The sequence below is a fragment of the Oncorhynchus clarkii genome, chromosome 23, assembly GCF_045791955.1.
Source record: "Oncorhynchus clarkii lewisi isolate Uvic-CL-2024 chromosome 23, UVic_Ocla_1.0, whole genome shotgun sequence".
NCBI classification, from domain to species: domain Eukaryota; kingdom Metazoa; phylum Chordata; class Actinopteri; order Salmoniformes; family Salmonidae; genus Oncorhynchus; species Oncorhynchus clarkii.
Window position 1 is genome coordinate 29543654 of NC_092169.1, and position 143592 is coordinate 29687245.

Sequence of the window (143592 nt, forward strand, 5' to 3'; positions counted from 1 at the left end):
TGTGGCTGTGGGACTATAAAAGGTCTCTGTGCTTTTACAAAGACCCATTGTGAAACACTCTTTCTCTCTCGATTCCTACTTGGGCCAGGCACTATCTGAATATATATACAGTGCCTTGCGAAATTATTCGGCCCCCTTGAACTTTGCGACCTTTTGCCACATTTCAGGCTTCAAACATAAAGATATAAAACTGTATTTTTTTGTGAAGAATCAACAACAAGTGGGACACAATCATGAAGTGGAACGACATTTATTGGATAGTGAGGATCCCTGAATGATCCAATGTTGACCTAAATGACTAATGATGATAAATACAATCCACCTGTGTGTAATCAAGTCTCCGTATAAATGCACCTGCACTGTGATAGTCTAAGAGGTCCGTCAAAAGCGCAGAGAGCATCATGAAGAACAAGGAACACACCAGGCAGGTCCGAGATACTGTTGTGAAGAAGTTTAAAGCCGGATTTGGATACAAAAAGATTTCCCAAGCTTTAAACATCCCAAGGAGCACTGTGCAAGCGATAATATTGAAATGGAAGGAGTATCAGACCACTGCAAATCTACCAAGACCTGGCCGTCCCTCTAAACTTTCAGCTCATACAAGGAGAAGACTGATCAGAGATGCAGCCAAGAGGCCCATGATCACTCTGGATGAACTGCAGAGATCTACAGCTGAGGTGGGAGACTCTGTCCATAGGACAACAATCAGTCGTATATTGCACAAATCTGGCCTTTATGGAAGAGTGGCAAGAAGAAAGCCATTTCTTAAAGATATCCATAAAAAGTGTAGTTTAAAGTTTGCCACAAGCCACCTGGGAGACACACCAAACATGTGGAAGAAGGTGCTCTGGTCAGATGAAACCAAAATTGAACTTTTTGGCAACAATGCAAAATGTTATTTTTGGCGTAAAAGCAACACAGCTCATCACCCTGAACACACCATCCCCACTGTCAAACATGGTGGTGGCAGCATCATGGTTTGGGCCTGCTTTTCTTCAGCAGGGACAGGGAAGATGGTTAAAATTGATGGGATAATGGATGGAGCCAAATACAGGACCATTCTGGAAGAAAACCTGATGGAGTCTGCAAAAGACCTGAGACTGGGACGGAGATTTGTCTTCCAACAAGACAATGATCCAAAACATAAAGCAAAATCTACAATGGAATGGTTCAAAAATAAACATATCCAGGTGTTAGAATGGCCAAGTCAAAGTCCAGACCTGAATCCAATCGAGAATCTGTGGAAAGAACTGAAAACTGCTGTTCACAAATGCTCTCCATCCAACCTCACTGAGCTCGAGCTGTTTTGCAAGGAGGAATGGGAAAAAATGTCAGTCTCTCGATGTGCAAAACTGATAGAGACATACCCCAAGCGACCCAAGCGACTTACAGCTGTAATCGCAGCAAAAGGTGGCGCTACAAAGTATTAACTTAAGGGGGCTGAATCATTTTGCACGCCCAATTTTTCAGTTTTTGATTTGTTAAAAAAGTTTGAAATATCCAATAAATGTCGTTCCACTTAATGATTGTGTCCCACTTGTTGATTCTTCACAAAAAAATACAGTTTTATATCTTTATGTTTGAAGCCTGAAATGTGGCAAAAGGTCGCAAAGTTCAAGGGGGCCGAATACTTTTGCAAGGCACTGTATATATGTGTTGCTAACTGTATGTGACTTTGGCTCAAAGTGTCTGTTAAACTAGGTATTTATGCTCAGACGTTAATATCAAAGTGTAGATGTCTTTAAATCTCTGGGCACAGACCGAGAGGCTACGTCCCAAATGGCACCCTATTTCCTACACAGTGCCCTTACAGCCCTTTGGGCCCTGGTCAAAAGTGGTGCACTACATAGGTAATAGGGTGTAATTTGCTGCCCATGTCCGTTAATGTTGATGATGTGGTTGTTACTGACAAGAAGCACATGGCTGAGCTCTTTAATCACCACTTCATTAAGTCAGGATTCCTATTTGACTCAGCCATGCCTCCTTGCCCGTCCAACATTTACTAATCTCTTCTAATGCGACTTTAAAGGGGGAGATCAAGCTGATCCAAACTGTTACAGGCCTATTTCTATTTTGCCCTGTTTATCAAAAGTGTTGGGAAATCTTTCTTGCTGTCTATAGTATTCTCCCTGGTAGGCAATCTGGTTTCTGCTCAGGTTATGTATGTCACTGCAACCTTAAAGTTCCTCAATGATGTCACCATTGCCCTTGATTCTAAGCAATGTTGTGCTGCTATTTTTATTGACTTGACCAAAGCTTTTGATACGGTAGACCATGCCATTCTTGTGGGCCGGCTAAGGAGTATTGGTGTCTCTGAGGGGTCTTTGGCCTGGTTTGCTAACTACCTCAAAGAGTGCAGTGTATAAAGCCAGAACATCTGCTGTCTCAGCCACTGCCTGTCACCAAGGGAGTACCCCAAGGCTCAATCCTAGGCCCCCGCTCTTCTCAATTTACATCAACAACATAGCTCAGGCAGTAAGAAGCCCTCTCATCCATTTATATGCAGATGATAGTCTTATATTCAGCTGGCCCCTACCTGGATTTTGTGTTAAATGCTCTACAACAAAGCTTTCTTAGTGTCCAACAAGCTTTCTCTGCCCTTAACTTCTGAACACCTCCAAAACAAAGGTTGTGGTTTGGTAAGAAGAATACCCCTCTCCCCACAGGTGTGATTACTACTTCTGAGGGTTTAGAGCTTGAGATAGTCACCTCATACAAGTACTTGGGAGTATGGCTAGATGGTACACTGTCCTTCTCTCAGCACATATCAAAGCTGCAGGCTGAAGTTAAATCTAGATTTGGTTTCCTCTATCGTAATCGCTCCTCTTTCACCCCAGCTGCCAAACTAACCCTGATTCAGATGACCATCCTACCCATTCTAGATAACAAATATGTAATTTATAGTTCGGCAGGTAAGGGTGCTCTCGAGTAGCTAGATGTTCTTTACCATTCGGCCATCAGATTTGCCACTAATGCTCCTTATTGGACACTACACTGCATTCTATACTCCTATGTAAGCTTGTAATCTCTGTTTACCCATCACAAGACCCACTGGTTGATGGTTATTTAAAAAACCCTCTTAGGCCTCACTCCCCCCTATCTGAGATATTTACTGCAGCCCTCATCCTCCACATTCAACACCCGTCAGTCACATTCTGTAAAAGGTCCCCAAAGTACACACATCGCTGGGTCGCTTGTCTTTTCAGTTCGCTGCAGCTAGCGACTGGAATGAGCTGCAACCATCACTCAAACTGGAAAGTTTTATCTCCATCTCTTCATTCAAAGTCTCAATCATGGACACTCACTGGCAGTTGTGGCTGCTTGATGTATTGCTGTCTCTACCTTCTTGCCCTTTGTGCTGTTGTCTGTGCCCAATAATGTTTGTACCATGTTGAGCTGCTGCCATGTTGCTACCATGTTGAGCTGCTGCCATGTTGTCATGTTGTGTTGCTACCATGCTGTGTTATGTGTTGCTGCCTTGCTATATTGTTATCTTAGGTCTCTCTTTATGTAGTGTTGTGTTGTCTCTTGTCGTGATGTGTGTTTTGTCCTATATGTTTTAACATTTTATTTATTTTATTCATCGCAGGACGCATTTTGGTAGGCCGTCATTCTAAATAAGAATTTGTTCTTGCCTAGTTAAATAAATAAACATCTTTTAAGACATATTTGGTCACAGAGCAGCAGTTTTTATCTCAATATCAAATCATTTCTGGGTAACAATTAAGTACACTACATGACCAAAACTATGTGGACACCTGCTCGTTGAACATTCATTCCAAAATCATTGGCATTAATATAGAGTTGGTCCCCCCTTTGCTGCTTTAACAGTCTCCACTCTTCTGAAAAGGCTTTCCACTAGATTTTGGAACGTTGCTGTGGGGACTTGCTTCCATTCAGCCACGAGCATTAGTGAGGTCGGCATAGATGTGGGACAATTAGGCCTGGCTTGCAGTCGGCGTTCCAATTCATCCCAAAGGTGTTTGATGGGGTTGAGGTCAGGGCTCTGTGCAGGCCAGTCAAGTTCTTCCACACTGATCTTGACAAACCGTTTCTTTATGGACCTTGCTTTGTGCACAGGGGAATTGTCATGCTGAAACAGGAAAGGTCCTTCCCCAAACTGTTGCCACAAAGTTGGAAGCACAGAATAGTCTAGAATGTAATTGTATGCTGTATCGTCAAGATTTCCCTTCACTGGAACTAAGGTGCCTAGCCCAAACCATGAAAAACACCCCCAGACCATTATGCCTTCTCCGCCAAACTTTACAGTTGGCACTATGCATTGGCATCTGCCTAGATTAGTCCGTCTGACTGCCAGATGAAGCGTGATTCCTCACTCCAGAGAACGCGTTTCCACTGCTCCAGAGTCCAATAGCGGCGAGCTTTACACCACTCCAGCCGACGCTTGGTATTGTGCATGGTGATCTTAGGCTTATGTGTGGCTGCTCGGCCATGGAAACCCATTTCATGAAGCTCCCGATGAACAGTTATTGTGCTGACATTGCTTCCAGAGGCAGTTTGGAACTCTGTAGTGAGTGTTGCAACTGAAGACAGATGATTTTTACTCGCTTCAGCATTCGGCGGTCCCGTTCAGTGAGCTTGTGTGGCCTACCACTTCTCAACTGAGCCAATGTTGCTCCTAGACGGTTCCACTTCACATTAACAGCACTTACAGTTGACCAGGGCAGTGGCATCCTATGACGGTGCCATGTTGAAATTCACTGAGCTCTCAGTAAGGCCATTCCACTGCCAATGTTTGTCTATGGAGATTGTATGGCTGTGTGCTCAATTTTATTTTTTACCTGTCAGCAATGGGTGTGGCTGAAATAGCCGAATCCACTAATTTGAAGGGATGTCCACATACTTTTGTATATATAGTGTACCTTACTGTGAATGTTTTCAATTTAAATGGTCAAAAATAACATCTCGGCATAGAGCAATTTCTCAAGCGAGAATTTTCTGGGAGATTTCTAAGTGGGCAGCGGAAAACTAAAAAATGAGCTGTTATTGGCAGAAAGGTTTGGAACTCTTTCTTATTGGTCTATTAACTAATTTACTGCCTGGGGATGACACCAGGCAGGCAAAAACTTTGTCCCACCCTAACAGGCTGACATTTCAGGCAGTCTTTCAAACAGCTTACACTAAAAAGACATGATAATTTTCACTATTTCACAGTATTATTCCAACCTCCAGAGTGGCGCAGTGGTCTAAGGCACTGCATCTCAGTGCTTGAGGTGCCATTAGACACCCTGGTTCGATTCCAGGCTGTATCACAACCGGCCGTGATTGGGAGTTCCCAAAGGGCGGCGCACAATTAGCTCAGCATCATCCAGGTTTGGCTGGTGTAAGCCGTCATTGTAAACAATAATTTGTTCTTAACTGACTTGCCTAGTTAGAGGTTAAATTTGAAAAATGTATAGTGTGAAAATAGATATAAAATACAGGACAATCTGGGCCTTAAAGGCCTGTTATCTACAACAATCTGAATGACTAAGTTCTGTGGTTGGTTTATCTGTGCATAAAAGTTGTGTGTGTGTGGGCGATGTGGGGAGCCAGACAGAGGGGAGTGTGATGCCTATCTATGAGGCGACAGGATTACTGCCTTTTTCTCCTCTTGAATCAAGACAGCTGAAAGCGAGAGAGATTGTGTGTGTGAGAGAGAGAGAGAAACCAGCACGCTTCATACCGGCCTCTTTCTCTTCAACCAATCACGTCTGAGTTGCGATGATTACAGATGAAACAGGAAACAGATTTCATATCCCACCAACAGATAGGAAATAGGTGGGAGTTGTACAGAAGGTGGGGGAGACGTGGAGGGGAAAAGGATCATGCATTATAAGAATGTGAATCACTTTGAAATGTTAAGAAAAATTAAGCCATACTCTCAATACACCTCATACATCTTCCTACCTCACCCACCAAGCCCATGTCTCCCTGAGTCTATCCTCCCATGAGCGCTACAGATAATAGGGTTAGCATATCAAATTTTATACACATGGTTAGCAGATGTTAATGCGAGTGTAGCGAAATGCTTGTGCTTCTAGTTCAGACAGTGCAGTAATATCTAACAAGTAATCTAACAATTCCCCAACAACTACCTAATACACACAAATATACAGGGGTGAATGAGAATATGTACATGTAAGTATATGGATGAGCGATGGCCGAGCGGCATAGGCAAGGTGCAATAGATGGTATAAAATACAGTATATACATGTGATGAGTAATGTAAGATATGTTAACATTATTAAAGTGGCATTATTTAGAGTGCATTGTAGAAAGTGACTAGTGATCCATTTATTAAAGTGGCCAGTGATTGGCACTCAATTCCGGCAGCAGCCTCTGTGAATTAGTGATTGCTGTTAAGCAGTCTGATGGCCTTGAGAGACTGAAAAACAATTTCTCTCTATCCCAGCTTTGATGCACCTGTACTGACCTCGTCTTCTGGATGGTAGCGGTGTGAACAGGCAGTGGCTCGGGTAGTTGATGTCCTTGATGATCTTTTTGGCCTTCCTGTGACATCGGGTGCTGTAGGTGTCATGGAGGGCAGGTAGTTTGTCCCCGGTGGTGCGTTGTGCAGACCGTACCACCCTCTGGAGAACCTTGCGGTTGAGGGTGGTGCAGTTGCCGTACCAGGCTGTTATACAGCCCGACAGGATGCTCTCAATTGTGCATCTGTAAAAGTTTGTCATGGTTTTAGGTGACAAGCCAAATTTCTTCAGCTTCCTGAGGTTGAAGAGCCGCTGTTGCGCCTTCTTCACCACACTGTCTGTGTGAGTGGACAATTTGTTTGTCCGTGATGTGTACGCCGAGGAACTTAAAACTTTCCACCTTCTCCACTGCTGTCCCTTCGATGTGGATAGGGGGTGCTCCCTCTGCTCTTTCTTGAAGTCCACGATCATCTCCTTTGTTTTGTTGACATTGAGTGAGCGGTGGTTTTCCTGACAACACACTCCGAGTGCCCTCACCTCCTCCCTGTTGGCCATCTCGTCGTTGTTGGTAATCAAGCCCACTACTGTTGTGTCGTCCGCAAACTTGATGATTGAGTTGGAGGCGTGCATGGCCACGTAGTCATGGGTGAACAGGGATTACAGGAGGGGGCTGAGCACGCACCCTTGTGGGGCCCCAGTATTGAGGGTCAGCGAAGTGAAGATGTTTCCTACCTTCACCACCTGGGGGTGGCCTGTCAAAGTCCAGGACCCAATTGCACAGGGCAGGGTTGAGACCCAGGGCCTCCAGCTTGATGATGAGCTTGGAGGGTACTATGGTGTTGAATGTTGAGCATTTAGTTCTGTTTTTTTTTTGCCTCATTGGGTACAGGAAAAATGATAGCCATCTTGAAGCATGTGGGGACAACAGACTGGAACAGGGAGAGATGAAATATGTCCGTAAATACACCAGCCAGCTGGTCTGCGCTTGCTTTGAGGACGTGGCTAGGTTGCCGTCTGGGCCAGCAGCCTTGCGAGGGTTAACACGTTTAAACGTTTTACTCACGTCAGCCACAGAGAAGGAGAGGGAAGGGGCGCAGTTCTTGGTAGCGGGCTGTGACAGTGGCACTGTAGTATCCTCAAAGTGGGCAAAGGTGTTTAGTTTGTCTGGAAGAGTGACGTCGGTGTCCGTGACGTGGCTGGATATCTTTTTGTAGTCCGTGATTTCCTGTCGACCTTGCTACATACGTCTCATGTCTGAGCCATTGAATTGCGACTCCACCTTGTCCCTGTACTGGCATTTTGCTTGTTTGATTGCCTTGCGGAGGGAATAGCTACACTGTTTATATTCAGACATATTCCCAGACCTCTTTCCATGGTTAAATGTGGTGGATCGCACTTTCAGTTTTGCCAAAATGCCATTCACGGTTTCTGGTTAGGGTAGCTTTTAATAGTCACAGTGGGTACAACATCTCCAATGCACTTCTTTATAAACGCACTCACCGAGTCAGCGTATAGGTTGATGTTGTTCTCTGAGGCTGACCGGAACATCTTCCAGTCCTCGTGATCAAAACAATCTTGAAGCTTGGCTTCCGATTGGTCGGACCAGCGTTGAATGATTCTCGTCACTGGTACATCCTGTTTGAGTTTCTGCCTATAAGATGGAAGGAGCAAGATGGCGTCATGGTCGGATTTGCCAAAGGGAGGGCGGGGGAGGGCTTTGTATGCATCGCGGAAGTTAGAGTAGCAATTGGTGAGGGTATTGCGTATGCGCGTAGCGCAATCAATATGCTGGAAGAGTTTAGGTAGACTTGTTCTCAAATTTGCTTTGTTAAAAATCTCAGCTACAATAAATGCAGCCTCAGGATGTATGGTTTCCAGTTTGCATATAGTCCAGTGAAGTTCCTTGATGGCCGTCTTGGTGTCTGCTTGAGGGGGAATGTACACAGCTGTGACTATAACTGACGAGAAATGGCCGGCACTTGATAGTAAGGAATTCTAGATCAGGTGAGCAGAAGGACTTGTTCCTGTATGTTGTTATGATTACACCATGAGTCCTTAATCATAAAGCATACACCCCCGCCCTTCCTTTTCCCAGAGAGGTGTTTATCTCTGTCGGCGCGATGCATGGAGAAGCCCGGTGGCTGAACTGATTCCGACAACATATCCTGAGAGCCATGTTCCCGTGAAACAGAGAATGTTACAATCTCTGATGTCTCTCTGGAAGGCAACCGTTGCTCGAATTTCATCTACCTTGTTGTCAAGAGACTGGACATTGGCTACTAGTATATTCGGGAGCGGTGTGCACGTCTGCGGAGCCTGGCCATGTGGCCGCTTCGTCTGCTCCTTCTGCTGCGTCGTTGTTTTGGGTCGCCTACTGGAATTAGCTCCATTGTCCTGGGTGGTGGTCCGAATAGAGCATCCGCTTCGGCTAAGTCGTATTACTGGTCGTAATGTTGGTAAATTGACATTGCTCTTATATCCAATAGTTCTTCCCGGCTGTATGTAATAAGACTTAAGATTTCCCAGGGTAACAATGTAAGAAATAATAAATAAATAAAAAATACTGCATAGTTTTCTAAGAACTCGAAGCGAGGCGACCATCTCTATCGGTGCTATGCTGGCTCGTTATTGTGATACTGTTTGTTGGCCAGGGTCGGCCTAAACTCCGTGCTTTGCTGCAGATTATCTGATCTACAATTCACCTCACTGTCCAAACCATTGTACATCAACTAGCTCTGGTCCAGGGCATTAAGTGCAGCTTGCTAATACTGAGCTCAGCGTAAACAAGCCACACTAATGCCCTGGACCAGAGCTAGGTATCGACACGCTGATGATGAAGAGATTAGTGAACCTGCACATGCATGGCCTAGCTAGGAATATGGGTTTAAAGAAACGTATTAGTCAAGCCAAACCTTGTTGACGACGAGCAGATAGTAATGTCCTCCTCTCTTCACACATACACAAAATCTCCCCTATGCTAAAAGCTCATGATCTGTAATAGAAGACCATGTACTGTATCATGTATACTGGATATTTCTGAGTACCATTTAATGTGTAAATCAAACTATTTTCTGTCATGTAATACTGTGTATAGAAATATCATAAATGTGAAATGTATGAATAATGTATATGTAACAAAATAGCTGTAAAGAACTCAAATGTAAAACACTTATCATCATCATCCGAAGGAGCTAGCTTGCTGATGGGCTAATAAAATTAATAAAAAAATAAAAACTCTCTCTGACACACAAGCGCACACACTAATAGTGGATCATCCCTGCTAGCTGAAGAGGATTGAGGTCCAAAGTGCTAGGTGGAAGCAAGCTTTAAAGCTACAGCTTAGTCAGCCTGAAACACACCCACCCTGATAGACAGATTCCTCTCTCTCTTTCTCAGATGTGCCTCCACTACCCATGAAGTTTCCACTGCAATAAAAACCTGCTGATATTACACTACTGATGTTAGTATGTAGTTCTGTTGGTGGGCGAAGTGGGTGGATCTCAGGTTTCTCTTTCGGTAATTTCTCTGGTTAACAGACAACTGTGTGTGTGAGCTGTACGGGTGAGGGGGCGGACAGCCAACTCAAGATTCTGACCCAGATTCAGGCACCCGGCCCTCCACAGACCAACCTCGCCTCAGAGATAAGATGACTTCTCCAACCAGTTTGTTTACTGGAGCTCAGCTTTCTTTATAACCTATCCTCAAGGTTTGACCAACTTCCCCACCCCTGACTCCACCAGAGACAGAGCTGAACGACTTTGATCCAGTGTGTGATATTGAGTGAAAGAGAGGGAGAGAGGCTCCCACCCATAACTCATCAGTACAGAGAAAGAGCAGCACAACTTTATGTCTACCACCCCTGACCACAGGGTCTTCTGGCAGCTTCACTCAGACGAACACCCAGTAAATGACAGGGTCAGTTGGATGTCTTACAATATGTGTGGTGGTTGTATTCCTATAGGAGTCTCCCCTTCAACCCACTACATACCAAGCAATGATATTTACAGTGCCCTCTAATTTTTGTCACAGTGAAGCATTGTCTTTTATTTTGATTCTATACTCAGATTTGAAATCAAACAATGACTGAGGTTAAAGTGCAGACTGTCAGCTTTAATGAGTGTATTTTCATGCATATTGGGTGAACCTTTTAGAAATTTCATCACTGTTAGTACATATTCACCCCCATTTTGGGGGAGCAAAAGTATTGGGACAAATTCACATATGTGTATTAAAGTGAAAAGTTAAGTATTTGGTCCCATATTCATAGCACACAATGATCAAGCTTGTGACTGCACATTTGTTGGATGCATTTGCTGTGTGTTTTGGTGGTTTCAGATTATTTAGTGCCCAAAATAAATGAACGGTAAATCATGTAGGGGTCACTTAATGTAAATAAGAATATGTTTAAACACCGCTACATAAATGTGGATGCTACCATGATGGTTAATCCTGAATGAACCGTGAATGAGTGAGAAAGTTAGACACACAAATATCATAACCCCCCCAAAAACAAAATGCTCACCACCTGTTATTGTAGTGGTGGGAGGTTGTCTTGGGGGTATGATATTTGTGCGTCTAACTTTCTCACTCATGATTCACGGTTCAGCCAGGATTATCCACCATCATGGTAGCATCCACATTCACGTAGAAGTGTAGTTCAGTATCAGTAAGTAAAACTATTTACTTCACAGATCTGAAAATAAAGGCTGACAAGAGAAAAGAGGAAGAGACTTGAGTTGTGATCAAGAAATGGAGGGAAGTATCTTAAATGCCTTGATTTATTTGGAACCCTCCAATTGACGTCCTTTATTTTTCATTTCAAAATATTTACAAAAAAAAGTTTCCCATTTTTTTCTTCTATTGGTTGACTGTTCTTGTAACAGTTCCTTTCCAGCATTTTTTAAAACCAATGCTTAAGTCAAACAGTCCAGTTTCTCATAGAAAAAGTTCATGAAAAAAAACCTCAACCATTACTTCCACTCATCTTTTTTATTTTTCACTTCTTGTTTTTTATTTTTTTTTATTCCAGAGTGCTTTATAAAACTCTTCCCCGCATGCTTACAGCTGCAAACAGGAAGCCGAGAGCGTGTGCTTGTTAAAAGGAAGTGACGTCACCCTGCAGGAAGTACATTATTAACGCATAGTCACCGTCACACTCCCAGATGCTTGAGTTGATTTGTTTGGTCTGTCCAGTACAGTCCAGGCCATGTAGTTGCTCGCCGAGCCACCATCCTGTCTACGAGTCCAATTGTCTTCAAGACAAACATGATACCTGCTGATATGGTATGATTACTCATATGCCATATGGGAATCACTCATGTCATGATCTGAATATTAATAAAACTTTAAAAAAAGGAGCTCTCTCAGATGGAAGAATTCAATCCGATGGGAAGCCTGGCAGCACAACGGAAGGGGGTCGGATCCCCTCTCTGATGGGATTTGGATAAATGGGAACAAAGAAGGTCCATAATGAAGTAGGTTTACAGTTGCCCCAAAACCCTGATCTAAGGACAGGTTCTGCCATTTGACCCACTGATGTTTAAGGTTAGGACTGGGGGACAGGTCAGCTGATCTTGGACCTGTGTCTACAGGGAGGGTAGCTAATCCTAGATCTGTCTACAGAGCAACTTCTACACAGAGAGAAATCCCAACACACCCCCATCCCCCCCCAAAGTGCATGGGAGGGGGTCCCAGTCCACACACAGAAGAGAACTTGGAAGAGCGAGTGTGTTCAAGCTGCACAGTACATCCCTGAACTCAGCAAGGAGAGGAGACAAAACCAGAGCTGTAACAGTAATAAACCATTGTTCTCTTTACAGTTATCAGACCATGTTCAATAAACATGGAAAATAATTATAACATAAGGCTATCGATCTCACTACAACGGGGAAAGAGATGTCGCTAAAACATTTCAGTCGAGCCGAAGTGCTTCAGCGTCAACAGTTTTTGCACAAAGACACGTATATCATCATACAGTACACTGTGTGTCTGACAGAGAAAACGAACACATGTCAACCCTGCCCCCGAGAGTGCTTGTAAGTGCATCTATACGAGTCGTAACATGGTGCTTAGCAGAGGACTGTCCGTATAACATGTAGAAGTGAATGTCTGTGTGTACCTGTATGTATGTAGGTTCTGTGTTTGTCTACATATGTAGACATGCGTTTATTTAACTAGTAGCGTAGTGCTTAGTAGAGAGCTGTTTGCCTGTAGAAGTATGTGTGTGTATAGATAAATGCATGTATGCGTGTTAACTGGTGACATAGTGCTTGGTGGAGGGCTGCCCATACAGGCCATAGAAGTCTGTGTGTCTGTGCGTCTGCTGTGCATCTATCCAGTCTCTGACAGCCAGCCCTTGCATGGCTGGCGCTCCAGAGGCCAGGCCAGGGGGAGGGGGGTAGTCCTGGGTGCTTACCCAGGGAAAGGAGCCTGAACGTGGGTAGGGAGGGTGGCCGCGGTGGCCCGACACAGAGGGTACCCCAGAGCAGTAGCAATTATCCATGGTACACACCAGGATCTTACGCCCGCCATACTGGGGGAGCACTGCCTGCTGAGAAGTATGGGAGGAGCTACCGCCAGCAGGGGGGAAGTGGGAGGGACCGAACACAGACCCTGAATGGTGATTTGTTAGAGAGCCACTTCCACTTCCTGTTCCGCCATTTTCATTCATGTGGGAGGAGCCACAGGGAACCAGAGGCTGCTGATTGGAGGATTGGCCCTCCCCGGGGGCAGAGTTTGGGCCTAGGTAGGGCTGCTTGGATGAGGAGTCCTTGAACCCGGAAGCAGACGTTTTCCCGGTGCTTCCGTTGCTTTCTGGGAACGCAGAGGAGTGTTTGCGTTTCTCTGCCCCGGAGCCAAGGCCACTGGGATACGCCTGGACGGACTGGAGGAACGAGGAGGGAGGGGCTAGGGGGGCTGGAGGGGGGAGAGGTAGAGAAAGAGGGGGATCAGACTTACAAAGCTAAATATGAATTCCCTTGATCTAACAACAAACAATCAGATACAGGTGTGAAGATTCTGTAAAGATGATTCTCTTGATCCTACCTTCCAGTGTTTTCCGTAGGCTCTTCTCCCTCTTGGAGAGTTCTGACAGGAACAGCTTAGAGTTGAGACTGCCCACCTTGTAGGGAGGGAGCGCACTTCCCACGCACGCTTGAGACCTGCAACACACAAATATGTATGCAACAAGCCTGATATATTAGCGCTCCATTAAAAATATAGTTCCGGTTCTGTCTCCCTGTTACATATCTTTTTATGACAGGATCAGACATGTAAGGAGTTTGGAATTCTGTTCTAAATAAATAAAATAGTAATGTGTATCATGACAATTGTAACATGACTACAGTTGTAATGTGTGCAATAAGCCATCTCTCACCTCTCCATGAGGATCTTGACAGGTTTAGTATTCTTCATGAAGCCCAGCTCCTCAGCCTTGCCGAAGGCCGTGTGGACCGAGCTGAGCAGCTTCTGGGCCTCGTGTCTCTGTTCTCCCAGAGCTAGAACCTGGCCCGCGTTCTCCTGGCAGAACCTAGAACGCGCCCGCTCTAGAACCTCCAGTGTTCGGGACAGGTCTTCTTCCAAGAAGTGCTGCATCCGCTGGTACTGCACACGCACCTCCTCTTTTAGCTCACACACTCTATCCTGTAGGAGAGAACACACACCGTTATACACACACACACGGTATACATGCATGTGAGTGTGCAGCCTGTGCTCACTGGCTGAGGTGTGGGAAAGAAAGAGTGTTTGTGAGAGAAATCAGACATACCTCCACCACACACTTGTCAGAGTCGAGTTTACAGAGCTGCTCATCGATGTCCTGAACTCTCTCCTCCACCCTCTCCTGCTGCCGCAATAGATTTTGCTGAGAGAGAGAAATGGTAATGTCATTAATAGTTGGGTTCGATAACTCCTCATACATAGCTGAACAAATAAAATCATATGAGAAGAGAAACGCCATCAGGCCTCTGGGTGGCTGAGGCAGCCAATTTAGTCTCCATCTAACAAACAGTTATCTGAGGGAGGGAGCTGTCATGGCAACCAATCGCTATTTCTGGTGAATGAGGAATGAGCGAGAGAGATACTCTTCTCTCCTCCTTTCTCAGAACACCACATACACTATTCCCACTCATGGTACTGTTGTCAAAACACTAGTTATTCTGGGCTGGTGTTGGCACGGCTACAACACACATGCCCAGATTGGTTTGGCCAGAGTGCCACGCCACAATTACACTTCCTGGGGGCAAAGATTATAAGTAGGGCAGGACACTGCTCTTATACTATCTTCCTGCATGCCCACGGTAGTAGTGGTCTGTCACCTGAATGCTGATAGATTCAGGCTCAGAGCAGAATCCTGGGGCAGGGATGATGGGGGATGTTCAGTACCTTTAAGGGGTACTGGGGGGTGACTGATGGATAGAAATGGCATATCTAACATATTTTCCACCAGGACCCGCAGTGGAAAAGAGTGATATGGGGAGGTAGGTCAGTCATGCCCTGAGGAGGTGGGGTGGAGCTGGGGACCATGGTGGAGAGGTCATGGGGAGCATCTCTACCCCCTCTGCCACCAACACAAGATGCACTTAAGCAGTAACACTGTCACAGTACATTAACTTCAGGCTCCCAGAGTCACTCATTACAAAAATGGAGATGGTAGTCACAGCAAAAAATCAGAGGACAGGAATTCACACTGTAGTTCATTATACAAGAACCTTCCTAACCATTCCAATGTGGTTGATCCCCCCCCCCCCCCCCACACACACACAAAAACACAGACAGAGAGTAGGCTACTAACAAGCTAATGCACACAGAGTATTAACAGAGCCATAAAACAGTCAGAGGCCAGAAGTAGTCACCAATATGAGTCAGGAGAAAAGCCTGTATGACTGACTAGCCCCTCATATCCCCAACCTGGGGATAGTTGGTCATTTTTAAACCAACCACAACTTTCCCTTCTAGAACCCAGGAAATAAGAGCATCACAAGAAAACAAAAAGGAAACCATAAACAACCATTCCTCCTCTTCTACCACAGAAGAATCGCACTTCATTCCTCCCCCTCCATACAACCCCCCCTTCTCCCGGCTGGCGGTCCCAGGCGAGGATGCACCTGTGCTGGGGAGATAAGGCTGGCTTAGACCCCTCATTGTTTGTCACTCTCAACAGATGAGAATGGGGGTTGGATTGGATCACAATTGGAAAAATGCATACACTCGAGGACTGACAGTCCGACACACACACTTATCCCCAATTTGAGCCGCTTTGTTCTTAAATCAAAGGAGTGTGTGTAAAAGACAGATTTTAGTCTTACCCGTATATCGTTGCGGCGTAGCTCCACGTCAGTGACTCCGTGTCCGTGACTGGGGTGGCATCGTGTGAAGCAGCAGTATTGACACACGGCTGTCTGTTCTGCCTCACAGTGGTACAGTCTGTACTCGTCGTGCTGAGGACACGTCCAGGCCTTGACTGCCTCAGCCTCCACCAGCAGGTGTCCCAGGGCGGAGCATGGCTGCTGCAGGTGTGTCTGGACATGGCTCTGGCAACAGGGGGCGCTACAGCGCAGGCAAACCTTGACAGCCGGGAGTGGGGGGCCACGGCGGCACAGAATACACTGCAGCACCGGCGAGGCAGCCTTCTCTACAGACAAAGCGTTGAACTTGTCCACGATGTTGGACAGCTTGTGGTTCTTCTCCAGAGCAGGCTTCTGACTGTAGGCGTGGTTGCACTCAGGGCAGCGGACCAGGGAGGAGTCTTTAGCCCAGGCTTCGGAGATGCAGCCCCGGCAGAAGTTGTGCTTGCAGGGCAGCTGGATAGGTTCGGAGAAGACGTGCAGGCAGATGGGGCAGATCAGCTCCTCTTCGAAACAGTTCCTCCATGTCTCGGACAGGTCGGAGGTCGCCATGTTGGAGGCCATTTTGGGAGCGGCGGACAGACACGCAACGAAGACCTTCTCACATGAAAAAAAATAACAATCCTATGGATTGACTATGGATTTGTAGCCATGAACTAAGCCCCTGACTATAGATCAAATGTCTTCAGGACTGAGGGAAGACCTATGACTCTATACAGAAAGTCCAGTATGTTACTAGTCCTTTAGTGATATTTGTCTATTGTGCAACAAACTCAGCAATAAAGTGTTATTATTATCACTAGCACTTTCAACCAGTTTAGTCCAACCGACTGGTGCATGAATGTCCTCAGCTCTCAACTATTGCTTTAAATCCAGGCAGCAGTGCACATCCTGTTTGTGCAGAGCAGGTAAACCTAGGCAGATTCCACAGCCACCAGGAAAGGCCTCAGGGAAACGATGAAAACACCCCGGTGATTACGACACACGGTCCGGGCTGACGTTATGCAAATTACCGTAAAGGGCCTTCGTTTCTCTGAAATCACACGGTTAGGCAATAACCGGCTACTGTAACGGCTGACGAATGGTTCACTTTGTGCGTAGTATAGCCTAGGCCTAGTTCTCGCAGCTAAAAATTGTTCGTATTTCCAGCTACGGTATGATAGCAATAAAGGCACAGAGATCTACCAAGCAACACGGTTCAGACATTAAATTGAATCGGTCTAAATTAGGGTCGTTTGTACGGTTACATCACCGCCGAGCCGAATTTATTTCTATACAGCTGATGAAAGGCGGACGCTCACCTTTTCCTCTCAGTCTGCGTAGCCCTTCACTTTAGCTTGACAAGCTAGCCTTGACTTCCTCGTCCGCTTATGTTTGTTTCTCAATCGATTGAGGTCCAGAAATGAACATAAGTAAAAGATTGCGTTGCCGAAATTATTCCGATAGCTTTATTCAGGGTGACGGTATCTGTAAATCGATTAAGCTTGCCCAAGGTTGATACAACGGCGATGTTCCAAAGGGCACATTAATTGTTATTCTATCCTCTTCCAATAATACACCGACTATTTTGGGTACGTTCACAATTAATACGACTACGCTCGTGACATCTTTTTGGTACAAGGATGAAACAAAAATACAAGGATTGCAAATCAGATACATGTGACAAGTGTCCTTAGCCCTTCAATAAACATTGCACCACGTTGCGACGGACTTTGATCCTCACAATAGCGACATAACTACAGCCTATTTGTTTGATGTGTAACGTCGTCAGCTATAAAGCTTCCACAGGCAACACTCGCATATCTGTACACAAGGCCTAGACTTTTCTCACCAAATACTCTTCTCGGCTACTTGGGCCTAATAAAGACTTAATTAGTAAAAAGGTCCAACAATACTTCGTTAGAAGGCGATTTACTGCATAGTTTATGGTTTAACCGACTTCAGTTCATAAGCACAAAACAAAGGCCAGGGTTTTTAGAATCCACTGGAATGTTGGCTTCTGTGGCGAGCCTTCGGATCATACACACAGACCGATCAAAACGTATCCAGGCCCAAAGATGTGTCCTGGCTTCATTCCTTTGGTTTATCAGGGACGGATCATAACTATTATCAGCTCACGTTCAGCTAAAACCATTTCACTCCACTGACTTCGTAAGCTTAATGAAATCGTTTTAATTCTGAGAAGTCATCTCACCATTTTCTGTCGCTGCACAAACAAATAAGACTACCTTACAATATTTACGACTACCACGGTTTTACATATTATTACATATAAATGCACCAGTCTAATCTTAATTTAAAGGGGATGTCGCTATTCTGGCCTTGTTAAAGGTAGCGGTCATCAATCTTGCGCTCCTCATCAAAAAAAGAAAAAGAAAGAATCCACCGAGGATATAGGGCCTCGGTTATTCCCAAAACTCGTTTGGTTTGCAAATCACACCGAAACAAAAAGATTCCGTCGCGTTCAAACACGCCTCGCCAGTTCTTTCGGGTTCAGCGGTGTATATGTGGCCATTTTTCGAGTCCTTCTGTCCCGTTGTTAATAGCCGAGTTACCTTGATCATCCAAATCCAATTCGTCTCTGAATTCTAATTTGCGACCCTCGTTTTTAAATCTCTCTCTCCCTCTTTCTAACTGAGCGTAGGGGCAAGGAGGAATGCTAGCTAGATAGACTAGTCGTTCAATCGGGTTAAACATCGGCTCACCCCTCCTTCCGGCTGGTCCCGTTGCTCCTCTACCATCACGTGACCTGTCACACAACCTATGCGTGTCACGTTTTTAAAGGAAGGCGTTGATGTGCAAGAACTGGAGAGGAGCATATTCAAATATCTATTAAGAAATTACGATACGTTTTTATTTTTCACAAGTATAGGAAAAAACGTGTTTATACTCAAATATTTCTCTCCACAGAAATCTTTAAAAGGATATACATTTTTTTACACGATTCAAAGATAAAATCATTTAAAAATAGCCAAATAAAATGGTATATGTCGCATACACATATTTAGCAGATGTTATTACAGGTGGTGGCCTTAGGCCTCACTCCCCCCTATCTGAGATATCTACTGCAGCCCTCATCCTCCACATACCCAAAGATCCTGTAGAGGTTTTAAAGGTCCCCAAAGCACACACATCCCTGGGTTTTTTGTCTTTTCAGTTCGCTGCAGCTAGCGACTGGAATGAGCTGCAACAAACACTCAAACTGGACAGTTTTACCTCATTCTCTTCATTCAAAGACTCAATCATGGAGACACTTACTGACAGCTGTGGCTACTTTGCGTGATGTGTTGTTGTCCCTACCTTCTTGCCCTTTGTACTGTTGTCTGTGCCCAATAATGTTTGTAGAATGTTTTGTGCTGCTACCATGTTGTTGTCATGTTGTGTTGCTACTATGCTGTCTTGTCATGTGTTGCTGCCTTGCTATGATGTTGTCTTAGGTCTCTCTTTATGTAGTGTCGTGTTGTCTCTTGTCATGATGTGTGTTTTGTGCTATATATATATATATATATATATACTGCTCAAAAAACTAAAGGGAACACTAAAATAACACATCCTAGATCTGAATTAATGAAATATTCTTATTGAATACTTTTTTCTTTACATAGTTGAATGTGCTGACAACAAAATCACACAAAATGTATCAATGGAAATCAAATGTATAAACCCATGGAGGTCTGGATTTGGAGTCACACTCAAAATTAAAGTGGAAAACCACACTATAGGCTGATCCAACTTTGATGTAATGTCCTTAAAACAAGTCAAAATGAGACTCAGTAGAGTGTGTGGCCTCCACGTGCCTGTATGACCTCCCTACAACGCCTGGGCATGCTTCTGATGAGGTGGCGGATGGTCTCCTGAGGGATCTCCTCCCAGACCTGGACTAAAGCATCCGCCAACTCCTGGACAGTCTGTGGTGCAACGTGGCATTGGTGGATGGAGTGAGACATGATGTCCCAGATGTGCTCAATTGGATTCAGGTCTGTGGAACGGGCGGGCCAGTCCATAGCATCAATGCCTTCCTCTTGCAGGAACTGCTGACACACTCCAGCCACATGAGGTCTAGCATTGTCTTGCATTAGGAGGAACCCAGGGCCAACCGCACCAGCATATGGTCTCACAAGGGGTCTGAGGATCTCATCTCGGTACCTAATGGCAGTCAAGCTACCTCTGGCGAGCACATGGAGGGCTGTGCGGCCCCCCAAAGAAATGCCACCCCACACCATGACTGACCCACCGCCAAACCGGTCATGCTGGAGGATGTTGCAGGCAGCAGAACGTTCTCCACGGCGTCTCCAGACTCTGTCACGTCTGTCACATGTGCTCAGTGTGAACCTGCTTTCATCTGTGAAGAGCACAGGGCGCCAGTGGCGAATTTGCCAATCTTGGTGTTCTCTGGCAAATACCAAACGTCCTGCACGGTGTTGGGCTGTAAGCACAACCCCCACCTGTGGACGTCGGGCCCTCATACCACCCTCATGGAGTCTGTTTCTGACCATTTGAGCTGACACATGCACATTTGTGGCCTGCTGGAGGTCATTTTGCAGGGCTCTGGCAGTGCTCCTCCTGCTCCTCCTTGCTCAAAGGCGGAGGTAGCAGTCCTGCTGCTGGGTTGTTGCCCTCCTACGGCCTCCTCCACGTCTCCTGATGTACTGGCCTGTCTCCTGGTAGCGCCTCCATGCTCTGGACACTACGCTGACAGGCACAGCAAACCTTCTTGCCACAGCTCGCATTGATGTGCCTCCCTGGATGAGCTGCACTACCTGAGCCACTTGTGTGGGTTGTGGACTCCGTCTCATGCTACCACTAGAGGGAAAGCACCGCCAGCATTCAAAAGTGACCAAAACATCAGCCAGGAAGCATAGGAACTAAGAAGTGGTCTGTGGTCAACACCTGCAGAACCACTCCTTTATTGGGGGTCTTGCTAATTGCCTATAATTTCCACCTGTTGTCTATTCCATTTGCACAACAGCATGTGAAATGTATTGTCAATCAAATCAAATCAAATCAAATTTTATTTGTCACATACACATGGTTAACAGATGTTAATGCGAGTGTAGCGAAATGCTTGTGCTTCTAGTTCCAACAATGCAGTAATAACCAACAAGTAATCTAACTACAATTCTAAAACTACTGTCTTATACACAGTGTAAGGGGATAAATAATATGTACATAAAGATATATGGATGAGTGATGGTACAGAGCAGCATAGGCAAGATACAGTAGATGGTATCGAGTACAGTATATACATATGAGATGAGTATGTAAACAAAGTGGCATAGTTAAAGTGGCCAGTGATACATGTATTACATAAGGATGCAGTAGATGATATAGAGTACAGTATATACGTATACATATGAGATGAATAATGTAGGGTATGTAAACATTATATTAGGTAGCATTGTTTAAAGTGGCTAGTGATATATTTTACATCATTTCCCATCAATTCCCATTATTAAAGTGGCTGGAGTTGAGTCAGTGTGTTGGCAGCAGCCACTCAATGTTAGTGATGGCTGTTTAACAGTCTGATGGCCTTGAGATAGAAGCTGTTTTTCAGTCTCTCGGTCCCAGCTTTGATGCACCTGTACTGACCTCGCCTTCTGGATGATAGCGAGGTGAACAGGCAGTGGCTCAGATGGTTGTTGTCCTTGATGATCTTTATGGCCTTCCTGTAACATCGGGTGGTGTAGGTGTCCTGGAGGGCAGGTAGTTTGCCCACGGTGATGCGTTGTGCAGACCTCACTATCCTCTGGAGAGCCGTACGGTTGTGGGCGGAGCAGTTGCCGTACCAGGCGGTGATACAGCCCACCAGGATGCTCTCGATTGTGCATCTGTAGAAGTTTGTGAGTGCTTTTGGTGACAAGCCGAATTTCTTCAGCCTCCTGAGGTTGAAGAGGCGCTGCTGCGCCTTCTTCACGATGCTGTCTGTGTGAGTGGACCAATTCAGTTTGTCTGTGATGTGTATGCCGAGGAACTTAAAACTTACTACCCTCTCCATTACTGTTCCATCGATGTGGATAGGGGGGTGTTCCCTCTGCTGTTTCCTGAAGTCCACAATCATCTCCTTAGTTTTGTTGACGTTGAGTGTGAGGTTATTTTCCTGACATCACACTCCGAGGGCCCTCACCTCCTCCCTGTAGGCCGTCTCGTCGTTGTTGGTAATCAAGCCTACCACTGTTGTGTCGTCCGCAAACTTGATGATTGAGTTGGAGGCGTGCGTGGCCACGCAGTCGTGGGTGAACAGGGAGTACAGGAGAGGGCTCAGAACGCACCCTTGTGGGGCCCCAGTGTTGAGGATCAGCGGGGTGGAGAGGTTGTTGCCTACCCTCACTACCTGGGGGCGGCCCGTCAGGAAGTCCAGTACCCAGTTGCACAGGGCGGGGTCGAGACCCAGGGTCTCGAGCTTGATGACAAAGCTTGGAGGGTACTATGGTGTTAAATGCCGAGCTGTAGTCGATGAACAGCATTCTCACATAGGTATTCCTCTTGTCCAGATGGGTTAGTGCAGTGTGCAGTGTGGTTGAGATTGCATCGTCTGTGGACCTATTTGGGCGGTAAGCAAATTGGAGTGGGTCTAGGGTGTCAGGTAGGGTGGAGGTGATATGGTCCTTGACTAGTCTCTCAAAGCACTTCATGATGACGGAAGTGAGTGCTACGGGGCGGTAGTCGTTTAGCTCAGTTACCTTAGCTTTCTTGGGAACAGGAACAATGGTGGCCCTCTTGAAGCATGTGGGAACAGCAGACTGGTATAGGGATTGATTGAATATGTCCGTAAACACACCAGCCAGCTGGTCTGCGCATGCTCTGAGGGCACGGCTGGGGATGCCGTCTGGGCCTGCAGCCTTGCGAGGGTTAACACGTTTAAATGTTTTACTCACCTCGGCTGCAGTGAAGGAGAGTCCGCGTCAGTGGCACTGTATTGTCCTCAAAGCGGGCAAAAAAGTTATTTAGTCTGCCTGGGAGCAAGACATCCTGGTCCGTGACTGGGCTGGTTTTCTTCTTGTAGTCCGTGATTGACTGTAGACCCTGCCACATACCTCTTGTGTCTGAGCCGTTGAATTGAGATTCTACTTTGTCTCTATACTGACGCTTAGCTTGTTTGATAGCCTTGCGGAGGGAATAGCTGCACTGTTTGTATTCGGTCATGTTACCAGTCACCTTGCCCTGATTAAAAGCAGTGGTTCGCGCTTTCAGTTTCACTCGAATGCTGCCATCAATCCACGGTTTCTGGTTAGGGAATGTTTTAATCGTTGCTATGGGAACGACATCTTCAACGCACGTTCAAATGAACTCGCACACCGAATCAGCGTATTCGTCAATGTTGTTATCTGACGCAATACGAAACATATCCCAGTCCACGTGATGGAAGCAGTCTTGGAGTGTGGAATCAGCTTGGTCGGACCAGCGTTGGACAGACCTCAGCGTGGGAGCTTCTTGTTTTAGTTTCTGTCTGTAGGCAGGGATCAGCAAAATGGAGTCATGGTCAGCTTTTCCGAAAGGAGGGCGGGGCAGGGCCTTATATGCATCACGGAAGTTAGAATAACAATGATCCAAGGTTTTTCCAGCCCTGTTTGCGCAATCGATATGCTGATACAATTTAGGGAGTCTTGTTTTCAGACTAGCCTTGTTAAAATCCCCAGCTATAATGAATGCAGCCTCAGGATGTATGGATTCCAGTTTGCAAAGAGTCAAATAAAGTTTGTTCAGAGCCATCGATGTGTCTGCTTGGGGGGGAATATATACGGCTGTGATTATAATCGAAGAGAATTCTCTTGGTAGATAATGCGGTCGACATTTGATTGTGAGGAACTCTAAATCAGGTGAACAGAAGGATTTGAGTTCCTGTATGTTTCTGTGATCACACCATGTCTCGTTAGCCATAAGGCATACGCCCCCGCCCTTCTTGTTACCAGAAAGATGTTTGTTTCTGTCGGCGCGATGCGTGGAGAAACCCGCTGGCTGCACCGCCTCCGATAGCGTCTCTCCAGTGAGCCATGTTTCCGTGAAGCAAAGAACGTTACAGTCTCTGATGTCCCTCTGGAATGCTACCTTTGCTCGGATTTCATCAACCTTGTTGTCAAGAGACTGGACATTGGCGAGAAGAATGCTAGGGAGTGGTGCACGATGTGCCCGTCTCCGGAGTCTGACCAGAAGACCGCCTCGTTTCCCTCTTTTACGGAGTCGTTTTTTTGGGTCGCCGGCTGGGATCCATTCCGTTGTCCTGGTTGAAAGGCAGAACACAGAATCCGCTTCGCGAAAATCATATTCTTGGTTGTACTGATGGTGAGTGCTGATCTTATATTCAGTAGTTCTTCTCGACTGTATGTAATGAAACCTAAGATGACCTGGGGTACTAATGTAAGAAATAACACGTAAAAAAACAAAAAACTGCATAGTTTCCTAGGAACACGAAGCGAGGCGGCCATCTCTGTCGGCGCCATGGCAACCCAATCAGTGCTGCTTCCTAAGTGGACAGTTTGATTTCACAGAAGTGTGATTGACTTGGAGTTACATTGTGTTGTTTAAGTGTTCCCTTTATTTTTTTGAGCAGTGTATACAGTGGGGCAAAAAAGTATTTAGTCAGTCACGAATTGTGCAAATTCTCCCACTTAAAAAGATGAGAGAGGCCTGTAATATTCATCATAGGTACACTTCAACTATGACAGACAAAATGAGAAGAAAAATATCCAGAAAATCACATTGTAGGATTTTTAATGAATTTATTTGCAAATTATGGTGGAAAATAAGTATTTGGTCAATAACAAAAGTTGATCTCAATACTTTGTTATATACCCTTTGTTGGCAATGACAGAGGTCAAACGTTTTCTTTAAGTCTTCACAATGTTTTCACACACTGTTGCTGGTATTTTGGCCCATTCCTCCATGCAGATCTCCTCTCTAGAGCAGTGATGTTTTGGGGCTGTTGCTGGGCAACACAGACTTTCAACTCCCTCCAAAGATTTTCTATGGGGTTGAGATCTGGAGACTGGCTAGGCCACTCCAGGACCTTGAAATGTTTCTTACGAAGCCACTCCTTCGTTGCCCGGGCGGTGTGTTTGGGATCATTGTCATGCTGAAAGACCAAGCCACGTTTCATCTTCAATGCCCTTGCTGATGGAAGGAGGTTTTCACTCAAAATCTCACGATACATGGCCCCATTCATTCTTTCCTTTACACGGATCAGTCGTCCTGGTCCCTTTGCAGAAAAACAGCCCCAAAGCATGATGTTTCCACCCCCATGCTTCACAGTAGGTATGGTGTTCTTTGGATGCAACTCAGCATTCTTTGTCCTCCAAACACGACGAGTTGAGTTTTTACCAAAAAGTTATATTTTGGTTTCATCTGACCATATGACATTCTCCCAACCTTCTTCTGGATCATCCAAATGCTCTCTAGCAAACTTCAGACGGGCCTGGACATGTACTGGCTTAAGCAGGAGGACACGTCTGCACTGCAGGATTTGAGTCCCTGGCGGCGTAGTGTGTTACTGATGATAGGCTTTATTACTTTGGTCCCGGCTCTCTGCAGGTCATTCACTAGGTCCCCCTGTGTGGTTCTGGGATTTTTGCTCACCGTTCTTGTGATCATTTTGACCCCACGGGGTGAGATCTTGCGTGGAGCCCCAGATCGAGGGAGATTATCAGTGGTCTTGTATGTCTTCCATTTCCTAATAATTGCTCCCACAGTTGATTTCTTCTAATCAAGCTGCTTACCTATTGCAGAGTCAGTCTTCCCAGCCTGGTGCAGGTCTACAATTTAGTTTCTGGTGTCCTTTGACAGCTCTTTGGTCTTGGCCATAGTGGAGTTTGGAGTGTGACTGTTTGAGGTTGTGGACAGGTGTCTTTTATACTGATAACAAGTTCAAACAGGTGCCATTAATGCAGGTAACAAGTGGAGGACAGAGGATCCTCTTAAAGAAGAAGTTACAGGTCTGTGAGAGCCAGAAATCTTGCTTGTTTGTAGGTGACCAAATACTTATTTTCCACCATCATTTGCAAATAAATTCATTAAAACTCCTACAATGTGATTTTCTGGATTTTTTTTCTCTTTTTGTCTGTCATAGATGAAGTGTACATATGATGAAAATTACAGGCCTCTCTCATCTTTTTAAGTGGGAGAACTTGGACAATTGGTCGCTGACTAAATACTTTTTTGCTCCACTGTATATACACAGTACCAGCGAAACATTTGGACACACCTACTCATTCAAAGGTTTTTCTTTATTTTTACTATTTTCTACATTGTAGAATAATAGTGAAGATATCAAAACTATGAATAACACATGTGGAATCATGTAGTAACCAAAAGAGTGTTAAACAAATAAAAATATATTTTATATTTTATATTCTTCAAAATAGCCACCCCTTGCCTTGATGACAGCTTTGCACACTCTTGGCATTCTCTCAAACAGCTTCACGAGGTAGTCACCTGGAATGTATTTCAATTAACAGGTGGGCCTTGTTAAAAGTACATTTGTGGAATTTCTTTCCTTCTTATTGCATTTGAGCCAATCAGTTGTCTTGTGACAAGGTAGGGGTGGTATACAGAAGATAGCCCTACTTGGTAAAATACCAAGTCTATATTAAGTCATTTCCCTTTGCTTGTTTGCGCAGTTCTTGTTCATCATTACTTTAAGACATGAAGGTCAGTCAATGCGGAAAATTTCAAGAACTTTGAAAGTTTCTTCAAATGCAGTCGCAAAAACCATCAAGCCCTATGATGAAACTGGCTCTCATGAGGATCGCCACAGGAAAGGAAGACCCAGAGTTACCTCTGCTGCAAAGGATAAGTTCATTAAAAAAACTGCACCTCAGATTGCAGCCCAAATAAATGCTTCACATAGTTCAAGTAACAGACACATCTCAGCATCAACTGTTCAGAGGAGATTGTGTGAATCGGGCCTTCATGGTCAAATTTCTACAAAGAAATCACTACTAAAGGACACCAATAAGAAGAAGAGACTTGATTGGGCCAAGAAACATGAGCAATGGACATTAGACCTATGGAAATGCAAATTTGAGATTTTGATTCCCACCTCCGTGTCTTTGTTAGATGCAGAGTAGGTGAATGGATGATCTACGCATTTGTGGTTCCAATCGTGAAGAATGGAAGAGGAGGAGGTGTGATGGTGCTTTGCTGGTGACACTGTCAGTGATTTATTTAGAATTCAAGGCACACTTAACCAGCATGGCTCCCACAGCATTCTGCAGCGATATGCCATCCCATCTGGTTTGCGCTTAGTGGGACTATCATTTGTGCTTAGTAAGACTATCATTTTCAACAGTACAATGACCCAACACACCTCCAATATGTGTAAGGGCTATTTGACCAAGGAGAGTGATGGAGTGTTGCATCAGATGACCTGGCCTCCACAATCACAGACCTCAACCCAATTGAGATGGTTTGTGTCATGTACTGTCATGTTGTGTCTTGTCTCTGTCCTTTCCCTTCACCCTGTCTCCCTCTGCTGGTCGTTGTTAGGTTACCTTTTCTCCCCCTCTTTCCCCCAGCTGTGCCTTGTCTCCTCCTAACTACCCATTCACCCCGTTTCCCACCTGTTCCCTTTTTCCCTCTGATTAGGTCCCTATATCTCTCTCTGTTTTTGTTCCTGTCCTTGTCGGATTCTTGTTTGTTGTGTTTCATGCCTGAACCAGACTGTCGTCATGTTTGCTGTAACCTTGTCTTGTCCTGTCGGAATCTGCCGGTCCGTCTGAGCCTACCTATGTTTGGTAATTAAAGAAGCTCTGTTTAAGTTAATTCGCTTTTGGGTCCTCATTCACGCACCGTAACAGTTTGGACTGCAGAGGGAAGAAAAAGCAGCCAACAAGTGCTCAGCATATGTGGGAACTCCTTCAAGACTGCTGGAAAAGCATTCCTCATGAAGCTGGTTGAGAGAATGCCAAGAGTGTGACTGCTTACTTTGAAGAATCTAAAATATGTTTTGATTTGTTTAACAGTTTTTTGTTTACTACATGATTCCATGTGTTATTTCATAGTTTTGATGTCTTCACTAATATTATACAATGTAAGAAATAGTAAAAATAAAGAAAAACCTTTGAATGAGTAGGTGCGTCCAAACTTTTGAATGGTATTGTATATACAGTGCATTCGGAAAGTATTCAGACCCCTTAACTTTTTCCAAATTTTATTCTAAAATGTACTAAATAGTTGTTTTCTCTCATCAATCTACACACAATAGCCCACAATGCTAAAGCAAAAATATATTTTTTGAAATTTTTGCTCATACAGGGGCTTGCGAAAGTATTTACCCCCTTGGCATTTTTCCTATTTTGTTGTCTTACAACCTGGAATTAAAATATATTTTGGGGGGTTGTATCATTTGATTTACACAACATGCCTACCAGTTTCAAGATGCAAATTTTATTTATTTATTATGAAACAATCAAGAAATAAGACAAAAAAACTGAAAACGTTTCACCCCCCCAAAGTAAGTACTTTGTAGAGTCACCTTTTGCAGCAATTACAGCTGCACATCTCTTGGGGTATGTCTCTATAAGCTTGGCACATCTAGACACTGGGATTTTTGCCAAACTGCTCCAGCTCCTTCAAGTTGTATGGGTTCCGCTGGTGTACAGCAATCTTTAAGTCATACCAAAGATTCTCAACTGGATTGAGGTCTGGGCTTTGACTAGGCCATTCCAAGACATTTACGTATGTCCCCTTAAACCACTCGAGTGTTGCTTTAGCAGTATGCTTAGGGTTAATGTCCTGCTGGAAAGTGAACCTCCGTCCCAGTCTCAAATCTCTTGAAGACTGAAACAGGTTTCCCTCAAGAATTTCCCAGTATTTAGCGCCGTCCATCATTCCTTCAATTCTGATCAGTTTCCCAGTCCCTGCTGATGAAAAACATCCCCACAGCATGATGCTGCCACCACCATGCTTCACTGTGGAGATGGTAATCTCGGGGTGATGAGAGGTGTTGGGTTTGCATCAGACATAGTGTTTTCCTTGATGGCCAAAAAGCTACATTTTTGTCCCATCTGACCAGAGTACTTTCCTCCATATATTACATGCCTTTTGGCGAACACAAAATGTGTTTGCTGATTTTCTTCTTTAAGCAATAGCTTTTTTTCTGGCCACTCTTCCGTAAATCCCAGCTCTGTGGAGTGTACGGCCTAAAGTGGTCCTATGGACAGATACTCCAATCTCCGCTGTGGAGCTTTGCAGCTTCTTCAGGGTTATCTTTGGTCTCTTTGTTGCCTCTCTGATTAATGCCCTCCTTGCCTGGTCTGTGAGTTTTGGTGGGTGGCCCTCTCTTGGCAGGTTTGTTGTGGTGCCATATTCTTTAAATTTTTTAATAATGGATTTAATGGTGCTCCGTGGGATGTTCAAAGTTTCTGATATTTTTTTATAACCCAACCCTGATCTGTACTTCTCCACAACTTTGTCCTTGATCTGTTTGGAGAGCTCCTTGGTCTTCATGGTGCTGCTTGCTTGGTGGTGCCTCTTGCTTAGTGGTGTTGCAGAATCTGGGGCCTTTTAGAACGTATATATACTGAGATCATGTGACAGATCATGTGACACTTAGATTGTAGACAGGTGGACATTATTTAACTAATTATGTGACTTCTGAAAGTAATTGGTTGCACCAGATCTTATTTAGGGGCTTCATAGCAAAGGGGGTGAATACATATGCACACACTACTTTTCCCTTTATTTTTTTGAGAATTCTTTGAAACAAGTAATTTTTTTTCATTTCACTTCACCAATTTTGACTATTTTGTGTATGTCCATTACATGAAATCCGAATAAAAATGAATTTAAATTACAGGTTGTAATGCAACAAAATAGGAGAAATGCCAAGGGGGGTGAATACTTTGCAAGGCAATGTAGGTGTAGAAGGAGGAAGGGGGAGAGAGGTGTAGTGGGAACAGGGGGGTGGTGGGGGGTGCGTCCATTGCCCTGGGCCGGTGCTGGAGGAGGGGCGATGCTGCAGCAGCACTGGACACTGGATGCTGGAGGACAGAGGGAACAAACAGAAGAAGAAGCCCCATCCCGTATTACAAACGGTTCTATGGCGATGTTACCGAAAAGTTCAGGCAGCTACAAATGAATTGGTGCACTCAGTCAAGCAAAGACATCTATGATTCAATTGTGATATACATTTACGGTGGAATTATTATGTACAGGAACCTTGTCATATCAAAATGTGGACAACTTGTCAAAGGACTATGGGCAAATCAATTGTCAGAACAATTAAGAGACACGGCGAGGCTAATTTCATTGCGAAGGCTCCTGGTGAGAGCAGTAATGCAATGAGGCTGTATGTTAATTAAAACAAAAAAATGCCCAATGTCATCATGTAAGGATGATGAAACACTTATTGTTAGAATGTAGCAGAACAAAGGAAATCTGAGAACTCAGGCAAGATATTGAAGTTACCATTCAAATTGAACAAATGCCATACTGTATGGGAAAATTGATGGAACATTTAACGAGATGTACAATTAGCTTTCCGCCTCATCATATGTATAGTAAACTCGGTGCCAAATGACAATTGAAAATATTTTGGTTTCCAGCCAGAGAGTTTCCTTCGACCTCATGTATGAGCAAAAATGTTGTTTTTTTAATTAATTTTTTATACTTTCTCATTATGGGGTATTGTGTGAAGATTGATGAGATAAAACAACTATTTAATACATTTTAGAACAACATTTGGAAAAAGTGAAGGGGTCTGAATACTTTCCGAATGCACTGTATACAGTACCAGTCAAAACTTTGGACATTCTACAATATTTTCTACATTGTAGAATATTAATGAAGACATCAAAACTATGAAATAACCCATATGGAATCAAAGTGTTAAACAAATCAAAATATATTTTAGATTTTAAATTCTTCAAAGTAGCCACCCTTTGCCTTGATGACAGCTTTCCACATTCTTGGCATTCTCATGAGGAATGCTTCTCCAAAAGTCTTGAAGGAGTTCCCACTGAGCACTTGTTGGCTGATTTTTCTTCACTCTGCGGTCCAACTCATCCCAAACCATCTCAATTGGGTTGAGGTCGGGTGATTGTGGAGGCCAGGTCATCTGATGCAGCACTCCATCACTCTCCTTCTTGGTCAAATAGCCCTTACACAGTCATTGTCCTGTTGAAAAACAAATGATACGCCTACTAAACGCAAACCAGATGGGACGGCGTATCGCTGCAGAATGCTGTGGTAGCCATGCTGGTTAAGTGTGCCTTTAATTGTAAATAAATCATCACAGTGTCACCAGCAAACCCTCCATGCCCTCACACCTCCTCCTCCATGCTTCATGGTGGGAACCACACAAATCATCAGTTCACCCACTCTGCGCCTCACAAAACACGGCAGTTGGATCCAAAAATCTCAAATTTGGACTCATCAGACCAAAGGACAGATTTCCACTGTTCTAATGTCCATTGCTCGTGTTTCTTGGCCCAAGAAAGTTTCTTATTCTTATTGGTGTCCTTTAGTAATGGTTTGTTTGCAGCTATTAGACCATGAAGGCCTGATTCACGCAGTCTCCTCTGGACAGTTGATGTTGAGATGTGTCTGTTACTTGAACTCTGTAAAGCATTTATTTGGGCTGCTATTTCTGAGGCTGGTAACTTTAATGAACTTATACTCTGCAGCAGAAGTAACTCTGGGCCTTCCTTACCTGTGGCTGTCCTCATGAGAGCCAGTTTCATCATAGGGCTTGATGGTTTTGGCCACTGCACTTGAAGAAACTTTCAAAGTTCTTGATATTTTCCACATTGACTGACCTTCATGTCTTAAAGTAATGATGGCCTTTCATTTCTCTTTGCTTATTTGTTCTCTTCTTGCCATAATATGGACTTGTTCTTTTACCAAATAGGGCTATCTTCTGTATACCACCCCTACATTGTCACAACACAAATTATTGTCTTTAAAGTATTATGAACTTTTAACAAGGCACACCTGTTGAGTGTAGGGGGCAGTATTTTGATGTTTGGATGAAAAATGTTCCCAAATGAAACTGCCTATTTCTCAGGCCCAGAATGTAGAATATGCATGTAATTAGATATCAGAATAGAGCAGACATTGTCTCTCTTGGAGCAGACATTGTCTCTCTATCTCTCCTATTGAAAAAGCTACGGTCCGGTTGAAATATTATCAATTATTTATTGTAAAAACAACCTGAGGATTGATTATAAAAAACGTCTGACATGTTTCTACGAACTTTACGGATACTATTTGGAATTTTCATCTCCCCGTCATGACCTGCCTGTGGATCTCTGAACATAACGCGCCAACCAAATGGAGGTTTTTGGATATAAAAATAATCTTTATCGAACAAAAGGAACATTTATTGTGTAACTGGGAGTCTCGTGAGTGCAAACATCCGAAGATCATCAAAGGTAAGCGATTAATTGTATTGCTTTTCTGACTTTCGTGACCAATCTACTTTGCTGCTAGCTGTTTGTAATGTTTTTTCTGCCGAGAGAGATGTCCTAACATAAACGCTTGGATAGCTTTTGCTGTAAAGCTTTTTTGAAATCTGACATGCCAGGTGGATTAACAACAAGCTAAGCTGTGTTTTGCTATATTGCACTTGTGATTTAATGAAAATTAAATATTTTTAGTAATTTAATTTGAATTTGGCGCTCTACAATTCAGCGGATGTTGACGAAAATGATCCCGCTAACGGGATGGGTGTGCCAAGAAGTTAATTGAAATGCATTCCAGGTGACTACCTCATGAAGCTGGTTGAGAGAATGCCAAGAGTGTGCAAAGCTGTCATCAAGGCAAGGGGTGGCTACTTTGAAGAATCTCAAATCTCAAATACATTTTGATTTGTTTAACACTTTTTTGGTTACTACATGATTCCATATGTGTTATTTCTACAATGTAGAAAATAATCTAAATAAAGAAAATGGCAGTAGGTCTTCGTCCACCATAGCAGGCCATCCTTACCTGATGTAGGATGCGAAGCCTTGTGAGCAGCTTGTCATCCTGTGATGCCTGTTTGAGTTCCTGCATTGTGACTGTAGCTTCCAGTGGGGCATGTAGCATGTGGACCCAGATGTTGTCGTCCCCCTCTGTTGTCATGCACACCATTGATGCAGGTGAGATCGTCCTGGACAGCAGGTGAGCCATAACATTGTGGCATCCTGGGGTGAACTCAAGATCGTACTGGTTCAGATGATCTGCCCATCTGAAAAGCCATAGAGGCTTGTGTCTGGAACCCTGTGTGACCAGAAGTGCTGAGGGCCTGAGGGCTTGATGGTCTGTACAGAGTTTTAATGGTCTGTCGTACAAGTACAAGTGCCAGCGCTCGCATGCCCACATGCAAGCCAGGGCTTCCAGCTCTCCCACAGAGTACTTTTGTTCAGTCGGAGACAAAACCCGTGAATCAAAAGCCACTGGCCGTTCCACACCTCCATGCAGTTGAGACAAAACAGATCCAAGGCGAGTGCCGAGGCATCACAGGTGACAATCATTTGTGCTGATGTGTCGAAGTGAGCCAGTGTTGGGATCGATGCGAGCTCTACCTTGAGCTCCTGCGTAGCAGTTATTGTAGCGGGTTTGGCCGGGGTAGGCCGTCATTGTAAATAAATAAAGGGTAAAAAAAATGTAAATAAATAGCATTCCGACAGTCCTGAGACCATGTTGATGGTGCATCTTTTTTCAGAAGCCGTCGAAGAGGATTGGTTGTCTCAGCGTAGTTTGGAAGGAACCGTAAGTAGTATGTTGCCATGCCAAGGAATGACGTCAGCTGGGCTGCGGACTGAGGCTCAGGCAAGGTGAGAATGGCATCCACATGGGACAGGATGGGGGTGATGCCGTGGATGGAGAGTCTGTATCCAAGGAACTCAACGTCTGACACCCCAAACACTTTTCAGTGTTGATTCTGGCCCAGTTCTCGAAGAGCTGATGAAACACCTACTGCAAGTCAGATTCGTGCTCTGTCTGTGATGCACCGTACACCACAATGTCATCCAGATAGATTGACACTCCAGGGATGCCTGCCAGAAGAAGAGTCATAATCTTTTGGAAAACAGCTGGGTCCGAATGGCATGCGTTTGTACCTGAACAGCCCCATGTGTGTATTAATGCAGTGAGATCTTGACTATCATGTGCCAGTGGAACCTGTAGGTATCCCTGCCTCAGGTCAAGTTTGCTGAATACCGTGGACACATTTATTTATTTATTTTTATTTCACCTTTATTTAACCAGGTAGGCAAGTTGAGAACAAGTTCTCATTTACAATTGCAACCTGGCCAAGATAAAGCAAAGCAGTTTGACACATACAATGACAGAGTTACACATGGAGTAAAACAAACATACAGTCAATAATACAGTAGAAACAAGTCTATATACAATGTGAGCAAATGAGGTGAGATAAGGGAGGTAAAGGCAAAAAAGGTCATGGTGGCAAAGTAAATACAATATAGCAAGTAAAACACTGGAATGGTAGATTTGCAGTGGAAGAATGTGCAAAGTAGAAATACAAATAATGGGGTGCAAAGGAGCAAAATAAATAAAAATATAAAATAAATACAGTAGGGAAAAAGGTAATTGTTTGGGCTAAATTATAGGTGGGCTATGTACAGGTGCAGTAATCTGTGAGCTGCTCTGACAGCTGGTGCTTAAAGCTAGTGAGGGAGATAAGTGTTTCCAGTTTCAGAGATTTTTGTAGTTCGTTCCAGTCATTGGCAGCAGAGAACTGGAAGGAGAGGCGGCCAAAGAAAGAATTGGTTTTGGAGGTGACCAGAGAGATATACCTGCTGGAGCGTGTGCTACAGGTGGGAGATGCAATGGTGACTAGCGAGCTGAGATAAGGGGGGACTTTACCTAGCAGGGTCTTGTAGATGACATGGAGCCAGTGGGTTTGGCGACGAGTATGAAGCGAGGGCCAGCCAACGAGAGCGTACAGGTCGTAATGGTGGATAGTATATGGGGCTTTGGTGACAAAACAGATGGCACTGTGATAGACTGCATCCAATTTGTTGAGTATGGTATTGGAGGCTATTTTGTAAATGACATCGCCGAAGTCGAGGATTGGTAGGATGGTCAGTTTTACAAGGGTATGTTTGGCAGCATGAGTGAAGGATGCTTTGTTGCGAAATAGGACGCCAATTCTAGATTTAACTTTGGATTGGAGATGTTTGATGTGTGTCTGGAAGGAGAGTTTACAGTCTAACCAGACACCTAGGTATTTGTAGTTGTCCACGTATTCTAAGTCAGAGCCGTCCAGAGTAGTGATGTTGGACAGGTGGGCAGGTGCAGGCAGCGATCGGTTGAAGAGCATGCATTTAGTTTTACTTGTATTTAAGAGCAATTGGAGGCCACAGAATGAGAGTTGTATGGCATTGAAGCTTGCCTGGAGGGTTGTTAACACAGTGTCCATAAAAATGGGTTGTGAGCCCCTCAGCGGTTGGTAGCGGGTACTTGTCGGGAATAATCTCTTTGTTCATGGCCCTGCGGTCCATGCAGATTCGAAGATCACCTTTTTAATTGAGCGCAACGACCAGGTTAGAGACCCAAGGACAAGGTATCAATGGGCTTGATGATGTCATCCTCCAGGAGGTTGTCAAGTCCCTTGAGAATGGGCTTCCTCCGCAATGGCTGGATTACTGGCTTGACCTCTTTGGTGACTGTAGGCCAATGGACAAAACCTCCGAGGTTACCTAACCCCTCAAACAGTTGTGAGTACTCCATACACACTGGTGTAGGCAAGTGCTGCACATGTGCAATCCTAGGGCATGAAATAAGTCCAGTCCCAGGATGTTAGCGCCATCTATTGCAATGCAGAACTGTGTGGCCAGTGAGGATTTGTAACAGACTGGCAGTGGGACAGTCCCAATGATTGCGATCGGTGTGTGGTTGTAGCTTTAGAGGGATACTGCTGGTCTCTGCAGTGGAACATGTGAGAAAAATGATTCTTAAGTGGCATTGTTCAAAAGTGACACTTTTGCTTCAGTGTCACGGCCGTCAAAAGAAGTGGACCAAAGTGCAGCGTGGTGAGCGTACATTTTATTTTATTTTAAAATGTCGCCAACAAAACAACAAACGAAAGAAACAACCGTGAAGCTTACAGGGCTAAGTGCCACAAACAAAGTTAACTACCCACACTGAAAGGAGGGAAAAAGGGCTACCTAAGTATGATTCCGAATCAGAGACAAGGATAGACAAGCTGTCCCTGATTGAGAACCATACCTGGCCAAAACAAAGAAATTCCAAAACAAAAAATAGAACATAGAATGCCCACCCAAATCACACCCTGACCAAACCAAAATAGAGACATAAAAAGCTCTATAAGGTCAGGGCGTGACAGTATCCCCTCCAAAGGTGCGGCCACCGGCCGCAAAACCTGAACCAATAGGAGAGGGTCTGGGTGGGCATCTATCTGCGGGGGTGGCTCTGGTGCGGGACGTAGACCCCGCTCCACCTCTGGCTCACCCTACTTTGGTAGCGCCTCTGGTGTGGGGACCCTCGTTGCGGGCCCCGGACTGGGCACCCTCGTTGCGGGCCCCGGACTGGGCACCCTCGTTGCGGGCCCCGGACTGGAGGCCGTCGCTGGAGGCACCGAACTGGATGCCGTCGCTGGAGGCCGTCGCTGGAGGCTCCGAACTGGAGGCCATCGCTGGAGGCTTCTTGCCATGGATCATCACTGGAGGCTTCGTGCCATGGATCATCACTGGAGGCTTCTTGTCATGGATCATCACTGGAGGCCTTGTGCCATGGATCATCACTGGAGGCCTCGTGCCATGGGTCCTCACTGGAGGCCTCGTGCCATGGATCATCACTGGAGGCTTCTTGCCATGGACCATCACTGGGGGCTTCGTGCCATTGATTATCACTGGAGGCTTCGTGCCATTGATCATCACTGGAGGCTTCTTGCCATGGATCATCACTGGAGGCTTCGTGCCATTGATCATCACTGGAGGCTTCTTGCCATGGATCATCACTGGAGGCTTCGTGCCATGGATCATCACTGGAGGCTTCTTGCCATGGATCATCACTGGAGGCTTCGTGCCATGGATCATCACTGGAGGCTTCGTACCATGGATCATCACTGGAGGCTTCGTACCATGGATCATCACTGGAGGCTTCGTACCATGGATCATCACTGGAGGCTTCGTACCATGGATCATCACTGGAGGCTTCGTGCCATGGATCATCACTGGTGGCTTCTTGCCATGGATCATCACTGGAGGCTTCGTTCTGGGCGCAGGCACAGGACTCACCAGGCTGGGGAGACACACAGGAGGCCTGGTCCTTGAAGCAGGCACAGGACTGACCGGATTGGAGAAACACACAGGAGGCCTGGTGCGTGGGGCGGGCACCGGATACACTGGGCTGTGGAGGCGCACTGGAAGTCTCGAGCGCAGAGCTGGCACAACCCGTTCTGGCTGGATGCCCACTTCCACCCGGCAAATGCTGGACGCTGGCACAGAGCACACCGGCCTGTGAATGCTCACTCGAGGCACCGTGCGCATCACCCCATAACACGGTGCCTGACCAGTCACATGCTCCCCACGGTAAGCACGGGGAGTTGGCTCAGGTCTAAACGCCGACTCCGCCAATCTCCCTGTGTGCCTCCCCCCAAAATTGTTTTGGAGCTGTCTCTCAGGCTTCCGTGACCGGGTCTTGTCCCCTGCCATTCTCTCCTCCCCGGTCCAGCTCGTCCTCTAGGTTGGCGCACGCTGCTTGGTCTCTTGGTGGTGGGTACTTCTGTCACGGCCGTCAAAAGAAGTGGACCAAAGTGCAGAGTGGTGAGCATACATTTTCTGTTATTTTAAAATGTCGCCAACAAAACAACAAACGAAAGAAACAACCGTGAAGCTTACAGGGCTAAGTGCCACAAACAAAGTTAACTACCCACACTGAAAGGAGGGAAAAAGGGCTACCTAAGTATGATTCCGAATCAGAGACAACGACAGACAGCTGTCCCTGATTGAGAACCATACCCGGCCAAAACAAAGAAATACAAAAACATAGAAAATAGAATGCCCACCGAAATCACACCCTGACCAACTCAAAATAGAGACATAAAACCTGTCTATGGTCAGGGTGTGACATTCAGTGTCAGATCTTCAGTCTCTAACAACAGTTTCTCCCTCAGTGGAGCACTTTATATTTTTTCAATGAACTGATCACCTACAAACTCGTTTTTGAGTGGTGTGAATATGCATGGTCCCACTAGCTCTCTCAAAGAGGAGAAAACTGTGCTACGGACTCACCCGGCAGTTGAGCTCTTGTCTGAAGAGAAAACGATGCATGATCATACTTTGTGCGACACTGTAGTGTTCCTCAAGAGCTTGGAATGCCAATGTAAACTTGTTATCCACTGGCTGTTGAGTGGAGAAGACAAGTTGTCCCTCAGCTCCGAGACAGTGGAGTAAAATCTCCTGTTTTCATGCGTCGGCAGCTCCATGCAGATTGATAGCTACCGTATACAACTGAAAGGATTGAAACCAGGGATTCCATGGAACAGGTGGATCTCCAGGGACAGGGAGAAATGGAGATGGTGGAGGTAAGCTAAACTCGGCCATCCTTGTCACCAATCGTTACAAATGCAAGGAGGCTTGTCATGCAATTAAACTGAACACCTTTACTTCAGGTCAACATGTTAACAACTCGCACGTGCGCAGTTTAGAGGAAACATTGCTTATAGGATACTTCAGATGTGCTTATGGCACACACTGTTAGGTACTGGTACGGGTCGGTACCGTTAAGGGTACATATGTGCATTTTTCATTATGTTGATGACGGTTGAGCACTTAATTTCTCCACTCCCAGTTCTACAGTCTTTGTAAAAGCTTGTGAAAATCAAGAGCTGCACTGTTAAGAGGGTTTACTGTGTATTTGTCATTAACTTAATGGCAGTTGGGCAGCAGGAAGATAGTAAATTATTGAAAAATTAACTCTCAGCTTGCTGCAAGAAGTTATTGTAAAATTCACAGTAACTTACTGAGGGTGATCTCTGTCACGCTCACTAGCCTGATTGTGTAGCAGGAAGGTCAGTTTGCAGCCAACCAAGAGATTCAGGCCAAGTGAGTCCCAAGTGTGCTCACCACAAAGAATGCTTAGTAGTTGTTAACTAATGTTAAGCTATCTTGTAATGAAAAAAGGTCAGTGAAAGTACAATAAGTTACTGGCAGCTAGTTGCCAGTTCGGTTTGATAAAATTCACAGAAACTTCCAGGCAACTAACTTCCATTAAGTTACTGTGAAATGCACATCCTCTTAACACTCCAGCTCTTTATTGTCACATGCTTTTACAAAGACTACAATACTGACAATGTTAAAAGAGGTGCTCAACCTTTGACAACATATCCATCAACTACTTAAACCGATACAACACTGCCACTGACGGTTGGCATAAATACAAAAAATGTAATAACTTGTTTCATGTACTTTCACTGCAACCTGTAGTGTACCCAAAAATTATAGTAACTATTTAACAGAGTAGCATTTCATGGCATAAAGAAAAACATGGTGGAGAGAGAAAGAACAGGATGATTCTTGACAACCATCACAGCAGTAAAGAACCCTGATACAATGATGACACCATTACTTGTATCAAATACACTGTGTTTATTGTTTTGAATGGTATTAAACCATTAAGTACCATTAAGAAGTAATAAACAGCAGTATATAATGTACATAGGAGTATCTAATGTACATAGGAGTATCTAATGTACATGTTTGTGTTGGTGCCAATGTTGTGTTTGCTTGCACAGAGCTGTCTAGAGAAGGACATCTGCTGCATTGGAAACGGTAGGAGTGATAGCGATGGGTGAGAGAAGGATATGGGCGAGGAAAGGTAGGGAATAGGTGAAAGGAGAAAGGTGCATTCAGATAAGTGTATGTTGTTTCACCATGAGGCTTGCCGAAACTATTGGCTTTCATGGGTGTGTACGGTATAAGAACCTCTTAGATCAGTGGTATTCAAACTCTCAGTCGGGACCCCATTTCCCAATAATATCTCGCGACTCCACCCCAAATCTAATGACAACACCTTCAAATCTGTAAATTTAGATTTTTACATCAACAAAAAACCTTCAATTAATTATATTTTCATCTCTTATCAAAATGAAGAAACCAATAAATACATTTACTCAAATAAAATTGTATTTTTCAAATGATCTTTCTCAAAAACGTTATATTGTATATTGTCCCATACAATAATCTTGATTTTTTTGTTACGAAAAACTATACAAAAAAAATAAATCATGTTGGCGACCCCACTGCAGTTCCCCTGGTCGCGACCCCAACTTTGAATACCAATGTCTTAGATTGTATCAGACCAATCAAATGACTCAGGTCCAACTATCCAAAACCTTATTGGTTATTTCAACGCCTCAAGAGTCTTCAGAGAAGGGTATGCGGTTCAAAATAGAGTGGACCATTGAAACAATGCCCCCTTAATCTTGATTGTCAGTTTCATGTGGGATTAACAGAGTAGAGTTTGGGGAAAGTAGAGTTAGAATTAGTACAGAAAACTAGTAGGATGTGAGTAGAGTAGGGCTTCAGATGCTGTAGTCAGTTGTAGTAGGGTGTGAGTAGAGTAAGGCTTCAGATGCTGTAGTCAGTTGTAGTAGGGTGTGAGTAGAGTAGGGTTTCAGATGCTGTAGTCAGTTAATGTAGGAAATGAGTAGAGTAGGGGTTCAGATGTTGTAGTCAGTTGTAGTAGGGTGTGAGTAGAGTAGGGGATCAGATGGAGTAGAGTCTGAGCTGCTCCTCCACGTCTCCCTCTGACACCTCCCCAAACGTCTCCTGGTTCTCCTTCAGCAGCTGGAAGATGGCTGCCAGCTGCTCCCGTTGCACCCTGGGAAAAACACACAGGTAAACAAATCTGAGTCTCCACCCTGCTGCTCTCACCTGGTCAATGATAGAGATAGAGCCCACAGGGACAGAGGCAGGTTTAAAAAAATAAACTCTAGTATACACACATGCACAGATGGTTAACGACAAGTGGTTCATGATACAAGTACAGAACATAGGTCAGCAAAGCTAGATGATGGTACAGCCCAACCAAACACAGCCAAGTGCAGCATGGAGAAACACAGCCAACACAGAACAGGGAATATGGTGTGAGCAAATTGGCCACTGAACCGATCTCTAAAAACAAAAACATATGACCAGGCAGAGGGTGGTATCATACAATCATCCTACACGCCTTGTCTGGATCAAATCTTAAACAAAATACAATAATTGCATTGTTTGCTCTAAATTATCAAAACAGCAAGCCAGATGCAAAATAACTACCAAATAGAGTTTGGTGAGCGGATTGACATTTATTGGGATGAGTCTTGTCCTGGAGGCAGAACTAAGCGATTTCCGCTAGATGGGCCAGCTGCAAAGTCAAAATTGTCTATATTGTAAAAAACGTTTTTAAGGTTAGGCATTAGGGTTAGCAGTGTGGCTAGGATTAGTGTTAAGGTTAGGTTTCATATCCACTTTTATGACTGTGGCTGTGCCAGATCTAAAATAAATTAAAAAAGCTCTAGTGACCCCTTTGCAGAGCTGCCTCCAGAACAAGACTCATGACAAAAAACAGCAAACTGTTTTTGGTGATGCAATGCACCACCTCTTGGTCAAATGGGGAATTGTCATATGAGTTATATCAAATAGGGGAAGTGTCATCTGGTTTGAGGCGATCCATCAACTGTTAGGTCCCAATCAACACCTTACCCACCCCTGAGAAACACCTGATTTATATTTAACACATGGGAACCATGGCAACGTCCTCATGGGAGCTGGGGGGATGGAGCAGGAAAGAGGAGGAGGAGGGGGGTAATGGTTGAGGAGCATGAGGTACGGATGAGAGACATGGGGATATGGGACTGGTCCAGTCCTTGAGGGCAGCAGCGTCTGCTGGTCTCTCGAGGAATGCAGTTGAGAGACATCTGGTATAAGCGTGAGGCCAGGGAACTGGATGGTAGGTCACTAGATGGCCATGCTTGAAAAGACAAGGGGCTTCAGAACTGAAACGTTTAAATACCTTTGCTTTTTGGTGTCAGTTTAGTTTAAGGTTAAAAATCACATCGGAGGTTAGAGTTTAAGCACATCCATCCGTTCTAGCATGGTCAGGCAATGACGACCCTAATGAATTAGCGCAATTCTTATGTTCATACATTACCATGTTTTTACTACAGCCCCTGTCTGTCTGCATGTCTGCCTGTCTGTCCGAGGGACTTACAGAGAGGTAAAGTCAGTGGTGAACTCTACCCTGCAGAAATAGAGAGCAGGACACAGATGTTACAGACAAGACACCAGGCCTGGGTGCGTCTCTGAATAGGAGGCCTAGGTTTCTGCTGGAGTAAGATGAAGCTGCCCTGGAACACTGTTCTAAGGTCAGTTTTGTGTTATCTCCCACAACTCATGGGGGTGTTTCCTTTTGTTCTTTCTTTCTTTTTTTCCTGTCCCTTGTTTTCGGAGCCCTGGTCCTAAGTCCCCAGTGGTGCCGTGGATAGAAGCAGCTGCTAAGCACAGCCAGCCTCACAGAGACAACACACACTGACACACACTGACGCTTGGAGAGGAGGAGAGGGGCTGTAAGGTAGCAGAGGACGCTGGACAGGAGAGGGTTAACAGTGGGAAAGACAATTTATAATGGCCATGTCCAAAATCTGTCTTGCGTACTACTTACTAAAACTACATACTGTGTACTAATCTTACTACATACTATTTAGGATGTACTGTTTACTTAAAATGTATGCAGTAAGTAACAAATAATAACATACTAAGCTCGTCCATACTGAGAAAGTGCCATGTAATGCGCAATTGTTCTTGTTCTACGCCATTAATTTGTTTTGGTAGAGTGTGTCCCCTATTCTGATTATCAGTTGTTGTCAAACGCACATGGGTCTGAAAAGACAATTGTATTCTTCAAAAGTGTACAGCAAATTCTACTTGATGAAAAGCTGAAATTAGTATGTCACCCTGGCATTTAAAGCATACTAACTTTTGAAAATGTCACATCCCATCCTAAACGTTATATATTCGCATACCCAAAAAGCCTACTATTTAGAACGCAAGTGTGGGTATTTGGACACGGCCAGTTACTGCTGGTATGCAGTAGCAGTTGAATATGGGGAAAGGGGAGGAGACTAGGAGAGGAAGCCACGCCAGAGAATTGAGATGCAGCCCAGCACTGACCTCTGTTCCTCCTCCAGCTCCTCTTTGGTCATCATCTTCTCCATCTGGCTGGTCCGCAGCATGCCAGGGACGTATTTCAGGGGCACTTCCACTACCTCCATATCTGCTGAGAGAAAAGGCTCTCTTGGTGCTGTTTGAATCCCAGTGGTCATTCACCAGCCCAAGTCCTGAAGAGCTACATGCTGTGCATGCTTTTTTTTCCAGCCAACACTAACACACCTGAGTCTACTGATCAACTGATCACCAAGACCTTGATTAGCTGAAATCAGGGTGTGTTATTGCTAGGCTGAAACAAAAGCTGGCAAATTGTATAAGTCAACCGGACCAAAGTTGGTGGCCATTGCTCTATCCACAGTGATTGAAGCAGTGGCTTACTCACCGTTGCTGTACTCTGGGCTCTCTGTGGCACCCCCTGTCTGTCGGTAGGAGAAAGGGCACAGTAACGACCCCCCCTCAGGGAACTGTAGGTGACCAAAGTCTCTACCTGGAATATCCACTGGCGCTGAGGCAGGGTTTGAGGTTGAGTATCGTTGGCCAGACTGTCAGAGAGGAAGAGAAACAGAAAGGGAGAGGTTGAGAAACATTGGATTAAACCAGCAGTTCCCAAACTAGGGGTCGCGACCCCACGTGGTTTCGCCTGAAATGAAAATGGGGTCACGAGAATTTCCAAAATCCGGAGAAAATAAATCAATAATATATATATATATTATTCCCACGGTGAATGGCTAGGCCCGCTACGCTATGAAACCACTCACTATTGCAGAGACTTTGATTTTACTGGCTGTAATTGATATGGTGAAAACAATGTGTGGGGAGGCAGAGGCACAGAAACTCACATCAATACCTTTGTCAGATAACACTGCAATGAAGAATATATGCTATTGCTAGCAATCAAGAGGAAACTCTGACTGAACAACTCAAAAACTCCTAATGCTCTCCAAATGGACGTTAGTTGTGAGGGCCCAGATGCCCATACATTGACTTATGTTCGCTATACATGTCAGGGGATGCTATTCACAAGGACATATTCTTCTGTCTCACGATTCCCGAGCAAGAAACGGCACAGGGGATGTTCAGTGTGCTGCGTGGCAATATTCACGAAAAACAGATTCCATGGGATCGAATGGTGGGCTTTTGCACAGATGGGGCTCCATCTATTGTGGGACAGCGGACAGGCCTCTACACTCTAGTTATGAATGTGTCTCCCTCTGCCATATGGACACATTGTATGAGAGTAACTGGCGGCAAAAGAGCTGAGCATAGAAGTCTGAGATATACTGCAGCAGGGGCAGCAGGTAGCCTAGTGGTTAGAGCATTTGGCCAGAACCAAAAGGTTGCTGGATCATATCCCCGATCTGACAAGGTAAAAATCTGTCATTCTACCCCTGAACAAGGCTGTTAACCCACTGTTCCCCGGTAGGCCGTCATTATAAATAAGAATTTGTTCTTAACTGACTTGTCTCGTTAAATAAAAAAATTTTAAAAAAAAAGGTAACTTTCATTGTAAACTACATCAAACCGCATCCATTGCGCATACGTAAAGTGTTGGTCCCATGTTTCACGAGTTGAAATAAAATATCCCAGAAAAAAAGTCCATGCGCACAAAAATCTTATTTGTGCACAAATTTGTTTACATTCCTTTTAGTGAGCATTTAGCCTTTGCCAAGATAATCCATCCACCTGACAGGTGTGGCATATCAAGAAGCGGATTAAACAGCATGATCATTACATAGGTGAACCTGGTGCTGGGGACAATAAAAGGCCACTCTAAAATGTGCAGTTTTGTCACACAACACACAGATGTCTCAAGTTTTGGGGGAACTTGCAATTGACATGCTGACTGCAGGAATGGCCACCAGAGTTGCTGTCAGATAATTAAATGTTTATTTCTCTACCATAAGCCGCCTTATTTCTGCACAAACTGTTAGAAACCGCCTCAGGGAAGCTCATCTGCATGCTTTTCGTCCTCACCACAGTCTTGACCTGACTGTAGTTCGCCATTGAAACCGACTTTGAAACCGCCATTGGAACCGCCATTGAAACAGAATTTTAAGTCGGGTACTCTGGCCTCTTTCCAAAGCTCCAACCTGAACATCCGTGGTGGAAAAGTACCCAATTGACTAAAAGTAAAGATACAGTACCTTAATAAACATAGCAAAAAAAGAAACATCCCCTTTTCAGGACCCTGTCTTTCAAAGATAATTTGTAAAAATCCAAATAACTTCACAGATCTTCCTTGTAAAGGGTTTAAACACTGTTTCCCATGCTTGTTCAATGAACATGCACATGTGGAACGGTCATTAAGACAATAACAGCTTTCAGACGGTAGGCAATTCAAGTCACAAAATGTAGGACACTAAAGAGGCTTTCTACTGACTGAAAAACACCAAAAGAAAGATGCCCAGGGTCCCTGCTCATCTGCGTGAATGTGCCTTAGGCATGCTGCAAGGAGGCATGAGGACTGCAGATGTGGCCAGGGCAATAAATTGCAATGTCTGTACTGTGAGACACCTAAGACAGAGCTACAAGGAAACAGGATGGACAGCTGATCGTCCTCGCAGTGGCAGACCATGTGTAACAACACCTGCACACGATCGGTACATCCAAACATCACACCTGCGTGACAGGTACAGGATGGCAACAACAACTGCCGGAGTTACACCAGGAACGCACAATCCCTCCATCAGTGCTCAGACTGTCCGCAATAGGCTGAGAGAGGCTGGATTGAGGGCTTGTAGGCTTGTTGTAAGGCACAAGACAACAATGTCACCTATGGGCACAAACCCACAATCGCTGGACCAGACAGGACTGGCAAAAAGTGCTCTTCACTGATGAGTCGCAGTTTTGTCTCACCAGGGGTGATGGTCGGATTTGCATTTATCGTCGAAGGAATGAACGTTACACCGAGGCCTGTACTCTGGAGCAGGATCGATTTGGAGGTGGAGGGTCCGTCATGGTCTAGGGCGGTGTATCACAATATCATCGGACTGAGTTTGTTGTCATTGCAGGCAATCTCAAGGCTGTGCGTTACAGGGAAGACATCCTCCTCCCTCATGTACCCTTCCTGCAGGCTCATCCTGACATGACCCTCCAGCATGACAATGCCACCAGCCATACTGCTCGTTCTGTGTGTGATTTCCTGCAAGACAGAAATGTCAGTGTTCTGCCATGGCCAGCAAAGAGCCTGGATCTCAGTCCCATTGAGCACGCCTGGGACCTGTTGGATAGGAGGCTGAGGGCTAGGGCCATTCCCCACTGAAATGTCTGGAAACTTACAGGTGCCTTGGTGGAAGAGTGGGGTAACATCTCACAGCAAGAACTGGCAAATCTGGTGCAGTCCATGCGGAGGAGATGCACTGCAGTACTTGATGCAGCTGGTGGCCACACCAGATACTGACTGTTACTTTTGATATTGACCCCAATTTTTTTCACGGACACATTATTCCATTTATGTTAGTCAAATGTCTGTGGAACTTGTTCAGTTTATGTCTCAGTTGTCGAATCTTGTTATGTTCATACAAATATTTACACATGTTAAGTTTGCTGAAAATAAACGCAGTTGACAGTGAGGACGTTTCTTTTTTTGCTGAGTTTATATGCAGTCCCATGTGAAAGCAGAGTTTTGATGGTTGACACTAAAAAGAGGAGGATCCCAACTGCTACTATGTTTATTTCTCAGCTGCTCCATTATAAAACCAGAGAAGTATACCAGGCTTAAAAACGAAATGTGGGAATGTGGCCTCCATTCGCTATCGGAGTGTTTATTTTTATTTATTTATTTCACCTTTATTTAACCAGGTATTTATTTAACCACCTCTTCTTCCAGTTCTCTGCTGCAAATGACTGGAACGAACTACAAAAATCACTGAAAATGGAGACACTTATCTCCCTCACTAGCTTTAAGCATCAGCTGTCAGAGCAGCTCACAGATCACTGCACCTGTACATAGACCATCTGTAAATAGCCCAAACAACTACCTCATCCCCTACTGGATTTATTTATCTTGCTCTTTTGCACCCCAGTATTTCTACCTTGCACATTCATCTACTGCACTTCTACCATTCCAGTGTTTAATTGCTATATTGTATTTACTTCGCCACCATGGCATATTTATTGCCTTACCTTCCTTATATGTCTTTTTTCCCCTGCTCTTGTTCCTGCCCGTTTGATAATGGGCCATTCTAAATCGAAACACATTTTACATATTAGTAAAGACAATATTAAATTGAGAATAGTCTCATGGGTAAAAATATGATCACTTGATGAAAGAACACAATTAATGTACAGCCGTAGCTACACTGGAAGGCCAAAAAGATCAACAACCGCCCGAGCCACTGCCTGTTCCCCCTGCTTCCATCCAGAAGGCGAGGTCAGTACAGGTGCATCAAAGCTGGGACTGAGAGACTGAAAAACAGCTTCAATCTCAACAGCCATCACTAACATAGTGAGGCTGCTGCCAACATACAGACTCAAATCTCTGGCCACTTTAATAAATGGACTTAATAAAGGTATCACTAGTCACCTTAAATAATGGCACTTTAATAATATTTACATATCCTACATTACTCATCTCATATGTATATACTGTATTCTATACCATCTACTGTATCTTGCCTATGCCGTTCGGCCATCGCTCATCCATATATTTATATGTACATATTTTTATTCATCCCTTTACATTTGTGTGTATAAGGTAGTTGTTATGAATTTGTTATATTACTTTGTTAGATTACTTGTTAGATATTACTGCATTGTCGGAACTATAAGCACAAGCATTTCGCTATACTCACATTAACATCTGCATGTGACCAATAAAATTTGATTTGATTTAGCCAAGGAACAGAGAGCAAGCTTTTTTTGCGACTTTTTCAAATAGTCAATAGGCTATAATCTTTGCAGCCCATATATGTTTATATATTCAAGACATTCTAAGGTTTGTATAATTCAAATTTGCCAAATAACTCTTCATCTAGTGTATAGGACCTGTTTCAAATTATCTCTTTTACGCTCAACAGAGCCACTTCATTTGCATACTTTTTTATTCTCAGGAATAAAATAAAATATCCTTTTTGATTTTATTCAGCTAAGTTCAATTATATTATTCTTACTTTAAAATCATCTATTTCAGCCACAGAAGACAGATGTAGAAAATCAAGCACACAACCATGCAATCTTCATAGACAAACATTGGCAGTAGAATGGCCTTACTGAAGAACTTAGTGACTTTCAACACCTGGACTACTATTCAGTCGTGTGGTCAGGTGCCACAAAGAGGAACCTTGGAAAAAAAGAACATTCCTTAAATGTACACGGAGAGCTAACATTAATCATATGCATGTAAATCTCTCATGGCTCAAAGTGGAAGAGAGATTGACTTCATCACTACTTGTTTTTGTAAGAAGTGTTGACATGCTGAATGCACCGAGGTGTCTGTTTAAACTACTAGCACACAGCTCAGACACCCACGCATACCCCACAAGACATGTCACCAGAGGTCTCTTCACAATGCCCAAGTCCAGAACAGACTATGGGAGGTACACAGTACCACATAGAGCCACGACTACATGTTACTCTATTCCACGTCAGGTAACTGATGCAAGCAGTAGAATCAGATCATTTATTTTTATAAAACTACACCTTAGGGAACTGCGGGGAGTCAGAGAATCACATACAGATGATAAGACATTCTACACACACGTACACATGGATTTTGTATTGTAGATATGTGATAGAGTAGTGGCCTGAGGGAAGACACTTAATGTGTAAAAAGTGTTTTTAAATGTAATGTCATGTAATGTTTTAAATTGTATATAACTGCCTTAATGTTGCTGGACCCCAGGAAGAGTAGCTGCTGCTTTGGCAGGAACTATTGGGGATCCTTAATAAATACAATAATACAAATGTGCACCACAAAGTCTGAACAGTATAGGCTAAGTTCTGAGGGGAAGAGGGACCAAATTCTTAGGGTGAGACACATGGGCTACTAACAGCTTACTACACAACATACACTTAGAATTACTGTTTTTTTTTACTTTTTCCACAAAGAAAAAACAGATTTGTAGAAATTTTGGCAAATGTATTCCATATAAAAAAACAGAAATACATTATTTACATAAGTATTCAGACCCTTTGCTATGAGACTCAATTGAGCTCAGGTGCATCCTGCTTCCATTGATAATCCTTGAGATGTTTCTACAACTTGATTGAAGTACACCTGTGGTAAATTCAATTGATTGGACATGATTTGGAAATGCACACACCTGACACAGTTGACAGTGCATGTCAGAGCAAAAATCAACAATGAGGTCGAAGGATACAGGATTGTTCTCCGAGTCAGGATTGATCTGGGGAAGGGTACCAAAACATTTTTGCAGCATTGAAGGTCCCGAAGAACACAGTGGTCTCCATCATTTTAAAATGGAAGAAGTTTGGCCCATAAAGACAGGTGACCAAGAACCCGATTGTCACTCTGACAGAGCTCCAGAGTTCCTTTGTGGAGAAAGGAGAACCCTCCAGAAGGACAACCATCTATGCAGCACTCCACCAATCAGGCCATTATGGCAGAGTGGCCAGACAGATGCCACTCCTCAGTAAAAGGCACATGACAGCCCGGTTGGAGTTTCCCAAAAGGCACCTCAAGGACTCTCAGACCAAGAGAAACAAGATTCTCTGGTCTGATGAAACCAAGATTGAGCTCTTTGGCCTGAATGCCAAGCATTACGTTTGGAGGAAGCCTGGCACCATCCTTACGGTGAAGCATGGTGGTGGCAGAATCATGCTTTGGGGATGTTTTTCAGCAGCAGGGACTGAGAACCTAGTCAGAATCAAGAGAAAGATGAACGGTGAAAAGTACGGAGAGATCCTTGATGAAAACCTGCTCCAGAGAGCTCAAGACCTCAGCCTGGGGTGAAGGTTCATCTTCCAATAGGACAACGACCCTTTGTACACAGCCAAGACAACGCAGGACTGGCATCTCTGAGTGGCCCAGCCAGAGCCCAGACTTGAACCTGATCAAACATCTCTGGAGAGACCTGAAGATAGCTGTGCAGCGACCCTCCCCATCCAACCTGACAGAGATTGAGAGGATCTGCAGAGAAGAATGGGAGAAACTCCCCAAATACAGGTGTGCTAAGCTTGTAGCGTCCTACCCAAGAAGACTCGAGGCTGTAAATCGCTGCCAAAGGTGCTTCAAGAAAGTACTGAGTAAAGGGTCTGAATACACTGTGATTATTCCGTTTTTTATTTTTAATAATTTTGCAACAAAAAAAATGAAAAACCTGTTATTGCCTTGTCATTATGGGGTATTGTATGTAGATTGATGGGTGGAAAAAACAATGTGGAAAAAGTCAAGGTGTCCATTATGAAAAAAGATTGCATTCAGAGTGCAGTATAACTGCAGCAAATACTGCATCCAAAATAACAGTTTTTTACTGCAGTAATTTTGCAGTGTAACTGCAGTTAGAGTGCAGTATATCTGCAGCTCAACTGCAGTACAATGCAGTTATTCTGCATGTACTGTGTCCAAAATACCAGTTGACTGCAGTTACTGCACTTTTTTGCTATCTTTTTTTGTAAGGGGTCTGAATACTTACCAAATGCACTGTATGTATTTAATAAATTCAGACATATTAGCTATGTTTTTTAAAAACGCAGTAAATGAGGCTGAATGAACTGTTTCGCTGACACTGGAGGCTCAGCTGATAGCAAGGTGTAGCCGGTGTAATAATATACTCCATAGTGCTTAAAGGAAAGTGCCGCTGTCGGGACAGCTTTATGTAGGCCCTAACAGTTTGTGGCCACCGTTTGGCACTGTTATAGTGCAATTCATGTATTGTTTAGTGTTATGTAGTGATTTGCTGGCATGCGTTTGCCCCAGCAATATTTACATGCTAAAATCCCCACGGGTCACAAGTATGCTCACTTTCCACTGATAGGATTACCTGTAAAGCACCAACTAAGTGAGAAGCTTGCAACGTGTTGGATCACTCTATTTATCCTGTCCTGCGTGTTTTGGTGCTGCTTGGGTCAAGCTTTCCTAAAGCATTAGCTATGGGGCGTGTCACTGCGATCAAAGTACCTTTTGTCTACTGCCTGGGAGCTACAGTGGACATGGTTGTCGGTAGTCTAATATTACAGTAACAAAGCCAACGGGATGTGAAATTGTATTTATTTATTTATTTTTTACATTTGCAAAAAATTCTAAAAAACGGTTTTGGCTTTGTCATTATGGGGTGGGGTGGGGGCAATTTAATCAATTTTAGAATAAGGCTGTAATATAACAAAATGTGGAAAAAGTCAATGTGTCTGAATACTTTCCGAAGGCACTGTATATCCCTGGTATATTACATCATTTATGTAGCAGCATACAAGGAGTAGGCCTATTTTTGGACTCATCGTTGTTGTGCTGAGCTCACTTGAACAGGAAGGTGGCACGGTTGTCCTTGTGGGCAAACTTTGTCATCAAAATCTGGCATTCTCTGGATTTATGGTGCTGGGAACTCATGAAAAAACGAGGTTGAATCATGACTTCAGTGATCTTCAGGTCGGAAAGTCGGAGCTCTAGAAAGAGACCTGAGTTCCTGACTTGGAACTCAGAGTTCAAAACGTATTTTCCCAGTATGAGCTTGTTTTTTATGCGAGTTCCCAGTTGCCTTGAAAGAACCAAAGTCAAAGTTCTGAGTTCTCAGTTGTTATGAACACGGCTGAAATCATGCTGAATGTATTCAATCTGGCCATGGTGTTAAGTGTGAATGTTTATCCTTTTAAGGTTGGAAAAGGTACCCTTTCAGGCAGATGTTTCAAATCCTTAAACCCAGACTTGGAACATACACCCTCTCCACCAAATAGTGATGGCTTTGCATCGGTTAGCCACTGATTCCTTCCAAACCACTTACTGTTGAATTTGTGATTTCTGACTTGTTTTGTAACATTTATGGCCGATGAGCACCGATACGTTTTATCTATACAGAACAAAAATATAAACACAACATGTAAAGTGTTGGTCCCATGTTTTATAAGCTAAAATAAAAGATCGCAGAAATGTTCCATATGCACAAAAAGCTTATTTCTCTCAAATGTTGTGCACAAATTTGTTTACATCCCTGTTAGTGAGCATTTCTCATTGGCCAAGATAATCCATCCACCTCACAGGTGTGGCATATCAAGAAGCTGATTAAATAGCATGATCATTACACAGGTGCACCTTGTGCTGGGGACATTAAAAGGCCACTCTAAAATGTACAGTTTTGTCGCATAACACAATGCCACAGATTTCTCAAGGTTTGCAATTGGCATAGTGACTGCAGGAATGTCCAACAGAGCTGTTGCCAGATAATTTAATGTTAATTTCACAATCACAGACCATGTGTAACCGCGCGAGCCCAGGACCTCCACATCCGGCTTCTTCACCTACGGGATGGTCTGAGACCAGCCACTCGGACAGCTGATGAAACTAAGGAGTATTAAAGCCCCTTTGTGGGGAAAACTAATTCTGATTGGCTGGGGCTGGGGCTGGCTCCCCAGTCATGTGAAATCGATAGATTAGGGCCTAATTAATTTATTTTAATTGACTGATTTCCTTATATGAACTGTAACTTAGTAAAATCATTGAAATTATTGCATGTTGCGTTTATATATTTTTTTTATCAGTATATCATTTATCTTTATATGACAAGGATTGAAAAGTATTTGCCAGTAGACTGTCAACGTGATTCATGATGATGACTGCTTGCTAGCTAGCTTGCTAAGATTTTTTAAGTATGATGTTGACATGATCAGTCTAATCAAAGCTACAGTAGATATAACGTGATTTGATGTAATTTTATCTGTGGTCAATGACCTTGTGCCTTCTTGGACGGGCACTTCTAATGTAAATCTATGGCAGTATTTTGCTAAACAGGTACGGTACGGTTCAAAACAGGTGGGGCTCGTCCCAACCTGCCCTGAATGACGGGTCGCCACTGATGTTTAATTAGTATTTTTTATTATTTATTTATTTATTTTATTTAACCTTTATTTAACCAGGAAGGGCTCATTGAGATTAAAATCTCTTTTTCAAGAGTGCCCTGGCTAGGATAGGCAGCACCAAGTCATTACAAAAAAAATACAGACAGACAACATGAAAAACTACAAGTAATCTAGTAAAAACCATTGAATTCACAAGAGTATAAAACAGCAAATTAAAAACATTGACAGGTCAGGGAATCAGCCTCAAAATCCTTCATCAGTGATTTAAAAACACCAATCGGGACAAGTTCTTCCAGTTTAAAAGTATTTTGTAAGGTGTTCCAAGACGATGGCGCAGAGTACATAAAAGCCCTTTTACCAAATTCAGTTCGGACATTTGGAACAGTTAGCAGGATAAAGTCCAGCAAACGAAGAGAGTGCCCACCACATTTCTGAACAATAAAAATGCACAAATAAAAAGGTAGTAAACCCAAAATGGCTTTGTAAATAAAAGTATACCAGTGACTGAGCCTACGAGTGACTAGAGAAGGCCAGCCAACCCTGGTATACAAAGTGCAGTGGTGCGTAAGGGTTTTGCAGTTTAAAATAAATCTCAAAGTGCCATGGTAAAGAGTGTCAATTGGTCTCAAACACTGAGCGGAAGCATTCATATATAAAATATCCCCATAGTCTAGTAAAGGCATAAATGTAGCTGATACTAGCCTCCGTCTGGCTTCAAAAGAAAAACAGGCCTTATTCCTAAAATAAAATCCCAATTTCAGCTTTAATTTTTTTGTAAGTTGTTGAATATGCAATTTAAAAGAGAGGCCGTCATCAATTAAAATTCCAAGATATTTATATGAGGTTACAACCTCAATCTCCTTGCCCTGATAGGTAGTAATATGTGAAAGGTTCAGAGGTCTATTTCTTGCATTAGAAAACAGCATTAGTTTAGTTTTCTCAGTATTGAGGATAAGCTTCAATTGACACAAGGTATGTTGAACAGTATAAAAAGCAGTTTGCATGTTCTGGAAGGCTTTTGTAAGAGACAAGGCACAACAGTAAATAACAGTATCATCAGCATAAAAATGAATTTGTGCATTTTGGAAATTTTTGTCTAAATCATTTATATAAATAGTGAATAAGAGAGGACCAAGTACAGAGCCTTGGGGCACACCATTCAAGACAGACAATTTAACAGACATAAGCCCATCAAATTGAGTGCACTGAGTTCTATCAGACAGATAGTTAGCAAACCATGCAACTGCATGCTCCGAAAGACCTACACTCGACAATCTTTGCCTTAGTATAGCATGATCAACTGTATCAAAAGCCTTAGAGAGATCAATAAAAAGTGAGACACAGTGCTGTTCTTTGTCAATGGCTTCAGCGATATCATTTAAAACCTTCATGGCTGCTGTAATTGTGCTATGCTTCTTCCTGAAGCCCGATTGGTACATTGATAAAATAGAGTTAGTAATATTAATATTAAAACATACAATCTACTTGCAGTGAAGCCGCTAAACATTTACATTACATTCAGTCATCTAACAGACTCCCATCCAGAGCGACCCACAGAAGCAACCAGGGTCAACGCCTTGCCCAAGGGCACGTCGACAGATCTCCCCCAAGGTCAAAATGGGAACCGAACCAGCGACCTATCAGCCACCGGCCCAAACCCCCCCCCCCAAGCCACCGTCCCCCAATGCACCAACAACCAACAAAATTAACAAAAGACAAAAAGGAGAAAAACAAAGGAAAACAGAAATCAACAATGCAAAAACAAAAGACATCAAGGACAACAAAAAATCATAACAGCAAGGCCAACTGAATATGTTTTAGTGCATGTATGGCACTATTTACATGTGTGTATGTGTGCACATTTGAATGCGAGTGTGTGTATATGCATGTGTACACGCGTACAAATACCTGCGCGGCATCAGCCTCAGGCAAACAGGCATTAGATCTCCCGGGTGGCGAAGTGGTTAAGGGCGCTGTACTGCAGTGCCAGCTGTGCCACCAGAGACTCAGGGTTCGCGCCCAGGCTCTGTCGTAACCAGCCGCGACCGGGAGGTCCATGGGGCGATGCACAATTGGCCTAGCGTCGTCCGGGTTAGGGAGGGTTTGGCCGGTAGGGATATCCTTGTCTCATCGCGCACCAGCGACTCCTGTGGCGGGCCGGGCGCAGTGCACGCTAACCAAGGTTGCCAGGTGCACTGTGTTTCCTCCGACACTTTGGTGCGGCTGGCTTCCGGGTTGGATGCGCGTTGTGTTAAGAAGCAATGCGGCTTGGTTGGGTTGTGTATCGGAGGACACATGACTTTCAACCTTCGTCTCTCCCGAGCCCGTACGGGGGTTGTAGCGATGAGACAAGATAGTAGCTACTAACAATTGGGGAGAAAAAGGGGTAAAATTCAACAACAAAAACAGGCATTAGATGTAACAATGTTGCCCGTCAGTGTCATTTACTTACTTTTTTTTTTATTTGTCTTTACTTTTGACTTTTAACTTTTGACTTTTTGACAGTCATTCAATCCCCCACCTAGCAACTCCACTCCCACTTGTCTCCAATTCCACTTCCCAACCCTTACCTTTCCTCAACCCATCCCACATATCTCTGCTGGGCACTATCTTCAGATTTCTATGCGCCATATACCTTCCAACTACGCTGTGATGTTTAACATACAATTGGAATCTATCTAATCGAATTGAATCCACAGATTGTGAGTTGAAGATAAATCATTTTTCTAAGATTATTAGTATATTAGTAATTGACTGACCCCGTCTCTCCAGATCTCTCCAGATTTCTAGGGTCAATTTTAGTGTTTTTCAGCCATTCCTGAATTTGAGATAAGAAACAGGCTACCTTAGGGCAATACCATAACAAATGGTCTAAATATGCAGAGCTCTGATGATTGTATGCACCAAATATTCAACATTTTGTTGGTGGCAAGAATTCTGTACAATAATTTTAGCTGAAAGGCACGAAGTATTGAATCTTACGTAATTTTATATATCAACTCATACACCCTGTACCATGGAGTTGGTACATCAAAAATCTATTTTTATTCCTCAGCGAGTTTTGATTGTTTATATTTGGCAGATAGACCAATTCCCTACCTCCTCCCACTGCCACCTGCCTCCTCCATTTTTGTGGTAATTCTGTAATCAATTGGTTGTAATCTTGGATTGAGCAGACCTTCCCATACAATTCTGATAACTCCACGAAATACATAATTCTACCATTCTAATTTACATCATGATTTTAAAACAAAATACCCTTTTCAAACATCTTTTCCATAAATACAGGTATTTTATCAACCAGTATATTTGAGTTCAACCATAATATTTGTTTTAATATTTGTTCTATCTTTTCAGGGGGATGAAATTGAAATTGTAAACATCTCTGCAATGCTTGTTCAAAAAAGAGACACTTGAAAAACGTTTCATCTTCAATTAATTGAAAATGAGACATGGCGATCTGCACAAAGGCAAAAAGGTCATTTTTAAACAATGGATGAGCTTTTCTTAGTAATCTACCTGAGAACCATTTAGGTTTCAAGTAAAACTTCTGTGTAAGTGAAGCTTTTATAGAGAGGTATAGTGCTTTTATATTTAATCATCTCAACCCGCTTTGTCTGGTTTAGCAGCCCAGATAGAACAAAATATTTTTTGCTCGTATTATTTGAAAAACTGGTCATCAGGAGTAGGCTAAGTAAGTGTGTAAACTGAGATATGACTAAGGGGTTCATCAGTGTAATATTTCCATAAACAGAGACGTATTTACTTCTCCATGGTTGCAGGCACTTGTCTATTAATACTAGTTTTCTATTGAAATTTGTTGTGGAGAGCTCATTTCTATCTTTTAATGATATGAATAACAAGTGTGTCTATTTCACCGTTAGCCCATTCTTTAGGTAAACTGCAAGGTAATGTAAAAGTTGTATTTTTATAAAGATCCAATACGTAATATTGTACACTTATCATAATTAGGTTTTAGTCCAGAGTCCAGAAAAGTTATCTAGATCTTCAATGAGACATTGCAGGGATCGAGCTTATTTGACCAATATGAAAATGTGTGCACTCACTACTGTAAATCACTCTGGATGAGAACATCTGCTAAATGACTCAAATTAATGGTCAATTACCACAAGACCGGCAGCGATTGTGAGTGACTGATCTACAAATAATAATGAGTTATTTATGATGCAAGGTTCTTTCTAGATCAGTCAGTTGACAGTCGCCTGCACTGTCAGCTGCAATTGCGAACAAGCCCATTGAGTTGGCTGTGTAGCAAACAGTGTTGATTTATTGGTCCAGAAAGCTGCATATAATGTGCATTACCTGCAATACCTACCTGACCAAGGAGAGAAGTGGTGTATTCTGTTGAGGGAATCTGTACTTTATACAATTGTAATGTGTTGTTGTCTCATGTAACTAGGTCTGGATAAGAACATCTACTAAATGACTAAAAAGTAATGTAAAATGTATTCTGTGACTAATATAATATATAAATTATATTATATTTGAATATACGGTTGGGTAAGTTACTTTTAAATGTAATCCGTTACAGTTACGAGTTACCTGTCCAAAATTATAATCAGCAACGTAATTTGTGGATTACCCCATTCTCAGTAACATAATCTGATTACTTTGATTACTTTTCCCTTAAGAGGCGCAGGCTAGCGATTTTCGTCATTAATCTTTTTCTGGAGGCAGTTCTGCAGAGCGGCCAGTAGCTGGCACAGCCAGAAAATCAGATGATTTTATTATTTTGTTGTCATGGAGGACTGATTGAGCTCATTGCGTCGAGTTGAAAAATAAATGCTGCTTTTGGAATGGCATGCATTGAGCACTACCGAAAAGTGCTATTTGCAGATGAACAATTAATGCCATGTGCAGCATTTGCTATAGGCCTATTGTTAACTTTTTTGTTCGTGACACTTTGATATCTCGATAATTTGCAGCTGTGGAAGTCTATCAGAAGTGCGCGAGTTTGCGCATTTGTGGTTAGGCCTATGGACTTTGTGGGGGGTGGGGAATCAGTACGAATTAGATTGAGCAATAAAAGCCCTACTCGTGGACTTCTTAAATTAAACAAGTTTTTGGAGCACTACAACACGGTTCAGTTCAGAAGAGAGGAACTCCCTTAAATTTTATTCCATAGTTTGGGATCCGTACTGCGGCTGTTGCAAGAGAGCATTGTTCCACTGGCTGTCCACTGGGCGCAAAAACAATGATTGATAGGTAGCTTAATCTTCTTCAATTTAACCATTATTGGGTTAAAATACACATATACATTTGTGAACAGCCATCAACAACAACCACAATCGGTACGGAGCAAATAGTTAAATGAGAGAGCAGCCTATCCGCACTATTTATGTGAGCTGTTGGCTAGAGCACACCTGCCAATACCAGAGTAGACACGCTCGCTATAACTAATTTTTTTGTTGTTTTTGAGAAAACCATAAGTAATGTTGAAAATGCGATGGCAACATTTAATTTGTATTTTTTTATTAGGTACATGGGAATTTAACCGCAAAATGTATTTTTATGTGCACTACGTCATCACGCACAGACTTTTATCCACACGTCAATTTGATGGAAACACATCTCTAGTGAAAAAATTTGCATATTGTTTTATACCGATTTTTTTATACCTGCATGAAAATCTGTTGCCAATTGAATGGAATACATATCGAGGATCTTATTCTGGTGACATGATCATCGATGTTTGGCTGCCGTTTGACAAATAAAAATAACCTCGCTCCTGTCCATAATAATCTCATCATGTGTAGACTATACCTGCAACCGTTTTTGTGACAAAACTATAGGAAGAGTTGAAAATGGGATGGAAACATATTGAATTTTTGATTTTTATTCGATACATGAAAACTTCAACTGAAAAAGTACAATTTGTGTGCACTGTCATCAAGCACAGATTTTTATCAGCAAAAAGCATATTTGGTGAAAACACCACTGGTTGGAAAATGCACATATTTTCTTATGTGGGTTCTAGAGTCTTCCCATTAAAATCTGTCACCACTTGGATAAAAACCTACCTATTCAGAAAAAAATAAGTGTCAAATATTTTTTTCGCAAACATCCCTTCTGAATTGAAAAGTAATCCTAGAAGTAATGTTTTCAAATATATGTAATCGGATTAAATGTATAATGTAACGGATTACATCTAGTTTTATTGTAATCCGCTACTCTCCAAACCTGATGAAAAATATTAGGCATATACACTACTCATACTGCACATTATATTAGCCTACCATAATGCCGGATTTCACCTTTTTCTCGTGAGCAGCATGGGTCCTAACTTCTGCAGCGGGCAGCCCCTCCTCCTCAACTGTCCTTCTGTCCGCTGCCATCGGATCCATTATTTTTCCGACAGATCGACATTCACTGTCCTCCTCCGATTTGTCCGTTAAGGTTAGCCCCGCTGCTGTCCCCTGTTTCTCCGTAAGATTTACCGACGGTCCTGATTTAGCTAATCCCGTTTTCACATCCTCTCTCCCGGACTGCGCCAAAGATCCCTCCCCTGAGTGATCCGCTTTGGATGCAGCAGAGCCAGAGGCAGAGACAGTAGAAGTATCGTTGGTGCTGAACAATGCTGTCACCAGAATAATAGCGAACAGCGTGAAAAGAATAGCAGGCAATATAAAACTTAATTCCATTGTTGCAGACTGAAAGCGAGTCGACTTTTCGAGCCAGCAAAATATCACCCGTTTGTCCTTTTGTCTTCTATTTTTGTCTGTTATAAAACATGTAGGCTCTACAGCCTATACCGGAGAAATACCGTTAAAAAAGCCTCTCCCTGGTATCCTCACTCATGCAATTGTCAGTCGGTTTGCCTACCCTGCATCCCGTTCGCTTTGTTGCTGTAATATTAGCCTGCCGACAACCGTGTCCACTGTAGCTCCGAGACAGTAGTGGGAGAAAAAATGTACTGTACTTTGATCGCCTTGACACGCCTCGAAACGAAACGTAATTTCCTAAGGCCACGCCTCCATAGCTAATACTTTAGGTAAGCTTCACCCAAGTAGCACCAAAACACACAGGACAGGATAAATAGGGTGACCATCACATTGCAAGCTTCTCACTTAGTTGGTGCTTTACAGGTAATCCTATCAGTGGAAAGTGAGCATACTTGTGACCCGTGGCGATTTTAGCATGTAAATATTGCATGCCAGCAAAGCAACTACACAACACGAATACATGAATTGCACTATAATGGTGCCCACAAACTGTTATGGCCTACATAAAGCTGTCCCGACACCTTACTGAATTATTGCCCCGCTACATCGGGCTATCAGTGGAGCCTCAGGCAGCGAAACAGTTCATTACAGCCTTGAGTCTTCTTGGGTATGACGCTACACGCTTGGCACACCTGTATATGGGGAGTTTCTACGAATGTTCTCTGCAGATCCTCTCAAGCTGCCAGGTTGGATCGGGAGGGTCGCTGCACAGCTATTTTCGGGTCTCTCCAGAGGCTCTGGCTGGGCCAGCCACTCAAGGACATTGAGACTTGTCCGGAAGCCACTCCTGCGTTGTCCTGTTGGAAGGTGAACCTTCACCTGCTCTGGAGCAGGTTTTCATCAAGGATCTCTCATGCTTTATGCAACAGCATACAATACATATTTTTGGACTCACTGTTGTGCTGTGCTCACTTGAACAGGAAGGTTGGTCCTTCTTACTCCATATATTTTCCTGACACCCGAAATAGTCATTACATTGTGAATGCTTAGCAGGACAGAACAATGGTTCAACTCACACAATAAACACGGACTCACTAAACAAAAATGCTTCGTTTGTAAATTATGTCTGAGTGTTGGAGTGTGCCCGACAATCTGCAACTTAAAAATAAACAAGAAAATGGTGCCATCTAGTTTGCATAATATAACGGTATTTTAAATTATTTATATTTTCACTTCTGATACTTAAGTATATTTTAGCAATTACATTTCGATACTTAGTTGTATTAAAAGCAAATACTTTTAGGCTTTTACTCAAGTAGTGCTTTTTACTGGGTAACTTAATATTTATTGATTTACTTTTAAAACTCAGCAAAAAAAGAAATGTCAACTGTTTTTTTCCCCCAAACTTAACATGTGTCAATATTTGTATGAACATAACAAGATTCAACAACTGAGACAAACTGAACAAGTTCCACAGACATGTGACTAACAAATTGAATAATGTGTCCCTGAACAAAGTAACAGACAGTATCTGGTGTGGCCACCAGCTGCATTAAGTACTGCAGTACATCTCCTCCTCATGGACTGCATCAGATTTGCCAGTTCTTGCTGTGAGATGTTACCCCACTCTTCCACCAAGGCACCTGCAAGTTCCCAGACATTTCTGGGGGGGGAATGGCCCGAGCCCTCAGCCTCCTTTCCAACAGGTCCCAGACGTGCTCAATGGGACTGAGATCCAGGCTCTTCGCTGGCCATGGCAGAACACTGACATTCCTGTCTTCCAGGAATTCACGCACAGAACGAGCAGTACGGCTGGGGTCATGTCAGGTCTTCCCTGTAACGCAGTGTTGAGATTGCCTGCAATGACAAGATCAGTCCGATGATGCTGTGACACACCGCCCCAGACCACAACGGACCCTTCACACCAATCCCATTCCAGAGTACAGGCCTCAGTGTAACGTTCATTCCTTCGATAAACGCGAATCCGACCATCACCCCCGGTGAGACAAAACCGTGACTCGTCAGTGAAGAGCACTTTTTGCCAGTCCAGCGATGGTGGGTTTGTGCCCATAGGCGACGTTGTTGCCGGTGATGTCTGGCGAGGACCTGCCTTTACAACAGGCCTACACGCCCTGTCCAGCTTCTCTCTCAGCCTATTGCGGACAGTCTGAGCACTGATGGAGGGATTGTGCGTTCCTGATGTAACTTGGACAGTTGTTGTTGCCATCCTGTACCTGGTGTGATGTTCAGGTGAACCGATCCTGGGCAGGTGTTGTTATACGTGGTCTGCCACTTTTAGTCAATTGGGTACTTTTCCCACCACGGACGTTCATGTTGGCGCTCACCTTACCCAAGAGACCATGTTTGTATTCGGCTTTATTAACTCAAGGATTATGGTTACAAAAAAAAATGTATTGGCTCAATAAACAATTATTTTATTTGTGTCTTGGCTAACTTTGAAGGTACAAAGCTGCCATTATAGACCAGGCTCTTGCAAGATCTGCTCAAATAACAGTCCACAACAAAACAAATTTGACATTTTTATTAGCCTTCACCTGGAGCATTTACAAGACATCTTGTGAGGGTTCACAAAATAATAATGAGACTAATTTATCAAGCTAGTGGGATGCCCTTTATCCAACCCTCCTCTATCGAGTCATAACAGACTCTTCCATCAGTGGATACAACCAGCTCACAACAGAGGACTAAAGCACAGTTGGGGGGGGGGGGGGGGGGGGTGTAGGATATAATACAATGATCAGACTGGTTCCACCAGGCTAGGGATGAAGAAAGAGGGGAGGAAGATAATAGTATTGGTACATCCACAATGGTAAGAGACCATAAGACAACAGAGGGAGAGAGATGGGATGATCAGATCTGCCACCACAGCAGTGATTGATTTATTCTTACAGACCAGAACCAGGCAAACGGCAGCAGCACCAAGTCGAAAGCAGGGCGGCAACTGCACCGGGCACTCACCGGGCACCGCAACACCCCCGCCAGCCACGGCACTGCCACCTCACCATCAGCACTGCATCGCACCTTAACAGCTAACCAGCAATACTCAACTGCTACACAACTGCGCCTAGTGCACAAAAGATGACACAAGAGGGGATTAAGTAAATGCATACCAGAGACAAAAAAAGTATCAACAATATACACCGAGTACAGTAAACATTAAGAACACCTGCTCTTTCCATGACAGACTGACCAGGTGAAAGTATGATCCCTCATTGGTGTCACTTGCTAAATAAACTTCAAATCAGTGTAGAAGAAGGGGAGGAGATGGGTTAAAGAAGGATTTTTAAGCATTGAGACATGGATTGTGTATGTGTGCCATACAGAAGGTGAATGGGCAAGATACAATATTTAAGTGCCCTTGAACAGGGTATGATAGTAGGTGCCAGGCACACAGGTTTGTGTCAAGAACTGCAAAGCTGCTGGGGTTTTAATGCTCAACAGCTCCCGTGTGTATCAAGAACTGGACAACTGTCTATATGGAGTCTATATGGGCCAGCATCCCTGCGGAACGCTTTCAACACCATGTAGTCCCATGAAATGAGGCTGTTCTGAAGGCAAAGAGGGAGGTGCAACTCAATATTAGGAAGGTGTTCCTAATGTTTGGTGTACTCAGTGTACATACATAAAAATAGAAAAAACGATCTGCACTCCTAGTTAGGTTAGCGAATTACGTAAAATGTTACATTTTTTTATACAATTTTGGCTTATATGGTTTCCTTCTACATGTTGCTGGTTTAGGGTAACTGCTAAATTCAACCAAAAGAAGAACAGCAGTAACTCAATACGGGAATCCTTCTGTAGAGAATTAGACTACTAAATAAGGGCTTCAATTAATTTTTAAAAAAGAGGGGGGGCTACTTCATAAAAGTTTAAATCAAATTAATATGCAACAAACCTGCACTAACAATGAGACAAAATACAGTTAACCTCAAAACATGTCCTTCACTCTAGTCAACGGCATTACACGCATTGGTAAATATATAGTAGTCTATTTCTGGGCAACTGAAACATTTTAGACCAAGTCACAACCTTTTGGTCAGTATTCTGTTAGGCGTAGAGAGGTGTCCACTGGCAGACTTAAGCTCTGGTTGACGTCCACAGAGAAGAAGTCTCAATCGTCTGACATCTGGAAAGAAAACAAGACAAGCTGCATTAGTGGAGGTCAAAGGGTAGGTTGCTAGCTTGACACAACTAGACAATCAACTGTTCTCAATCTAAAATCGGATACAAAACACCCCCTTTTAACCATTCCATTGAGGGCTCGTCAGTTGTCCACGTTACTGGCATAGAACAGAGTTCCTAACAACGTGGGATGTCTTCTCACTACAAGGACCCCCCCACCCACAGCTACCACTCAATTGGTTCTTATTTTTACTCAGGCATTTATTGGACAACAAACCTTGGGGTCCTCCCTCCTGCACCAGTGACACCAGACACAGAGCGGTACAGCCAGCAGCATTCTGTCTGTGGTCCTGTGAACATACAGTACCTCACCAACTGACAGCACGGACCACCTCACCGCCAGTGACGACCTGCTCCATAGCAACCGCCATCGCCCCCCACCAACAGCCTCAGGCAGGTCGCGTCACAACACACTAACTGCTCTTACACTGCCCTCTGCCACACCCTCTCGGTTTGACAACAGGACACCGCAGCTTGGAGGAGAGAATTCCACATTTAGGTAAACGAATGTTTGATTTTAGCACCCCGCAATAAATATACCCGATCTCAAAAAAATGTTATAGGCCCTGGCACATTTGATAAATGTTGTAAACAATTTTGGCCAACTATACCCCTGACCTGCAGATAACATCCACCCCAAACCAATGTTAGCTGATGTGACTGTTTGGGGATAAAACATTGGCAGATACCCACACACTGTTGATTAGATCTGTGGGCACATTCAGTGTGCACTGCAGGTATCCATCTCTATTTCCTGACTTTACTTTGTGTCGCTTGCACGTTCTACACACAACTTAACATTTGTTTTGTACACTCCTTACATTTCCAGTTTCCTCTACAACACCAAGTAAAATTCCAGGGTCAGGATTCTGAAGTACTGACTGGTACACTGCAACTCTGGTTACTAAACACTAGTATTCAAAGGACTATTAAGGTTGCAGAACACTGTCCGACTGCATTTGAGTTGAACCTGTCCTGTCCTACCACAGAGTTCCTATAATTGTTCCTTACATAATTATGTGCCTTACATTCAGCAAACTATACTCAAACCATAGACAGACTAGTGCCCAGAAGCCAGTTTTAGCATGGGCAACACCATTGAGGAATTGTATCACTTTGTAGTCAACGGGGTGGGACTTCCTAAGGTTTAAGGATACCTCACCCCAGTTAAGAATTTGTTCTTAACTGACTTGCCTAGTTAAATAAAGGTAAAATAAAATAAAACATAATTCCATCCAGGTCAGCAGCAAATTAATTATACTAGTGAGCAAACATTCCATAACTGCAGGTGGCAGTAAATCACCAACCGTTCAGTTTGTTTACCAACTCATAGTAGAATAAAAATGTATGGAGATGGCCTCAATGGAGCTGCACATACTCTCACAGACGCCATAACAGGACAGACGCAACGCGGCATCCTATAACTATCTCTATGACTCAAACATATGTGGCTGTCTGATGGTCACCCCAATTCTCCCATGCCCTGTGTACCGTCTTACTGGGTCTGGCTTGGAACTGTTGTTACTAAGACTCGGTTTTGTTGTCATCGGGGGATTTGGGCATGCTCTTGGACCTCGACCTTGAGCCTCTGTTAGAAGCCGGGGTGCGGCTGCGGGACCTTGATCGGGATGGGGACTTGCTCTTGCGGGGTGTGCGGGACTTGGAACGGGATCTAGAGTAGGAACGAGACCGTGAGCGGCTGTAGTCACGGCCACGACTGCGGTTCCTGCTTCGGGAACGACTGTGTCTTCGCCGGCGGGGGCTGGCCGAACGACTGGGGAGGGTCAGAAGAAAATGTAATAATGTTTAGTTAGATAAAAATAACTGCAACTTGGTTCATACAAGTCTGTTTTTTATTGACTAATTAGATTTTGCGATGGCAGCTTGCAAACTCAACTGATAAAGTAGTAGCTAGCTAACTAGCCCAAAGGCCGGCAAATGGCGATATCATGTTGCTTCATCTTACCATCCAATGGGAATTTATGTAATGTAAACTCACGTAAACTCGTACATCACCTTTGTCCGTACAATTGCCCTTATTTTAGCGCCCCAAAAACACAATACTTCCAGATCAACTGTAATGTCTATACCATTGTAAAGCACAATTTCTCCCCTGTCCAACAGAATCAATTACATGACCTAAACAATGCCTGTTTTGGCATAATTCAAGCAGGCAATGAGCCCCGTCTGGTCTTTTTTTTAAATGGCGAGTGGGGAAGCGAAACTAATCCTTATCACCTCTAAAATGTAAATAAAACACTATAAAGAGGTTATATAATGTGTCATTACATACCTATTTGAAGGTTTGTGTCGAATTTGAATCGGGTTTAGGGCGGTGCTAAAGTGATCTTAGAAGTAAACAGCGGCTTTGAGAATGCTGATTGCATGCAATGATGACGCAAAAAATGACTAGGTATCCCCCCTTATCCCCGTCACTGTCAATTTCTTGTTTTTAAAGGATGAGAGAATTTGGTGGAGAGATTGTAAGACCGAAATAGTTGCTTTATGCGTAGTGTACGTTACGACATGACACGTCTAGACGTAACAGAGGGCCCCCCCCCCCAACTTTTCTCCAATACTATAGAGCCATTACCAGGTCGATCAACACTTGAATAGAAAACAAATTCAAACCCCCGATTTTGAAGACAACACAGTCGCTACAGTCCCATTAGTTTTCTTTGTAGCCTCGTTTGAATGTTGCGGTTGCGCACATTTGTACGGAATGGGGTGAGTTTAAGTTAGCTGGCTATATCACCCGCTGTCTGTTTTTTACAGAACATTTTCCATTCAGGCCACAAAGAATTTAGCTCCTCTTTACCCGCCTTCTCGCCATTAAATAAATAGAGTTGAGGAAATCAACACATTTGCAGCCTGAATGGAGAATATTTTATCTACAAAATAGGTCCACGGGGATGTGTATAGCCGCTGAATACATTGCCTTTGGATTGGTAAAATGAAATACCTCATTATCGCCATCAACTGGCCTATTTGCTACTAACTAGCTACGTTAACTATAAAAAGTTAAACTAGCTCGCTAAAGTAAATACCATTGCACATTTAGCTGAAATTGGCCAGTATATTGTAGTTACATCAAGATTACAATTGCTAGGTACACTTGGCTAGCTACAATGTTCTACTAAATTTAACTAAAACTGGAATCAGAGCTTACCTTCTGCTCCTGCGCCCGTAGCCTCCATGCCTCCTTGGGGGTCCACTGCCGCCTCGGCGCCCGAAGTGGGAGTCTGGTGGACGGCCATATCGCGCCATCTGCACTCGCAGTTCCCGCCCATCGAGCAAGGCACCGTCCATGGCGTCCATCGCGTCTTCAGCGTCGCGCTTATCGTGGAACCTCACAAAGGCGAAACCACGGCTCTCCTTAGTGTACCGATCGCGGGGGATGTACACGTCTCCCACCCGGCCATACTTCTCGAAAACTCGGCGTAGGGTCTCAGGCGAGGTCCGGTACGTGAGATTGTCCACTTTGAGCGAGGACATACCCTCGACATCGGGCGGAGGCCTTCCGTAGCTCATCTTTGCTCCTCAAAATGAGATAGCCAGACGAAGATTAAAATCGTTATTGTAGACTAAATTTGTTTTTGTTTTGCTGATTTGTATGCTCAACTCACCCCTTTCTCTTAGCTGCTCGCACATGAAATGGCGGCTCAGGAGCTTCCTTTTTGTGTTGGCTGGTAGGCGGGTTAATAACTACTCCCTCTTGGAACTACAGCGCGCCGTAGCGGATTGGAGTGGCAGAACAGTTAGAATGCTAACTGACGGTGTCAAGATTAAAATAACAACAGAACCCACGTTTCCATCCAGTTTTTATGCCAGTAAAGCATACCATATTTTTAAAAAATCACGGCAGCTGTAATGGAAACAGTACATTTTTGTGTTGGTAAAATGAATGATTCGAGAAATGGTAGTGGAACGCCTTATGCGAAAATACTTATATAATAACCAACATATCGAAGTAAACTTGGAGTCTCACTATTATATGTTGCTGCATATAATTGTGAAAACTGTCTGGTTCGTGTAACTCTAGCTACAGTAGGTTTTCTTTCAATTGGCAAGAGATTTTCATGCGACAACTACTTCAAGGTCTCAGAGCGAGTGACGTCACCGTCACCTATTAGTGCGCAGCCCGCTGACTAGCTAGCCATTTCACATCGGTTACAATGGCACTTTGTGATCTAGGCTTCCCCAACAACCATAGCCGCGAGAAGTGCGGGTGCTGAAGCTCCCCCTGATAAATCAGAATACAAATTTGTTTGAGTTTTTTTAGAAAATATTGTTTTCAACAGAATTAGTGCACTGGGCTTTTATTACTACTGCATGAGGAGATAAAAAAGTTTATTTTGGAGGTTTGGCTACACGAGACTAGCTATTGGGATGCTACCAGTGTGTATCATGTTCTAACACAAAACAGGCCTATACATTTATTGTCGAATTGCCTATCAATATTTCTGTGTTGCCTAAGTTGATTGTTTATCTATTTCTTTCTAAATGTACAATATACATTTGACTTGATAGATAAATATAATTACGCAACTTTGCATTGCATTATTAAGCCATCATCTGCTGTAGCATGGCAGTGATTCATTCCCACGTTTGGGGAAGGTCCAGTGGGAACTGCTTGCCTGCTGAATTGTACTGAGCAAAACCCATAGCAGACCCCATTGTCCAGATTTGTGCATGACGTCATGGGTAGCCATTAGATTTGTTATTTGGGGCAAGAAGAGCATGGAGAGCATGAGCACACTCAGCACAGATAGCCATCAGCCTTGGTCGAAAATATATGTAATCTTCAACCTAGCCATCAGCATCCCAGCACAGCCATACAAATGGGAGAGAAGGAACACAAATATGTGGAACATTATATGGTGCTCAGGGCCGGCCCTAGTCGAGTCGACCGCTTAGGGCCCCACGGCCTCAACAAAGTAAAAAATATATATATTTAGGAACTCAATTGGCAGTCTCAACGTACTGTTGAGTGTTAGAATACTAGAATACACAAGGTGCAATTTTGAAATGTGGTTGTGTATCAGCAGTTTTCTCTTGTTATATCAGTCACTGCAGTCACTCAATTAGCCCATGTAAGCTACATTTTTTTTGATTCGTTAACATATTTTAAGGCATGCTTTGTAAGTGGCCATATTTGTTGAGAGTCCTGTACCAATTTAAGTGATATGTGTAGTAGTTCCCTAAGAATTACATTTATATAGGGGACTGATCCGAGTGGCAGCAGGTCTTAAACGTTTAATGGTTGAATATTTAACCATGACCATTTGATCTGTTTTGCCCTGTAATCACAGCCAATTTCAAAGCCTTTGTTTAGGCCCATAGAAGTGCAAGTGATATAAAACACATAGTATTCATTAGTGGTGGGGAAACAAAGCTTCCTGAAGCATTGAGGCTTTCCAAACAATTGTGTTGAAAATAGGTTCTTTACTTGAGGCTTTACATTTTTTTTATTTTTTTTTATTTCACCTTTATTTAACCAGGTAGGCTAGTTGAGAAAAAATTCTCATTTACAACTGCAACCTGGCCAAGATAAAGCATAGCAGTGTGAACAGACAGCAACACAGAGTTACACATGGAGTAAACAATAAACAAGTCAATAACACAGTATATATATTTTTTTTATATAAAAAAAAAAGAGTCTATATACATTGTGTGCAAAAGGCATGAGGAGGTAGGCGAATAATTACAATTTAGCAGATTAACACTGGAGTGATAAATGATCAGATGGTCATGTGCAGGTAGAGATACTGGTGTGCAAAAGAGCAGAAAAGAAAATAAATAAAAACAGTATGGGGATGAGGTAGGTAAATTGGGTGGGCTATTTACCGATGGACTATGTACAGCTGCAGCGATCGGGTAGCTGCTGAGATAGCAGATGTTTAAAGTTGGTGAGGGAGATAAAAGTCTCCAACTTCAACGATTTTTGCAATTCGTTCCAGTCACAGGCAGCAGAGAACTGGAAGGAAAGGCGGACAAATGAGGTGTTGGCTTTAGGGATGATCAGTGAGATACACCTGCTGGAGCGCGTGCTACGGGTGGGTGTTGCCATTGTGACCAGTGAACTGAGATAAGGCGGAGCTTTACCTAGCATGGACTTGTAGATGACCTGGAGCCAGTGGGTCTGGCGACGAATATGTAGCGAGGGCCAGCCGACTAGAGCATACAGGTCGCAGTGGTGGGTGGTATAAGGTGCTTTAGTAACAAAGCGGATGGCACTATGATAAACTGCATCCAGTTTGCTGAGTAGAGTATTGGAAGCCATTTTGTAGATGACATTGCCGAAGTCGAGGATCGGTAGGATAGTCAGTTTTACTAGGGTAAGTTTGGCGGCGTGAGTGAAGGAGGCTTTGTTTTGCGAATTAGAAAGCCGATTCTAGATTTGATTTTCGATTGGGGATGTTTGATATGAGTCTGGAAGGAAAGTTTACAGTCTAGCCAGACACCTAGGTACTTATAGATGTCCACATATTCTAGGTCGGAACCATCCAGGGTGGTGATGCTAGTCGGGCGTGCCCGTGCAGGCAGCGAACGGTTGAAAAGCATGCATTTGGTTTTACTAGCGTTGGAGGCCACGGAAGGAGTGTTGTATGGCATTGAAGCTCGTTTGGAGGTTAGATAGCACAGTGTCCAAGGAAGGGCCAGAAGTATACAGAAGTATGATCAACAAAGTTTACACTAGTGGCACCTGCATGTCAAAAGAATTCAGAGCAGCCAAATTATTATAGACGATGTCCCACACTCCATAGCGCATGCACAGCGTATCTTTTTTGTCTTCTACCGAAACCAATACCAAACCAATCAGGTGGTTGTTAGACGAAACAATGCTTCAGACATCATTGATCACGTGCTTCTGATAAAGTGATACAGGCACACGGCTTTGAAGTACACTGCTCTGCGATTTCGACGCATATATTCAAATTATTTTGAATACCAGTGTATCCTTAACTTAAACAACATTTTCAGTAATGGTTACAGAGATGTTTTACTTGCTATGACAGTGATCTGTGTTTTATTAATTAACCTTGGTTGAATACACCAATTGTAAATTGCGAAGGACAAGAGCACCCACTAAATAACCAAAATGTAAATGTCTTTAAACCTTTCAACTGAGTTATATGGCATTTGGTAATTACAATTATATGCTGTAATTGTAATTAGAACTGGAAATTAGATTACAGTATCTGACTTGGTACTGTAAATTAGATTGCAGTAACATTTTTGTTACGGTAAAATAGATAAGGGTAGAGTCGGGATAGAAGTAACACTTTTAGATCTTTTGTATTTACTCAGAGTTTGATAGAGCTTCTCAGGGCTCTTATTTCTGGTTTGTAATAATATTACCTTCAACAAATGTACTATCAGCCATAATTTCATGTTTGTGTTGATTTGAGTAATCAGATAAAATTAAATAATATTTGTCACATACACGTGCTTAGCAGATGTTATTGCTATAGGTTCGATATATATGAAAATGAACCATGAGATAACATCCACATGTTGCCTTACAATATGAATCAGACTAAAATGGGTTACATTATAGCTACAGTGCCTTGCGAAAGTATTCGGCCCCCTTGAACTTTGCGACCTTTTGCCACATTTCAGGCTTCAAACATAAAGATAAAAAACTGTATTTTTTTGTGAAGAATCAACAACAAGTGGGACACAATCATGAAGTGGAACGACATTTATTGGATATTTCAAACTTTTTTAACAAATCAAAAACTGAAAAATTGGGCGTGCAAAATTATTCAGCCCCTTTACTTTCAGTGCAGCAAACTCTCTCCAGAAGTTCAGTGAGGATCTCTGAATGATCCAATGTTGACCTAAATGACTAATGATGATAAATACAATCCACCTGTGTGTAATCAAGTCTCCGAATAAATGCACCTGCACTGTGATAGTCTCAGAGGTCGGTTAAAAGCGCAGAGAGCATCATGAAGAACAAGGAACACACCAGGCAGGTCCGAGATACTGTTGTGAAGAAGTTTAAAGCCGGATTTGGATACAAAAATATTTCCCAAGCTTTAAACATCCCAAGGAGCACTGTGCAAGCGATAATATTGAAATGGAAGGAGTATCAGACCAATGCAAATCTACCAAGACCTGGCCGTCCCTCTAAACTTTCAGCTCATACAAGGAGAAGACTGATCAGAGATGCAGCCAAGAGGCCCATGATCACTATGGATGAACTGCAGAGATCTACAGCTGAGGTGGGAGACTCTGTCCATAGGACAACAATCAGTCGTATATTGCACAAATCTGGCCTTTATGGAAGAGTGGCAAGAAGAAGGCCATTTCTTAAAGATATCCATAAAAAGTGTCGTTTAAAGTTTGCCACAAGCCACCTGGGAGACACACCAAACATGTGGAAGAAGGTGCTCTGGTCAGATGAAACCAAAATTGAACTTTTTGGCAACAATGCAAAACGTTATGTTTGGCGTAAAAGCAACACAGCCCATCACCCTGAACACACCATCCCCACTGTCAAACATGGTGGTGGCAGCATCATGGTTTGGGCCTGCTTTTCTTCAGCAGGGACAGGGAAGATGGTTAAAATTGATGGGAAGATGGATGGAGCCAAATACAGGACCATTCTGGAAGAAAACCTGATGGAGTCTGCAAAAGACCTGAGACTGGGACGGAGATTTGTCTTCCAACAAGACAATGATCCAAAACATAAAGAAAAATCTACAATGGAATGGTTCAAAAATAAACATATCCAGGTGTTAGAATGGCCAAGTCAAAGTCCAGACCTGAATCCAATCGAGAATCTGTGGAAAGAACTGAAAACTGCTGTTCACAAATGCTCTCCATCCAACCTCACTGAGCTCGAGCTGTTTTGCAAGGAGGAATGGGAAAAAATGTCAGTCTCTCGATGTGCAAAACTGATAGAGACATACCCCAAGCGACTTACAGCTGTAATCGCAGCAAAAGGTGGCGCTACAAAGTATTAACTTAAGGGGGCTGAATAATTTTGCACACCCAATTTTTCAGTTTTTGATTTGTTAAAAAAGTTTGAAATATCCAATAAATGTCGTTCCACTTCATGATTGTGTCCCACTTGTTGTTGATTCTTCACAAAAAAATACAGTTTTATATCTTTATGTTTGAAGCCTGAAATGTGGCAAAAGGTTGCAAAGTTCAAGGGGGCCGAATACTTTCGCAAGGCACTGTATATTAACCATTATTTCCTAATTCACTTTCATGGCAATGGAGTAGGAGATGTTTTTCATAATTTTCAATGACTGTTCTACCTGAATCCATCATGCCTTACCAATCAGTTGCGCTCAAGCTTTTCTTGTCAGAATTATTCAAGGTAGGCCTAATTAGTTAAGACCTAAATGGAAAAGTACTGCCAGGTTAAACAGCAGTAACGAAAGGGCAATTTGAGGTGCATGAACAATAACCATTTCAAAAAAGAATTATTGAAGCACTGTAGAACAAAAACCCTTAGCTAACCCTTGCATTTGTGTTTGTTCTACTCTTCCTTACAAGTGTCAGAGATATATGGGCTGCTCTTTTTTAGTGCAGTCTTCGTGTGACCTCCCAAGCAGAACAGACCTCCCTGGCTTGGAGGAGCCCAAAAAGTCCTTTTAGACGAGACATGTGTCATTGTTAGTGGCACGCTTCTGGTTAGCTCTCTTTTGAGCGCCCTTGCCACACTCATTCAAGCTGCGCTTGGCCTTTGGTTTGGCCTTTGGTCTCACTTAATTTAATTTCTCATCTTCCATGGCACACTTACTGTAACAGGTGTATCAGTGAGGATGGCAGTCGATCTTCCCCTTCTGCCCTTTATCACATCATTCCTGGGCCCATCCTTGGGAAAAGGTCGGACAGACTGAAGTCCAACATCGATGAACCTGGGACAGTGTGGAGCAAGTGATCCTCAGAGGTGGATTGGACTTGGACCTGCTTCTAGAGGTCTTCATGGATCCACCTGTACCCGAATACCCGAGACCCGATCCGGGACCCGAGTGGGTCTGGATCCTGAATTCTAAATAATGTTACGGGTCTGGGTCGAATCTGATATGATTGTCATGGGTTTTGGGATTGTGTAATTTTAACTGACTTGACTGGAAGGGCCCGCACAGATCCAAATGCGACTGCTGCAGAGAAAGAGAGGCATTTTATATTTTATGCTGCTTCTCTTGCTTTTCATTAGAGTGGAGCGTGTTGCTTGTTGTTGGCCAATCATAAGTCATCAAAGCGGCAATAGGCTACAGTCAAAGACGGTGTCGTTCAGTTCCAAGAACTGGGAGCGGTTTGTTGGATTGAAACTAGTCGCCCTTGACAGACTTGTTGCTTGTGGCTGGCGGATGAAGAAGCTGGGGTGCCTTTGGCGGAAAGAAGTGAACCAATCCTTCCCGGACATCTCCTTGGTGTCGCAGGTCTCAGGATACTTGAAGCGATAGCGTTGGGCAAGCTGATATGCACATTTCCTTACCTAAATAACAAACACAACATTTCTTTTAAAAAAAATATATAAATAAAAAAAAACTTTGAACCTTTTTAACATAATTAAAAAATAATAATAATTGTGAGTTTGCACTTTTGGGCCATTTATATTGTGTAAGACTACCTCTTTAAGTAAATATCTGCAGCCCTTAACAGATACTCCTTCAGACTCCTCTCCTGCTCCTCACTAAATACTTTGTTGTGGGCTCTGTAGGCTGGCATTCGGGCATTAGGACTATCCTTCAACCTCCTACAGTATCTTTAGAGTGTAACATGGTACACACCATGTGCTTTTGCTGCACCCCTGACTGACTAGACTCCTACCAGCACTTCTGGGAAGCTCTTTCGTAGGTCTCTGGATGAAACCTTGCTCTGTCTGTTGTTTTGACCCTATTTCTGGGCATGTCCTGTCAACATTCTGTCAATAAACAAGTGAAACACAAATGAAAACACATTCTAAGTTATTGCGGGGCAAAAGTAACATTCTGTTACTTCCGTCCCACCCCTCTCACTGTGAAACTTCTCCTTGCAAGCATCCAAGACTATCTAGCACAATAGTTCAAACCTATGCTGTCATTAAGTCATTATAGACAAAAATTCCCTTAACAGTCACTAGATGGGTTAAGAAAATAACATATGTTTGGAAACGTAAAAAAAGAAACACAACTCTACAACTGAAAAACTATCCCGGGTCATTCTTTTTACTTTACCTCGCTTAAAACAACCTTCAAATGTTGACACAGCGTGCTGATATCTTGCAGGGAGGTCAACTTCTGGCACATGCATGCCTCAATACAAAATTCTAGTTTCTTGTAATTTGTGAAAATGGGCATGGTACTTTCATCCTGGCTCTTCCCTACAGTAGCTGTACTGTAAAATAAATTAGCTTAAAAACTGCCGAAATTTCTCTACGCCTAATAATATCAGGAATCTTCAATTATTTATCTCCTCTGTCAAGAGGGGGCCACTAAAATGTTTTGCCTGCGATGTGAGGGACCCTAGCGCCTCCAAAAGGCTAGGGCCGGCCCTGACAGTGATACATAGTGAGAGACCTCGTTTTCCGCCGAAACGCGCTGAATTGGAGCGAAGAATGCGTCACGAAGTGAATGGATAAATTGCTTTGCTATTAAAGGGGTGCATACTACTGCTTTTCTGTCGGAAAAAAAACTATCGATCGGTTTTGGCGACAGCACCAACCCCACTGGGCTTTGGATAAAGCAGACAAGAACAACAACTAATCCCAGAACGAGCACAACCAGGCTATAGCTGCCACCGGCAGGGAACCAAGGATATAAACCGAGATTTAAAAAATCGAAATGGCAGCACGAACTGGATTAAATGAAAGGGGGTAAAGGGGTTTTTAGAGAATAGCGAATGTTTTCTTGTTATGTTCGTTAATTTGAGCTTTTGTTTTCTGTGGAAATGGGAGCTTTGACCAGCAGACAGAACGCAGGAGTGGAAGAGGTCGATATACCGTCCACCTCGGTGTACCGCTATCCACCAAAATCTGGTAGGTGCCTGTTCCCCATAGACGACAGTAGCCTAACAGGAGCAATCCCACAGCATATTCCAGGACAGCCTCTATCTGCCTTCTCGGTTTGGGAAAAAATACATAGGGATATGTTATTAGGATATTATAAGGCCTATTTATTAATATTCCGATAATTAGGCCTATGACTTATTTGTACTATCTATTATTTAAATATAATGATGAATCACAATCATTACATCAGAGGACAAGGTGTCCGATACCCCGTATGCCCTGCATCCTGTCCGCACCTATAGGCCTCAGTGCTAGGGTGGCTAAAAGTGGATGTTTACCGGACATCGAGTGCCAATCATATAATTGTCATGTTTGAAACACACATGGAAAAACACGAGGCCTATGTGATGTTGGTCGGTCAGTATCAGCCTGACCACCAGCCTCCCAGCAGAATGACGCTGAAAAGCATAATACCACATTCATTTTTTACAATTCCAATTAAAATAGGAAAAGGGAGCAAACTGAAGATTGCAGTGTGCAGGGGTGTACTGCTGCTGCAGCGCACACAAAGCGTCGCCCAGACACCTCTAACTATGGTGCTCCATTAGGTCTAGATCAAAGCTGAAATAATGTCTGTAAAGTCACATAATGTTTTATTTGTATTCTACATAACATAACCGAATAGAATAGCATAGTATAACGTTACTGTTGAACCAAAAACACCACCTAATTTCTTATGAGATTTAGGTTGATTACTTGAGTGAAAAAAAATATGCGCCAAAATGTAAAGCTGCAATATGTAACTTTTTGAGTGACCCGACCAAATTCACATTAGAATGTGTTATATACATATCATTCGCATTGAAGCAAATCTTAGAAGCGGTAGATTTGTTTCATGTGCACTATTTTTATGCTTCTCGTTCTTAAATGTTTGCATCTTTTACTTTTAGTTGTGTACACCAGCTTCAAACAGCTGAAAATATAATAATTTTGGTTATGTAAAATATATTTCACAGCGGTTGAGATGGTACAATGATTCAGAAGGGGACGGGGGGTGCAACTCAATATGAAGAAGGTGTTCTTAATGTTTTGTACACTCAGTTGATAAAAACAAACGTACTATTGTGCCCCTCAGTGACTTGCTAAGAGGGGGAATTGCCTCAATGAAATCGCAGGATTTCATAGCATACATTTCAACAGCACAAGGTAAATGGATTGTACTGGAGTGCTCAATTGTCTCCCAATGAGTCTTTCGCTCCAGACGGCTTTCTTCCGCACATGAAACTAGATCTGCTCATTCAGCTACAGATGGCGCTAAAGCAAAAAGCTAATTGTAATTAACTTGTAAATAAATCATCATAACAGTTATGGGAGTCTGGGACCTGATAAACTGGATATCTACATCCAACAAGAGTTGAATGACAGAGGGATGCACAAGCTAGAACCTTCTCATCGCTGATCTGGTAGGACAAAAAAGTGTAACAGTTGAAGAGTTGAATGACAGAGGGTTGCACAAGCTAGAACCTTCTCATCGCATCGCTGATCTGGTAGGACAAAAAAGTGTAACAGTATAACTTTAGACCGTCCCCTCGCCCATACCCGGGCGCGAACCAGGGACCCTCTGCACACATCAACAACAGTCACCCACGAAGCATCGTTTACCCATCGCTCCACAAAAGCCTCGGCCCTTGCAGTGCAAGGGGAACCACTACTTCAAGGTCTCAGAGCAAGTGACGTCACCGATTGAAACGCTATTTAGCGCGCACCACCGCTAACTAAACTAGCCGTTTCACATCCGTTACAAAAGCATGACTGTGGCTGGCCAATTTGATTGTTTCTACCATGCCATGGTGTTCATCATGTTCTATTGTAGGTGACAGGGCGACGTGTTGTGTGGATTAAAACAGCATAAAACCGGGTGTAATCACAAAGCATGATCAAATTAATTAGCGAGCTGCAGTAATTTTGAGAAACATTGAGAGTAGTTTGGTACATTTTCTGGGTGAAATTAACTAGTTATCCACCTTTGATAAGCAGCAATTTCAAGTCTATCTAAACTAATATCGTTCTAACTTGGAAATATGAAGTTATTTCAGAATGAAAGTGAACTGGCTAGCGCATCATGCTTTGTGATATTGTGTTAGCTATTCCCAGTAAGATAATGTGTTTTCATTTATTGCATCTGCATGCGTTCATGAGCTGGCTGCTCTTTCTAAATGGTAAATAGTATGTTCTAATCTGTTCAAAACAGTGGCAGCATGTGCAGAAATGTTATTTCGGTTTATGACATCCAAAAGTGAAATATGAGTATTCATGCTGCTGTTCAAATGCACAGATTGCTTTATACATCTTCTAAAATAAACTACTGGTAGTTCGAAAACTTGGCATCATATTTCTGTCCTAATGCTTTCTTGACAACTCCCATCCACCATGGGTATTCAGCCAATCAGCGCCCGCCACTGGTTAGGCCTACACTGTAGGCTGAGATCATTCAAGAATATCTAAATGCATATTCCCACGAAACTGATGGAAATCAAATGATTGGCTAACCCTAATTTGGTGTTTGAGGGAATTAAAAATAAAAATAAATAATTGAGACAATGGGTGTAGGCAGACGTTGCATTTGGAGGATGTATTATATGCATATTTTCTAAAATATGTGGTTAAGATATTTCTGATCTAAGATCAGTGGTTAGAGGCAATGTCTACTCAACCTATTCCCCGGAACCAGGGTTGGAACACCTTGACCTAGCTCAATGAGCTCCTGTAACTGTCCTCTGTTCATGTAAAAGGGGAGAAACAGAATTGGGCTTCTGTGTATATGAGGAGGTGGAATCTTTAGGATCAGGTTTGCTCAATTCCTCTTCCTGTTCCCCACAGGAAGTTACTTTGCCAGCCACTTCATCATGGGCGGGGAGAAGTTTGACTCCACCCACCCCGAGGGATACCTGTTTGGAGAGAACACTGACCTCAACTTTCTGGGAACCAGACCAGTGGTGGTACGGATTGTCACAGTACACTACACTACACTACACAGGACTCTACACAGTACCGTACAGTACAATACACTACACTACATTACACTGCACTACACTACACAGTACACTGCAGTACTCTACAGTACACTACAGTACAGTACAGTACAGTACACTACACTACACTACACTACACTACACTAGCTTCTAAGTCTCCAGCTACAATACTGTCTGTCTAATTATGGGCCCTATGGGTCCTGTTTATAAGTATTGCACAATATAGATAATAGGGTCCCATTTGGGCGTTAGGTTTTGTTCCAAATACCTCCGATCGCAATTCTCATCATCTCTGCTGTATGGACATGGGGAATACCATAGAATTCTGTGACTGGGGGTGTGGTATGGAGCGATGTCAGTGACAACAGGAATTGTATTTTAATTTAATCATTTTGAATTTGTACTAGGAAATTTAATTTAAATGTCATGTTTTTAAATTTGTAATGTACAAATTTAATAATTGAATTTGTAAATTGAACTTGTATTTCATGAATTGAAGTGGAATTGAATGAATATTGCATTCATTTAAAAATTATATATACATTTAATTGAATATTCAAATTCATTTATATATATTTATATAGGCCTGTTCAATTTCATTATGGTAGATATTGCATTCATTGTCTGTGTATTAAGTTTATAAACTATAATTTCAAGTTTATCAGAGTTTCATACATTCAACTTCTCAGATGCATTCAGATGCAGTTTTCAAATTCAGTTCTTTAAATTCAGGTTCAAAACCAGAGACAACACCTGGTACTTTACCAGCCAGGAAAGGTAGAGAACAGCACATAGAATCAAACGTTTCCTTTGGTAAACAGAAACTGATGGCGGTTTCTGAAGCCAATGTGGCATGTTGAATAAATGCTCTTCCAATGAATTTGGCTCGAGCATTTGAAATGTTTTGGCTATGAACTACTATGACCCCATTCCTGAAAGCTAAGACTCTCCGGAACATGGACATGCCTTCTGTTTCCCTCTATGATGATGGCAGGATGCATTAGAAGAGAGTTTCACACAAAAACTAAATTTGACCCCCATTAGAATATAGTTTAAATGCCCTGTCATAGCCCTTCTAATGATAGCCTTTCCACTCCCTATTTAACTTTGATCTGGGTTTGAACTAGGTCTCCTGTATCTCACAAGATTGTGTTAGTACACTTAGCTAAAGCCTATAGGGAGGGATACGTTCAGGAAGTTCAGGTAAAGGACGGCATGCAGCTTGCTTAACAAGTACTGCTTCCCCCTTATTCAGCTCATATATAGACTCGAACTAAGGACTTCTTCCTCGAAAACACCCTCCTGAAGCATTCCAACTCATCCTACTATTAAAAAAGGCCTTCTTCAATTGCGCAAGGGGCGACACTTCAGGCTGAGGAGTGAGTTTCACGGATCCCCATCTGCTACACTAATGCAAGTCTTCAGAGGCCTGGAGGAAAAGGGCCGGTATGGGGGCCTCAAGGTAAAGAATGGGCCGGAATGGGCTGATTTATTGTAGATATTATAAGGTTAACATGTGACTGACTAGCTTAAGAATGTGTTAGCCTGTTGAGCTAAAACCCTAAACATTGGTCCTTTGACTTCGTTTTGTCACGCCCTGATCTGTTTCACCTGTCCTTGTGATTGTCTCCACCCCCTCCAGGTGTCGCTTATGTAGTTCGGTAACCACATTCATGTGATGAGTAACTTGTCTGAAAGACCTGAAAAGTTGCATTATCTGGTGCACAGGAGACCTGGGTTAGACCCTCATTAGCCAAACTAACACGTCTACATGTCTCAGCCAAGGTTGCTCATCTCATAGCCTTGCGAGCGGCCTAATCCCCCGAGCTTACATGAATGGTTCACTACACGTGATAATCAGTCTGGTATTTACGAGACTACTCATCACATGGACGGATCACCAAACCACCTCTGTTGCACTCCATTAAATGGGGTGCACAGATCCTTCTGCTTCTGTCTACCACTGTAAGTGTTGTTGTGCAGTAGGCCTGATTTAGAACCCAGTCAGTTATATTGGTGCTGTGATCTCTGAGTGGGAGGTCAAAGGGGGTTGAATTGTAGCCGAGGGGGTTCGATGAACCTTGCTGGAGATTTTAAGACTTCTGTTCGCTTCCTGAACTAATCCATATGGGCTAACATAGTGGACTGACAGAAGACCTGGTTCGACCTGGTTCGAACTCAGTCAGTCGCAAGATTAAATAGGGAGTGGAAAGGCTATCCATAGAAGGGCTATGACAGGGCCGTTCAACTATATTCTTATGAGGGGAACAGAAAGCACATCCATGCTCCAGAGGATCTTAACTTTCAGGAGTGGGGTCATAATAGCTTACAGCCAAAGCAGTTCAAACGCTCTCTCTCTCTCTCTCTCTCTCTCTCTCTCTCTCTCTCTCTCTCTCTCTCTCTCTCTCTCTCTCTCTCTCAGTCATATCCTGCTATATAAGTCATACTGCCCTCCCTAAGCAGATGGCAATGCAGAACCACATCTCCCTACCCCACTCAGTACATTTCTCTCATCTGTCCCTGAGTTGTTAACTGTGATCTGCAGCGTAGGTCTAGTCCCCCTGCACTAGATATGTATAGCCTACATTATGTGTGCCCGTGTGTGTGGCTGGACCTCGACAGCTATAAACACTCAGGCCTAATATATTGGGGATTTAACAGCAGTTGACTGCTGTAATAAAGTCATAGACTGCAAAGAGAGAGGGAAGGGAGTGTTTATGTGAGTGTGTGCATGAATGTGTGTGTCTTCCCTGTACTGAAAAACAGCCTTATCGTTCCTACTCTACAGATCCCATAGCAGAATTTTCCTGGTGTGTGTGTGTTTTAATGAATGGCACAGTATTCAGTATAATAACACATCTGGGCCCATCAGGAGCCTTTCCTGTAAACCACACACACACACACACACACACACACACACACACACACACACACACACACACACACACACACACACACACACACACACACACACACACCTCCCCTTAGTCCCAAAAGAGGGGTGTGGAGGTATCTAACCACATCCTCCATTCCTACTAGACGGCAGGTTTCAAAGGTTCTTCTATACACATTTTTACAGTGCATTCAGCCATTTAGCAGACTCTTATCCAAAATGACTTAAGTGCACAGTAAGTGTATTATTCTAAAACAGGTACAGTATAACAACCACAGATCCAGATCACCGCACTTAAAAAAAAAAAAATTAATAGCCCGGTATCAAGAAGATCAGTGCCAGTAAGAATAAAGAATAATGTCAATGAAATAGTTAAGCGTCTGACATAAAAAAACATTTTTAGACCCACTCAACTTTCTTCTTACACAGAGTCAGCAACAAAAACATGGTTTGTGCAAAGATTGTGCAAAGTACAGTAAAACAATTGTGTAAAGAAAAGATATCTAATGTTTTAAGTGGGTATGCAGATAGGGTGTGCAGATAGTGTGCAAGCTTTCCAGCACCAACACACCTGATTCAACTGATTAAGGGCTTGGGGATTAGTAAATCAGATCATGTGACCCTTTTGTTGTTGTTGATATTGTTGTTGATGTGACCTTTTGTGTTTGGTTCCTTTACAGTTCCCCTATGCAGCCCCGCCACCTCAGGAGCCAGTGAAGACGCTACGAAGCCTTATAAACATCCGTAAGGATACGCTGAGGCTTGTACGGTGAGTATCTCTCACAAAACACACAATTGATTTGTAATTTATAGCCCTTTTACTATTATTATTTCAGTTATGCTTAGTCTGTGTTTTATTGCACTAGTCCAACATCTCCACTTATCCCCCCAGAACCGAGTAGTCGAGTAGCTGGCCTGAGGCTTTCGCAAGCTTTGTTCTGGGTCCTGTGATTACTCCCTTTACTCTTACTATGCTAATTGTAACGGTGTGTAGATGATGCTAGCTGTGTTTCGGTGTGGTATGGCAGGTGTATTGACGGCCTGAAGCTGCCAGGGGAGGAAGTGGCAGGGAAAAGCAAAGCCTGTTACAACATAGAGTTCACCTTCGATGCTGACACACAGGTGGCCATCACCATCTACTATCAAGCTATAGAGGAGTTCCACAACGGAGTGCCAATGTAAGTCTGTGTGTGTGTGTGTGCATGCTTGTGTGTTTATCTTTCTGCACTCTGAGAAAAAAAGGCTTCCAAAGGGGTTGTTCCTCTGTCCCCATAGGATAACTATTTTTGGTTCCAGGTAGAACCCTTTTGGGTAACATGTAGAATAGGTTATACTTGGAACCCAAAAGTGTTCTACCTGGAACCATAAGCGTTCTACCTGCATCCAAAAAGGGTTCTTCAAAGGGTTATTTGATGGGGACAGCTAAAGAACACTTTAAGGTTCTAGATATCATCTTCTTTTTCTAAGAGTGTGTATCTCCTATAGTTACCTTCCCCAGGACAGCTCTCTCCAGTCAGAAATGGTGCACTTTAAGAGAGGAGTCTGTCAGCAGTTCTGTCTGCCTTCGCACTCCGTCAACCTGTCAGAGTGGGCCGATGAGGAGGTATGGGCTGTGTGTGTGTGAGCGTGTGAGTGTGTTTATTCATATTAGTAGGAAGTATGTGTGTGTGTGTTTCAGTGCATAACCTATCTTTATCTCCCTCTTTTCTCTCTTCCTCCACCCTCTTTCTCTCCCTCTCTCTCTCTCTCTCTCTCTCTCCCTCCGTCTTAAAAGTTGTTGTTTGACATGGATAAGGATGTGTTTCCCATGGTCATTCAAGCGACAGTAGACGAGGGGGAAGATCACATGGGTCACTCCCATGTCCTCCTGGCTACCTTTGAAAAGGTAAGGAGCTTGGAGTCGGATGTGTGTTCAATTAATTTAAAGTTTGTCTATCATGTTTTGAGATGCAGTTGACTCTGGATTTAAAAGCATCCCACTGGGCATAAACTGGTTGAATGAATGTTGTTTCCACATAATTTCAACACATAAATAAACTGAGTGGTGTCATCAACGTAAAGGAATTTGGGGAATGTTTGTATTTTTTTCATTCAACTTTTAAAACCCAGTGACGTGGTTCAATTTTATGTTGATTTCACGTTGAATTCATTTTAGTTGACAACCCAATAAAATGTAAATCAAAACTAGACGTTGAACTGATGTCTTTGTCCAGTGGGACTGGATTGGTATAAGCATTGGCTAAGTATCTACTGTTTGTTCCACAGCACATGGACGGAAGCTACTGTGTCAAACCTCTGAAGCAGAAACAAGTGGTGAGTTTGTTTCCACCAAGTTCTCCTCTTCTCTCTCTCCTCCTGCTCTCATCTCATCTCATCTCACTCTGAACTGTACCTTACCATCCCTTTTTCCTGCCTTGCTTACCTCTCTTTCCCCTCTCTCTTCCAATCTCTCGCTCCCCCTTTCACTATCATTCCTGCTATGTTTTATACTGAAACCTTCTCTCTCATCCCCAACATGTTTCCTGTCCTCTCCAGGTAGATGGAGTGAGTTACCTTCTTCAGGAGATCTACGGCATCGAGAACAAGTACAACAGCCAAGAATCAAAGGTACACAGCTGAGCATTTGGTTGTTTAGGGACTACACTGTAAAGGGGTTCCTGTGAATTTGACAGTAGCTTACAGGCAGCTCAGTGGCAAGTGAAATGATGTGTCATATTACAGTTCACCTACTGTAATATAAATAGGATATCAAAGCACAGTACAATACTGTAAAATTGACCTTATCTTACTGTAAAAAAGAAGTACATCGGAATAAATTAATGAATGAACAGAGGGGAGGAGTTTGCTTTTCACAGTATTTTACTGTAATTACAAGGGATTGGTGCAAGCAGATTGGCTGCTAGGTGAAGTGTTTACACATTACAGCAGGTTTATTCATGAATATTTGGTGTTTATATCACTTGCACTTCTAGAGACATTCACAAAGGCTTCCAAACTGGTAGTGACTACAGGGCAAAACAGACCAAAAGGACATGGCAAAATGCTCAACCATTTAAGGTTTAAGACTTGTTGCCACTCCAATTTTTCCCCTATACCAGTGGTTCCTAAACTGTGGGGCGTACCCCCTAGGAGGGGCGAGGGGGCGGCAGGGGGATTCGGGGGTGCATCATACTCATGAGTTGTGCATCATCAGTTTTCCTCTTATCATGTCAGTCATTGCATACCTTAGAGAGCTATTTATAACTTGTCAGAAATGTTCCGATCAACTAGCCCATGTCAGCTAACGCTTTTTAGCTAGTTTTTGTAGGCCATCGATTTTGTAGTAATGTTCCTGTCACTCAAATATCACACGAATACACATTAGACATGGCAAAATGTGTAGCATTATAAGAAAATTAAAGAGGGATGTGAACAACTTGAGTCAAGAACAGTGCTTGTGCCCATAGAAATAGACTTGGCACACACCAGCACAGGGGGGTGGGATGTTCCCCAGTGCTGGGCCTAAGTGAAAAAGTTTGGGAACCCATGCCCTTATTCTTCTTCTCATTACCACCACCAACAGGACAGGTGTATAAATTCATTATACTTTATGACACAAAATAAGGAAAAAACTTACCCTACCATCATTAAAAACCCACCACCCTAATTTAATTATATCTGGTCCTACACCAGACCAACAGCCTGGGAGGACAGGACACCACCACTCAACAAACCCTGTAACTCTTCCCCCTATACCATTAGATGGGACATTATAACCACATAGGAGTTCAATTCGAACTGCATTCTCTCTCACGGGTGCAATAAATATAGCCTCTTACAAGGTGCCCCTCAAAATATGTTAATGAGCCAGAAACTATATCATGTATCCACTAGTGGTCAAAAGATTTTTGTCATTCCAAAGATATGGTACAGTACTGTCTTCTGTGGGGTAGAATTAGAGTACCAATCGAAATACAGCAATTCCACAACATTTTCCCACAATGCACCATAATTTACAGTATGCTGCACTAAAACGTTTCAGAGTATTTTACTGTTGATTATACCCAAAATTACCGTATAATTTACAGTTTTACGTTACAGTGTAGTGATCACAATGCTTTTTGTTAAAAACTTTCCAAATCACTCTCTGTAGAATTGGTTAGAGTATTCATAAGTTGCATGTTTCGTCACAATATTGCTTTGAACATTAGTTTTGGACTGAGCATTCTACTCAATACATTGTCAATTAGCGCTGAAGAAGATTTCATCAAAAGTGCATTACAATGGCTTTGAAATACAATGACATTCAAAGGAAGGCAAATAACTAGTAGGAAACCCCTTTGTCATCATTTTGATGTCTCCAGATTGACTTTATATGCAGTATAACATTAGCTAGCTTGCTAAGATTGAGCTGAGGCCACTGGATTTTAGCTAGCTAACGTTAGCATTGCTAGCTATTTTTGACAAACTTTGCTAGCTAATGACATTTCCATCTGGCTATTTTATGACATGATAATGCTGGCAAAGTTGTTTCCTATGAATATGCAAAGGAATTTAATTATTTTTACAATATTGCTTGCTCAAGCTACCATACTGCTTTGTGAATGTAAATTATGTATTGATTGATTTATGTATTGATTGAATGATTGACTATGTTGGCCCCAGGTTGTGGATGATGAGATCAGTGATAACAGTGCGGAGTGTGTGGTGTGTCTGTCGGATGTCCGCGACACACTCATCCTGCCCTGCAGACACCTGTGTCTCTGCAATGCCTGCGCAGACACACTCCGCTACCAGGCCAACTGCTGCCCCATCTGCAGACTGCGTGAGTTTATGTCTATGATGCTACATAAGACCTTTGTAAGCCATATGTTGGCATTCCTAATACCTTCATAGCAATAGTTTTTAGATGCTTAGGACCTTCATAGCAATACCTACAGTAATACATGCTCAGTTATCAGGCTAACTGCTGCCCTATCTGCAGACTGTGTGAGTCCATAATGCTGCATAAGACCTTCACATCAATACTTAAGCATGTTATAATGCATCTTCAGCGTTCCGGGCGCTGCTGCAGATCCGAGCCATGAAGAAGAAGCTGAGTCCTCTCTCTCCTGCCAGATTTAACCCCGTCATCACCTGCCAGACCTCTGACTCAGAGGAACACTCGGTAATATGTACGCATACACTCACTTTTAAAAAATTATATATACTGCTCAAAAAAATAAAGGGAACACTTAAACAACCCAATGTAACTCCAAGTCAATCACACTTCTGTGAAATCAAACTGTCCACTTAGGAAGCAACACTGATTGACAATAAATTTCACATGCTGTTGTGCAAATGGAATAGACAACAGGTGGAAATTATAGGCAATTAGCAAGACACCCCCAATAAAGGAGTGGTTCTGCAGGTGATAACCACAGACCACTTCTCAGTTCCTATGCTTCCTGGCTGATGTTTTGGTCACTTTTGAATGTTGGCGGTGCTTTCACTCTAGTGGTAGCATGAGACGGAGTCTACAACCCACACAAGTGACTCAGGTAGTGCAGCTCATCCAGGATGGGACATCAATGCGAGCTGTGGCAAGAAGGTTTGCTGTGTCTGTCAGCGTAGTGTCCAGAGCATGGAGGCGCTACCAGGAGACAGGCCAGTACATCAGGAGACTTGGAGGAGGCCGTAGGAGGGAAACAACTCAGCAGCAGGACTGCTACCTCTGCCTTTGTGCAAGGAGGAGCAGGAGGAGCACTGCCAGAGCCCTGCAAAATAACCTCCAGCAGGCCACAAATGTGCATGTGTCTGGTCAAACGGTCAGAAACAGACTCCATGAGGGTGGTATGAGGGCCCGACGTCCACAGGTGGGGGTTGTGCTTACAGCCCAACACCGTGCAGGACGTTTGGCATTTGCCAGAGAACACCAAGATTGGCAAATTCACCACTGGCGCCCTGTGCTCTTCACAGATGAAAGCAGGTTCACACTGAGCACATGTGACAGACGTGACAGAGTCTGGAGACGCCGTGGAGAACGTTCTGCTGCCTGCAACATCCTCCAGCATGACCGGTTTGGCGGTGGGTCAGTCATGGTGTGGGGTGGCATTTCTTTGGGGGGCCGCACAGCCCTCCATGTGCTCGCCAGAGGTAGCCTGACTGTCATTAGGTACCGAGTTGAGATCCTCAGACCCCTTGTGAGACCATATGCTGGTGCGGTTGGCCCTGGGTTCCTCCTAATGCAAGACAATGCTAGACCTCATGTGGCTGGAGTGTGTCAGCAGTTCCTACAAGAGGAAGGCATTGATGCTATGGACTGGCCCGCCCGTTCCCCAGACCTGAATCCAATTGAGCACATCTGGGACATCATGTCTCACGCCATCCACCAACGCCACGTTGCACCACAGACTGTCCAGGAGTTGGCGGATGCTTTAGTCCAGTTCTGGGAGGAGATTCATCCGCCACCTCATCAGGAGCATGCCCAGGTATTGTAGGGAGGTCATACAGGCACGTGGAGGCCACACACACTACTGAGCCTCATTTTGACTTGTTTTAAGGACATTACATCAAAGATGGATCAGCCTGTAGTGTGGTTTTCCACTTTAATTTTGAGTGTGACTCCAAATCCAGACCTCCATGGGTTGATAAATTTGATTTCCATTGATAATTTTGTGTGATTTTGTTGTCAGCACATTCAACTATGTAAAGAAAAAAGTATTTAATAAGAATATTTCATTCATTCAGATCTAGGATGTGTTCCCTTTATTTTTTTGAGCAGTGTATATACATACAGTAACATCCAAACGTTTGGACACAACTACTCATTCAAGTGTTTTTCTTTATTTTTACTATTTTCTACATTGTAGAATAATAGTGAAGACATCACAACTATGAAATAACACATATGGAATCATGTAATAACCAAAAAAGTGTTAAACAAATAAAAATATACTTGAGATTCTTCAAAGTAGCCACCCTTTGCCTTGATGACAGCTTTGCACACTCTTGGCATTCTCTCAACCAGCTTCACCTGGAATGCTTTTCCAACAGTCTTGAAGGAGTTCCCACATATGCTGAGCACTTGTTGGCTGCTTTTTCTTCATTCTGCAGTCCAACTCATCCCAAACCATCTCAATAGGGTTGTGTAAGGACAGACGCTGGGAGACGAGAAGGAAGTAGAGGGAGTGAACATTTAATAAATAACGAACATGAAACAAAACACGGACAGGGACAACAAAACTACATTAATGCTGACATGGGGAACAAACAGAGGAGCAGACAGATATAGAGGGGGCAATCAACAAAGTGAAGAGTCCAGGTGTCACGTTGGTATGAAGAGATTCGGGAGACAGGCACAGGAATACGTAATATTTTATTTAAATTAAGCCCAAAGTACGGTGTCCTGTGTAAAGGCACGGGGACAAATACCATACAAACACGTAACAAAACACAGGGTAGAAACCCAAAACTAAAGAGTGAGGAGTACCTCAAATAAATAACACAATGATTAACACGAGACCTGTAATCATCTGCACAATCCACAAAAAAAAGCAAATAAGCCAAAACACACAGCACAGGTACTCACACGCACCAACGGACATAGTAACAATAAACGACAGCCCAATGGAAAACAAAGGGCACACTTATACAAGTACTAATCAGTGGGAATAGGGGACAGGTGTGCGTAATAAAAGTTACGGAGAGATCCGTGGCACCAGGTGAGTCCAATGAAGCAATGATGCGCATAATGAGGGTGACAGGTGTGCGTAATGATGGACAGCCTGGCACCCTTGAGCGCCAGAAAGGGGAGCAGGAGTGACCGTACTCCCCCTTCTAGGGGCGCCACCCGGCGTCCAACCTGGGCGAGCCTGGCGGTCCGGTCGAGGCGTGGGGGCCGGACGAGTCAGCGGAGGCGTGGAAGCCTGACTGGCTGGCAGAGGCGTGGGAGCCCGACGAGCCAACTGCGGCGTGAAAGCCCGACGAGCCGGCTGAGGCGTGGGAGCCCGACTAGCCGGCTGAGGCATGATGCGGGATGGGAGCCTGCCGAGCCCGCTGAGGCGTGGGAGCATGACGAGGCGGGTGAGGGGTAGGAGCCTGACGAATCGGCTGCACCCCCGGTTCCTTCGGCAGCGGCACCTGGACCCGACAGCACCAACCAAAACAAAAAACAAAACAAACTCCCTGATGCTTCCAACATTGGTGTCAGCATTTTGTAAGGACAGATGCTGGGAGACAAAAGTAAGTAAAGGGAGTGAACATTTAATAAATAACGGACATGAAACAAAACACAGACAGCGTCTGGACAGGGAACACAAAACAACATTAATGCTGACACGGGGAGCAAACTGAGAAGCAGACAGATGTAGAGGAGGCAATCAACAAAGTGAAGGAGTCCAGGTGAGTCCAATGAAGTGCTGATGCGCATAATGATGGTGACAGGTGTGCATAGTGATGGGCAGCCTGGCGCCCTCGAGCGCCAGAGAGGGGGAGGGGGAGCAGGAGCAGGCGTGACAGGTTGAGGTCGGGTGACTGTGGAGGCCAGGTCATCTGATGCAGCACTCCATCACTCTCCTTCTTGGTCAAATAGCCCTTACACGGCCTTGGGGTGTGTTGGGTTATTGTCCTGTTGAGAAACAAATGATAGTCCCATTAAGCGCAAACCAGCCATGCTAGTTAAGTGTGCCTTGTATTCTAAATAAATCACTGACAGTGTCAGAATCAAAAATCTCAAATGTGTACTCATCATATCAAAGGTCACATTTCCACCAGTCTAATGTCCATTGCTCGTGTTTCTTGGCCCAAGCAAGTCTCTTCGTCTTATTGGTATGTTCTGGTAGTGGTTTCTTCGCTGCAATTTGACCATGAAGGCCTGATTCACGCAGGCTCCTCTGAACAGTTGATGTTGAGATGTGTCTGTTACTTGAACTCTGAAGCATTTATTTGGGCAATCTGAGGTGCAGTTAACTCTAATAAATGTATCCTCTGCAGCAGAGGTAACTCTGGGTCTTCCTTTCCTGTGGCGGTCCTCATGAGAGTCAGTTTCATCATAGCGCTTGAGGGTTTTTGCGACTGCACTTTCAATGGTCTTGACAGTTTCAGCATTGACTGACCATGTCTTAAAGTAACAATATATTGTCGTTTCTCTTTGCTTATTTGAGCTGTTCTTTACATAATATGGACTTAGTCTTTTACCAAATAGTGCTATCTTCTGTATACCTCCCCTATCTTGTCACAACACAACTGATTGGCTCAAATGCATTAAGAAGGAAAGAAATTCCACAAATTAACTTTTAACAAGGCACACCTGTTAATTGAAATGCATTCCAGGTGACTACCTCATGAAGCTGGCTGAGAGAATGCCAAGAGTGTGCAAAGCTGTCATCAAGGCAAAGGGTGGCTACAAAATCTAAAATATATTTGGATTTGTTTAACACTTTTTTAGATAGTACATGATTCCATATGTGTTATTTCATAGTTTTGATCTATTTGCTAATATTCTATAATTTAGAAAATAGTAAAAATAAAGAAAAACCCTTGAATGAGTAGGTATGTCCAAACTTTTGACTGGTATTGTATACAGTTGAAGTCGGAAGTTTACATACACCTTAGCCAAATACATTTTGACTCAGTTCCTGACGTTTAATCCTAGTAAAAATTCCCTGTCTTAGGTCAGTTAGGATCATCACTTTATTTTAAGAATGTGAAATGTCAGAATAATAGTTGAGAGAATGATTTATTTCAGCTTTTATTTCTTTCATCACATTCCCAGTGCGTCAGAAGTTTACATACACTCAATTAGTATTTGGTAGCATTGCTTTTAAATGGTTTAACATGGGTCAAACGTTTCAGGTAGCCTTTCACAAGCTTCCCACAATAAGTTAGGTGAATTTTGGCCCATTCCTCCTGACAGAGCTGGTGTAACTGAGTCAGGTTTGTAGGCCTCCTTGCTCGCACACACTTTTTCAGTTCTACCCACAAATTTTCTATTGGATTGAGATCAGGGCTTTGTGATGGCCACTCCATTACCTTGACTTTGTTGTCCTTAAGCCCTTTTGCCACAACTTTGGAAGTATGCTTGGGGTCATTGTCCATTTGGAAGACCCATTTGTGACCAAGCTTTAACTTCCTGACTGATATCTTGAGCTGTTGCTTCAATATATCCACAGAATTGTCCTACCTCATAATGCCGTCTGTTTTGTAAAGTGGACCAGTCCCTCCTGCAGCAATGCACCCCCACAACATGATGCTGCCACCCCTGTGCTTCACGGTTGGGGTGGTGTTCTTTGGCTTGCAAGCCTCCCCCTTTTCCTCCAAAAGTAACAATGGTCATTATGGCCAAACAGTTCTATTTTTGTTTCATCAGACTAGAGTACATTTCTCCAAAAAGTTCCCAATTGCATTTGCGAACTGTAGTCTGACTTTTTTTTATGGGGCTTTTGGAGCTGTGGCTTCTTCCTTGCTGAGCGGCCTTTCAGGTTATGTCAATATAGGACTCGTTTTACTGTGGATATAGATACTTTTGTACCTGTTTCCTCCAGCATCTTGATAAGGTCCTTTGCTGTTGTTCTGGGAGTGATTTGCACTTTTCACACCAAAGTGCGTTTATCTCTAGGAAACAGAACGCGCCTCCTTCCTGAGCGGTATGACGTCTGTCTGGTCCCATGGGGTTTATACTTGTGTACAATTGTTTGCACAGATGAGCGTGGTACCTTCAGGCAATTAGAAATTGCACCGAAGGATGAACCAGACTTGTGGAGGTCTACAATTAGTTTTCTGGGGTTTTGGCTGATTTTTTTAGATTTTCCCATGATGTCAAGCAAAGAGGCACTGAGTTTGAAGGTAGGCCTTGAAATACGTTCACAGGTACACCTCCAATTGACTCAAATTATGTCGATTAGCCTATCAGAAGCTTCTAAAGCCATGACATAATTTTCTGTAATTTTCCAAGCTGTTTAAAGGCACAGTCAACTTAGTGTATGTAAACTTCTGACCCACTGGAATTGTGATACAGTGAAGTATAAGTTAAATAATCTGTCTGTAAACAATTTTTTGGAAAAATGATTTGTGTCATGCACAAAGTAGATGTCCTACCCGACTTACAAAAAATGTAGTTTGTTAACAAGAAATGTGTTGAGTGGTTGAAAAATGAGGTTTAATGACTCAAATCAAATCACATTTTATTGGTCACATACACATGGTTAGCAGATGTTAATGCGAGTGTAGCGAAATGCTTGTGCTTCTAGTTCCGACCATGCAGTAATATCTAACAAGTAATCTAACAATTTCACAATAACTACCTTTTACACACAAGTGTAAAGGAATTAATAAGAATATGTACATATAAATATATGGATGAGCGATGGCCGAACGGCATAGGCAAGATGCAGTAGATGGTATAGACTACAGTATCTACATATGGGATGAGTAATGTTAATTATTAAAGTGGCTAGAGATTTGATTCAGTATGTTGGCAGCAGCCACTCAATGTTAGTGGGGGCTGTTTAACAGTCTGATGGCCTTGAGATAGAAGCTGTTTTACAGTCTCTCGGTACCTGCTTTAATGCACCTCTACTGACCTCGCCTTCTGGATGCTAGCAGGGTGAACAGGCAGTGGCTCGGGTGGTTGTTGTCCTTGAGGATCTTTTTGGCCTTCCTTTGACATCGGGTGCTGTAGTTGTCCTGGAGGGCAGGTAGTTTGCCCCCCCGGTGATGCATTGTGCAGACCTCACTACCCTCTGGAGAGCCTTATGGTTATGAGCGGAGCAGTTGCCGTACCAGGCGGTGATACAGCCCGACAGGATGCTCTCGATTGTGCATCTGTAAAAGTTGGTGAGTGTTTTTGGTGACAAGTCAAGTTTCTTCAGCCTCCTGAGGTTGAAGAGGCGTTGTTGCGCCTTCTTCACCACGCTGTCTGTGTCTGTGGACCATTTCAGTTTGTACGCGAGGAACTTCAAACTTTCCACCTTCTCCACTACTGTCCCGTTGATGTGGATAGTGGGGTGCTCCCTCTGCTGTTTCCTTAAGTTCACGATCATCTGCTTTGTTTTGTTGACGTTGAGTGTGAGGTTATTTTCCTTGACGATTGAGTTGGAGGTGACGATTGAGTTGGAGGTGTGCATGGCCACGCAGTCATGGGTGAACAGGGAGTACAGGAGAGAGCTGAGAACGCACTCTTGTGGGACCCCAGTGTTGAGGATCAGCGGGGTGGAGATGTTGTTTCCTACCCTCACCACCTGGGGGCGTCCCGTCAGAAAGTCCAGGACCCAGTTGCATAGGGCGAGGTCGAGACCCAGGGTCTTGAGGTTAATGAGTTTGGAGGGTACTATGGTGTTAAATGCTGAGCTGTAGTCGATGAACATCATTCTTACATAGGTATTCCTCTTGTCCAGATGGGTTAGGGCAGTGTGCAGTGTGATTGCGATTGCGTCATCTGTGGACCTATTGTGGCGGTAAGCAAATTGTAGTGGGTCTAGGGTGTCAGGTAGGGTGGAGGTGATATGATCCTTGACTAGTCTCTCAAAACACGTTTTGAACACGTTCGTTTAGCTCAGTTACCTTGGCTTTCTTGGGAACAGGAACAATGGCGGCCCTCTTAAAGCATGTGGGAACAGCAGACTGGGATATGGATTGATTGAATATGTCCGTAAACACACCAGCCAGCTGGTCTGCACATGCTCTGAGGATGCGGCTAGGGATGACGTCTGGGCCGGCAGCCTTGCAAGGGTTGACACGTTTAAATGTTTTACTCACGTTGGCTGCGGTGAAGGAGAGCCCGCAGGTTTTGGTAGCGGGCCGTGTCGGTGGCACTCTATTGTCCTCAAAGCGAGCATTGTCCTCAAAGTGAGCAAAGAAGTTGTTTAGTTTGTCTGGGAGCAAGACATGGTTAGCTCTCCAACCTAAGTGTATGTAAACTTCCGACTTCAACTGTATATACAGCTGTAAGTATGGTGATTTTGGCTATCCGATTGGCCAGGGCAGTAGGCGCACTCGATTTAGCCACAGATCTCCCGGTCCACAGGGTATGTGGAGTTTGTCTTTTCAGACAGATGAAATGGTTCAAAATGGGAACACTTTGCCTACCTGGTGTCCTGGGCTTCTGAATGAAGTGCACCTTCCCGCCAACAGAGCAACACGAAAAAATGTAATCGTTTGGTGATCGACTTGTCGTGATCGACTTAGTTGGTGACCGCTGACGTATAGCAACATAACAGGTCATCTCTTTTTTTTTGTTCTCTCTACCCCTGTCCCATCCTTCCTCTCTCTCCTTTCCCCCCACCCTTCCCCAGATGTCGGATCACATTCCCCCAGGTTATGAGGTCGTGTCCCTCCTGGAGGCTCTGAACGGGCCCCTGTGTGTGTCTCCCTCTGCCCCCCCTCTGCAGGACCTCTCTGGGGGCCACGTCTCGGGGACCCTACCCCCCTTCAGCAGTGAGACCCACCCCGCCCCGGCACACTCCATGTCCCCCCTGGACCACTCCACCTCAAGCCAGGGACTCAAACTGAAGAAGAGCGGCTCCAAGTAAGTGGAGCAAACACCTGGAGACATAGGTTGTATCCCAAATGGCACCATATTCCCTATAAAGTTAATTAGTTTTGACCTGAAGTCTGTTCAAAAGTTGTGCACTACATGGGGAGTAAGGTGCCATTTGGGATGCAAACATACTGTACATTTGAATAGGAATTAATTTCCTATGACTTTTAAAGTTTTAGCTAATAGAAAATACACTATATATTCAAAAGTATGTGGACACCCCTTCAAATGAGTGGATTTGGCTATTTTAGCCACACCCATTAATGACAGGTGTATAAAATCGAGCACACAGCCATGCAATCTCCATAGTCAAACATTGGCAGTAGAATGGCCTTACTGAAGAGCTCAGTGACTTTCATCGTGGCACCGTCATAGGATGCCACCTTTCCAACAAGTCAGTTCGTCAATTTTCTGCCCAGCTAGAGCTGCCTTGGTGAACTATAAGTGCTGTTATTGTGAAGTGGAAATGTCTATAAGCAACAATGTCTCAGCGGTGAAGTGGTAGGCCACACGAAGTGGTAGGCCACACAAGCTCACAGAACGTGACCGCAGAGTGCTGAAAAAAATGTCTCTGTCCTCAGTTGCAACACTCACTTACGAGTTCCAAACTGCCTCTGTAAGCAACGTCAGCCCAAGAACTGTTCGTTGGGAGCTTCATGAAATGAGTTTCCAAGGCTGAACAGCTGCACACAAGCCTAAGATCACCAGGCACAATGACAAGCGTCGGCTGGAGTGGTTGTAAAGCTTGCTGCCATTGGACGCCTTCTCAGGAGTGATGAATCACGCTTCACCATCTGGCAGTCCAACGGACAAATCTGTGTTTGGCTGATGCCAGGAGAATGCTACCTGCCCAAATGCAAAGTGCCAACTGTAAAGTTTGGTGGAGGAGGAATAATGGTCTAGGGCTGTTTTTCATGGTTCGAACTAGCCCCCTTAGCTCCATTGAAGGGAAATCTTAACGCTACAACATACAATTACATTGTAGACGGTTCTGTGCTTCCAACTTTGTGGCAACAGTTTGGGGAAGGCCCTTTCCTGTTTCAGCATGACAATGCTCCTGTGCACAAAGCGAGGTCCATACAGAAATGGTTTGTCGAGATCGGTGTGGAAGAACTTGACAGGCCTGCACAGAGCCCTGATCTCATCCCCATCGACCAACTTTGGTATGAATTGGAACGCCGACTGCAAGCCAGGCGTAATCGCCCAACATCTGTGCCCAACCTCACTGATGCTCTTGTGGCAGAATGGAAGCAAGTCCCCGCAGCAATGTTCCAACATCTAGTGGAAAACCTCCCAGAAGAGTGGAGGCTGTTGTAGCAGCAAAGGGGGGACCAACTCCATATTAATGCCCATGATTTTGGAATGAGATGTTCAACGAGCATGTGTCCACAGATGGACACCTGCTACTATTCATGTAGTGTTTTTATGTCCGGACAAAGGGAGAGTGTTTGCTGTGGTGTTTATGATTCTGACTGTTGCATTGTGGGATGTGTCAGGTCTCTCTCCCAGAATTCTTCAGTGCTGCCAGGGGAGGAGGGAAAGAAGTCACAACACAGTGAATCAGAGGTTCAGGCCTGCCGCCGGAAACAACAACTTGAGGTACACTGACATTCTGACATAGTTTGTGTATGCGTGTTTGTCTGTGTCCGGTGTATGCTTGACCTTACTCTCTCTGTTCCAGAGTGGTGTAACTTCAGAGAGTGAGAACCTGACTCTATCCTCGTCTGGAGCCATAGACCAGTCCTCCTGTACTGGGACACCTTTCTCCTCCACCATCACCTCCCCCGAAGGTAGTCCTGCTGGGGCTGTCAGGGGGTGGGCAAAGGAAAATGTGTCCATTGTGTCAAATTATAAAACACTGTTAATTGTCTCCTCCTCTCTCTCTCTCGCTCTCTCTCCCACACAGACCCAGTGAGCAGTAGCCTGGCTCAGTCAGTCATGTCCATGGCTTTCTCCCACAGCCAGCACTCTCAGATCAGCACTGACACCCTGTCCTCCATGTCTGGTTCCTACCTGGCCGGACCGGAGGGAGAGGTGGAGGGGGGAGACACAGACGGGGAGAAGATCCAGGACGCACCCATGGAGAGCCGGGGACCCTCACAGCAGGACGGGGAGGTGAGAAACATGAGGGGGAACAGGGGGATGAGAGAGGAGAGAGTGGGGTACTCCTAGAAAAATGGCTTGTTGTGATATAGAGAATACCCCCTCTCTCTTTCTCTCTGTCACTCACTCTCTCAATTCAATTCAATGGGGATGTATTGGCATTGGAAATGTACAGTGCCTTCGGAAATATTCAGACCCCTTGACTTTTACCACATTTTGTTACGTCACAGCCTTATTCTAAAAATTATTAAATAAATGTTTTTCCTCAGCAATCGACACACAATACCCTATAATGACGAAGTGAAAACAGGTTTTTAGACATTTTTGCAAATGTATTAAAAATAAAAAACAGAAAAACCTTATTTACATAAGTATTCCAACCCTTTGCTATGAGACTTGAAATTGAGTTCAGATGCTTCCTGTTTCCATTGCTCATCCTTGAGATGTTTCTACAACTTGATTGGAGTCCACCTGTGTTAAATTAAATTGATTGGACATTATTTGGAAAGGCACACTCCTGTCTATATAAGGTCCCAGAGTTGACAGTGCATGTCAGAGCAAAAACTAAGCCATAAGGTTGAAGGAATTGTCCGTAGAGGTTCGAGACAGGATTGTGTCGAGGCACAGATCTACGGAAGGGTACCAAAACATTTCTGCAGCATTGAAGGTCCCCAAGAACACAGTAGCCTCCATCACTCTTAAATTGAAGAAGTTTAGAACCACGAGACTCTTCCTAGAGCTGGCTGCACGGCCTTGGTCAGGGAGGGGACCCAATGACCCAATCCCAATGGTCACTCTGACAGAGCTCTAGATTTCCTCTGTGGAGATGGGAGAACGTTCCAGAAAGACAACCATCTCTGCAGCACTCCACCAATCAGGTCTTTATGATAGAGTGGCCAGACGGAAGCCACTCCTCATTAAAAGGCACATTACAGCCAGCTTGGAGTTTTCAAAAAGGCACCTAAAAACTCTCGGACCATGAAAAAGAAGATTCTCTGGTCTGATGAAACTAAGATTGAACTCTTTGGCCTGAATGCCAAGTGTCACGTCTGGAGGAAACCTGGCACCATCCACAGTGAAGCATGGTGGTGGCAGCATCATGCTGTGGGGATGTTTTTCAGTGTCAGGGACTGGGAGACTAAGGGTGAGTGAGGCAAAGATGAACGGTGCAAAGTACCTTGATGAAAACCTGCTCTAGAGCTCTCAGGACCTCAGACTGTGGCAAAGATTCACCTTCAAACAGAAAAACGACCCTACGCACACAGCCAAGACAAAGCAGCAGTAGCTTCGGGACAAGTCTCTGAATGTCCTTGTGTGGCCCAGCCAGAGCCCGGACTTGAACCCAATCGAACATCTCTGGAGAGACCTGAAAATAGCTGTGCAGCAACACTCCCTATCCAACCTGACAGAGCTTGAGAGAATCTGCAGAGAAGAATGGGAGAAACTCCCCAAATACAGGTGTGCCAAGCTTGTAGCGTCATACCCAAGAATACTCAAGGCTATAATCACTGCCAAAGGTGCTTCAACAATGTACTGAATAAAGAGTGAATACTTATATAAATGTGATATTCCATTTTTTTCCAATAAATTCTCAAACAAATCTATAAACCTGTTTTCTTTGTCATTATGGGACATGTGTAGATTGATGAGGGGAAAAAAAGATTAATACATTTTAGAATAAGCCTGTAACATTACAAAATGTGGAAAAAGTCAAGGGGTCTGTTTGAACGCACTGTATGTTTACATCGCCAAAGCAAGTGAAATAAACAATACACAAAAGTGAGAAGAAACACATTTAAACATAAACAAAAAATTATTTGAAATTTACAGTAAACATTGCACTCAAAAAGGTTTCAAAAAGATAAAGACATTTCAAGTGTTATATTTATCAGCCATGTACAGTGTTTTAGCAATGTGCAAATAGTTGTAGTACGAATAGTGGGGGAAGATAAATAAACAGATAAATATTGGTGGTATTTAGAATGTTTGTGCTCCACTGGTTGCCCTTTTGTCATGGCAACGGGCCACAAATCTTGCTGCTGTGATGGCACATTGTGGTATTTCGCCTAATAGGTATGGCAGTTTATCAATGTTGGATTTGCTTTCAAATTCTTTGTGGTCTGTGTGATCTGTGGTAATGTGGTCTTACATTTGGCAGGAGGTTAGGAAGTGTAGCTCAGTTTCCTTTTGTGGACAGTGGGCACTTCAGAACCAGGTCTGACTATGGCGACCTCTCTCAATAGCAAGGCTCTGCTCACTGGGTCTGTACATAGTCAATAATTTTCAGTCTCAGTGTGTACTGTGTACTCTCTGTTTAGGGCCAGATAGCATTCTAATTTGCTCTGTTATTTGGTTGATTCTTTCCAGTGTGTCAAATAGTAATCTTTTTGCTTTCTCATAATTTGGTTGAGGTCTATGTGTGTGAATAGAGCCCCAGAACCAGCTGGCTGAGGGGAATTCTCTAGGTAGATGAGAACTTCTCATCTGTAGATGAGGGCTTTGATGTGGAATGTGTGGGTATCGCTTCCTTTTAGGTGATCGTGGAATTTAACAGCTCTTTTCCAGATTTTGATAACTATAGTCCTAATTCTGCTCTGAATGCATTGTTTGGGGTTTTGCATTGTACACAAAGTATATTTTTTCAGAAGTCTGCATGCAATGTCAATTGGGTGTTTGTCCCATTTTGTGAATTCTTGGTTGGCGAGTGGACCCCAGACCTCACAACCATAAAGGGCAATGGATTCTATAACTGATTCAAGTATTTTTGGGCCAGATTCTAATTGGGATGTTGAGTTTATGTCATAGAGGGCCCATCTTGCCTTGTCTCTTAGATCATTCACAACCTTGTGGAAGTTACCTGTGTTATTGATGTCTAGGCTGAGGTAGGTATAATTCTTTGTGTGCGCTAGGGCAACCGTGTCTAGATAGAATTTGTATTTGTTGTCCTGGCACCTGGACCTTTTTTGGGGCACCATTATTTTTGTCTTACTGAGATTCACTGTCAGGGCCCAAGTCTGACAGAATCTGTGCAGAAGATCTACAGTGCCGTGAAAAAGTATTTGACTCCTTTCTGATTTTCTCTACTTTTGCATATTTTTGATACTGAATGTTATCAGATCTTCAACCGAAACCCATGATTAGATAAAGGGAAACTGAGTTTACATTTAACAAACAAAAAATGGATGCTTATTTTATTTATTTCATAAACACAGTTATGCAACACCCAATGCCCCTGTGTGTGAAAGTAATTGCCCCCTTACACTCAATAACTGGTTGTGCCATTTTTAGCTGCAATGACTGCAACCAAATTGTTCCTGTAGTCGTTGATCCGTCTCTCACGTCGCTGTGGAGGAATTTTGGCCCACTCATGCATGCAGAACTGCTTTAAGTCAGCGACATTTGTGGGTTTTCAAGCATGAACTGTTCATTTCAAGTCCTGTCACAACATCTCAATTGGGATTAGGTCTGGACTTTGACTAGGCCATTCCAACTAATGGCCTGACATTCTCCTGTAGAAGGCACACATGTTAATTGAAATGCATTCCAGGTGACTACCTCATGAAGCTGGTTGAGAGAATGCCAAGAGTGTGCAGAGCTGTCATCAAGGCAAAGGGTGGCTACTTTGAAGAATCTCAAATATACTTTTTCACAGGACTGTAGGTGCTGCTGTAGGCCTTCTTTGGTTAGGGACGGAAGCACCAGATCATCAGCAAACAGTAGACATTTTATTTACGAGTCCCGTAGGGTGAGGCTGGGTGCTGCAGACTGTTCTAGAGCCCACGCCAATTCATTGATATAAATGTTGAAGAGGGTGGGCTCAAGCTGCATCCCTGGCTCACCTCATGGCCCTGAGGAAAGAAATCTGTGTGTTTATTGCCAATTTTAACACACACTTGTTGTTTGTGTACATTGATTATATAATGTCATATTTTTTTCCTCCAACACCAGTTTCCATCAATTTGTACATCAGACTCTCATGCCAAATTGAGTCAAAACTCATTTTTAAAAAAACGAAATGAGAAAAATGTGCTTTTGTTTAGTTTATTTGTAAGGATTTTCAGGGTGTATACATGGTCTGTCGTACGGTATTTTGGTAAGAAGTCAATTTGACATTGTCTCGGGACATTGTTTTCACTGCCATTGATGATACTGTAGAAGATTTTGCTGTTGACGCAGATTTCACGGTAATCATTGGGGTCAAATTTGTCTCCACTTTTGTGGATTGGTTCCAAATATTGTGAAGATGCCAGAGCTGAGGATAATATTGAGTTTAAGAATAGCCTATTTGAATTCAGGGGTCTGTATATTTTATCATTTAGTTCAGTATACCATCAATATACAGGCCTTTTTGGGTTGGAAGGTTTGTATTTAGTCCTGTAGCTTATCCAATGTAATTGGAGAATCCAATGGGTTCTGGTAGTACTTTTTAATAACTGATTCATAAATTATCATGTATACATTTCTGTTCTTGGTTCTTTGTTATATGGCCAAAACGGTTGGAGAAGTATTTTATCCATACATCTTTATCCATAGGTAGCTCTTCGTGTTGTTGTTTGTGTTCCAATTTTCCCAGAAGGGATTTGATTCTATGGGTTCTTCCTTCACATTGAGCTTTCTGACATGCTGTTCCTTATTTTTTCTTAGTGCATTTCTGTACTGTTTTAGTGTTTCCTCATGGTGAAGGAACTACCCATAGAGCCAAAAGAACATAACTTCTCAGTCGCTGTGTCAGAAGAGCAGGATTCAGAGTTACATATATCGTATTGTAACTAAACTATAGGAATGGCTATAGATTTTTTTTAAACATATCAAATATACAATACAATACAACACAACATGAATCTGTCTCTCTCCTTCTCACAGGGAAATGATGTCACAGAGGAACACTGCCCCTCCCCTTTCCACAAGCAGGGTAAATAGGACCTCTCATTGACCTCTCACCTATACCTCTCACCTCTGACCCCTCTCTCTGCTTTACCCTCCTCACTATCTGGCCATGCTGGAAAGGACAGAAGTACGTGGCAGTCTAAGCACTAATACAATGTTACCCACTAATCCTAACTTAAAGCCTCACCCTAACTAACTCCTTGCCTAAGCCCTACATTGGGGAACAAATATCACCTGTACACTGCACTGTAAACTCCAATGTGCTGTCATCACAAAATGTACATGCAAAAACACAGATATTAAAAACAATTCCAAAAAATATACCTGCAGTAGAGCATGCTGGGAAAAAGTTAATTTGTTATTATACTTCTCATTTAGTTTTGAGTCAGTACCACATATACATTTTAAGTAGTAATTACCTTTCATTGACTTTGAATTCAAATTACCATAAATATTTAAGCCTCAGGGTTTACTTGCTCATAATTTCTTACAATATTTCCACTTTTGTCCTTTCTAACATGGCCTTTTAGTGACTGACTACCCTGTTACAGCACCCTATCCAGTAAACTACCATATAAAGCTCATTATTAGTGAGATAGCAAGGCTGTTTTAAGGGGTGCCATGCTAGATTCTCTCTATTGTAAATGATAATGTGGGCTAAAATACTGGTCACACTTTATTTGGCTAGTCCGGACTTTCCGTCTGTAGATGCTCGAACAATGGTCATACTATCAACAAACTACCTGTTGATAAGCAATTGCTTGCTAAGCTTACGGTTAGGGTTAGAGCTAGGGTTAGAGTTAGGGTTAGAGTTAGGGTTAGAGCTAGGGTTAGAGTTAGGGTTAGAGCTAGGGTTAGAGTTAGGGTTAGGGTTAGGGTTAGGGTTAGAGCATCTACATATGGACTATCCGAAAAAGTGTTACAACACTGACCATCGGTGAAACCATGACTAATCATCCGTTTGCACATATGCATTTGGTTTAGTGTGTGTGTGTGTGTGTGTGTGTGTGTGTGTGTGTGTGTGTGTGTGTGTGTGTGTGTGTGTGTGTGTGTGTGTGTGTGTGTGTGTGTGTGTGTGTGTGTGTCGTTGGTTTGCCAATGCTTGTGTATGTTTGCCTGCTGTGCTCTGCATGCACTGCTTAGATTCCACAATCTGATATGCAATTGTGTTTACAGTATATTTGTGTGTGTGTCTCTCCCTCTCTCTTTTTGTGTGTATATGTTTGGAGTCATAGCTTCCCCACCTCTCCTTCTCCTCTGCTTTCCCTTCTCTATTCCACCATTCAAAAGTCAGATACATTGGGATTGAATCTCTAACCCTGCCTCTCACTGTCCTCAGAGTTTGAGTGTGTATGAATGTGCGTGTTTGTTTGTCCAGAGTTTGAGTGTGTGTCAGTGTGTGTGTGTGTTATTTATGAATGTGTGTTTAAATACTATGTCTGCATGTTTGTGTGTCTTTTGTGTGTGTTTGTTTGTGACATTATCTGAATCACCATGCACCTTCTTAATGTGTATTTTTCTCCAGTCCAGTTGTAGTGGATGTGTGCATGTCTGGAGTGGTGAACAATACACAAACAATGAATAAATGAGTTAATAAGGAAACCAAAGGAATCCTGTCTCTCTATATGTTCATGTGCATGTGACGTATGTTTGCACGCTTGTGTCACTGCTTCTCTCTCCTCTGAGCCTGAGCCACATGCTAACCATCATCACATGATCTCACCCATGCCCTCTTTTACACACACACACACACACACACACACACACACACACACACACACACACACACACAACACAAGCAGAGTCATCGAAAAGCTACTGACCCCCATTTACACCCCCCTCTCCCTCCCCCCTGCTGTGCCTGGCTACTGTTGTTTGACCTTTGCCCCCGCTTGCAGGTGGGCGGAGCAGGTGTCCAGAGTTGGCCAATAACAATCACGCCCTCTGTGACACACCCTGTTTGGGGGGGCTGGACAATGAGCAGGTTCCCGACAGCCGATTCGCCGGTGAGTGGCAACCTACTGAACATGGACCAATCAAAGCTGAGACTGGGCATGGGGCGGGGTAGAGAGGGGGGATGTCAGTGAAAGGAAATAAGAAGGGAGCGAGGGATCATGGAGAGGAGAAACAGTGGAACAGAAGTCAGGGTAGAGAGACAATGGAGAGGGTGGAGCGAGAGGGAGACCGTTTTTAGTCAAAACTGAGGTTCCTATGTTTCTAGCTGAGATTTTAATTACTATAAATGGAGAAAGTGAAGAGGGGAGATATTTGGATTATATACCACATAAAATGTCGGTCTACTAGAGTTGTTTCATCTCAAATGGCTCAGGAAATAGATTCAGTGACATTGAAGGAAGAAAATATTGACCCAAAATAAATGAGGCTGTAATTGGTGATCCATCCATACCAAACACAAGACAGTGTATCTTTCTCAGCAGTTAGAACAGGAGGCTTCTTTCTTCTCATCATCCCCCCATCCTTCACTGCTGTGGTTGTTGTTCGTTCTTGTTGTTTTTCTCAGTAGTGGGTAGTTATGCATTCTCTTCCTCCTCTCCTCCCAGCAAAAAAGCTCCTGTGTGTGTGACAAAGTGTGTGTGTCTTCACATTTGTGTGTGAGAGCGTGTATGTGAGAGCATGTGTGTGTGTGAGAGTGTGGGTGTGTGGTTGTTCTCTTTGCTCCATCCCAGAGTTCCAAGTTCATGTTCAGTGTCTGCCAGCTCTGAGCCGCTTTGCTTATCATCTGCGACTCATCCCTCCATCTCTCCTTCTCCTTTGCTTCTCCCTCGCTTGCCTGATGTCCTCTCTCTGCTGTGCTGAAGAAAGTTACAGTGAGGGAAGGCGAGTGAAAGGCTTTTTTCTCTACGCAAAGAGCAAGAGAAAACCCAGTGCAGTCTGTCAAGATCCAGGTGCTGGTTTTGGCAAGAACAACTAGTATCCAAAAACAGGTGTAAAAACTGCCCTTTAGCTTTGTTTCTCTAAGTCTGTAGCACTGTAACATGGGTGCTGTTTCCGTGGCCACCAACTCTCAAACGACTAGTCCCTGTTTTCCGGACTTTTTATCAAAAAGCTCAGGCCGCAGAGTGAACGCAGAGATTTAGAGGTCTGGCTACTTGAGAGCATTCCCTATTTTAACGGATGTCTGTTCTTTCAATGAAGAGACCACGTCGTTAACTCTCAAAAATGTGTCTTAAAAGGAAGTCAATCTTTAAGGACTCTGCCTAAATTTAAAAATATTATAATAATTGCAGACGAAGCCTTAGCTCCTCCCATTCCTGTAACTCCCAACGTATTTCCCCCACTGCCCCCCCACCTCGCTCCCCCTACTGTGGTTGTTGTCAGATGAATTCTCTGTGCCGTAAATGTGTTCTATTCTCTCTCTTTGTTTCTCTCTATCCATCATTTAATATTTTCTGTCTCCTCTTCGATGCCCCTCCTCTCCATCTCTCTTTCGGATGGACAGATGCGGACTCACAGATCCTGTGCACATTGAGGAATAGGTATGGCTATAGCTGTGGCTAGCTGATAGGTTAGAGATTGTTCACTAAACTTCGCACTTTCAGAAAAACTGAAAGCGCGAAGCACAGCATTTAATCATGGCAAGGAGGCAAGAAAGCAAAGGTAACTGAACTAAATGACTATCGCCAGGTAGCACTCACTTCTGTCATCATGAAGTGCTTTGAGAGACTATTCAAGGATCATATCACCTCCACCCTACCTGACACCCTAGACCCACTCCAATTTGCTTACCGCCCAAATAGGTCCACAGACGATGCAATCGTCATCACACTGCCCTATCCCATCTGGACAAGAGGAATACCTATGTAAGAATGCTGTTCATTGACTACAGCTCAGCATTCAACTGGGAATTCAACTGGGTGCAACTGGGTCCTGGACTCCTTGCCGCCCCCAGGTGGTGAAGGTAGGAAACATCTCCATCCCGCTGATCCTCAACACTGGGGCCTCACAAGGATGCGTTCTCAGCCCTTTCCTGTACTCCCTGTTCACCCATGACTGCATGGTCATGCACGCCTCCAACTTAATCATCAAGTTTGCAGACAACACTACAGTGGTAGGCTTGATTACCAACATCGACGAGACAGCCTACATGGAGGAGGTGAGGGCTCTCGGAGTGTGGTGTCAGGAAAATAACCTCTCACTCAACGTCAACAAAACAAAGGAGATGCACTACCTGTTATTAACCACTATTAGCTGCATGATGTAGAGCAGTGACCTATCACCTTGGTCCTGGAGAGTCAAATGGTGTGGAGAGTTTATATTAGTTTCAGTCCAGCACTCAATCACCCATTTTGACTAATCCTCAAGGACACCTTGATTAGTTCAATCAGGTGCAGTCAGTGTTGGGCTGGTACAAAACCCTGCATCTAGCTACCGCAACTCTCCTGTTTTTCAGGGACGAATCCAACTTGAGAAACACGTCTAGTAAAAGTGTTTTGTGCACATTTCTGAAGTTGGGATTGGTCCCTTATTGAATGTGCATCCAGCCCAGCAGGCCTCACTTTAACCCCCCATCTCTATGACCAGTTACATGCTGACCACACTGCTCACGTCACGTGCGTTGCAAAATAATTGTGCACATACAGTGGCAAGAAAAAGTATGTGAATCCTTTGATCTGATCTTCATCTAAGTCACAACAATAGACAAAACATAGTGTGCTTAAACTAATAACACAGAAATGATTTATTGAGTACATCATTTAAACATTAACAGTGTAGGTTGGAAAAAATATGTGAACCCCTAGGCTAATGACTTCTCCAAAAGCTAATTGGAGTCAGGAGTCAGCTAACCTGGAGTCCAATCAATGAGAAGAGATTGGAGATGTTGGTTAGAGCTGCCTTACCCTATAAAAAACACTCACAAATGCTGAGTTTGCTATTCACAAGAAGCATTGTGTGATGTGAACCATGCCTCGAACACAAGAGATCTCAGAAGACATAATATTAAGAATTGTTGACTTGCATAAAGCTGGAAAGGGTTACAAAAGTATCTCTAAAAGCCTTGATGTTCATCAGTCCACATTAAGACAAATTGTCTATAGATGGAGAAAGTTCAGCACTGTTGCTACTCTCCCTAGGAGTTGCCATCCTGTGAAGATGACTGCAAGAGCACCGTGCAGAATGCTCAATGAGGTTTAAGAAGAATCCTAGAGTGTCAGCTAAAGACTTACAGAAATCTCTGGAACATGCTAACATCTCTGTTGACGAGTCTACGATACGTAAAACACTAAACAAGAATGGTGTTTATGGAAGGACACCACGGAAGAAGCCATTGCTGTCCAAAACCCATTGCTGCACGTCTGAAGTTTGCAAAAGTGCAACTGGATGTTCCAGCGCTACTGACAAAATATTCTGTGTACAGATGAAACTACAGTTGAGTTGTTTGGAAGGAACACACAACACGTGTGGAGGAAAAGGGCACAGCACACCAACATCAAAACCTCATCCCAACTGTAAAGTATGGTGGAGGGAGCCTCAGTGTTTGGGGTTGCTCTGCTGCCTCCGGGCCTGGACAGCTTGCTATCATCGACGGAAAAATGTATTCCCAATTTATCAAGACATTTTGCAGGAAAATGTTAGGCTATCTGAACGCCACTTGAAGCTCAACAGAAGTTGTGCGATGCAACGGGACAATGACCAAAAACACAGAAGTAAATCAACAACAGAATGGCTTCAATAGAAGAAAATATACCTTCTGTAGTGGCCCAGTCAGAGTCCTGACCTCAACCCGATTGAGATGCTGTGGCATGATCTCAAGAGAGCAGTTCACACAAGACATCACAAGAATATTGCTGAACTGAAACAGTTTTGTATAGAGGAATGGTCCAAAATTCCTTCTGACCGTTGTGCAGGTCTGATCCGCAACTACAGAAAACGTTTGGTTAAGGTTATTGCTGCCAAAGGAGGGTCAACCAGTTATTGAATCAAAGGGTTCACATACTTTTTCCACCCTGCACTTTGAATGTTTACACGGTGTGTTCAATAAAGACATGAAAACGTATAATTGTTTGTGTGTTATTAGTTTAAGCAGGATGTGTTTGTCTATTGTTGTGACCTCGATAAATTTTGATCTGCTCTTCATGACCAATTTATGCAGAAATCCAGGTATTTATAAAGGGTTCACATACTTTTTCTTGCCACTCTACATGTTATTCAATCATTGCACCCACACTGCTCGAGGGCGTCAACTAGCGTCTGCTTAGCCAGGCGCTAAAATAGAACTTGGTTCTATTTGTGACACTTGATGCGCTGCAAGTCCCGCCTCCCCTATCTCATCATTGGTTTTTAGGAGCATATACCCACGTGGGTGATTGAAAGATGAACTGAGGTCCCCACTCCAGTCCAATTGGTTGTGGTAATGCACCTTAAAGTTGGTTGCCAACCGCCATGTAAAGTCCAAAGAAAAAGAAGAAACCTAAGGAGTAGAGATGACTGGAAACAAACTCGGTTGACCCTTTCATCTGTGGATTAACTCACGGAATAGAGGACCTTGTGCTTTTCAGGTAAAATAACAACCCAATGTTTATATTCCCAAGACAAATTAGCTTGCAACAGCAAGCTAGTTAGCTAAATTAACATAAATGTTTAAGGATTTTTTGACATGTCCCCAAATTAATATAGTACAGAGTTCATTTTGATATTTCAACCTGCGTGTCCTGATCACGTCTGGTGTGGGTGGACAAAATTAACATGCACTCGATGGCGGGCGCGCACGGGCAAGCGGTCTGGTCAGCATGTTAGACTGGCCAGCCACAGACTTTAGACTACCATTAGGTGGAGAGAGACCACTAGGTGGAGAGAGACCACTAGGTGGAGAGAGACCACTAGGTGGAGAGAGACCACTAGGTGGAGAGAGACCATTAGGTGGAGAGAGACCACTAGGTGGAGAGAGACCACTAGGTGGAGAGAGACCACTAGGTGGAGAGAGACCATTAGGTGGAGAGAGACCACTAGGTGGAGAGAGACCACTAGGTGGAGAGAGACCACTAGGTGGAGAGAGACCACTAGGTGGAGAGAGACCATTAGGTGGAGAGAGACCACTAGGTGGAGAGAGACCACTAGGTGGAGAGAGACCACTAGGTGGAGAGAGACCAGCGAGCAGTCCTCAACACAAGGGCCTTGCATGTTGTTTTTATTTTACATCCTTTATTTTTCTCTCTCTTTTTCCTTTTTTCTTTCTCGCTCTTTATCTGTCTCTGTCTCTGTCTCTGTCTCTCTCTCTCTCTCTCTCTCTCTCTCTCTCTCTCTCTCTCTCTCTCAGGTCTGATGTATCTGGCAGGATATAGGCCAGTGTTGGAGCCCCTCTCCCACCATGCCTCCACCAGTAATATCAACCTGGAGGAGCAGAGGGTGGAGACAATGGACAGTCAGAGTCCCAAACACATACCTCCCACACTACGCCGCTGACCACACACACACGTGTCCAATTTCGACCTCAGTGCTATAACAGCACACACTGATATGTTATTCATTTTAGGCAACCTCATGATTGCGCAGTAGACGTTCCTTACCTGATTAACCAACTCCCATGTCCCTCATCCATCCTGAGGCAGTGTCCTCACTCAACCATCCCACACTTCTCTTCACTCTGGACTAAAGAGGAGGAACATTTATCTCAGTTGCTAATTCTAAAAGGGAAGTTTTGAAGACGAGGATTTAACCAATCCACAGTCCAAGAAGGAGACTGGTAGAGTTAGACCACTCCCCCCCTCAATGTGTCATAATGTCTTTCTTGTGTTTTGTGTCACGAGTTCGTCTTTTGAGATGCCTCCCCTTGCCTCTAACAACCAACCGGTCAGTGTACTCCGGTCCATGAACCAGAAATCTCTGGCCGTGGTTTTGCATAGAGCGCTCTGATGTCTCCAAGCAGCCCTACTGTACTCAGCAGTGTTCTGTCCTCCCACAACTACCTGGTCTGAATGGGATTATCCTTGTTAGCTAAGAAACTGGACGTGCTGTATGTGGTGGTGAATGGAGGATTTGATCCAAAATGGAGGACTTGATTTGCTCCAAAATGGTGGTAGATACTGAACTGTAAAGGAGACAGGGGAGAATGTACGATGCCGATGGAGTATGTGTAACTCAGAGGGGAATGTAATGTAATGATTTGTTTTGGGATTATTAACTATAGAAGAATGACCTCTGAACTTTGAACTACCCCATGTACCCCTTGCACACCTTTCCCAACACATACACCACCCTACAAAAACACATGTGCTGTTTGATAGACAAACCTGAACCTTTTTCTCCTCATTTTGTGAAAACCTTTATTTTGTTTAATTTATGTTGTTTTTAGTGTAAAGCTCTCCTGGTAATTTTGTCACATGTTCTTGTGTTTTATTTGTTTAAACAAAAATGTGTTGTTTATTATGTGGATGATTATACAGTACCAGTCAAAATTTTGACACACCTACTGATTCAAGGATGTTTCTTTATTTTTACTATTTTCTACATTTTAGAATAATAGTAAACAACTATGAAATAACACATGGAATCATGTCGTAAAAAAACTGTTAAACAAATCAAAATATAGTTTAGATTTTAGATTCTTCAAAGTAGCCACCCTTTGCCTTGACAGCTTTGCACACTCTTAGGTATTTTCTTAAAACAGCATTGTTGGTTTAGGGCTTGTAAGTAAGCATTTCACTGTAAGGTCTACTACACCTGTTGTATTCGGCGCATGTGACAAATAAAATTAGATTTGATCTCAATTGGGTTGAGGCCAGGTCATCTGATGCAGCACTCCATCACTCTCCTTCTTGGTCAAATAACCCTTACACCGCCTGGAGGTGTGTAGGGTCATTGTCCTGTTGAAAAACAAATGAGGAATCCCCCTAAGCACAAAACGGATGGGATGGCATATCGCTGCAGAATGCTGTGATAGTCATGCTGGTTAAGTGTGCCTTGAATTCTAAATAAATCACAGACAGTGTCACCAGCAAGCACCCCCACACCTCCTCCTCCATGCTTCACAGTGGGAACCACACATGCGGAGAACATCCGTTCACCTACTCTGTGTCTCACAAAGACACAGCGGTTGGAAGCAAAAATCTCAAATATTAACTTATCAGACCAAACAACAGATTTCCACTGGTCTAATGTCCATTGCTCATATTTCTTGGCCCAAGCAGGTTTCTTCTTCTTATTGGAGTCTTTTAGTAGTGGTTTCTTTTCAGCAATTCAACCATGAAGGCCTGATTCACGCAGTCTCCTCTGAACAGTTGATGTTGAGATGTGTCTGTTACTTAAACTCTGAAGCTTTTATTTGGGCCGCTATTTCTGAGGCTGGTAGCTCTAATAAACATATCCTCTCCAGCAGAGGTAACTCTGGGGCTTCCTTTCCTGTGGCGGTTCTCATGAAAGACAGTTTCATCATAGCGATTGATGATTTTTGCGACTGCACTTGAAGAAACGTTCATAGTTCTTGAAATGTTCCGCATTGACTGACCTTCATGTCTTAAAGTAATGATGAACTGTTGTTTCTCTTTGCTTATTTGAGCTGTTCCTGCCATAAAATGGACTTGGTATTTTACCAAATAGTGCCATCTTCTGTATACCACCCCTACCTTGTCACAACACAACTGATTGGCTCAAACGCATTAAGATGGGAAGAAATTCCACAAATGAACTTTTAACAAGGCACACCTGTTAATTGAAATGCATTCCAGGTGACTACCTCATGAAGCTGGTTGAGAGAATGCCAAGAGTGTGCAAAGCTGTCATGAAGGCAAAGGGTGGCTACTTTGAAGAATCTCAAATATAAAACATATGATATTTGATTTGTTTAACACTTTATTGGTTACTACATGATTCCATATGTGTTATTTCATAGTTTTGAATGAGTAGGAGTGTCCAAACTTTTGACTGGTACTGTATGTGAAATGATTAATTGTTTTGAAGTGCAACAATGAATGCACTTCTAGCTGTTACCTAGGCAACAGACTTTGCGGTGCATGAGGCGATTGTAGAGTAAAACATGAAAGTCTAGGTCAGTCTCAACAACCCTGTGTACCCTGTACCCACAGTGGTACACACCTCTGACCTTTCTGTATTGTCATTATGGGACGATCTCAATTGTATACTCCTTGCATCTTCTCTCTTCTCTCCTTGTCTTCTCAAAACCCATTGGAGGAGGTCAGAGTGGAGGGACCTCTGGCTTTCTCATCCAATGGGTTTTGAGAAGGAAATTAGGAGAGAGTATGTGAGGAGTATGCAATTGAGACCTTCCCATTGTCTCCAAATGACACCCTATTCCCTATATAGTGCATTACTTTGACCCAAGCCCAATTCTCCATATTGTGCACTACATTTGACCAGAGCCCAATTCCCCTTTAAATAAAGGTAGTAAGCTATATGGGGAATAGGGTGCCATTTGAGATGCATAGATTGTCAATAAGACACACTATAGATTCCCTCTTCCTTATCCCCAACTACAAGCTGGCAACAGCTCTCAGTTAGCTAGTGTTTACACACTGTCAGCTCAAACACCCCTACCTGTATCCCTCTCATCTACGGTATATGGACCGTGGTTCACTTTTGTAGACCAGAGAAAGCATGGGATGCTTCCAAAATGTAACCCTATTTCCTATATAGTGCCCTTGATTGATTTGTGAAGGGAGCAATGTCTTGTGCATTGAGATTGTGGATGAGCTTGGTCAGGGTTCTAGAATAGAACAGAAAAGCCATGCTTACATTCCAGAATGGAGATTTATATGGTGGCGACTAGAGGTCGACAGATTAATCGGAATGGCCGATTAATTAGGGCCGATTTCAAATTTTCATCACAATCGGAAATCGGTATTTTTGGATATATTTTTTTACACCTTTATTTAACTGGGCAAGTCAGTTAAGAACACATTTTTATTTTCAATGATGGCCTAGGAACGGTGGGTTAACTGCCTTGTTCAGGGGCAGAACGACAGATTTTTACCTTGTCAGCTCAGGGATTCAATCTTGCAACCTTACGGTTAACTAGTCCAAGGCTCTAACCACCTGCCTCACGAGGAGCCTGCCTGTTACACAAAATCAAATCAAATGTATTTATATAGCCCTTCGTACATCAGCTGATATCTCAAAGTGCTGTACAGAAACCAACCTAAAACCCCAAACAGCAAGCAATGCAGGTGTAGAAGCACGGTGGCTAGGAAAAACTCCCTAGAAAGGCCAAAACCTAGGAAGAAACCTAGAGAGGAAACAGGATATGAGGGGTGGCCAGTCCTTTTCTGGCTGTGCCGGGTGGAGATTATAACAGAACATGGTCAAAATGTTCAAATGTTCATAAATGACCAGCATGGTCAAATAATAATAATCACAGTAGTTGTCGAGGGTGCAGCAAGTCAGCACCTCAGGAGTAAATGTCAGTTGGCTTTTCATAGCCGATCATTAAGAGTATCTACCACTCCTGCTGTCTCTAGAGAGTTGATAACAGCAGGTCTGGGACAGGTAGCGCGTCCGGTGAACAGGTCAGGATTCCATAGCCGCAGGGAGAACAGTTGAAACTGGAGCAGCAGCATGGCCAGGTGGACTGGGGACAGCAAGGAGTCATCATGCCAGGTAGTCCTGGGGCATGGTCCTAGGGCTCAGGTCCTCCGAGAGAGAGAAAGAGAGAATTAGAGAGAGCATACTTAAATTCACACACCGGATAAGACAGGAGAAGTACTCCAAATATAACAAACTGACCCTAGCCCCGTGACACAAACTACTGCAGCATAAATACTGGAAGCTGAGACAGGAGGGGTCAGGAGACACTGTGGCCCCATCCGATGATACCCCCGGACAGGGCCAAACAGGAAGGATATAACCCCACCCACTTTGCCAAAGCACAGCCCCCACACCACTAGAGGGATATCTTCAACCACCAACTTACCATCCTGAGACAAGGCTGAGTATAGCCCACAAAGATCTCCGCCACGGTACAACCCAAGAGGGGGGCGCCAACCCAGACAGGAAGATCACATCAGTGACTCAACCCACTCAAGTGACGCACCCCTCCTAGGGACGGCAGGAAAGAGCACCAGTAAGCCAGTGACTCAGCCCCTGTAATAGGGTTAGAGGCAGAGAATCCCAGTGGAAAGAGGGGAACCGGCCAGGCAGAGACAGCAAGGGTGGTTCGTTGCTCCAGAGCCTTTCCGTTCACCTTCACACTCCTGGGCCAGACTACACTCAATCATATAACCCACTGAAGAGATGAGTCTTCAGTAAAGACTTAAAGGTTGAGCTCTATAGGAGAAAGCCCTGCCTCCAGCTGTTTGCTTAGAAATTCTAGGGACAATTAGGAGGCCTGCGTCTTGTGACCGTAGCATACGTGTAGGTATGTAATGCAGGACCAAATCAGAGAGATAGGTAGGAGCAAGCCCATGTAATGCTTTGTAGGTTAGCAGTAAAACCTTGAAATCAGCCCTTGCCTTAACAGGAAGCCAGTGTAGAGAGGCTAGCACTGGATTAATATGATCAAATTTTTGGGTTCTAGTCAGGATTCTAGCAGCCGTATTTAGCACTAACTGAAGTTTATTTAGTGCTTTGTAATGGTTTTCTTCCATTGAAGGAGAGGACCAAAGCGCAGCGTGGTAAGTGTCCATGGTATTTATTTAAACACATAAACTGATAACACCATACAAAAACAATAAACGTAACGTGAATAACCAAAACCAGAACCATACTAGGCCGAACACAGAAAAACAACATAGACACACAACATAGAATGCCCACCCAGCTCACGTCCTGACCAACACTAAAACAAGAAAAACACAAAAGAACTATAGTCAGAATGTGACAAACCTAGAAGTAACAAAAGCTTGGATTAATTTTTCTGCATAATTTTTGGACAGAAAGTTTCTGATTTTTGCAATGTTACAGAGATGGAAAAAGCTGTCCTTGAAACAGCCTTGATATGTTCGTCAAAAGAGAGATCCGGGTCCAGAGTAACGCCGATATCCTTCACAGTTTTATTTGAGACGACTGTACAACCATTAAGATTAATTGTCAGATTCAACAGAAGATCTCTTTGTTTCTTGGGACCTCGAACAAGCATCTCTGTTTTGTCCGAGTTTAAAAGTAGAAAGTTTGCAGCCATCCACTTCCTTATGTCTGAAACACAGGCTTCAAGCGAGGGCAATTTTGAGGGCAATTTTGGGGCTTTACCATGTTTCATTGAAATGTACAGCTGTGTGTCATCCGCATAGCAGTGAAAGTTAACATTATGTTTTCGAATGACATCCCCTAGAGGTAAAATATATTGTGAAAGCAATAGTGGTCCTAAAACGGAACCTTGAGGAACACCGACATTTACAGTTGATTTGTCAGAGGACAAACTGATATCTTTCCGACAGATAAGATCTAAACCAGGCCATAACTTGTCCGTGTAGACCAATTTGGGTTTCCAATCTCTCCAAAAGAATGTGGTGATCGATGGTATCAAAAGCAGCAGCAGGTCTAGGAGCACAAGGACAGATGCAGAGCCTCGGTCTGATGCCATTAAAAGGTAATTTACCACCTTCACAAGTGCAGTCTCAGTGCTATGATGGGGTCTAAAACCAGACTGAAGCATTTCGTATACATTGTCTTCAGGAAGGCAGTGAGTTGCTGCGCAACAGCCTTTTCTAAAAGATTTGAGAGGAATGGAAGATTCGATATAGGCCGATAGTTTTTTATATTTTCTGGGTCAAGGTTTTGCTTTTTCAAGAGAGGCTTTATTACTGCCACTTTTAGTGAGTTTGGTACACATCCAGTGGATAGAGAGCCTCACTTGGGGAATGCTGCTTTTTAGTTAGCTTTGCGACAGTATCAAAAATCAATTTCAGATTGTTCTTATTTTCCTCAATTAAGTTGGAAAAATAGGATGATTGAGCAGCAGTGAGGGCTCTTCGATACTGCACGGTACTGTCTTTCCAAGCTAATCGGAAGACTTCCAGTTTGGTGTGGTGCCATTTCCGTTCCAATTTTCTGGAGGCTTGCTTCAGAGCTCGGGTATTGTCTGTATACCATGGAGCTAGTTTCTTATGAGAAATGTTTTTAGTTTTTAGGGGTGCAACTGCATCTAGGGTATTGCGCAAGGTTAAATTGAGTTCCTCAGTTAGGTGGTTAACTGATTTTTGTCCTCTGACGTTCTTGGGTAGGCAGAGAGAGTCTGGAAGGGCATCAAGGAATCTTTGTGTTTTCTGTGAATTTATAGCACAACTTTTGATGCTACTTGGTTGGGGTCTGAGCAGATTATTTGTTGCAATTGCAAACGTAATAAAATGGTGGTCCGATAGTCCAGGATTATGAGGAAAAACAGTAAGATCCACAACATTTATTCCATGGGACTAAACTAGGTCCAGAGTATGACTGTGACAGTGAGTAGGTCCAGAGACATGTTGGACAAAACCCACTGAGTCGATGATGGCTCCGAAAGCCTTTTGGAGTGGGTCTGTGGGCTTTTCCATGTGAATATTAAAGTCAGCAAAAATTTGAATATTATCTGCTATGACAACAAGGTCCGATAGGAATTCAGGGATCTCAATGAGGAACGCTGTATATGGCCCAGGAGGCCTGTAAGTAGCTATAAAAAGTGATTGAGTAGGCTGCATAGATTTCATGATTAGAAGCTCAAAAGATGAAAACGTATTTTTTGGGGGGAAATTGAAATTTGCTATTGTAAATGTTATCAACACCTCCGCCTTTGCGGGATGCACGGGGGATATGTTCACTAGTGTAACCAGGAGGTGAGGCCTCATTTAACACAGTAAATTCATCAGGCTTAAGCCATGTTTCAGTCAGGCCAATCACATCAAGATTATGATCAGTGATTAGTTGACTATAACTGCCTTTGAAGTAAGGGATCTAAAATTAAGTAGCCCTATTTTGAGATGTGAGGTATCACAATCTCTTTCAATAAAGGCAGGAATGGAGGAGGTCTTTATCCTAGTGAGATTGCTAAGGCGAACGAATGCAGTAAGAAGCCAAGGTAAGTTGCTAGCTGGCATTAAACTTATCTTATAAAAAACTATCAATCAATCAATCATAATCACTAGTTAACAACACATGGTTGATGATATTACTAGTTTATCTAGCGTGTCCTGCGTTGCATATAATCGATGCGGTGCTCATTCGCGAAAAAGGACTGTCAATGCTCCAATGTGTACCTAACCATAAACATCAATGCCTTTCTTAAAATCAACACACAGAAGTATATATTTTTAGACCTGCATATTTAGCTAAAAGAAATCCAGGCAATATTAACCAGGTGAAATTGTGTCACTTCTCTTGCGTTCATTGCACGTAGAGTCAGTGTATATGCAACAGTTTGGCCCGCCTGGCTCATTGCGAACTAATTTGCCAGAATTTTACGTAATTATGACATAACATTGAAGGCTGGGCAATGTAACAGGAAAAATTAGACTTAGGGATGCCATCCGTTAGATGAAATACGGAACGGTTCCGTATTTCAGTGAAAGATTAAACGTTTTTATTTCGAAATTATAGTTTCCGGATTCTACCATATTAATGACCTAAAGCTCGTATTTCTGTGTATTATGTTATGATTAAGTCTATGATTTGATAGAGCAGTCTGACTGAGCGATGGTAAGTAGCAGCAGGCTCGTAAGAATTCATTCAAACAGCACTTTAGTGCATTTTGCCAGCAGCTCTTCGCAATGCTTCAAGCCTGTCAACTCCCGAGATTAGGCTGGTGTAACCGATGTGAAATGGCTAGCTAGTTAGCGGGGTGAGCGCTAATAGCGTTTCAAACGTCACTCGCTCTGAGACTTGGAGTAGTTATTGCTCTGCATCGGTAACGCTGCTTCGAGGGTGGCTGTTGTCAATGTGTTCCTGGTTCGAGCCCAGGTAGGGGCGAGGATAGGGATGGAAGCTATACTGTTACACTGGCAATACTAAAGTGCCTATAAGAACATCCAATAGTCAAAGGTATATGAAATACAAATCGTATGGAGAGAAATAATCCTATAATTCCTATAATAACTACAACCTAAAACTTCTTACCTTGGAATATTGAAGTCTCATGTTAGTAGGAACCACCAGCTTTCATATGTTCTCATATTCTGAGCAAGGAACTTAAACGTTAGCTTTCTTACCTGGCACATATTGCACTTTTACTTTCTTCTCCAACACTTCTTCTCCAACATTATTTAAACCAAATTTAACATGTTTCATTATTTATTTGAGGCTAAATTGATTTTATTGATTTATTATATTAAGTTAAAATAAGTGTTCATTCACTATTGTTGTAATTGTCATTATTACAAATTTTTAAAAATCGTCCAATTAATCGGTATCGGCTTTTTTTGGTCCTCCAATAATCGGTATTGGCGTTGAAAAATCATAATCGGTCGACCTCTAGTGGTGACAGAATGTTGACTGGTCATTTCTTCACATGGTTCTAATACTCTTTTCACACACAAAACTCTCTTTAATGGAACCAGAGGTACTATCTGTTTCATGGGAAACGTACACCTTCAAATTAATGGTATATGTCATCTTTATTCCCACAGTACGTTAATGTCTTTGTGTGTGTGTGTGTGTGCGGGCGTGCACATGTACATTCATTAAATATTAGAGCGATTATTTACTACATTAATATCCCCTCAACAAAGACATGCACAGACACCGACACATACACAAACACACAGTCTCGTTGACTGAACACAAACACGTCTTGTTTAGAGGGGGCTTTTGCCAAGGGCAGTCGTTTCATTACTGTAAGGCCTAGCTAGATTCAGTCAGTTCAGCAAAAACCAACAACTTCATAGTATATAATGTATTTTGTTAGGGTGGTGTCAGAGGTGTAACTGCGTTGGAACTGTCAAATCCACTAGGGGCTCCTGACATTCCTATCGCGGACATTGCCATTGGAAGCACCAAGTACTATTAGTAGAAATCTAATCTCTTGTGGACAGACTACTTAAACATAAGCAAGATTTTAGTTTTGGCCCAACTAACAATTCTAGGGAGAGAGAATGTTTTTTGTAATGTTCCCCTGATGTTTGAGTGTCCAATTTTCTGTTAGTTAGAAGAACATTCTATGTATGTTAGCAAAAACCTCCTGAGAACCCATTTAGCATGTTTTGTCATTGGAGTTAGGAGAACATTCAATATTAATGTTCTAGATATGTTTAATGGGACATTGCAAAAACATTAATGTGTCCAGTTTTATGAGAGTAAGGAGAATATTCCAACAACATCACAACAAACGTAACAGAACATGGTTGCCATGTTCTCAGAATAAAGATATTGTGGAAGGACCACCAGAGGGCAGGCTGGGCTCATGGATAGTAGCCCAACAAGGCATGGGAGACAAGGTAACCAGAGGCAATTAAGCACAGCTGACGGTACTAATGACATACTCTCCTTCCCCTATAAGAGAGAGAATGAAACCAGCAGAGAGGGGGAAACTATCTCTGGAAGATGGCCACCGAGAGAGAGGAGCTATCCAGGAAGAACCACTAAGACGGTGACAATCCCGTGACTTTTTGTTGTAGTTTAAAGATAATCCTATTATGTTCTTGTTTCATCTGGAGAAGAAGATGTATGTTTTTCCTTGGAAGATTTTCATTGATTATGTTGGAGTGTTTGTGTTGCCCCAATGCCCTCAATAGAGAACTGTGTTCAATCAAGAAAACTTCCTCCTGACTCGTTTATTCCACCTTCCCGCTTTAGAGTGACGCCCAATTAGTTGGTCCGCTCACAATATTTATGTTCTAGACACCTTTCATGTGACATTGCAAGAACATTCCAACCTGAACACATCACCCTTTCTTACTGTTGCCAAGCCCATCGAGGCCCTGATTGGTGGACCGTTGATCCATTCACAGCTCTTTGTCTGTTGTCAAGGTTAGGTACAGCCACAAACAGTGCTTTCAACTTATTTGACACACTTTCACATCAAATCAAACTTTGTCACATGCGCCGAATACAACAAGTGTAGACCTTAACTAATGCTTACTTACAAGCCCTTACCCAACAATGCAGTTCAAGAAGAGTTAAGAAAATATTTACCAAATAAACTATATAAAACTATATCAAAACATCAAAAATGTTTGTTTTTTTAAATGATACAAAAATAATAAAAGTAACACAATAACATTACAATAACAAAGCTACAGTGCCTTGCGAAAGTATTCGGCCACCTTGAACTTTGCGACCTTTTGCCACATTTCAGGCTTCAAACATAAAGATATAAAACTGTATTTTTTTGTGAAGAATCAACAACAAGTGGGACACAATCATGAAGTGGAACGACATTTATTGGATATTTCAAACTTTTTTAACAAATCAAAAACTGAAAAATTGGGCGTGCAAAATTATTCAGCCCCCTTAAGTTAATACTTTGTAGCGCCACCTTTTGCTGCGATTACAGCTGTATGTTGCTTGGGGTATGTCTCTATCAGTTTTGCACATCGAGAGACTGAATTTTTTTGCCATTCCTCCTTGCAAAACAGCTCGAGCTCAGTGAGGTTGGATGGAGAGCATTTGTGAACAGCAGTTTTCAGTTCTTTCCACAGATTCTCGATTGGATTCAGGTCTGGACTTTGACTTGGCCATTCTAACACCTGGATATGTTTATTATTGAACCATTCCATTGTAGATTTTGCTCTATGTTTTGGATCATTGTCTTGTTGGAATACAAATCTCCGTCCCAGTCTCAGGTCTTTTGCAGACTCCATCAGGTTTTCTTCCAGAATGGTCCTGTATTTGGCTCCATCCATCTTCCCATCAATTTTAACCATCTTCCCTGTCCCTGCTGAAGAAAAGCAGGCCCAAACCATGATGCTGCCACCACCATGTTTGACAGTGGGGATGGTGTGTTCAGCTGTGTTGCTTTTACGCCAAACATAATGTTTTGCATTGTTGCCAAAAAGTTCAATTTTGGTTTCATCTGACCAGAGCACCTTCTTCCACATGTTTGGTGTGTCTCCCAGGTGGCTTGTTGCAAACTTTAAACGACACTTTTTATGGATATCTTTAAGAAATGGCTTTCTTCTTGCCACTCTTCCATAAAGGCCAGATTTGTGCAATATACGACTGATTGTTGTCCTATGGACAGAGTCTCCCACCTCAGCTGTAGATCTCTGCAGTTCATCCAGAGTGATCATGGGCCTCTTGGCTGCATCTCTGATCAGTCTTCTCCTTGTATGAGCTGAAAGTTTAGAGGGACGGCAAGGTCTTGGTAGATTTGCAATGGTCTGATACTCCTTCCATTTCAATATTATCACTTGCACAGTGCTCCTTGGGATGTTTAAAGCTTGGGAAATCTTTTTGTATCCAAATCCGGCTTTAAACTTCTTCACAACAGTATCTCGGACCTGCCTGGTGTGTTCCTTGTTCTTCATGATGCTCTCTGCGCTTTAACGGACCTCTGAGACTATCACAGTGCAGGTGCATTTATACGGAGACTTGATTACACACAGGTGGATTGTATTTATCATCATTAGTCATTTAGGTCAACATTGGATCATTCAGAGATCCTCACTGAACTTCTGGAGAGAGTTTGCTGCACTGAAAGTAAAGGGGCTGAATAATTTTGCACGCCTAAATATTCAGTTTTTGATTTGTTAAAAAAGTTTGAAATATCCAATAAATGTCGTTCCACTTCATGATTGTGTCCCACTTGTTGTTGATTCTTCACAAAAAAATACAGTTTTATATCTTTATGTTTGAAGCCTGAAATGTGGCAAAAGGTCGCAAAGTTCAAGGGGGCCGAATACTTTCACAAGGCACTGTATATACAGGGGGAACCAGTACTGAGTCAGTGTGCGGTGGTACAGGTTAGTTTAGGTAATTATATATGTAGTAGGTAGGGGTGAAGTGACTATGCGCAGATAATAAAACAGTGAGTAGCAGCAGTGTATAAAACAAATGGAGGGGGGGTCAAGGTAATAGTCCAGTGGCCATTTGATTAATTGTTCAGCAGTCTTATGGCTTGGGGGTAGAAGCTGTTAAGGAGCCTTTTGGTCCTAGACTTGGCGCTCCGGTACCGCTTGCCATGTGGTAGCAGAGAAAACAGTCTTATGACTTGGGTGACTGGAGTCTCTGACAATTTTATGGGCTTTCCTCTGACACCGCCTATTATATAGGTCCTGGATGGCAGGAAGCTGGGCCGTACACACTACCCTCTGTAGCGCCTTATAGATGTAAGTACAGATGCCGAGCAGTTGCCATACCAGGCGGTGATGCAACTGGTCAGGATGCTCTCGATCGTGCAGCTGTAGAACTATTGAGGATCTGGGGATCCATGCCAGATCTTTTCAGTCTCCTGAAGGGGAAAAGTTTTTGTCATGCCCTCTTCACGACTCTCTTGGTGTGTTTGGACCATGATCGCTTGTTGGTGATGTGGACACCAAGGAACTTGAAACTCTCGACTCTCTCCACTACAGCCCCGTTGATGTTAATGGAGGCCTGTTTGGCCCACCTTTTCCAGCTCCTTTGTCTTGCTCACATTGAGGGAGAGGTTGTTGTCCTGGCACCACACTGCCAGTTCTCTGACCTCCTCCCTTTAGGCTGTCTAATCGTTGTCAGTGATCAGGCCACTGTTGTGTCGTCAGCAAACTTAATGATGGTGCTGGAGTCGTGTTTGGCCCTGCAGTCGTGGGTGAACAGGGAGTACAGGAAGGGACTAAGTACATATCCCTGAGGGGCCCCAGTGTTGAGGGTCAGCGTGGCAGACGTGTTGTTGCCTACCCTTACCAGCTGGGGGTGGCCCGTCAGGTAGTCCAGGATCCAGTTGCAGAGGGAGGTGTTTAGTCTCAGGGTCATTAGCTTTGTGATGAGCTTCATGGGCACTATGGTGTTGAACGCTGAGTTGTAGCCAATGAACAGCATTCTCACATAGGTGTTCCTTTTGTCCAGGTGGGAAAGGGCAGTGTGGAGTGCATTTGAGATTGTGTCATCTGTGGATCTGTTGGGGCGCTATGCGAATTGGAGTGGGTCTAGGGTATCCAGGAGGATGCTGTTGATGTGAGCCATAACCAGCCTTTCAAAGCACTTCATGGCTACCGACGTGAGTGCTACGGGGAGGAAATAATTTAGGCCGGTTACCTTCCGCTTCTGTGGGCACAGGGACTATGGTGGTCTGCTTGAAACATGTAGATATTACAGACTCAGTCAGGGAGAGGTTGAAAATGTCAGTGAAGACACTTGCCAGTTGGTCCACGCATGCTTTGAGTACACGTCCTGGTAATCCATCTGGCCCCGTGGCTTTGTGAATGTTGACCTGTTTAAAGGTCTTGCTCACATCGGCTACCGAGAGCGTTATCACACAGTCATCCAGAACAGCTGGTGTTCTCGTGCATGCTTCAGTGTTGCTTCCCTTGAAGCGAGCATAAAAAGCATTTAGCTCATCTGGTAGGCTCGAGTCACTGGATTAGTCCCGCTCCTTGAAAGTGGCAGCTCTAGCCTTTAGCTCAATGTGGATGTTGCCTGTAATGCATGGCTTCTGGTTGGGATATGTACATACGGTCACTGTGGGGACGTCGGGGCTAAGAACAGCCCTTAGCCGGGGTTTATTGGTCATATACCACACCCCCTTGTGCCTTATTGCTGTCATGCCCTGACCTTCGTTATCTTTGTTTTCTTTATTATTTTGGTTAGGTCAGGGTGTGACAAGGGTGGTTGGTTTAGTTTTTGTATTGTCTATGTGTAGTTGCCTGTCAGCACTCGTGTCTCATAGCTTCACGTTCGTTTTGTTGTTTTGTTAGTTTTGTTCAGTGTTCGTTTCTTCATTAAAAGAAGAATGTAGGCTTATCACACTGTGCCTTGGTCTCATCAATATGACGAACATGACAGAATAACCCACCAAACCAGGACCAAGCAGCGTGAAAAGATGGAACATTGCTTAATGGGGAAATGGACCTGGGAGGAGATATGTGTCCAGGGGAGTATTGCCGTCCTAGAGGCAGCGAAAGCGGAACGGCGATACTACGAGGATAAATACCGGAGAATAGAGGAACAGCGACGATATGAAGGTACACGGCTAGCATGGACGCCCGAGAGGCAGCCCCAATAATTTTTTAGGGGGGAGCACACGAGGAGATTGCATGAGTCAGGTCGGAGACCTACGCCTACTCCTCGTGCTTACTGTGGGGAGTGTGTTACTGGTCAGGCACCGTGTTGTGCGGTAGAGCGCACGGTGTCTCCAGTGCGCTATTCTAGCCCGGTGCGCTCTAATCCAGCTCCTCGCATTGGCCGGGCTAAAATGGGCATCCAGCCAGGAAGGAGGGTGCCTGCTCAGCGCTCCTGGTCTCCAGTATACCTCTTTGAACCAGGATATCCTGCGCCGGCTCTGCGTACTGTGTCTCCGGTGAGTCTGCACAGCCCAGTGCGTCCTGTGCCAACAAAAATAAACATCCAGCCAGGACGGGTTGTGTCAGCTTTACTCTCCAGACCTCCAGTGCGCCTCCACAGTCCAGTACGCCCTGTTCCTGCTCCTCGCACTCGCCCTGAGGTGCATGTCCCCAGCCCGGTACCACCAGTGCCGGCACCAGGCCTACAGTGCGCCTCGGCAGTCCAGAGCGTCCGGCGACAGTACTTAGTCCAGAGCGTCCGGCGACATTACCCAGTCCAGAGCGTCCGGCGACAGTACCCAGTCCAGAGCGTCCGGCGACAGTACTTAGTCCAGAGCGTCCGGCGACAGTACCCAGTCCAGAGCGTCCGGCGACAGTACTTAGTCCAGAGGGTCCGGCGACAGTACCAAGTCCAGAGCGTCCGGGCGACAGTACCCAGTCCAGAGCGTCCGGCGACAGTACCCAGTCCAGAGCTTCCGGCGACATTACCCAGTCCAGAGCGTCCGGCGACAGTACCCAGTCCAGAGCGTCCGGCGACAGTACCCAGTCCAGAGCTTCCGGCGACATTACCCAGTCCAGAGCGTCCGGCGACAGTACCCAGTCCAGAGCGTCCGGCGACAGTACCCAGTCCAAAGCGTCCGGCGACATTACCCAGCCCAGAGCGTCCGGCGACAGTACCCAGTCCAGAGCTTCCGGCGACATTACCCAGTCCAGAGCGTCCGGCGACAGTACTTAGTCCAGAGCGTCCGGCGACAGTACTTAGTCCAGAGCGTCCGGCGACATTACCCAGTCCAGAGCGTCCGGCGACAGTACCCAGTCCAGAGCTTCCGGCGACAGTACCCAGTCCAGAGCTTCCGGCGACAGTACCCAGTCCAGAGCTTCCAGCGACAGTTCACAGACTGGAACCTTCAACGACGGGCCACAGGCCAGAGCCTCCAACAACGGGTCACAGTCCGGGGTCTCCAACGACGGTCTCCAGCGCTGGTCCCCAGTCCGGGAGTCCACACCTTTGGGTGGGGGTACTGTCACGCCCTGACCTTAGTTATCTTTGTTTTCTTTATTATTTTGGTTAGGTCAGGGTGTGACAAGGGTGGTTGGTTTAGTTTTTGTATTGTCTATGTGTAGTTGCCTGTCAGCACTCGTGTCTCATAGCTTCACGTTCGTTTTGTTGTTTTGTTAGTTTTGTTCAGTGTTCGTTTCTTCATTAAAAGAAGAATGTAATGCTTATCACACTGCGCCTTGGTCTCAGTGTATATGTTCATAAGGCCAATAAGAAAATATGCACAATTACTTTTTACAGGATTGTTTTTGTATTTGCATCAAAAAAGTGAGTGAAATGCATCAGAAAGGTATTGAAAAGTTTGGCAAAACATTTAGGTAATAATTGTGTGTGTAGAAAAACATATCTGCATTGTTTTCAATTGCAGTTTTGTCACAATCCCTTCTAATGTGTCTTATGGCCATGTGAGGGAAATAGAAGACATGTACGTGTTCCTGAGAGTCTTTGCTTTCAGGAATGGGGTCATAATAACTAATAGCATCAATCGTTCAAAAGCTAGAGCTAAATTCGGAGGAAGAAAACAGAAACCACTCCATTTGTCACAACCGCTAATGGCGTACATCAGAGGTTACTCACGAGTGGAGGAGGACCTTCAGCAGAGGAGAAAGGCAAGACAACAAAAATTAACAAAATGATGCCAAGTTCATGAGACCCCCTGATGAGGTGAGGCACCAGGCGATTCAATAGGTTGTGTAACGGTAAGACCGCCTCTGTGGACAAGGAGAGCCTCATTTCATACAAGCACAGTTTTTTTCCCACTTTTCAATTAACTTAGTAACACACGTACTCTATGTCTACTACTTCTATAGATCATGTTAAGTGCATTCATGACTGTTCATTATTCCTCCTAACTTATTTTAACAATGCAAGTCAGTTAAGAACAAATTCTTATTGACAATGACGGCCTACCCCGTACAAAGCTGGGGCAATTGGACTCCCAATCACAGCCAGATGTGATGCAGCCTGGATTTGAACCAAGAACTGCAGTAATGCCTCTTGCACTGAGATGCAGTGCCTTAGACCACTGAGCCACTCAGGAGCCCATAATAATCCCATAATGCATCACATAGATGTGGATAACCGAACTGTACTGTATAGCTGACAGGAGATGTTTTTGTTCTGGATCACCTTCCAAACTTTTCTTACCTGGGGTTAGAGATAGGTGACCCTACAGCTAATTTTGGATGTCAATAACTACATGTATTATCAGTGTGTGTATTGTTAATCTCCAAGGACATCCTGACAATCTACCACAGCATGATAACAACTCACCTGGACTACTGTGCTCACAGGAGGCTGCTGAGGGGAGAACAGCTGACAATAATGACCAGAACGGAGCAAATGGAATGGCATCAAACACCAGGAAACCATGTGTTTGTTGTATTTGTTACCACCTACTTTGCTCCAGTCATTACCACGAGCCCGTTCTCCACAATTAAGGTGCCACCAATCTCTTGTGACTACCACAGTATGGCGTCCCTGCCTACGTCAATGCAATAAGACAGGTTTTAACCAGCTACAGCGTATCATCAACAGGGCTGTTTGTATCAAGACTGGGCATTCATGGAAGGAAAACATATAAACAGAGGTTCTTCTGCAAAAATATGTAATCCAACCACTGACGGACAGGATCCATTACAACAGCCTAGTGACTGTTTTCAAGGCGACACAGCACAAACTGTCTGAATACGTCAGATCTGTTCAGGTGGGAGTCTCCACCCATCCATGGAATGGCAAATGGTATGTTTTTGATATCATTCCACTAATTGCCACTCCAGCCATTACCACAAGCCCGTCCTCCCCAATTAAGGTGCCCGAACCTCCTGTGCTGTATATGCTTCTGTGTATGGTGTGTTTTAATTGATTCTTTGGAACCCAAGACTCCCTGGAAAACAATTGTTACTGAGTGGACTATCCTGGCTAAATAAATACAAATTAAGAAAATATCAGTGTACCTGCCTAGTGGTTAGAGCACCAGGCCAGTAACCAAAAGGTTGCTGGATTGAATCCCCTAGCTGACAAGGTAAAAATCTGCCGTTCTGCCCCGAGCAAGGCAGTTAACCCACTGTTCCCTGGAGGCCAAAGATGTGGATGTCGATTAAGGCAGCCCGCTGCACCTCTCTGATTCAGAGGGATTGGGTTAAATGCGGAAGACAAATTTCAGTTAAAGGCATTCAGTTGTACAACGGACAAGGTATTTCCCTTTCAAGCACTATAGAAAAAGTACTTATGTTACCCAACTTTGTTCCTGGTTATAATAAACTGTGTGCTTTTCATGTCATTTTTCAACTAAATAATTGTATTGTAGACTATGCTAAACATAAAAATAAATAAAAAACTTCCTGTGTGTGTGTTCGTGTGAGAAACTTGCCAGTTACTCCTCCAAAGCTGTAGGTGGCGATAATGCTCTGAAATGTCACGTCATTGCCCCACCGCCAACTGGACTGCGAGTTCAATCAATGACGTGGAATTTTCATTGTAACAACTAACGCCACACAAATGATATTTGTCAGCGATTTAATCGCACTGTACGAATATTTTTCCAACTGTCTTTAAAGTAGAGATTCGTGTAGTATTTATTAGTAGGAATAGAAGGTCTGAGACGCTTGAAAACGGTTGTGATATCGCAGTGAAACATGTGAGTACTTTGATTAACGTTACCAAGAAAAGGTTACTTTGCTGTGGTGTCACTGTAGCGACCAACAAAAGAAAGTCAATTTGCAGCTAACTAACGTTACTCAGTTTAGCTAAGAAGTGATTACAACGACAGTAAAATAATAACATTGCAACAACGTAGTTTACGTTAAATAGCTTGTTGGCTAGGTGGGCTACAGCAGCTAGCAAACCATAATCACCATGTCAGTTAGCTAGTCTATTAGCTATGAAAGTTTCTGTTTACAAAATCGTGTGTATTCTCCCCCAGCCAAAACTCAGGATGAGTAAGAACAAGGTGTTGAATCTGAAGGACAAAATCGATGGCAACGAGATGGATCTGAGTCTCTGTAACCTCACTGAAGTTCCTGTTAAAGAACTAGTAGGCCCACAACGACACACACATTACCTTTATAAAGCCATATATTGTAGGCAACAGTGGAAGCTGGTGGAATGAGCTACAAGAGGACAGGCTCATTATAATGGCTGGAATATGACAAATGGAATGGAGTCAAACGTGTGGTTTCCATGTGTTTGATACCGGTCCATTTATTCCATTCCATCCATTACAATGAGCCTGTCCTCCTTTAGCTCCTCCCACAAGGCGCAATTAATATGGAATAGTCATGTTGTCATACACTTGTGTGTTTTCAGGCTGCCTTCCCTAAAGTCACAGTCCTGGACCTGTCCTGCAACAATATCACCTCCCTGCCTGTGAGTAACCTTGAGTTAACCTAGTCCCAAAGGTGGTGATTCTTTCCATTGTGTACAGCATAGCCAGACACATTTACATAGAAAAAACAATGTATGCGAGAAAGGGCGGTGGAAACCCCTTAATGCCCAAATATTGATATAATAACCATCATATAGAAGCAAACTTGAAGTCACGCGATGACATTTGTGTGGTCCTCCCAGTACAAAGCATGCAGTTTATTAGGCTTCAGATAAAATATGTGATGATCAACTTCACAGGATGGTGAAAGTGCACGGTGATGAGTTTGTTGCTCCTTTCTAATAAATATTGAGGGTCTTATTCTGGTGACATGATCGATCTATCTTTGGCAGCCGTTTGACAAGTAAAAATAATTTCTTATCCATTATAATCTCATTTTGTAGGCTAGCCTACCAGCACTGTATCTGCGAGCTGTGGGCTATGCACACTTTCCAAGACCAGAGTGGGCACATTTGCTATTTAACGCAACAGTTTGTGACAAAATTATCGGTAGAGTTGGAAACACATTGAACTTTTTATTTGGTTCATGAAAATGTAAGCGATTTAAAGTACCTTTTATGTGCACTACGTCATCACACACTGCTTTTTATCCGCAACAAGTCAGTTTGGTGGTAACACACCACTGGTGGGAAAACGTGCATATTTACTTTATGCAGATTTTAGAATATTTGCATGAAAATCTGTCGCCAATTGGATGGAAACTGCAGTCTGATTTATTAGGCAAGAATGAACACAGCTCCAAATCCAAATGCTTGTCACCACAGCCTTCAGTTCGGTCAGTTGTGTTAGTGCTGGGCTGGAACTAAAGCCTGCTCACCCTGTTGCTCCCGCCTGAAGACAACTGGCTAATGTCACTGACTAATGTATAGTAGCCAACCCAGCTGGATGGTCAAGGAGTTGTACTATAATGAAGTAAAGGAGGAGAGATGTGGGTAGAGCAGGAGAGAAGACGCGTAGGGGGTAGCAGAAGTAGTGTACAGTACCTTGAGTGTTGAAATTGTGCAGACATTCCACTGTCTCCTGTCAGTGGATCATTGCAATAGGAGTGGAGAGATGATTATTACACTGTACATAACAGTATGTGTGTGTCTCCAGCTGGAGTTCTGCAGCCTGAGTCACTTGGTCAAGGTGGACCTTAGTAAGAACCTCATGACCGTTCTACCTGATGATCTGGGTCGCCTTGGCAACCTGCAACACCTGGACCTGTACAACAACAAGCTGACCATTCTGCCTGTCAGCTTCTCCCAGCTCAAGGTGGGTAACAAACACACACACACACTAGGGCTGGGAATTGCCAGGGACCTCACAATACTAAACCGTATCTAATCACTGAACATAACATTTTTTAATGGGGAAGCATGTTTCACCATTGTAACCCATGTTACAGAAAGACACAGATAATGAAACATATCTGCCTGGGTGTAGTAGTTAGTTCCCATCATCACCAAGCTCTTCTAGAGTAATAGTTATAGCAGGCAAACTACAGCACAATATAAGGCCCATGTTCATTGATGCAATTCTGCTGGAAATAAGTTGGACTAAGAACTAGAGAGAATGTATTCAAAGCAATCACCAGTATGTGGAAATGCTGCTGACTTGGCAAAATTAGTTGGTGATGTAAATAAGAGGAAAAATAGACATTTCTCAAACATCAGAAGAGATGACCTGCTTATTTGATTGTGGTAACGTCTCAAGCCAGAGGGGCATAGTGTTCCCATGCTCCAACAAGCTTCAAATTTGTATTTTTTTATTTTACCTTTATTTAACCAGGCAAGTCAGTTAAGAACAAATTCTTATTTTCAATGACGGCCTAGGAACAGTGGGTTAACTGCCTGTTCAGGGGCAGAACGACAGATTTGTACCTTGTCAGCTCGGGGGTTTAAACTTGCAACCTTTTGGTTCCTAGTCCAACGCTCTAACCACTAGGCTACCCCTAAAGTCCCTTTATTCTCCTGGCATTTTCGACACTATTATTCATTAACAACATCATCATTAGTATAGTAATCTGCTTCTATAATATATAGTCACATTTACTGATACTTAACTTTTTGGCAGAAACATTAGTAAAGCCCTGGGAATAAACTTTGAATCCGACCATCAACAGTAGGAAAGGCTAACTGTAATCAACCAATTATAACGTTTTACAACAATCAGAAATGTCTATTGTTAGTTCATTACAAACAGGTTTAAAAACAATGAGTCATACTTTCATGAACAAGACTTTACAGTCAACTCTACAATAAGGATAAGCCAGCTATCTTTGAACTCTGTAAACTCCAACATGACCACAGTGGCATATGGACAGAGGTTGAAGACAGAAAACAATTCACACAATCTCAACAGGCTTATTTTTTGTTGTTGTGTGTGTGTGTGTGTGTGTGTAGAACCTGAAGTGGCTGGATCTAAAGGACAACCCTCTGGAAATCAACCTGGCGAAAGCTGCAGGAGACTGTCTGGATGAGAAACAGTGTAAACAATGTGCTGCCAGGGTAAGACTGTGAGGGAGGCAGAGGGAAGTAGAGGAGATTCCACAACTCTTGGAGGACAATGGAAGTTGATAATAAAGCTTATTCATTGTTAAAAGAAGCAGAGGGAGGTAGGGAGGAAAAGATGGACTGAGGGAGAGAATAAGAGGTAGGAAGGGAAGTAGAGATGAAGAAATATGAGAAATTAAGGGAGAATGGGGGAGGAAGGAAATGTTGGGACAGACTAGGGTTATTTGGTTCCAGCATGGTGCAATATCATTTAGACTACAATATGATTGTAGGTTCTCCAGCACATGAGGATCCTTCAGGACGAGGTGGACAAAGAGAGGGAGCGGCGCTTCCTAAAGGACAAAGGTGGGTATTACAATGCAGGTGCCAGTGGTCAGTCAACCTAGGTCTGTGTCCTGAATGACATCCAATTCCTTATGTTGTGCACTACTTTTGACCAGAGCCCTATGTAGGGAATAGGCTGCCATTTCCTGCCCTAGTGGCTATGGGTTCACTCGTGTTATTTCATAGTGTTTTAACATTGTTAGCGCAGAGCAGCTGATATTACTGACTATATAGCTTTCCATGCTTATAGTGTTCAAAAACATTATTATTCCTCACTGGGTAATCATTGAATGAGACAAAAAACGTTAACGGAAGCTGCGGGGCAGGAACACCTGCTCTTTCCATGACATGGACTGACCAGGTGAAAGCGATCTCTTATTGATATCACCTGTTAAATCCACTTCAGTGTAGATGAAGGAGAAGAGACAGGTTAAAGAAGGATTTTTAAGCCTTGAGAGAATTGAGACATATTGTGTGTGTGCCATTCAGAGGGTGAATGGGCAAGACAAAATATTTAAGTGCCTTTGAACGGGGTATGGTAGTAGGTGCCAGTCGCACCAGTTTGAGTGTGTCAAGAACTGCAACACTGCTGGGTTTTTCATACTCTCAATAGTTTCTCGTGTATATCAAGAATGGTTCACCTCTCAAAAGACATCCAGTCAACTTGACACAAGCATTGGAGTCAACATGGGCCAGCATCCCTGTGGAACGCTTGACACCTCAAGAGTCCATGCCTCGATGAATTGAGGCTGTTCTGCGGGCAAAAGGGGGTGCAACTCAATATTAGGAAGGTGTTTCTAATGTTTTGTACACTCAGTACATTGAACATGATAGAAAGTGAACATCAAAGCTTAAGAGTTTCAATCTTGTTACAGTTTGGGTTCGGGATATAAACTGATTGGGACATTTGTAACTTAATCTGTTTTCTTTCGTCCATCCCTCCATCGCTTTAGAACTGGAGAAGAAGAAAGAGACGAAGCAGAGAGAGAGGGAGGCGAAAGAGAAGGAGTCGCGTAAACGAGACAAGGCAGAGGAGAAGGAGAGGAAGAGGAAGGAGTACAACGCTCACATGGCTGCCTTGGCCATCCAGGAACAGAAGAATAAGAGAAAAGAGGAGAAGAAAAAGAGGAATGGACAGATAGCAGCAGGTATGCAATGGGAGTGTTCCAGGTTGTCCTTAATGTAGTCGTGCAGCTCACATGTTGACTACAGCACACGTCACTTACTCCCATCTCTCTCTCCAGATAAGAAAGCAGCTGAATCCGCCCCTAAAGCCCGAAGACGCTCTCTTATTGGCCTGCTGTTCAAGCTCCTCCTGCTGGGATTGGCTGGCGTCGTGGGGGTGTGTCAACTAACGGGGCTAAAGGAGGAGGCAGTCTGTGTGCCAATCAATGTTGCTGTGGATGACGGCCTCTCCTGGGTCCGGGAACAGGAAGTAGATGTAAGAGTCAGAAAGCTGGTGGAGGAAGTGGATATCAGAGCCAGAGAGCTGCTGCAGAAACTGTCCTCTCTGGTGCCACAACTCTTGGAGCCGCTCGGAGTCGTACCCACGGCAACGGAACCCGTGGAAACGGTAGAAAACTGAGGATGAACTGACGAGAATGAAAAATGGACGATCAGCTTAAATTCCTATGGAATTGTCCTGTCGTCGCTCCTGGTTTCCCCTCTTTGTATGCGCTCTGTTTTTAACCAGTGGCTGTCTGCGTCAAAATTCACTTACACCCTAGTTCCCTACAGTATGTGACTCTAGTCCAAAATAGTGCACTATTAAAAAGGAATAGGGTGTGATTGGAGACTTGCCCTGTGACACATGCACACTCCCAAGTCAACTCCCAGCCAATGTAGATCTGGATAGGTGTACTGGCATTCAATATGATGGAAATTAATTTGCCTAATAGAGGGCAAGATGAAGCAACTATATACTGCTTATACCTGTCCTATTCCTTTCAAGTCTACACTGGTGTAAAAGGTGGGGGTTGATTTGGGATTGGGCAATAGTGACAGGCCCCGCCTGTGCATCTTAGATCTGGGGTAAATTGGCTACACTCTTTTGTAATGCATCATCTCTGCTCAAGGACTGTCAACATTAATAAATGGCTATAAGCTTGAGAATGGTCTTTGTTTAGAGACGTATACATGAGAATGGAGCATCATGGCATGCCTCAGTTGATTGAATCAATGGAAAACCCATAAATATAATTGGGGGAAAAACCTCTTACCACTTTGGCAATTTTAATATCTACATAGTACATTTGTAGAGTTACAAAACACTGACAAACAACCTTGGACGGCAAATATACGTTTCTGTAAAAATAAAAGACGTAAGACACTTGACATGATTGGAATAGGTAGATGACTACTGACTACAAGCTCTACAATACATTATCATCCAAGCAAAATACAAATAACTTTGTCCCATTATATGGGTGAAAACTGTACTTCTATGAACAGTGTTTCTGACAGGGCGTATCACCATCAGAAAATCTACTGTGCTCTGTGGAGTCTAGATAGCAAGCGTGAATAGAGTTCAGGGAATTGTTTTTAGACCCACCGAGTAGCCATTAACTATTATTATGGTTATTAAATTTGAGGCCTGGAGTTTTCCCCGGCCATGTATAAACAACAAAGTTCCGTTCAACGGTAGCCTATAGCAGCCACAGGCCATGGGGTCCTTCGCCCAATTAAACTCTCCATTCCAGGTATTCGACTGTACCCAGAATGCCTTTGTCTGACAGGAGGAAGTTGCCCCTAAGCGCTGATCTAGGGTCAGTCTTACATTCCCTCCCTAATGGTTAAGATTGGGTGCTGATCCTAGATCTGTGCCTAAGCGCATCTTCTACCAAAGCCAAATTCTGTTTCTTCTCCTCGAAGTGTGCAACTGTACACTGCCCCTTCCCCCTATGGATTTAAAAGGAATGGACAGATGTAGGAAATGTGTTAAAGTCCCTCTAGTCTAACCCATGATTACACCCATCCAATGCTTTCTAAATGAGGGGGGAGTGAATGAACGCACACTTCGGGAAGGAGGGTAGCGAATCTGTAGCAGCAGTGGTTCACAGGGTGGCGTGTGACGACGTCACTTCCTGCCGGCTGTCCCGGTCCTTCCTGTACTCTCTCTCCTGCATGAAGGCCATGTCCCCCAGCAGCCGGGTCCGCACCGCCTGGTCCACCGTCATGCCCAGGGTGACCTCCCGGAACACCTCGCTCACTGACAGCTGCAGGGGGCAGAAGTCAAGGGCTAGGGGTTAGGGTGAATATACAGCTACAAGAGTATCATACTTTGGAAAAGACCTAGAGAAATGAGGTACTCTGACTGCATATACAATAAATACACTTGAACAATTTCAGTGTTTTCAACGTAGCCATTGAGTTGGGGAAACTGAACTGATATACAGAGCTATAATAATCCCTCTTTAAATAACTAAAGTAAGGATGACCAACATATTGCAGTTGTTTATAAAGGTTTCCCCTAGGAGGGGATGTGATTAACACCACATATAAAACCCTGCTTACCTCGTGGAAGTGGAACCTTTTGAACATGGCAATGCTGACTTTGTTGTCCAGACCGATCTTTGCCTCAAACTTCCGGATCCCAAGTTTGGTCACCCCTGACAACGGAACACAGCACAGCTGTTACTATGGCAGCACAATCACAAGGTTCCAAAACCCTGATTCTAAATTCCAAACGTTTTAACATCTCAATATTAATCTAAATTTATGTCATAGTGAAATATCTGTACGTACCATAGCAGATCATCATCCGTGTGACCTCTTTTCCCAGGCCTTTGCCTCTGTAACTGGGCTCTACACAGGACATGAAAACGCTGTGTGACTGATACAAAAGCAGGAGTATGTGACCAATTATATTAATTGACAAACTGAGTACAAACAAGGAACAAGTGAAATTGTGCACCCTTGTTGTAGCATGTTTATTACACATTTATTATAGGTGTGTGTGTGTGTGACCTGCGATCATGATCTCCAGCTCAGCGAGGGAGGAGTCACTGGGGTCCGTCAGGAAGATGTTGACATCTCCCACCATGCACTGCTCTTCCTGTACGGCAGGGTCCGCCCACCGTTGTTTATCCAGGATGATGAAGGTGCACTCTGAAAAACAGAGTTTGGGAATCAAAACAAACTAAAACATGCATTTTAAAATCCCCTTTACTGGGTCAAGACCCTACATTACATGAAACATTCATGAGAGAGAGAGCAAGACAGAGTGACTACAATAAGGGCGTTAGTGTAGAGACCATCCTAAAGAGCGCCTTAAAATACCACAGCTTGTGTGTGTGTGAGAGTGTATGACGAAGGCTCACTGTCATCATCCTCCCTCCAGCTCCTCTGCATGTCATACTCCTGCTCTAGAGTCAGCGGCTCAGATGCAGTCAGCTGCTGCAGCTCAGGACAGCCCATCCACTGGTGGTACCTGTCATGGAGAGGTAGATAAGATACATGGAGAGGTAGATAAGATACATGGAGAGGTAGATAAGATACATGCACAGGTCACGGGTGCAGAAAGGGACAGGTAGATACAGATAGGAGATCAGGAGAGCTGATCCACGGGTAGTAGCTGCAACCACACAGACGGGAAAACAGGTAGATAAAAGGTAAATGGTGAAAAACAGATGCAGGTAAATAATGTATAAGTGCAAGCCTATACAATAAACTACTGCTAGTTATTACATTCTGCAACAACAGAACGTAATCTTTTTATAGAATGCAACAAAACAAACACAATGAATACGTGATTTCACGACTAGAATAAGCAATTACAGCGGGACAATCAATGACAGTGAATTGAACAAATTACAGTTTTTTTCCTACCTGGGTACATGATCTGCGTTGTAAGGCACCAGTACGACGCTTTTCCCCTCCAGTAAGGTATCTTCGTTTATTCTCATGATGAGTGTTACCTGACTGACACGACAGGCGACACAAACATAAGCTAACGTTAGTTATCTAGCTAACTATCCGTCTGCTATGGATAATTGTATGTTATTTGCTGACAAAGCATTTATTTTGATTTTCTTTCGTTGGAACAGCTAGCTAGAGACAACTTCACAAGCTAGCTATTCATTCATGTCAGCAAAACTAGGCAGCTAGCTACTTACTAGCTAACTAGACGTAATCTCATTGGCATTTGTTAGATATGCTGTTGATGAGATCTTTCATGAGAGACTTTCCATAACGAAATCTGTGCCATGTTGTCATGTTTTAGTAGCTAACGTTACAGTTGTCAGTTTTCTAGCTAGCTAGCTAACTAACTGGCTACTTACCTCTGAAAAAATAGCTACTTCCTTATTCTTCTTCTATTATATCATGGCGGTCCGCAAACATACGTTTAAGGTGCATGCCGCCACCTACTGTTCTGGAGTGTGCGATCAATCATGGCTGCAGTCCAAACTCCAGGGCTGCATTCCAAACACTTAAAAGACACACCCTATCCCCTCAGCCCTCAAATTAAGTGGACACGTCTGATTTGAGGGTTTAGGGCCGAGGGCTGTCGACTTTTGAGTTTGAAATGCAGCCTAAGGTTGTGTTTCAAAGTCATAAAAGACACACCCTCGTCCACTTACCCTCACCTTATGCCCTTTGGGAATCCCCGCGGGCCATATTTGGAGGCAAATGTTTGAGGTTTTTAATATGATAACTGATGATCAATGGGCACCACTGTTGTCGGTAAATCGACCCTGCTTACTAGAAGTTTAGATAGCTGGCCAGTAGACTAACACACAATGTTAAAAAATATATATATATTGCTGACATGGGCTAGTTGAGTGACTGTCGATACATTGTCGATACATTTCAAAATTACACATTGCATATTCTATTACTTTAACTCTCAACAGTAAGTTGAGACCCCGACTGAGTAACTAAAAAATAAATAAATTGGTCCCAGGCCTACATAACGGCGCCCTGCAGCCGCAAATGTATTACAAATAATAGACAGAAATACCTTAGTTAAGTAAGTAAATATCCTTTGCTGTGAGACTCAAAATTGAGCTCAGGTGCATGCTGTTTCCATTGATCATCCTTGAAGTCCACCTGTGGTAAATTATATTGATTGGACAGGATTTGGAAAGGCACACACCTGTCAACTGTCCTGCTAAACCAAGCCATGAAGTTGAAGGAATTGTCGTAGAGCTCCGAGACAGGATTGTGTCGAGGCACAGATCTGGGGAAGGTCCCCAAGAACACAGCGGCCCCCATCATTCTTAAATGGAAGAAGTTTGGAACCACCAAGATTCTTCAAGAGCTGGCCGCCTGGCCAAACTGAGCAATCGGAGTAGAAGGGCCTTGGTCAGGGCGGTGACCAAGAACCCGATGGTCAGTCTGACAGAGCTCCAGAGTTCCTCTGTGGATATGGGAGAACCTTCCAGAAGGACAACCATCTTTGCAGCACTCCACCAATCAGGCCTTTACACTAGAGTGGCCAGATGGAAGCAGAGAATTAGGCCTACACATTATACCTTGCCATGCACTGCATTCTTCTGCTGCAACTCCATCATAGTCCTTCTCTGCATGCATCTCCAACACATTTGTAGTTTAAATTATGCTATTACTGGCCTATTTGTAGCCTGTTTTCAAATATTAGATTTTGCGTTGGCATTGGACATGGGAACAAGAACACTTTTTCTCCATTTGGATTTGTTTACACTTCAAGGATATCCATACACAATGCGTCTTCGACTACCTCTGGAGGTGGTCAGGAAGATCTAATCACAATCAGATCACAATATGTCTTTTGATTGTCTACACCTGTCGAGAAATGTGTACACAATCAGAATGTGGCCAACATCAGTACAATAGATGCATGTTAGAACCAGGTATAAATGGGGCTAGGTAGTATGCAATTAAATATTTATTTTAAAAAAATATATTTTTCTTTCACTTTAGAAATGTGAAGTAGGTAGTCAAATTTAATAACTGTTTCGGTCGCTCTCCACCCTCTTCATTGGCATTCAAGGTACTAGAAGCTGATTGGCTTAAATCGTAAATATGCTAAACATATTAGCATATGTGGATTCGACAATTGATTAAAAAAAATCAAATGTAATTATTGATATAAACAAATCACATTTTTATATCAAACTGTTTTTGATATAGATAATTCCAAATATTGATATCAATAATGACATTGTATATATAAAATTACAATTATTGATACATTTGAATTGTCAAAATCAAAAATGAGTTTCTCCATTGAATCCTAATAAAAAAAAATGTGTATCAACAATTATTTATATATATATATACAGTGGGGAGAACAAGTATTTGATACACTGACGATTTTGCAGGTTTTCCTACTTACAAAGCATGTAGAGAGAGGTCTGTAATTTTTATCATAGGTACACTTCAACTGTGAGAGACAGAATCTAAAACAAAAATCCAGAAAATCACATTGTATGATTTTTAAGTAATTAATTAGCATTTTATTGCATGACATAAGTATTTGATACATCAGAAAAGCAGAACTTAATATTTGGTACAGAAACCTTTGTTTGCAATTACAGAGATCATACGTTTCCTGTAGTTCTTGACCAGGTTTGCACACACTGCAGCAGGGATTTTGGCCCACTCCTCCATAGAGACCTTCTCCAGATCCTTCAGGTTATGGGGTTGTCGCTGGGCAATACAGACTTTCAGCTCCCTCCAAAGATTTTCTATTGGGTTCAGGTCTGGAGACTGGCTAGGCCACTCCAGGACCTTGAGATGCTTCTTACGGAGCCACTCCTTAGTTGCCCTGGCTGTGTGTTTCGGGTCGTTGTCATGCTGGAAGACCCAGCCACGATCCATCTTCAATGCTCTTACTGAGGGAAGGAGGTTGTTGGCCAAGATCTCGCGATACATGGCCCCATCCATCCTCCCCTCAATACGGTGCAGTCATCCTGTCCCCTTTGCAGAAAAGCATCCCCAAAGAATGTTTCCACCTCCATGCTTCACGGTTGGGATGGTGTTCTTGGGGTTGTACTCATCCTTCTTCTTCCTCCAAACACAGCGTGTGGAGTTTGTCTCATCAGACCACATGACGTTCTCCCATTCCTCCTCTGGATCATCCAGATGGTCATTGGCAAACTTCAGACGGGCCTGGACATGCTCTGCCTTCAGCAGGGGGACCTTGTATGCGCTGCAGGATTTTAATCCATAACGGCGTAGTGTGTTACTAATGGTTTTCTTTGAGACTGTGGTCCCAGCTCTCTTCAGGTCATTGACCAGGTCCTGCCGTGTAGTTCTGGGCTGATCTCTCATCTTCCTCATGATCATTGATGCCCCATGAGGTGAGATCTTGCATGGAGCCCCAGACCGAGGATGATTGACCGTGATCTTGAACTTCTTCCATTTTCCAATAATTGCGCAAACAGTTGTTGCCTTCTCACCAAGCTGCTTGCCTATTGTCCTGTAGCCCATCCCAGCCTTGTGCAGGTCTACAATTTTATCCCTGATGTCCTTACACAGCTCTCTGGTCTTGGCCATTGTGGAGAGGTTGGAGTCTGTTTGATTGAGTGTGTGGACATGTGTCTTTTATACAGCTAACGAGTTCAAACAGGTGCAGTTAATACAGGTAATGAGTGGAGAACAGGAGGGCTTCTTAAGAAAAACTAACAGGAGAGCCTGAATTCTTACTGGTTGGTAGGTGATCAAATACTTATGTCATGCAATAAAATGCAAATTAATTATTTAAAAATCATACAATGGGATTTTCTGGATTTTTGTTTTAGATTCCGTCTCTCACATTTGAAGTGTACCTATGATAAAAATTACAGACCTCTACATGCTTTGTAAGTAGGAAAACCTGCAAAATCGGCAGTGTATCAAATACTTGTTCTCCCCACTGTATATATATATATATATATATATATATATATATATATATATTTTTTTTTTTTTAAATCTCTATCGGAGCTGAGACAACAACTGGCAGTTGTCTGCAAGGAATAACTGGAGAAGATATCTAAAAGAGAAAACTAAAGATTGAGTTCAGTTGCCCATAACACGGTCACTGATCACTTAAACCTCTATGGGATTGGTGTGTCCCCCGTGGGACAGATGAGCTAACGTAGGCTAATGTGATTAGCATGAGGTTGTAAGTAACAATAATATTTCCCAGGACATAGACATATCTAATATGGGCAGAAATCTTCAATTCTGCCCTAACTGCACTGTCCAATTTACAGTAGCTATTACAGTGAAATAATACCATGCTATTGTTTGAGGAGAGTGCACAACGTGCACAACACATGAACTTGAAAATGTATTAATAAACCAATTAGGCACATTTGGGCAGTCTTAATACAACATTTTGAACAGATAAATGGTTCATTGGATCAGTCTAAAACTTTGCACATACAATGCAATCTGGTGGCCAAAATATAAATTGCACCTGGGCTGGAATAATACATTACGGCCTTTATCTTGCATTTGAAAGATTATTGTAAAAAATACAATTATTTAACCAGATCTAATGTGTTATTCACCTACACTAATTTCACATGTCCACAAACTTCAAAGTGTTTCCTTTCAAATGGTATCAAGCCTGTAGCTTCAGGTACTGAGCTACAGGCAGTTAGATTTGAGTCTGTAATTTTAGGTGAAAATTGAAAAATATTAATTAAGGTCAGTTTAGCCTAGGGCTCGTTCAGGGCGCAATGTTTTGGAACGTTCAGAAGAAATATGCTTTGTAGAACTAACATGGCTCTCTGACATGTAAAAATAAGATATCAGGTCAGCTCTATTCTTGGAATTTCTATCTGCAGAGTTCACCAATTGGCTACTGATCGTGGCTCTCGTGTTGACAGTAGTGTGCGATGACTTGTCTTTTATGTCCACAGAGGAGGTCGTCCAGGGTCTACTAAGTAAATGTGAGTATTTTCTCATTTGATACAGATGGTTCGATTGTAGCCAATGACATGATGTCTAGGGAGCTAGTGTAGCAAAGTCAGCGCGGTTGCCTTCCTGAGACCTGAAGTACTATCGCCCCTGACCAATAAATGCTTTGGTGGTAAGGTACAGGGTCCTGATGCTAGCAATACTAGTTAAGACCTTTAGGAAATAATGTCTGGCGTGTGAAAATCCCAAAATATTTATTTTACTCAGAGTATTACATACACTGCTCAAAAAAATAAAGGGAACACTAAAATAACACATCCTAGATCTGAATGAATGAAATATTCTTATTAAATACTTTTTTCTTTACATAGTTGAATGTGCTGACAACAAAATCACACAAACATTATCAATGGAAATCAAATTTATCAACCCATGGAGGTCTGGATTTGGAGTCACACTCAAAATTAAAGTGGAAAACTACACTACAGGCTGATCCAACTTTGATGTAATGTCCTTAAAACAAGTCAAAATGAGGATCAGTAGTGTGTGTGGCCTCCACGTGCCTGTATGACCTCCCTACAATGCCTGGGCATGCTCCTGATGAGGTGGCGGATGGTCTTCTGAGGGATCTCCTCCCAGACCTGGACTAAAGCATTCGCCAACTCCTGGATAGTCTGTGGTGCAATGTGGCGTTGGTGGATGGAGCGAGACATGATGTCCCAGATGTGCTCAATTGGATTCAGGTCTGGGGAACGGGCGGGCGATTCCATAGCATCAATGCCTTCCTCTTGCAGGAACTGCTGACACAGTCCAGCCACATGAGGTCTAGCATTGTCTTGCATTAGGAGGAACCCAGGGCCAACCGCACCAGCATATGGTCTCACAAGGGGTCTGAGGATCTCATCTCGGTACCGAATGGCAGTCAGGCTACCTCTGGCGAGCACATGGAGGGCTGTGCGGCCCACCAAAGAAATGCCACTCCACACCATGACTGACCCACCGCCAAACCGGTCATGCTGGAGGATGTTGCAGGCAGCAGAACGTTCTCCACTGCGTCTCCAGACTCTGTCATGTCTGTCACATGTGCTCAGTGTGAACCTGCTTTCATCTGTGAAGAGCACAGGGCGCCAGTGGCGAATTTGCCAATCTTGGTGTTCTCTGGCAAATGCCAAACGTCCTGCACGGTGTTGGGCTGTAAGCACAACCCCCACCTGTGGACGTCGGGCCCTCATTACCACCCTTCTGGAGTCTGTTTCTGACTGTTTGAGCAGACACATGCACATTTGTGGCCTGCTGGAGGTCATTTTGCAGGGCTCTGGCAGTGCTCCTCCTTGCACAAAGGCGGAGGTAGCGGTCCTGCTGCTGGGTTGTTGCCCTCCTACGGCCTCCTCCACGTCTCCTGATGTACTGGCCTGTCTCCTGGTAGCGCCTCCATGCTCTGGACACTACGCTGACAGACACAGCAAACCTTCTTGCCACAGCTCGCATTGATGTGCCATCCTGGATGAGGTGCACTACCTGAGCCACTTGTGTGGGTTGTAGACTCCGTCTCATGCGACCACTAGAGTGAAAGCACCGCCAACATTCAAAAGTGACCAAAACATCAGCCAGGAAGCATAGGAACTGAGAAGTGGTCTGTGGTTATCACCTGCAGAACCACTCCTTTATTGGGGGTGTCTTGCTAATTGCCTATAATTTCCACCTGTTGTCTATTCCATTTGCACAACAGCATGTGAAATGTATTGTCAATCAGTGTTGCGTCCTAAGTGGACAATTTTATTTAAAAAAAGTGTGATTGACTTGGAGTTACATTGTGTTGTTTAAGTGTTCCCTTTATTTTTTGGAGCACCTCCCCTGTCTGCTATCTTAACTTTATGCCACAAAAATCTGTGTGGTAAATATAAATTGTTTTGTGTAACAGTATCTGCTGAAGGGTCATATGATGAATCATATAAAGACCAGAAGCTCCATAAACAACCTGTTTAGGTGGTACATTACTCCCTTTTTACTCTTCTCTCACTCTTTCCTGCAAAATGAAATCTCCTGAAAAGACAAGCCCAGGAACCCCTAAAAGTTTCTAAAATGTAATTTAATAT

At 43.5% G+C, this 143592-nt stretch overlaps 6 protein-coding genes across 15 annotated transcripts; 2 read left to right on the forward strand and 4 right to left on the reverse strand.

Annotated features, from left to right (window-relative positions):
- Window positions 1–11167: 11167 nt before the first annotated feature.
- On the reverse strand, window positions 11168–19043 carry LOC139381367 (E3 ubiquitin-protein ligase TRIM8-like). The gene is made up of 5 exons (XM_071124840.1): window positions 15737–19043; window positions 14197–14292; window positions 13807–14072; window positions 13476–13591; window positions 11168–13346 (listed from the first exon to the last, which is right to left on the reverse strand). Exons 1-5 carry the CDS (start codon window positions 16337–16339, stop codon window positions 12682–12684), a joined length of 1746 nt encoding a protein of 581 aa, XP_070980941.1. The 5' UTR covers window positions 16340–19043; the 3' UTR covers window positions 11168–12681.
- Window positions 19044–39304: 20261 nt separating this feature from the next.
- On the reverse strand, window positions 39305–59824 carry LOC139381539 (uncharacterized). 3 transcript variants are annotated; one of them, XR_011628562.1, is made up of 5 exons: window positions 59115–59773; window positions 43271–43430; window positions 42892–42994; window positions 41873–41962; window positions 39308–40558 (listed from the first exon to the last, which is right to left on the reverse strand). XR_011628562.1 is itself a non-coding variant. In XM_071125161.1 (4 exons), exons 1-4 carry the CDS (start codon window positions 59517–59519, stop codon window positions 40444–40446), a joined length of 783 nt encoding a protein of 260 aa, XP_070981262.1. In that variant the 5' UTR covers window positions 59520–59824; the 3' UTR covers window positions 39305–40443. The 3 variants fall into 3 exon arrangements, 2 of the variants coding, with proteins under 2 accessions (XP_070981262.1, XP_070981264.1); XM_071125161.1 differs by lacking the exon at window positions 41873–41962 and having other exon boundaries at window positions 39305–40558; window positions 59115–59824; XM_071125163.1 differs by lacking the exon at window positions 41873–41962 and having other exon boundaries at window positions 59133–59776.
- Window positions 59825–62067: 2243 nt separating this feature from the next.
- LOC139381741 (serine and arginine rich splicing factor 2a) lies at window positions 62068–67415 on the reverse strand. Of its 4 annotated transcripts, none has more exons than XR_011628577.1 (4): window positions 66913–67399; window positions 65243–65517; window positions 63591–63687; window positions 62068–62625 (listed from the first exon to the last, which is right to left on the reverse strand). XR_011628577.1 is itself a non-coding variant. In XM_071125484.1 (3 exons), the coding sequence occupies exons 1-2, from the start codon at window positions 67272–67274 to the stop codon at window positions 65268–65270; spliced, it is 612 nt and encodes a 203-aa protein (XP_070981585.1). In that variant the 5' UTR covers window positions 67275–67415; the 3' UTR covers window positions 62068–63687; window positions 65243–65267. The 4 variants fall into 4 exon arrangements, 2 of the variants coding, with proteins under 2 accessions (XP_070981585.1, XP_070981586.1); XR_011628578.1 differs by having other exon boundaries at window positions 65235–65517; window positions 66913–67387; XM_071125484.1 differs by having other exon boundaries at window positions 62068–63687; window positions 66913–67415.
- Window positions 67416–75294: 7879 nt separating this feature from the next.
- On the forward strand, window positions 75295–110446 carry LOC139381395 (ring finger protein 157). Of its 3 annotated transcripts, XM_071124893.1 has the most exons (18): window positions 75504–75729; window positions 78583–78701; window positions 82308–82396; window positions 82656–82805; window positions 83113–83230; window positions 83402–83512; window positions 83893–83940; window positions 84163–84234; window positions 86272–86431; window positions 86661–86773; window positions 94878–95110; window positions 96619–96721; window positions 96804–96912; window positions 97029–97237; window positions 102089–102137; window positions 104011–104118; window positions 105573–105609; window positions 109389–110446. In XM_071124893.1, exons 1-18 carry the CDS (start codon window positions 75642–75644, stop codon window positions 109411–109413), a joined length of 1941 nt encoding a protein of 646 aa, XP_070980994.1. In that variant the 5' UTR covers window positions 75504–75641; the 3' UTR covers window positions 109414–110446. The 3 variants fall into 3 exon arrangements, with proteins under 3 accessions (XP_070980996.1, XP_070980993.1, XP_070980994.1); XM_071124895.1 differs by lacking the exon at window positions 105573–105609 and having other exon boundaries at window positions 75295–75729; window positions 94974–95110; XM_071124892.1 differs by lacking the exon at window positions 105573–105609 and having other exon boundaries at window positions 75301–75729.
- A 17446-nt stretch (window positions 110447–127892) lies between these two features.
- LOC139381493 (leucine-rich repeat-containing protein 59-like) lies at window positions 127893–133774 on the forward strand. Its single transcript, XM_071125085.1, has 8 exons — window positions 127893–128099; window positions 128385–128495; window positions 128768–128827; window positions 129942–130100; window positions 131231–131335; window positions 131614–131686; window positions 132619–132813; window positions 132910–133774. The coding sequence occupies exons 2-8, from the start codon at window positions 128397–128399 to the stop codon at window positions 133248–133250; spliced, it is 1032 nt and encodes a 343-aa protein (XP_070981186.1). The 5' UTR covers window positions 127893–128099; window positions 128385–128396; the 3' UTR covers window positions 133251–133774.
- A 90-nt stretch (window positions 133775–133864) lies between these two features.
- LOC139381494 (N-acetyltransferase 9) lies at window positions 133865–136986 on the reverse strand. 3 transcript variants are annotated; one of them, XM_071125087.1, is made up of 7 exons: window positions 136945–136986; window positions 136493–136585; window positions 135985–136094; window positions 135632–135772; window positions 135410–135469; window positions 135179–135273; window positions 133865–134880 (listed from the first exon to the last, which is right to left on the reverse strand). In XM_071125087.1, the coding sequence occupies exons 2-7, from the start codon at window positions 136567–136569 to the stop codon at window positions 134719–134721; spliced, it is 645 nt and encodes a 214-aa protein (XP_070981188.1). In that variant the 5' UTR covers window positions 136570–136585; window positions 136945–136986; the 3' UTR covers window positions 133865–134718. The 3 variants fall into 3 exon arrangements, with proteins under 3 accessions (XP_070981188.1, XP_070981187.1, XP_070981189.1); XM_071125086.1 differs by having other exon boundaries at window positions 136780–136948; XM_071125088.1 differs by having other exon boundaries at window positions 136493–136581; window positions 136780–136946.
- Between the last annotated feature and the right edge of the window lie 6606 nt (window positions 136987–143592).

Coding starts and splice junctions, on each gene's coding strand:
- LOC139381367 (XM_071124840.1), bottom strand. CDS start 16,339: ATGGCCTCCAACATGGCGACCTCCGACCTGTCCGAGACATGGAGGAAC. Junction 14,293..15,736: donor TACGCCGCAACGATATACGG/GTAAGACTAAAA, acceptor TCTCTCTCTCAG/CAAAATCTATTGCGGCAGCA. Junction 13,347..13,475: donor CCTACGGAAAACACTGGAAG/GTAGGATCAAGA, acceptor TCCCCCCTCCAG/CCCCCCTAGCCCCTCCCTCC.
- LOC139381539 (XM_071125161.1), bottom strand. CDS start 59,519: ATGGAATTAAGTTTTATATTGCCTGCTATTCTTTTCACGCTGTTCGCT. Junction 42,995..43,270: donor GAGCCCAGAGTACAGCAACG/GTGAGTAAGCCA, acceptor TTCTCTCAGCAG/ATATGGAGGTAGTGGAAGTG. Junction 40,559..42,891: donor GAGCTGGAGGAGGAACAGAG/GTCAGTGCTGGG, acceptor TGTTTTTCCCAG/GGTGCAACGGGAGCAGCTGG.
- LOC139381741 (XM_071125484.1), bottom strand. CDS start 67,274: ATGAGCTACGGAAGGCCTCCGCCCGATGTCGAGGGTATGTCCTCGCTC. Junction 65,518..66,912: donor TACGGGCGCAGGAGCAGAAG/GTAAGCTCTGAT, acceptor GACCCTCCCCAG/TCGTTCGGCCAGCCCCCGCC.
- LOC139381395 (XM_071124892.1), top strand. CDS start 75,642: ATGGGAGCTTTGACCAGCAGACAGAACGCAGGAGTGGAAGAGGTCGAT. Junction 83,231..83,401: donor CAGAGTGGGCCGATGAGGAG/GTATGGGCTGTG, acceptor CCGTCTTAAAAG/TTGTTGTTTGACATGGATAA. Junction 83,941..84,162: donor CTCTGAAGCAGAAACAAGTG/GTGAGTTTGTTT, acceptor TGTCCTCTCCAG/GTAGATGGAGTGAGTTACCT.
- LOC139381493 (XM_071125085.1), top strand. CDS start 128,397: ATGAGTAAGAACAAGGTGTTGAATCTGAAGGACAAAATCGATGGCAAC. Junction 130,101..131,230: donor TCAGCTTCTCCCAGCTCAAG/GTGGGTAACAAA, acceptor GTGTGTGTGTAG/AACCTGAAGTGGCTGGATCT. Junction 131,336..131,613: donor GTAAACAATGTGCTGCCAGG/GTAAGACTGTGA, acceptor ATATGATTGTAG/GTTCTCCAGCACATGAGGAT.
- LOC139381494 (XM_071125086.1), bottom strand. CDS start 136,808: ATGCCAATGAGATTACGTCTAGTTAGCTA. Junction 136,586..136,779: donor AGATTACGTCTAGTTAGCTA/GTAAGTAGCTAG, acceptor CTGTCGTGTCAG/TCAGGTAACACTCATCATGA. Junction 136,095..136,492: donor AACGCAGATCATGTACCCAG/GTAGGAAAAAAA, acceptor TCTCCATGACAG/GTACCACCAGTGGATGGGCT.